Raw genomic sequence first — 144,179 nt, 5'->3', positions numbered from 1 at the left:
TCATAACAAATAAATGTATATATGTTTGTGCAGGTATGTGTATGCACATGTATGTGTGTGTGTGTGTATGTATGTAGGTATGATTCACACACATATATATACATGTTCACATACCAATAAGTTTATTTTTAAGTTACATTTGTGCTCCTGGTTTTGTTAAATTTATGCTCCAGACCAGTCTACGTTTCAGATGTACAATTCTAATTATTCTAAATAGGTTTTGCTGGGTTTTCCTTTGGTAAAACTTCAGAAGAAGGTTGTTTTTGCTAGTCTCTATTTAGCTCTATTTAGCTAAGAAAGCTACCTTAGCATTTTCATTTTAAAAACTCTGAAGCACCTACAGTAGTACTGAGATCAGGACTCAACTAGAACAGTAGTTGCTTTGAAATAGTTTTTTTTTTCTTTCAGTTATTCCATTACTTCCTCCATCTTTGAACCCTGCTTTTCCTTGGCTCATCCTAGAAAAGATGTTTGAATCTGTATCTTTAGAACATGGCATGGCTTTCTCCCATTTCATGGTGGAAGCAGAACATGCAGGAACCAATGAGCATTAATAGAATGTGCATCAACTATTGGTTCCCATGTGGTCTATGCTCAGTACGTAAGCCATTTTCATCATCATGATGAGATTAAGATGAGGAAAACTTACATTAAACATAGAATTACTTCATGGAAACAGAGATGATAGAATTAAATTCTAAGTGTGGCAAGAATTCATGGAAGTATTCTTACAACAACAGACTTTTAGACTTAGCTCAGGAAGCTCCAGTTTCTGTGAGCCTGCTGTGTTTGTCAGTGTTTGTATTCAATAAAAGTCTGTGCAGCTCTACTATTAAACAGGTCTATCTTTAGTCATGTTGCCTTTTTTGGTTTTCCTTGACAGACTGTGTATTATCCTATCTCCTTTGACTTCGTGCTTTTCTTCAACAAGAGTGGGTTCAGTGACCTATCCAGTAGGATCTCTCTCCTGATGAAACTGCTTCCAACAGCAGAATTGGGAGAGTGAACTCCCTTCTCTCCGGTGCAACTTCATGCCTTCCTCAAATTTGCTCTGGATGATTCTTAAACCCCCAATGCAAGTTCAGGGGAGGGGAGGGGAGGGGAGCAGGTTTCTGTGGACTGGCACTTTCTTCAGTAGTGCTAGAGGAAAGTTGGCTGTAGGCCCTTTGTAAAGAGGGATGATACTTTAATCCTCTCTGTCATTCTTTCTACCACACTCCCATTCACTTTTGCTGCCTAGAAGGAAATACTCGCAAGGCCTGTTACTTTGGTCAAAAAAGTTGAAAGGTAGTTGGTAGGAACACTCTATTGCAAAAACAGACTTAAAATCTTACTAGTAGCATGAAATACTTAAATAGCTGGAATAACAGTGGTTACTGTTATAATGGAGAAAATAAGGGAGCAACCAATTGTTAGAATATATTGAAGACAAACATCTGGAAGAACTTGGAGTTGAGGAGTTCAGAGTAATATCTCAATGCAGCTTGAGAAAAACAGAATAAGACTTAACTGCATACAGGTGAACCACTTGCGTAGCTCCAAATGAACTCTTGTACAAAATAATTAGGATTACAGGGTGACTGGCAGGATTGAAAAGAAAGACAGAAAAAAGTGCTTCTGAAGAGGCAAAATTTTAAAAATAGAATTTTCACATTCTTAAATATCTCTGATTTATAGTTAATAAACAATATAGTAGGAATGCACAAGAAATGGAAAAGATTAAATGAAGCTAAGTACTGTAATAAATTTTTACAAGGATGTTGTTGTTTAGTCGTTTAGTCCTGTCCGACTCTTCATGACCCCATGGGCCACAGCACGCCAGGCCCTCCTGTCTTCCACTGCCTCCCGGAGTTGGGTCAGATTCATGTTGGTTGCTTCGGTGACACTGTCCAACCATCTCATCCTCTGTCGTCCCCTTCTCCTCTTGCCTTCACACTTTCCCAACATTAAGGTCTTTTCCAGGGAGTCCTTTCTTCTCATGAGATGGCCAAAGTATTGGAGCCTCAGCTTCAGGATCTGTCCTTCCAGTGAGCACTCAGGGTTGATTTCCTTTAGAATTGATAGGTTTGTTCTCCTTGCAGTCCAGGGGACTCTCAAGAATCTTCTCCAGCACCACAATTCAAAAGCATCGATTCTTCGGCCGTCAGCCTTTTTTATGTTCCAGCTCTCACTTCCATACATCGCTACTGGAAAAACCATAACTTTGACTATGCCGACCTTTGTTGGCAAGGTGCTGTCTCCGCTTTTTAAGATGCTGTCTAGGTTTCTCATCGCTTTCCTCCCAAGAAGCAAGCATCTTTTAATTCTGTGGCTGCTGTCACCATCTATCATGGAGCCCAAGAAGGTAAAGTCTGTCACTGCCTCCATATCTTCCCCTTCTATTTGCCAGGAGGTGATGGGGCCAGTCGCCATGATCTTAGTTTTTTTGATGTTGAGCTTCAGACCATTTTTTGCGCTCTCCTCTTTCACCCTCATTACAAGGTTCCTTAATTCCTCCTCACTTTCTGCCATCAGAGTGGTATCATCTACATCAGTGGTTCTTAACGTGGGCAATAATGCTCCCCAGGGGGTGATTTCATTTTTCAGGGGGACGGTAGAATGAAAAGGGGTGGCATGGGGGTGGCGGAACAAAAGGGGGGGCGATAAGGGGCGCTGGAGCAACCCAAACCTGTGAAGGCGGCTGCAGCCGCGGTGCTGGCAGTGGATCCAGTGCCGCCACCGCCAGACAATCCAGCTCTTTCTACCTCCACATCTCACCTTTCTCCCTTAGGGGAGCACCAAGTGTGGATTGGGTGGAAGGAAAGGGTCTCTCGGATCCCCATCCTCGCCCGGTGAAGTGCTGCCTTGCCCCTGGGTGGGGAGGGAGAGACGAGCCCCATTTGTTCGTCCTGCCTTCCCACCCACCTTCTCGCCCATTGCAAGGGAAGCGCAGAGAGAAACGGGTAGGTTTTGGGTGGCGCGGCAGGATTTCTAGGGACGGGGCTGGCTCGGGTCCATCCTGGGTGGGTGGGAATTCGGCAGTTTTTTCAGCTTTTCTTGTTGTCCTGTTGTGGCTGACTGGCTGGCTGTTAGGGCGGAAGAAAGTTCACCTGGCTGACTTTAAATGGCTTTCAGGGACGTCGAACTTGAGATCTTCCCCTGTCTTCTGTGTACATGGGTGTGATGTGCCTCTATGTGTAAATCCTCTGGGAGAGAAAGTTCTCAAATTGAACTGAGAGCACTGAGGGCAAAATCCATGGGGCTGTCATAGAGAGACTTAAGCAAATGCACTGCAGAAAGTCAGCCGCTCCTCTTTCTCCCTGAACCCTGAGGATCCATTAAGTGAAGGCGAAAAGGACAGCATGTTGGTGGCTTGAGTATAACAATTTGCTTCAAGAAGGGGGTGGTGGTGGGGTGCTCCATAAGGTTTAGAGTACAACTCCGACAATCCCGTGCCCTTGACCTACCTTCCCACCCATTGCAATGGAAGCGCGGAAAGAAACGGGTCAGCTTGGGGTGGTGCACCATCTCTCATTGAGCTATTCAGCAGTTCAGTTGTTTATTGTTCTGTTGAATACTTGGAAAGTTGTTCTTAAAGTAATTTGTTATGGATTTTGTTGTAACCCTCCTCCCCCAAAGTAATTTGTGTGAGTAAATGTTGCAAAGAGTGTTAGTTATCATTACTTTCTGACTATTGTAAAACCCTTAGGACTGTGAAGTGATTGGCATAAAACTTGAAAATTCTTCTCAAAATCTTCTGAAAAGATAATGTGAAAATGTGCTGCCTTGTCATGGCGAAGGGGCTTGAGTAATTCAGATAAGCTATGAGCTATGCCATGCAGGGACACCCAAGACGGACAGGTCATAGTGGAGAGTTCTGACTAAATGCTATCCACGTGGAGCAGGCATTGGCAAGCCACTCCAGTATCGTTGCCAAGGACGCCCCATGATCAGAAACAAAAGGCTAAAAGATATAATGCTGGAAGATGGGCCCCTCAGGTCGGAAGGCATCCAACATGCTACTGAGGAAGAGCAGAGGACAAGGACAAGTAGCTCCAGAGCTAATGAAGTGGTTGGGCCAAAGCCGAAAGGACGCTCAGCTGTGGACCTGCCTGGAAGTGAAAGGAAAGTCCGATGCTGCAAAGAAAAATACTGTATAGGAACCTGGAATGTAAGATCTATGAACCCTGGTAAGCTGGATGTGGTCAAACAGGAGATGGCAAGAATAAACATTGACATCCTCGGTGTCAGTGAAGTAAAGTGGACGGGAATGGGAGAATGCAGTTCAGACGATTACCATATCTACTACTGTGGGCAAGAATCCCATAGAAGAAATGGTGTCACCCTCATAGTCAGCAAAAGAGTGAGAAAAGCTGTACTGGGATATAATCTCAAAAATGATAGAATGATTTTAATAGGAATCCAAGGCAGACCTTTTAACATCACAGTAATCCAAGTTTATGCACCAACCACCAATGCTGAAGAGGCTGAAATTGACCAATTATATTAAGACTTACAACACCTTCTAGAACTGACACCAAAGAAAGATGTTCTTCTCATTCTAGGGGACTGGAATGCTGAAGCAGGGAGTCAAAAGATAAAGCTTATTGAACTTATATTCAGAATACATCATGTGAAAGGCTGGGCTGGAGGAATCCCAAGCCGGAATCATGATTGCTGGAAGAAATATCAACAACCTCAGATATGCAGATGATACCACTCTGATGGCAGAAAGTGAGGAGGAATTAAAGAACCTCTTAATGAGGGTGAGAGGAGAGTGCAAAAAAATTGTCTGAAGCTTAACATAAAAAAAAACTAAGATCATGGCCACCGGTCCCTTCATCTCCTGGAAAATAGAAGGGGACGATATGGAGGCAGTGCCATATTTTGCTTTCCTGGGCTCCATGATCACTGCAGATGGAGACAGCAGCCACGAAATTAAAAGATGCCTGCTTCTTGGGAGGAAAGTGATGACAACCCTAGGCAGCATCTTAAAAAGCAGAGACATCACCTTGCCAACAAAGGTCCACATAGTCAAAGCTATGGTTTTACCAGTAGTGGTGTACGGAAGCGAGAGCTGGACCATAAAGAAAGCTGACCACTGAAGAATTGATGCTTTTGGATTGTGGTGCTGGAGGAGGCTCTTGAGAGTCCCCTGAACTGCAAGGAGAATGAACCTATCCATTCTGAAGGAAATCAACCCTGAGTGCTCACTGGAAGGACAGATCCTGAAGCTGAGGCTCCAATACTTCGGCCATCTCATGAGAAGAGAAGTCTCCTTGGAAAAGACCTTGACGTTAGGAAAGTGTGAGGGCAAAAGGAGAAGGGGACGACAGAGGATGAGATGTTTGGACAGTGTCATCGAAGCAACCAACATGAATTTGACCAAACTCCAAGAGGCATGGAAGACAGGAGGGCCTGGTGTGCTCTGGTCCATGGGGTCACGAAGGGTCAGATACAACTTAACAACTAAACAACAAGAAAGCCAATGGTGATGATTTATGTAGAATAGGCATAGCCTTTTCTAGGTGATTTGTCATATGCAGACATACCAAGTATTTTTGCTCCACCTTCAGAGATACAGAGGTAACAGTAGAAACCAGAGGGCTGGAATACACAGGCTTGTGTCCAGTAAGGATCATCATGCTGGTGGAAGGAGAAATTAGGCCGCTCCCCTACCCCGATTTTCTTTCTCCTGTGCTGTCCTCATTTTCCATCGCTACCACACCAAGCTCAGTTACCCAACTCACACTTAACAGCAGATCTGAAGTGGGAGGGGCATCACTGAAAACTGTCTCCTTCCCTCTTCTGAAAGGGACGGTGCCTTCTATCAATGGAGAGACTTCCACTGGATAAAAACCTCAGCACCCTTTTTTCATTTTCATGTCTTGTTTTGGGTTTTGCCCATTGACTGATTAGGCATCCTCCAGTCTCAAGAGACAATGGTAACGTGCGCTATATTGAGGACTTGGAACGGCATCTAGTGTGGCTGAGAAGGCCAATTCAAGAGGGACCATCCCTTCCACACTGCAGATAAATACAATCTGTCCCCTGTCCAGCTCCCTGATTTTGCTGCTTTCAGGACTGCCACTTTGCCTCGGCCTGCTGGACAAGGGCCTCTTCAAATTGGGAGAGGCTGTGATGCACCGCCTGCCTCCAGGCTGAACGCTCAGAGGATAGGGCTTCCCATCTGTTGAGGTCCATTCCTAAGGCCTTCAGATCCCGCTTGCAGATATCCTTGTATCGCAGCTGGGGTCTCCCTCTGGGGTGATTTCACCGCACTAATTCTCCACACAGGAGATCTTTTGGAATCCGATATCAAAGGGATCTGATGTTGAGCCATCAAAAACTACAGTGCCCTTCATTCCCTCATGAAAGGACCTTGATGATGTTAAGGAGTCGAGATGGACATCCAATCTTGGGAAGTATTTTAAAAAGGCCATCTCTGCTAATTAAATCAAAGGCCTTTGTGAGATCTATGAAGGCCACAAAGAGTGGCTGTTGTTGTTCCCTATATTTCTCCTGCAACTGTATGAGGGAGAATACCATGTCAGTGGTGGATCTATTAGCTCGAAATCCACACTGTGATTCTGGATAGACTCTATCTGCAAGCACCTGGAGTCTCTTCAGCACAACACAGGCAAGCAGCTTCTCTACAACGCTGAGCAGAAAGATGCCACAGTAGTTATTGCAGTCACCCCTGTCTCCTTTGTTTTTATACAGTTTGCTTCATTTTTGAATTCTTGTTGTGCTCTGTAAAACATTTTGTGTGTCTCTTAGTATTGTACTTTTTTAACATGGGGTGGGGGGCAATGATAACTTCCTCAATGGCCCAAGGGGGCATTTCTTTCAAAAAGGTTAAGAACCACTGATCTACATATCTGAAGTTGTTGATAATTCTTCTGGCAATCTTAATTCCGACTTGGGCTTCATCCAGTCCAGCCTTTTGCATGATGTATTCTGCATATAAGGTAAATAAGTAGGGAGACAATATATAGCCTTGTCATATTCCTTTCCCAATTCTGAACTAATCAGTTGTTCCATATCCAATTCTAACTGTTGCTTCCTGTCCCACATATAGATTTCTCAGGAGATGGATAAGGTGATCAGGCACTCCCATTTCTTTAAGAACTTGCCATAGTTTGCTGTGGTCCACACAGTAGTCAGTGAAGCAGATGTTTTTCTGAAACTCTCTGGCTTTCTCCATAATCCACTGCAAATTAGCAATGTGGTCTCTAGTTCTGCCCCTTCAAAATCTGGCTTGTACTTCTGGGAGTTCTCGGTTCACATACTGCTGAAGCCTACTTTGTAGGGTTTTGAGCATAACCTTGCTAGTGTGTGAAATGAGTGCAATTGTACGGTAGTTGGAGCATTCTTTGGCACTGACCTTCTTTGGGATTGGGTTGTAGACTGATCTTTTCCAGTCCTCTGGCCACTGCTGAGTTTTCCAAACTTGCTGGCATATTGAATGTAGCACCTTAACAGAGTCAACTTTTAAGATTTTAAATAGTTCCACTGGAATGCCATCATCTCCACTGGCCTTGTTTTTAGCCAGGCTTTCTAAGGCCCATTTGACTTCACTCTCCAGGATGTCTGGCTCAAGGTCAGCAATCACACTATCTGGGTTGTCCAGGACATCCAGATCTTTCTGGTATAATTCCTCTGTGTATTCTTGCCACCTCTTCTTGATGTCTTCTGCTTCTGTGAGGTCCCTCCCATTTTTGTCATCATGTCCATCTTTCCAACGAAAGGTTCCTTTAATAGCTCCAATTTTCTTGAACAGAACTCTGGCTTTTCCCATTCTATTATTTCCCTCTATTTCTTTGCATTGTTCATTTAAGAAGGCCCTCTTGTCTCTCCTTGCTATTCTTTGGAAGTCAGCATTCAATTTTCTGTAACTTTCCCTATCTCCCTTGCATTTTGTTTCCCTTCTCTTCTCTGCTATTTGTAAGGCTTCATTGGACAGCCACTTTGCTTTCTTCCATTTCCTTTTCTTTAGGATGGTTTTTTGCTACTTCCTGTACAATGTTACGAGCCTCCATCCAAAGTTCTTCAGACACTCTGTCCACCAAATCGAGTTCCTTAAATCTGTTCTTCACTTCCACTGTGTATTCATAAGGGATTTGGTTTAGATTATACCTGACTAGCCCAGTGGTTTTTCCTACTTTCTTCAGTTTAAGCTTGAATTTTGCTATAAGAAGCTGATGATCAGAGCCACAATCAGCTCCACGTCTTGTTTTTGCCGACTATATAGAGCCTCTCCACCTTTGGCTGCAGAGAATATAATCAATCTGATTTCGGTATTGCACATTTGGTAATGTCCATGTGTAGAGTTGCCTCTTGTGTTGCTGGAAAAGAGTGTTTATGATGACTAGCTCGTTCTCTTGACAAAAACTCTATTAGCCTTTGCCCTGCTTCGTTCTGAACTCCAAGGCCAAACTTCCCTGTTGTTCCTTTTATCTCTTGACTCCCTACTTTAGCATTCCAGTCCCTTATAATGAGAAGAAATCTTTCTTTGGTGTCAGTTCTAGAAGGTGTTGTAGGTCTTCATAGAATTGGTCAGTTTCAGCCTCTTTAGCATCAATGGTTGTTGCACAAACCTGGATTACTGTGATGTTGAAAGGTCTGCCTTTGATTCGTATTGAAATCATTCTATCATTTTTGAGATTGTATCCCATTACAGCTTTCCCCACTCTTTGGTTGACTATGAGGGCTGCTCCATTTCTTCTACGGGATTCTTGCCCACAATAGTAGATATGGTAATAATCTGAACTGAATTCACCCATTCTTGTCCATTTTAGTTCACTGACGCCCAGGATGTCAATGTTGATTCTTGCCATCTCCTGTTTTCCCAAGGTTCATAGATCTTACATTCCAGGTTCCTATGCAGTATATTTCTTTGCAGCATCGGACTTTCCTTTCACTTCCAGGCACATCCACAGCTGAGCATCCTTTCAGTTTTGGCCCAACCACTTCATTAGCTCTGGAGCTATTTGTACTTGTTCTCTGCTCTTCCTGGATGCCTTCTGACCTGAGGGGCTCACCTTCCAGTTTCATATCTTTTAGCCTTTTGTTTCTGTCCATGGAGTTTTCTTGGCAGGGATACTGGAGTGGCTTGCCAGTTTCTGCTCCAGGTGGATCGTGTTTAGTCAGAACTCTCCACTATGACCTGTCCATCTTGGGTGTCCCTGCATGGCATAGCCCATAGCTTCTCTGAATTACTCAAGCCCCTTCACCACGATAAGGCAGCAATCCATGAAGGGTTTTTTACAAGGATACATAACATAAAATCAGTTATGTCAGTAACATGTTTTGTGTATATTCCACATTTAAAGGTAAAGTTTTCATAAAGGCTTGTTTTTAATGTGGAAATTCTGCTTGCAAGGAAGGTATACACATTCCTGTAAAACTGAGCTACAATTTGCAATGACAGATTTCAATAAGCACTTCTTTTATTTTAAAGCCCTGGTGTGGTAGGTAAATCATCTCATGGGGGAGAAGTTTGCAGCTGAAGCATTTCTTCTCCATTTTGCATCTGATTCAAAAATTTTCAGTATTTTCTGTCACATACATTAAGGCTTGTTTCAGTTCTCACAGTGACAAATCTGTGACTTTCTTTGCTGCTGCTGCTGTTGTTTTGTTTTCCCCTGAGGGTAGGTTTAAATTTTATTTTAGTTCATTCTGGAGGGTTGATTCCAGAAAGGACATTCATTTCCACTGTCAACATCTCAGTTGAAAGCTTTCAATTAGCTTCCGGTTACTACAAAGCTACACAGAAAATGGCTGCAGGGAGAAGATGCAGCAGGAAAAATAGGGTGTTTTTTTAAAAACAAACAAACAAACAAACAAAAACAAGCTTTTAAAAAGATTTCCTGTGGAGAAGATGTTTCTGGACAAGCGCCTTTAGGTTTGGACACCAATCTCAGTAAGCCTCTTGAGAGTTTGTTGCTAAAAGGGAGAAGTGAAGGGGACTTTCCCATTTGGATTTGTTTCAATTATTTTTGCAGTGCTCTTTAATAGACAAATGGAAACAATTGTTAATATTGGACATCCATCATTAATGTGCTGGATAAGGACATTAATGAATATTTACAATAAAAGGGGGAGCACAGAGTGCTGTCCTCTGAAGATGCCGGCCACAGAGACTGGCGAAACATTAGGAAGAACAACCTTCAGAACATGGCCAAAGAGCCCGAAAAACCCACAACAACCAAAAAGGGGTGTCTCACAACCCACAGAAGCTCCATGTCAGACAAATTGGCTGCTGCTGAAAGATCAGTGCTTTTATTTTTCCTAATTTTTATGTTTGACAACGTGGACCTGGTCCATGAAAGTTGACCCAAGGCTTACCAGAGGGCCACGTTGTGGACAAGGTGGCTCTCCCACTCCAGAACCGATCTCAAAATGGCGGCTGGCCACATGGCACTGCTGCACAGCCCTCTGGGAGCTGCCCATCCATCAGGGATTGTGCAATGGAAATATTTGCCATTTCTTTTTCTTATGTGTGAGGAGAAAAGGCAAATATTTGCATCCTAGTGTTAGTTGTATCTAATATTAGATCTAACTGATTTTCACATTATGATTTTGGCAAATCTAAGAAGACACTAAAGAGAAGAGTGGTGAAGTTGTTTCTGTATGATTTTTTTTAAAAAATGAGAATGAACCAAGTTCTGAAAAACAGATAGTATAAAAAGATAATTATTATCAAGTTAAAAGATAAATCTGTGGTCAAAGCACCATAAATAGTGAGAATAATCTTACCCTGCTATGACCAGCAGCTAATCAGTGAAAGCTCCTGCCTCCTTGGTAAAAAACGTAAAATCATTCCATTGAAAAGCACCCATATTATGAATAATATTCTCTGAAAGAAGAAAGAACACAATTTCCTGATAAGGTCTAATTAAGGGATGGTGATTTATAACCAACTAAATTCCTTTTTGGTAACTTTTGCCAGAGTAGATGATTAGTCCCAGCAGCTGAAAAGAAAGGAAAGAAGTAAGCACCACTTGTCTGATGTAAAACCAGCCAGAAGATTTGTTTAGTTCAGCCACCTTGATAAAGGTTGTTAACATTTAGGAAACCACTTGAAGTTTTCAAACTGGCTCAGGTGTGATAAGGTTGATGGAAGAGAATATTTTGAATTCTTGCTGTCTGAGTAATAGAAAAAAATCTGGGACTTGTTGGCGAAAAGCAGATTCATGAGAAATAAAAGAGTAAAAAACATAAAGCAAAACAAAGGCCAAAAAGGACATTGTATCATCTCAAAAACTAACTGCTGTATTTTAATGTATGTTTCTTTGGAACATGTCAATTTCATCAGACACAGGAGTTAGAATACAAAGACTACATGGGAAAACATTCATGCAAGGTTCTCATATAAAGAAACAGTCCTCACAGAATCATAGAATCATCATAGGGTTGGAAGGGACCTTGGAGGTCTTCTAGTCCAGTCCCCTGCCCAAGGCAGAAGACCTCATACCCTCCTGGACCTCATACCATCCCAGACAGAGGGCTGTCCAATCTTTTCTTGAAAACCTCCAGCAATGGGGTGCTGTCCTCTGAAGATGCCGGCCACAGAAACTGGCGAAATGTTAGGAAGAACAACCTTCAGAACACGGCCAAAGAGCCCGAAAACCCCACAACAACCATTAGATCCCAGCCGTGAAAGCCTTCACGAATACACCAGGAGATATGAACTCATTCAAACCAGCGAGGTGTTCTTTTACCACTTCCTTACCTATTTTGACCTGCTTCCCTCTCCTATCTCTCAGTCCTGCTTTTGACAAGGTGGACCAGTTTTTCCTTTTGCATAAATACAGATGCAAAAAAAGAATTAAGCAGTTCCGTTTTCTCCTTGTTGCCTGTCACCTTCTTGTCATCTTCTCCCACTAGTGGACCAACCATTGCCTTGACTTTCCTCTTGTTCCTTACGTGTTGAAATTTTTTCTTTTTTCTTTTTCTTTTCTTTTCTTTTTTTGCATTTGTTGCAAGTCTTAGCTCATTCTGAGCCTTAGCCTTCCTGACTTCATCCTTGCAGATTTGAGCTATTTGCTGGTATTCTGTTCTAGTTATGAGCCCGTTTTTCAGTTTTTTATACTTCACCTTTTTGTCAGAGAGCTCTGTGTGCATTCACGCCAGTCTTATCAGACATCTCTTTTTCTTTCTCTGTTGTATTTTTTGTTTTGGGCCTTTATTAACTTGCCTTTCAGGAATTCCCAAGCATCCTGAACTGTGTAAGACTATTAAGAGGAAAGCTGTTTAATATATATATATATATATATAGATTGGATTATCTGCTTTAAAGCCCCTGATCATCCTTGTTGCCTTCTTCTGAACTTCTTTCAATTTGTCAGCATCTTTTTTGAAGTGTGGTATCCAGAAATGGACACATTACCCAAGATGAGGCCTAACCAGTGCTGAACAGAGTGGAACTATTACCTCACAGGATTTGGAGACTATATTTCTGTTGATGCAGCCTAAAATAGTGTTTGCCTTTTTTGTAGCCACGTCACACTGTTAACTCATAATCAGCTTGTGGTCTACAATGATTCCAAGAGCATTCTCACTTGCTGAGCCAGGTATCCGCTATCTTGCAATTTTGTGTTTGGTTTCTTTTTTCTAGGTTCAGTACTTTGCACTTATCCCTGTTGAATTTCACTCTTGTTGTTTTCAGCCCGGTGCTCAAGCCTATCCAGCTTATTTTGAATTTTGTTTCTGTCTTACAGTGTATTAGCTATTCCACCCAATGTTGTATCATCCACAAATTTTATAAACATTCCCTGTATACCCTGATCCAGGTCATTAATAAAAATGTTGAAGTAAACAGAGCCCAGTACTGAAACCTGGGGTAGTTGTTGCTTCCACCCAGTTTGAAAAGAAGACATTAATCATCACCCTCTGAGTACAATCCTGTAGCCAACTGTGTATCCACTTGACAGTTGTTATATCCAATCCACACCCAGTTAGCTTGCTAAACAGAATATCATGGGTGTACTTCTGAAGAGCTGAAAGATTGAAAAAATATGGTTAATTATTTTTATAATATATACAATATATTACAGTGTTATTAATCCTTACTTGAGATTATAAATCTCAAAGACAAGGAGGGTTAGGTCTTCCTAATATAAGGTTATATTATATAACTAATCTAATGAGATATGTACTTGAAATTATATCTTAGGTTTATAATTTAATATAGGTAAATTTAGAATTACAGGAAATTGGTGGGAATCTTGAGAATATTTTAAAAAACATTAATTGGGGTTTTTAAAATAAAAATGTTTTAAAAATTGAAAATCCTTGTTTTGAAAATATGTTATTAATTTGGAAGAAGTATAGGAAACAATTATTCCATTAACATCTCCATTATATTCAGAGAGTTGGCAAAATTTCCAGAAAAAAAGGAAGGGAATTTTGAGAATTTATTACGGAACAAAAAAATGCTAGGTTAAAAAATTGATTGGAAAAGATGAGTAATAAAGAGCAAGTAGTACTATTAGGATCAGAAGCATTATTTAGTAGGCATCCTTCAGTCTCAAGAGACTATTGTAATGTACTCTGAATAGAGGTCTTGGAACAGTGTCTAGTGTGGTTGAGAAGGCCAATTCCAGAGTGACAATCCCTTCCACACTGAAGACAATCTGTCTCTTGTCCAGCTCCCTTATTTTTCTGGTTTCGGGACTGCCTCTTTGCCTTGGCCTGCTTGGTCTCTTCAAATTTGGAGAGACCATGCTGCACCACCTGCCTCCAGGCTGAACATTCAGATGTCAAAGTTTTTCATCTGTTGAGGTCCATTCCTAAGGCCTTCAGATCCCGCTTGCAGATATCCTTGTATAGCACCTTTGGGGTGCTTTCCCTGCACTAATTCTCTTTACAGGAGATCTTTTGGAACCCAACTGTCAGCCATTTTCACAACATGCCCAAGCCAATGTAGAGGTCGCTGCTTCAGTAATGTATACATGCTAAAAATTCCAGCTCATTCTAGGATTAATCTATTTGGAATGTTGTCCTGCTGGGTGATACCAAAAATGCATCAGAGACAACGCATATGGAATATGTTCAACTTCCTCTGCCATGCACAAAGGGTCCAGGACTCACTACAGTACAGGAGTGTACTCAGGACACAGGCTCTACAGACCTGGACCTTGGTATATGCTGTCAGCTTCTTATTAAGCCATATTCTCTTTGTGAGTCTACAGAATATGGTAGCTGCTTTGCCAATGCATTTATCCAGCTCGACATCTAGAGATCGATAACAATATCTTTATTTAATCTTCTTCAGTTATAGCAATGGACTAAAGAGTGGGTTAGAAAAAACAGTAAATGTAGGGACCTTAGAAGATTTCAAGAACTGGTAGTATGGAAAGGTAGATGAAACCAAGGTAATGAAAGGGATAACAAGTAAATTTGATAAGGTTTAACAGAACAGTGAGTCAACAAGATACTCTTAATACAATATGGGAATAATGATTTGGGAGAAGAAATAAGTACCAAGATGTGGAAGAATATATGGGATAAAAGAATATTAAAAGGTGTGTATATGATAAATGGAAATGTTAATACAGTGGTGCCTCGCAAGACTAATTTAATTTGTTCCACGGTTAATGTTGTCTTGCAAAAAATTCGTCTTGTGAAATGTGTTTTCCTTTAGGAAGGCATTGAAATCTAATTAATGCGTTCCTATGGGCAAAAAAGGTCAGAACAAAGTCAAATTTGGTTTACAAAGGGTTTATTAAGTGCTATTTAAAGCCATACATATTGTGCAGATGATTTTAAAAATTTCAATCAAAAAACTTTAACTTTTTAAACATCATAGAAAATCATTTAAAAATCAACAAACATGAGGCAGGAACAAAAAACGGAAAACATTTGTCTTGTGAAGCACAGGCATCCTTCAGTTTCGAGAGACCATGGTAACATGTTCTGAATCAAGGAGTATCCTCTCCAGAGCACGAAGCCTGGGTAAAGTAATATGAAGGATAGACTGTTACCCAAGCAGCAGATCCCTCCTCTCCATGTTGCTGAAATGGTCCAATGGAAAGGCAAGAGCCAATACAACTGGTTCCAGCAATGTCACAGGAGTTGGCAGAATGACACAAACTGCCTTCGGGACTACAGCTCCTGATTTTGCATCTAGGGTAACTCCTGAAGCCTTTTCCACCAGTGGATATAGCCACAAGGCAGTGGAGGTTTGAAATCGGAGTTTTCCTTCTCCTAGATGGGCTGCCTTCCATGGTTGACGAGCCACACCTACCCAGCCTGCTCTTTAATAGTGCGGAAGTATGATCCGACCCTTAAAACTTTCCTGGCTCCCAGGTGTATGCAAATCTAATTGGCTTTCCTATTTACCATACTAGGGACATGCTCATTTAAAGTAGAAATCCCCACCCCCTAGGCCCCACCCCCAGGCCATGCAGTGGGGAGACAAAAAGAAAGCCCAGGAAAAAAATTGTCCATGCAAACATACCTGGCCTTCAGGCTCAGCCCAGCTTCCTAGGGAAAAGGGCCCAGGGTCCTGGGACACGCTCATTTAAAGTAGAAATCCCCACCCCCTAGGCCCCACCCCCAGTCCATGCAGTGGGGAGACAAAAAGAAGCACCACTGTATATTAGTTTGAAGGTGGTATTTAAATTATATAGATATTAAATATTCTGATTCATGTTGGAGAGAATGTCAGGAAGTAGGTAATTATTTCCATATGTGATGGGATCATGATAATGTATTAAAATTCTGGAACTTGGTCTTCAAGGAAATAAATGAAATAATTAAGTTATAGAGGTTTGACCTAAGATAGTTCTGTGATGCACCAGACCCCCTAAAGGGCCGCTGGCATTTGATAAGAGAGTTCGTCAGGCTGCCTACCTACCATCTTTGTGCTGGGGCAAGTCCCAAGACCTCAGCAGTGTGTAGCGTAAGCCCTTTGAACAAGTCTAACCTTAAAAGAACACATTACTCTTAACCAGTACTTTGTAAGTAGAGACACATGGCCTTAGAATTCACTAAAGCTCAGTTAGGTAGGACTCTTAAAAGATAGCTAGTTTGTGGCCCTCTCCACCTCCTGGATTTAGCCAGACCCTGCTGTTCAAGAGACCAGTCCTTTTGTAGAATTTTTATAATTAATTTTTATTAGAAAAATAGAGTTTCATAGAATCAGTTTATATTGCACAAGCTTTAGCATCGAAAACATATTCAAAGATCATTGCAGTTAAATAAAATAACTATTTCTCATTTAAAATAATAAACACTAATTAAGCTAAATTAAGGTGGGCTATAGTGGGCTAGCCCCACCTCCTTCTTTCTCTTTACTTACATCCTCTTTCAATCAAGTTCTTTCTCTCCCATCATCATGGAATCGAAATACAGAACAGAACAACACATGAACCATTGAACCTCTTTCACATAACCCATCGTCCATTTTCTACCTCTCTAACTCCTCCCTTCTTCTTAGCCATTCTAGCTGTTAACCAATTAGCCACCTCTCTCCTCCCCTTATTCCCATGAGAGTCCAGGTGTTGTTTATCTCTTCTCCAACAAGGACATATGTAGTTCCTAGTGCTCCTATTATACTCTCTTCACTTGACCTACCTGTATGGTCACCTGTAACCACTGAAGAGATTAAAGAATTGATCATGCATCTGAAAGTAGGGAAAGCAGATGGTCCTGATGCCATTCCGCCAGGCTTATTGAAATGTGAACTGGACTGGTGGACTTCATTACTTGCGCACCTCTTTACCACTATAGACAGCACAGGGTTTATACCCAATTTTTGGGTAAACTCAATTATTGCCCCCATATATAAAAAAGGAGACATTCATGTCCCCTCAAAATTTAGACCAATTAGCTTGCTGTCAGTAATTGGAAAACTTTATGCTAAACATCTATTAAGCAAACTTACTTCCTGAATTAATAACCAGGCTATTTTTGGCCCTGAGCAAGCTGGCTTCAGGAAAGGAAAGGCCACTGCAGACAACTGCCTAATACTTTCACACCTCATCAACAAAGAGGTAAGGGGGGGATTCTAAATTGTATGTAGCCTTTCTTGATCTAAAGGGAGCCTTTGACTCTGTAGATAGAGAGTCCTTATGGGATAAGCTCCTAAATTTGGGTATAGATAAAAGACTTCTCTCTCTCATAAAAAAAAATTACACTCTGGTACTACCTGTCAAGTTAGATATTTTTGGAAGGGCAAATTAGCCAACCAGTTTCCAACCAACAAGAGGGTGAAGCAAGGATGCATCCTTGCTCCCTCCATGTTCAACCTTTTTATGAATGATCTAGCTCCTTGTTTAGCAAAAGTGGATGGTTACCCTCCTATGTTAGGGGCATATTCTGCTCTGCTACTGCTTTATGCGGATGATACTGTCATTATCTCATGCACCCATCCTGACTAATAGATGTGTGGAGTATTTGGATAACAACAAAATGCAATTGAATTACAATAAGTCTAAAATATTAGTTTTTGCTAAGTCCTGGAATCAGTGGAAAATAAATGGTAACAGCATCGAACAGGTCAAACAGTATAAATATTTAGGTATTCTTTTTCACTGTAAACATTCTTAAGTTCCTCACTGCAAATCAGTCTTAAACACAGCCAGGCTTTCTGTGCAGTCCTTACTTTGATTTTATTACAACGCTGGCAACCGATAAGTCCCAGCAGCCCTACAAGTTTTTAAATCTAAAATCACCCCACAAATTCTGTATGGAATCCCACTTTGCAAAATGCCATGGATCGCTCAATCAAACAGCTACAATCCCACTTCTTACGTAAGGTATTAGGCCTACTGAGGTGTGTTCCCAACTTGGCACTCTGTCTTGAGAACAGAATCCACACAGGAAACAATGGCATGACTGAGAACTTTTCAATTCTGGCTAAAATGTTTTATAACTCAGACCAACACAGCTTATTACACCAGCTCCTGCAAGATTCTAACCCTCCTTTTGGGTCTATTGCCCTTTTTAGAAAACTGAAACTGATTGGCCTAGACATTGGCTCTTTAGGTTCACTAAGTCTGCAGCTAGCATTTCAAACAGTAAAGAGACGAATAATTGACACGGGGCTCATGAACTAAAGGGGGAAAGCAGACATGAAAGGGCTGCAGGATCAAAGGGCTGCAATCCTGCAGTGCTTTGATCCCCCCCTTACTTCTGTGTATAAGATGACTCTTCATTCCTAGTCTAAAGATGTTTTTATCTCATCAGTTCCCTAACCAGTTCCTAATTCATCCCTATCTCACTCCTATCTCTGATTCCTCTCTGATCCCTATCTCTCTGACTAACCAGCCCTATCTCCTTCAGTGAAGCCTCATATATTCATTGACTCCGCATCTCCAGCTCTCTCATAGGTCATACAAACAAGCTCTTGAGCATGAGTGGCAGGAGTGAAAGGCCCAATCACCACATTCAATCTTTCAAATATTTGAAAAGTGCTATCATATCACCCCTCAGTCTTCTTTTCTCAAGGCTAAACATGCCCAATTCTTTCAGCCTTTCCTCATAAGGCTTGGTTGCCAGCCCCCTGATCATTGTTGTCGTCCTCCTCTGAACTTGTTCCAATTTGTTAGCATCCTTCTTGAAGTTTGGTGTCCAGAACTGAACACAATACTCAAGGTGAGGCCTAATCAGTGCTGAATAGAGGGAGAATAGCATCTTGCAGGATTTGGAAACTATATTTTGATTAATGCAACCTAATATAGCATTTGCCTTTTTTTTGTAGTCACATCACACTCTTGGATAGAATTCTTCAGCCAGTTCCTTCAGTACTCTTGGATGCAGTTCTTCTGGTGTAACGCACCCCTCACGTGTCCCTAGGTTATTTCGCTAGCCTGATGTGCATGACATGTTCTCTTCTTTACGCTATCTCTAGTTGACCTCTATCAACATCCTTTAATTAGAAAGACTGAGGTCCAAGCTGAGTATAAAGTTGAACAGATGTTTATTGATTATAGTTCGCTTAAACAGGTTCTTCACAGACTTTAATGTATTCATTAGATTAGTAATAGCTTGTTTCACTCTTAACTCTCTTAGTTCTCTATAAATTCCACACTTTTAACTCCTAACTCTGCCACACTCTCTAACTCCCACAGACAAACTCTTACTTCAGGCTCTCCTCTCTGACACTCCCTCACTGAACTCCCCAGACTCTGACTCACCTCTCCCTTCTAGTTTCTCTAGCTCCATCTCCCAACAGCTCCCACTGGTACATGCAAATAATCTCCTATATCAGCCAGAGCAGGGTGATTGCCACTTCCAGGCCTGGAGATTTGAACTCGATCAAGGTGATAAGGTATTCCTTGACTCGTTGTTGTTGTAGATTTTTTGGGCTGTCTAGCTGTGTTCTTGAGGTTTTTCTTCCTAATATTTCACCAGTCTCTGTGGCCAGCATCTTCAGAGGATGGGAGTCAGAACTCTGTCTATGCTCTTGTGTTCCTTGACTCTTTGTTTATCAATCTCCAGCTGCAATCCAGCTGTCTTATGGGAAAAGACTGAACTAAAACAGGAACTGAGCACCTCTGCCTTTTCTTTGTCCTCTGTTATCATTTTTCCATCTCCATTGCAGAGCTGTATCAGTATGACTGCCTACGTACTCAAGGACCATGTTAGGACAGCAGAATGCCTATGGGCTTTGCAACTGGTGATGAAGAAGATTTCGTTATGAGTTATTCAAGCGAATGTTCTCAGATAGCTCAACAGTTTCATCCTGGAAAATCAAAACCAATGTATGTTGTTGTTTTTGGCTTGGCACCATATTTCTCTGATTTTTTACTGAAACAGCTGAAACATTGCCAAACATTTATTATCTGTTTTGATGAAGCTTTGAATTAGGTGCTTCAAAAGGGACAGATGGATTTAGTGGTTCGTTTTGGGATTATTACTGTCATAAAATTTCCACACAGTATCTAACCAGTGTTTTTCTTCATACTGCTGCTGCTGAAGACCTTCTTCAGAAGCTTCAAGAAGGCATGTCTTCTTTACCAGTTGCAAAATTATTACAAGTATCTATAGATGGTCCCAATGTAAATCACCTTTTTTAAAAAAGAAAACTAAAAGAAGAAATTAAAACCGACCTTGACTGTAAAGGAGAAGGAAAAGAACTGATTGACTTCAGAACTTGTACCCTTCATGTTGTACCTGGGTCTTTTAAAAGAGGATTGCAAGCAGAGAAATGGGACCTGCATTCATTTTTCTGCAACATGTATAATCTGTTCTAAGATTTCCCCAGCTAGGAGGGCCTCATACACTGCTATGACTATTTCCTCTGAAGTTTTGCCCTACTAGGTGGTTGGAGAGTGTTAAGTGCCTTGATAGAGCTATGACTGTTTTTCACAACATCAAGAAGTATGTGGAAGAAGCAAAACTCCCCGACAGTAAACCTGCAATTTGTATAAAAGCTGCAATGCAAGATCCACTCATGAAGAGCAAAATGGCTTTCATGAAAATGATTGCTGGTGATGGTGAGCCATTTCTACAAAGGTTTAAAAACCAAAAACCATTGGTACCTTTTTTTTTTTTGTATGGAGAACTTTGTAAGCTAATCAAGACGCTAATGAGCCGTTATATAAAATCGGGAAAGCTGCAAAACGTGTCTTCTGGTGTCCAGTTGTTCACAATTGACATGAAATTGTCTGAAGACTTGCTTGACATAAGCAAGGTTGACCTTGGCTTTGCAGCAAAGAAGCTGTTGAAACAAAACGAAATTGGGTGAACATCAAGTGGCTGAGTTTTGTCTAGGGTGTCGAAACACTGTTGTAACTGTTGCTGAAAAGTTGATTGAGAGAAGCCCTTTGAAGTCCAAAATGGTGCATGGCCTGTCAGCATTAGATCCTACTATCATTTTATACAAACTGAATCTTGGAATCCCCAGAATAGGGGTGTTCTCGAAGCTCTACATGCAGCAATCAGATCAATGACACAGTAGCGGAAAAATCAAAGCAACAGGACACTACTTTAACCACAGCTGCCCACAATGAATTCGAAGCTCAATTTCAAGCATATGTTGCAAAACAAAATGATGAGGTTGGACTGGATACATTTTACAGTGGTATTTTGATGTCCAACAAAAGTTTCTCAGACTTGTAGACTGTTGTCAAAATGTGCCTTATCCTGCCTCATGGTAATGCTTCTGTTGAAACTGAATTTTCAGTTAAGAAGTCAATGTTAGTTGAGAACTTGCATGAAGAACCTGTTGTCTGTCAATGTCAGATTTACGATGCAGTCTTTAATTGTGGAGGACTTGCATCTGTTGTAATCGATATTAATCTGTTGCAGTCAGTCAGGCATGCTAATGCGTACTACAAAGAGCACTTGGAGGCTAAACGCCACTAGCAACAAGAAGAAATTTAGAAGAAAGAAGAAAAGAAGAAACTTGAGGAACATATTAAACATCTTGAAAATGCTAAAAAAAAAAGACAGAGAGAAGAAGCCAAAATGGAAGAGGAAACAACTGATGAAAAACTAAAAGAATTACAAAAAAAAAGAGAAAACTGTAGAAGTGATAGTTTTCTATCTTAAATCTTTATTCTTTAAAAGCATATTATTTGTATTCTAATTTCTAACTTATTACTGCAATTTCAAAACTATAAGTTTTGTAATGTGGCTTCAGAGAAACCATTTTAGATAGAATGTTTATATAATTCTCAGTGTACCTTGAAAACAATAATAAAAACGTTATGTCATTTGTTAGCATTCAGTTTACTTGAACTGAAGTTTGTATCTTGGTGTAATTTTTAGTGCAATTGCAAAACAGATGTTGCTGCAGTTAATGTTGAAAGAAGCTGATATTAAACCTCTTACTTTGACAAATATTTTTGCAGTTGAAACTTGTGTAGTGGTAGACAACTTCATCAAGACATGCATTAATGCAATATTACCTCTTCATTTTTAAACTTGTGGTTATATTTCAATGGTGGTCAGGGAGAGTCAGGGAAAGGAAAAATAAAATTTCAGTGGCAACCCTGTTGGTTATGTCAACAATTGGTCCTGGTAGAGGATGGCATTTTTTGTATAGTTGTTTTTAATGCTTTATGTTTTTTATTAAAGAAAAAAGAAAGAAAAGGAAAAGGAAAGAAGGAAAGAAAAGGAAGCAATAGTCTTGAAATTTAGCAGGTTTCCATCAGGACCCTACAGGACATGTTTCTGTGTTAGATCCTTCACAGCTGTATCAACAAGTAGCTATGAAGATTTCCATTTTAAACTAGTAATGTCCCTCAAATATTATTTTGATATAACTATTTCCCAAACATATTTCAGGATATGCTGGATTTGTTATAAGAGTTGCCTGTTGTTACGTGCTGCTTAGATGGGACAACTTAATGAGAGACAACGGTTCTGTATTTGGAAGCAGTGCTTCAGAAACTAGAGAAGGCAGGACTAAAGAGTAATCGAAATGACTAGATGGGTGGGATAGAAATGTAATAAATAAATAAATAAATAAATAAATAAATAAATAAATAAATAAATAAATAAATAAACAAACAAATAAATAAATAAATAAATAAATAAATAAATAAATAAATGAAATGATCAGCAATATGTGTGAGCATGTTGTTCTTACTAAGCTTCTTCAGAGCCTCCATGTGAGGTGGGTAAACGGCTTTGGCCCCAGCAGTGTTGCTGGTTACTCAGCACACAGACTGGAAATTTAGCCCATGGAGCAGACTTGAGCTTGACAGTGCCAGGAAAGCACTTATTGTTTTGTGGGCCATTGTTCTTCAGACTGATCAGCAGCTCCACAGTCTAAGAGTTTTCATGGCTTTGCTAACTCCCCCAAAGGACTTCCTTCACAGCTTTGAATATCATGTCATGAGATACTTTGGTGTTCATGTTGCTTCCTTATTTGAAATGAAAGCATGTGTGAGGATGTACACATCTGTAGCGTCAACCATTCCCTAGGAGTTTTTTGTACAGGAGTTCATGAACAGGATGAATAACCAGGGCGTTTTGTATATGATTGGTTGATGAGACCAGAAAGGGTGAAGCTGTGTCAGCTTCCAACTTTATAGCTTTGTCCCATATTGTGAGCACTTTTGAGACAGCGAAACATCATAGTTTCTACCATGCAGGAGATGTGTCGGAGCATTCAAAATGGCAGGTTCCAAAACTTCAGTTCCATCCATCATGCAGGTACTAACTTCAAAAGGTTGTGCATTTTTGTGCATTTTTAAAAGTTTTCCCACTAAAGCTATCACAGAAATGTCTCTGCATGTTGTCATTGAAGAATAGCAAATCTTGTCATACAACAGTGTGGCTAAAGAGGAGAACTAGACTGTTGCGAGCTGAAACTTTGATCACTTGGTATAATATCATAAAAATTACGCGTCAAGATGTCAATTTGTACTGAGAATTGGTTTGTTATTCCCTCCTTCTGGAGGTGTTCTGGGATCATGCAGCTTGCCCAAGGCCACACATGCTGGCTCGACCCGTCTTCTTGAGTCCTTTTGAGGAGAAAGATGGGGTAACATATTTTTAAAATATTTTAAATAATTAAAATAAAATAAATAAGGGGAAGGGAATTCACAATCCCTGGTTTCACAGAAGGTGCTCCAACCCTACTGCATAATGCTACCTAACTTAACCCGTTGCCCTTTTTCTACCTAGTGTAATATTCTAGCTATCTGAAGACTTGTGCATATGGACTCATCTCCCCCTAACAGTGAGCCTTGAGGTTGAAACAAAGCAGTCCAAAAGTTACAGCTAGAATTTATTTTACAAAAAAAGAGGAGGGGCCTGTTATTTTCTCATTTCATTCTCATTCTGCTCAAGAGAGCGTCTCCTTCCTGCTATACCTGCAGTGGAATCACTTGAGAGACCTACCTCTAAGTATAGTATCTGCTCCTTCTCCGCACACCATCACAGCTCAGAGAGGGTGGGAATTTCATTTAATTAAGTTTAAAAATTCCTGTTCCCCTCCATTTAAGGTTCTGAGGGTCCCTAAACTCCCTATGTGGCGACTTTCCAATTTTATAGGCTCCCCTCTCCCCCATTCAAAGGTTTCTTAAGGGCAAAAAGGATTCCTGGGTAGCCTCATCTGAAAAGTTTAATTTAAAAATGATAACACTATCCATTTAGGTGGTGTAAATTTATGCCAACAGTATTTCAGCCACAGTGTAGCTCTTTATTACTAATTTAAAGATCATGGCTTCACTCAGTGATATGCTGGGTTATGTAGTTTGTTTTTAAAAAGTGGAACAAAATAGAACGTATACGTTATAGTACAATCACAGTAATCTTATTTATCAACTTTTATACATTCATATGCTGTATACACCGTTTGACTAGTGTGTCATTTGGGATGTGCCGTTTGGTGCTGCACTTAGAATGCTTTGCCAGAGCCTTTTGTGCACTCCTCTGAATTGCAGCAGAGAATTTTAAGTATCTCACCAAACTATAGATCCTGGGATCCCAAAGGATGGAGTCATGTTAATTCAAGTTTATCGAAGTGTATGTGTAGCATAGACATATTCTGGGCAATACTGATTTGAACTAATTTCATGTCACTTTTCTGTTTCACATACATTTCATATTCTTACATATCTTTCTGATATATCTAATAAGATCTGCCCCTAACCTTATGTGACATTAATTTTATTGTTAAAAACTACCATTCCTCTCAGAGTATCCCTTCGTGAACTGCCATCTCCTGTTGCCCTTCAATCCAAGTGTTGTCTCTTACTAGGTCATATATATGATCTCTTGAATGTAGTTCACATCCATTCTCCCTATGAACAGATACATTCATGGCATACATAACAAGAGATTATCAGCCACCCTAAGGGTGTGATTACTCTATGAAAACGAATCATTTCTTTACTTACAGTTACCTGAAATTACAAATGTGTGTGCTGCTTTCTTTACTACACACATACTTAGCAACCAACTGAAAAGATCAACAGCAAACAAATCGTATACACTTTATTGGAAGCCGCCCAGAGTGGTCGAATCAAATCAAATCAAATCAAATCAAATCAATCAATCAATCAATCAATCAATCAATCAATCAATCAATCAATCAATCAATAACTGCAGACAACAGACCAAAGAGAGGGAGGAGCACTCAGCAGAGAGGCAGGGCTTTCTTTGAAATCAAAGGCTGGAAGAAATTATTGGTTCATGCTGATAAATAGACAATCACTGCAGACCAGAGAAGGCCTTCCCTGTCAAACAAACTATAGGCTGTATGCGAGGTTGCAAATAAACCTCCAATACAATTAATGAAAGAGGAAAAGAGAGGAGGGAGCAGGGAGAAGACTTTGAGCCATATAGCATATGACACACTTCCCACAGATTCAAATATTTATATTATTTTTTCTTTTTTTGTTGATCACAGCTTTCCCATAAAAATGGTTGTATAGAAAAGTAGAGCATATAATTTAAAGAATAGGGCATGATTGGTATAGAGTTTAATTTTAAAAAAGTGAATTCTTTGGATGAAGACATGTCATGCAAAGTGAGTGGCAAATCTTACATCTCTTTCCCAGTATATCTTTTAACTGCACCTCTTCCAGTCACATCTTGTACTTCTGTTCCCACCACATTTTGTGTACTGCTTAGTGTTTTTTTCTAGAGCTAACAGTTTTGCAGAAATCACTCAGAAGACTCAGTGCTAGCCTGGAAGCAATGTTGGTGTCTTGGGGAAATCCACAAAATTAAAAGCAAGTCCCTCTGCTTCAGCATCTGCTAATGGCAGGGTTCCTGTGATTAGTATACCTGTCAAAGGCCTGAAAGCCAGGGTAACTCTCTGCCCCAAAACTAAGCTTTTGCAAACTTTACAGTTCTAATCCCTGAAGGGATCAATGCTAAGAAGAACTTATACATTAACAACACACTAATTATAATGCTCATCTTCAAAAGAACTACACTAGCACTTCCGTCCTAGCTGGAAATCTGACCAGTGTTTTGTTTGGTTTGTTTGCTAACCCATTGTAGGTTTTTATTTGGATTTAAATTTGCACACCTTAAGGCTAGCTAATCTATGCAAAGAGCAATGTTGCCACAGTAGTAGTAGTCATACCTCAAGAAATCTTCACCAAAATACACAATGTACTTTTTGGTATAGACAAAACAGCCTCAGGAACCGCATTCCAGACTAGGTAAAGGCCAGAACGGAATGGATCAGGCTGGAATAAGTATTTATTAATAAAAACTGATGCTAAAAATAGTAGTGGGAAGTGTTGGACAAATATCAAAACAATATTTTAAACCTAAAACCCAATGCATATTACTCTTTCATTAATGTTTCATTGCCCCCCAAACTCACCAGAATGGAACACAACACTATGTAGAGAGACACAAAGAGAACAGGAAATTATTACTGTGGAAGGTCCGTGGTTTGATGTATTAATTGGTGTCACCAACTCTGAACCTGCTGTTCATTGGCCATTCCCTACTTAGAAGTCACTGTTCTGGGCTGTTTTTCACACTATTGTTTTCTGTCTGGAATGGGTATTGGAATGTTGCTCCTGGGGATGTTTTGTGGCTTCTAGCTAGAAGGGGCAGCTGAATTTGCTTGGACTGGCTGACTTGGAAGTCACCATTTTGGGCTTTTCCTCTCAGTATTGATTTTTTGCCTGGAACAGCTACACAAATGGGGACATTTTCTGTCTGGTTGCATCAGTCACCTCTACCTGGATGGGGTCAGTGACTGGTTGGGCTCGCCACCTTAGAAGTTATTACTTAGAAGATCAATAGTTTGCTAGATCCTTCAGCTTTCCTCTCTTGAGTTTCTAGCCTTCTAGCTCAGACTTTATTCAAAGAATCCTCTTTTGCATCTTTCCCCATGGATCCCCAATAGTGGCATTCTGGATGTAAGAGTAGGCTGCAAATACTTGTTTCTTTTGTTGTCCTTTTGCCTCTTTGTAATGAGTAAAAGATTGGCCATTTCCCATCATTTCTTCTCAGTCCTTTCTATTCATCAAAGAGAATCTCTCCTATCTGGGTTGTGTGCCTTGAGACCCGGTCTTCTCTCTCGGTTAATATAGGCTTTTCTTTCAAATATTCTTTTAAATAAACCTAGTAACCAACATTCCACCCAATTTACATCCCCACTGTACAGAAGCCTCGCCCATCTGCATGTGGAGGGCAGGGTTTCATCCAAAACCCGGAAGCAAACAGGCATCAACACTGGCTGCTACTGCGTGGCGCCAATGAGCTCTGAACTGTGTGCAGATGTGCACACCTTGGAGGGAATATTGGTAGTAACCACTCTCCAAATTTAATGTTCTGCCTGGTTTATTGCTCCAGTGAATAGAACAACGAAGTGAGTTTAAAAGCTCACAGGAACACTGCTGTTGTTACTGCTTTTGTTTCCTTTGTTAAGTAAGAGATGTCCTAACAGAGCTTCCCACAGATGGAATAGTCTGAATCAAAATTTACAACAGACTTTTTCCAGCTCTCTTCCTGGTTTTGGTTTCTGCCTTTTTGTACCAAACCCTCTTGCCAAACCAGTAACCGATCCCATTTGAAGTGGCCAACATTCCATCCACCCCAGTCACTATCTGTCACACACCCCCAGCTCCTCTGTATGTTCTGCCTAAGAAACAGATTTGCCTTCCCTAACTCCTGTCTAACTCAAATCCTAACTCTAACTGAAACTCTAACTGTCCTCCATTCTCTTCTTATATTCCCTGGTTCCGCCCTCCTGCTAAACCATTGGTTACTAAATCAGTGTTCCATTGTGATGGACAGGTGTGGTTTCAGGCATGTCCATCACACTATCCATGGTATATTTTAAAACTCACCAGTCAGATACACAATTGGAATTCAAAAGCACGCTTTTTTCCTCTAGCTGGTAAACACTTTTGCACTATAGGCATCATTAGTAAAGAAACCAAGGTAGTGTTCTTGATTCACAAGGAACAAGATAAATTTCAAAATCCATGAGTAGCTAGTGTTTTTATTAGGACCAACTAGAAGTGCACAATAGCATTCAAAGTTTTTAGTTATCCAGAACCTTTCATCAGGCAAGGTGCTAAAAATGAGGAAGGAGCAACAAGAAAGTTTAAATATTTAGCAAAATAATTAAAGCAATGAGATCTAAAAAGTGACAGAATGTTCAAAATCACAAAGGTCTGCAGCTAAACTCAGGACAAGCTTTAATTATTTTAATTTATTTCAAACTAGGGTAGTGCTAGTTCATTGTTACAGATAGAAAAACAACAACAAAGTGGACTGCAAGATTTCTGGAGAGGAGTTCTACAACCACAACCACCTTTAGACATACACACAGACATGTGCCCTCACCCTGCACACACCAAATGCTTTTTCACTGCCACTGCTTGTCAAAGAATAGTGGATCAGTCCCATCGATGTCCTGTGAGGTCTGTTTCCTGACTTGCTTCTTCAAGCCTCCAGTTCCTGTACTCCAGACACATGGAATTCATATGGTACATATATGCAGAATGTAAATGGTTCTTGGGTGGGCCCAGACTGTGATGGAATACAGAACATAGTAGTTTTATTGCCAGCCTTGATGATGAACTTTTAGAATGCTGGTCAGCATAAATTGTGTTATTGTAGGAAATGCAGCATCTTGGGAGATATTAACCAGCAGTGGGAAGAACAGATGAGATGGCACTTTTGGGGGTGGGTGGGGGCATTGATAATTAGGCCTCTCATCACCAGCTAGAAGAATAGTACAAACTAGGTCCCTGCAATGGAAAATTGATCCAGTGCTTAATGGTATATTCTGGAAGTGGTGTTCTATACATTAGAATTAACACATGATATGTATAAGGGTTATAAAGAAAGTGTGCAGACATCTTCAGTTGCCATCATAGTGATTAGCCACATGTAAAGGAATACAAAATTGACTGTGGTCAGAAAGAAAAGTTCAGCTGTTTTGTTGGGGAAGGGGATGCTTAATGTAATTCATTGTTAGTAATCTAGCCTCAGGCCATAGTATCTTTCAGGCTCTAATTTACAGGCCATACCTCTTTGATGTGGTCTTTGGGTTTTGGCTGCTGCTGTTGCTGACTCTGCTGTGGTGAGAAACAGGGTAATATTGCTCGGGTGTCTATATTGCTTGATATTTATATAGCTCAATGGTGGAGAATCAGTGGTTCTTTCAGATTTTGTTGAACTCCAAATACCAATTCCTGACACAGTGAGTAGTCAAGGGCTATGGGAATCTGTAGGCCAGCAACATCTGGAGAACTGCAAGTTCCACACCCCTGTTGTAGTTGGAGGAGAATGAATATACAGTATAACAACAACTGTGTATTTTTATGACAATTCCAAATTACAGCAGGGTTTTCTAGTAACAGAGTACCTGTACTCATCAGTAGTTTTAAGATTCTCTTCTTCTGGGAGTGCTCTTGAACCACACATCTTGCTGAAGGCTACACAGGCTGGCTCTTCTCCTGAGAGGCACAGTGGAGAATCAAACTCGTGACCCTTGGCTCTGTAGCCACATACTCCAACTCACTGAGCTATCCGGTAACATCCTCACCACAGTCAAGAGAGATTGAAATATTAATCTGAAAACATGCTTGCTAACAAATATGCTACATAAGACACAACAAGATTTACTTCTAATTGCATATACCCAGTGTAGTGTAGTGGATAGAGTGATGGACTAGGACTCAGAAGGCCTGGGTTTGAATCTCCACTTAGCCATGGAAACTTACGGAGAGTGTGGAACTGGAAAAACTACTCCTTAAATATCTCTCTTACTTAGAAAGCCCTATTAGAGTCACTATATGTCAGTTCCAATTTGATGGCACATTCAATTTTTCAAAAACATCTGGTTTATTATATGGGATATTGTGCTTCTGTAATCACAATTCAAATCTGAGTAGAACTTAATAGAAAAGACAATATTGCTAGGAGGCAGGAGGAAGAGAGAACAAACTAACGTGATATGCTGTTGGCTTGCAAGATCTGAGCAAAGCTCTTAATGATAGGACATTTTGGAAATCAGTAACTCACATAGATGGTGGCATTCTGGGTTAAACTGCAGAAGCCTCTCTGCTGCAAGGTCAGAAGACCTGCAGTCATAAGATCAAATCCACACAACGGAGTGAGCGCCCGTCGCTTGTCCCAGCTCCTGCCAACCTAGCAGTTTGAAAGCATGTAAAAATGCGAGTGGATAAAAATGTACCACCTCGGTGGGAAGGTAACGGCGTTCTGTGTCGTCATGCTGGCCATGTGACCATGGAAACTGTCTTCGGACAAACACTGGCTCTTTGGCTTGGAAACGGGGATGAGCACCGCCCCCTAGAATCAGACATGAATGGACTAAATGTCAAGGGGAACCTTTACCTTTACCTAACTCACATAGAGCGTTTGAAATAAAAGAGGGGGAACCATGTGGCCATTACAAAGTACAAATGCAAGAATACCTTTATCGGCCACTAACAAAAAACAAAAGAGTCATACAATATGCCAGCTTTCATAGGTAAATCCCACTTCTTCAAAGCAAGTACCAAAAATCCAAACGTTTCTGGCAAGATGGGGTTTGTCAGGAAGTGACTCTTAGATGTAAGGTTCTTGGCAAGATGAATTTTGCCAGGCATGTATGTCTTAGATGAGGCAGGAAGCAGTAAGTTTGTTGTTTTTACAGTTACCTCAGGAGTGCATTCAAGAGAAACTTAGACAACCAGCTGGCAGATATCCTTTGATTTGTGTTCCTGCATTGAGAGGGGGTCGGGCTTGATGGCCTTATAGGCCCCTTCCAACTTCACTTTTCTGTGATTCTGTACAGCTTTCACACCCCAGTTCTTCAAACAAAGGGGCACAGAGTTATGCATGTGTACACAAACACCTCTCTCCATTTGGCTCTTTGAAACAGACCTGGCCATGTCTGGCCCGCTTCTGCCTGGCCATGGAAGCGGGGGTGATGCAGATTCCCTCCATCTGGGAACTGGGGAAAAATTTAGAAAATCTACTATGTGTAGCCAATTACAATAAAAAGAATATTATCTAGTGGTTGCAGTCCTGCTCTGCTGGTGTTGAGAGCCCATGTGCCTTCTTGTTGGTACATGGGGGGGGGGGACATGGGTTTTCTGCATCACTCCCACTTCTTTTTAAATATTTTCAAAGGAAGGAGTTTAAACTATTTGGCCAGGAAGGAGTTAAATGATTTCTTTCACCGTACTTGACTGGGGTTCTGAGTGGCCAGGTCAAAAATTCAGTCCCTTTAGAATGTTGGCAATCTATAAGAGAAAGCCTGCAAACTCATGGTTTATTTTGTGTTACGAATCACTAATTTCAAAATGTGTATTAGAGCCATTAATGCCTGAATTCCTTAGAAATAATAAAAAAAGATTGACAATTTTTCCAGGGATGCAATTTTGGTTTTTATCAATGCATTTGCTCTGTTTTAAATCCAACTGAGCTTAAGGTCGCTTGGCTTTGCACAGGGGTAAAACCAGTGTTCCTTTTTACAAAATTATAACTCAAAAACCCGTTGCCCAAACATCCCCAAATGTGGTACAGAACAAGAGTAGAGATTCTGCTACATCTGTGCCAAATTTGGTGCAGATCCAAAGTCAAGTTGTGTCACTACAAAATTTTGTTTGTGGCACCCCTATTTTTTAGTTAGCTTGCAGAATGCTGAATTCTGCTGTTAGCTGGGAGATGGACAATAACAGCAATAACCTATACATATATGACTGTGATATGTGCTATATGTGTGAAACTGTTGAACTCCCCAGTCAGATTTTCCCACTACAACTAAATAGCAGAGGGGGAAAATGTAAATGGATCTGCTGTGAAGTCACACCTGGGAAGCCTGGTTTCCTCAGATTTGCTTCTGCCAACCACAGAGGGGTCCTCAGAGACATGGGAGGAAATTAGACTTGTTTGCAGTTTGTTAACCATTTGAATCCTTTCCTCCTCATACCTGATGCCTGGGGTTGCTATTTTTATCTTCCCTTCCTGTTCTAGCCCTTTTCTTTTTTCTTCTTTTTTCTTTTAAAAACTTGCTATTCTAGCGAATAGACTAGCTAGGTGATGGGAGGGGGAGCAAGGAATCAGCTGAGTTTTACTCCTAGTCTGGTACATGTTCAGCTGAGCATCCACATCATATCTAATCTGGTCATAAGACTCACACTGGGCAAGTGTGCCCCAGACTGTTCTCATTTTGCTTTGCAGATGGAAGTCAGTTTCAGTAGGAGATTAGAAGGAATGTGCCTTATTGGGGGAGGACCTTTTGCCAACATCCTGACATTCATGGACCCCAGACCAGGCTGCAGGGGAGAAATGAGCCTAAATTAAGGAAATGACTAGTTGGAGCTTACCTGAGTTGTATTCATTCTTAATAAACAAATAAATTCATTCTTAAGTCTGCCCCATCATATTTTTGCATCCATCTGTGAACTTCTTTCCTAAAACCTGTATGGTAGTTAATTTTAGACATTAATTTTCCCACAGATTTTTGAAGGTATTTTAACTTAAAATGTTCCATATCTAGATAAATATGGAATGTTTTAAGTTAAAATGCCTTCAAAAATCTATCTATCTATCTATCTATCTATCTGTCTATCTATCTATCTATCTATCTATCTATCTATCTATCTATCTATCTATCTATCTATCTATCTATCTATCTATCTATCTATCTATCTATCTATCTGTCTGTCTGTCTGTCTGTCTGTCTGTCTGTCTGTCTGTCTGTCTGTCTGTCTGTCTGTCTAATTTCATGTTTAGTGCACAGCACTATCACAAAACAGTAACATAAGATTAAAAAAACAAAATAACAATCGGGGGGGTGGGGGCAGAGACCAGCATTGAGCTCAGACAGCACAGCATATCCAAGCCACATTACAGGGACAAATAAATTCAAGAGTGGCTACTTTCAAAGGCTTTTCAAAAGAGAAACATCTTCAGCAGCCTCTTAAAGCTAGGGAGGGAGAGAGCCAAGTATAGCTCTACTGAGAGAGATGGTGCCATTGCCAATTTGAAGATTTTCTGGCCTCCTTTGTCATAGTCACCCAGGAGAGCATAGCCTGAGAGGATCTGGTGGAGGATGGCCTTGAGAAGAGATGCTCCAACAAATAACTGATCCCAAACGATAAAGGGCTTTATAGATGAGCATCTGTACTTTGAACATGATCTGGGACACAACCAATAACCAGTGTAGGTGAGCCAGGACTATGGAGGTATGATCAAATCTACTCACACCCAACACCAACCTGGCAACCATCTTCTGGACCTGCTGCAGTCTCTGGATGAAACTCAAGGGAAGCCCCACATAGAGTGTTACAGTAGTCAATCCTGGAAATCACCAACACATGCACCAACATCTTGAGGGCTCCCTCACTGAGGTAGGGGCTGAGTCAAGCAATGAACCTAAACTGATTAAAGCCTGACCTGGACATGGCTGCAATCTGGGAATCCCAGGAGAGAGCCAGGTCCAGGAGCACACCCAGGTTCCAAACGTTGTCCCTAAGTGGGAGGATGACACCATCCAGCCTAGGGAGAATGCCCCCAAAGCCTATCAAGGGACAACCCCCCAGGATGATGGTCTCCATCTTGTCCATGTCCAACTTGAGCCTGTTAGCCCTGGTCCACTCCAACACTGAATCGAGACGCCACTTCAGGGTCAGGACAGCATCCACTGTAGAGGTAGAAAAGTAGAGATAGATATCATCAGTGTACAGATGATACCACACCTCCCCCAGCGGCTTCACATAGATGTTAAAGAGCATTGGGTCCTTTCAAGAACAAAGGTGAGGTAAAAATATTTAAATAATAAATAAATAATCTGAGGAGATTGACAACCCCTGAGGGACCCCACAGTTGAGGGTCCAAGAGGCCTAAAACTCAATTCCTAAGCTGCACTCTGGACAAAGCCATCAAGGAAGGACCAGAGCCAGCTTAGCACCAAACCCCTGATTCCCATTTCCGAGAGCCTGTTCAGAAGGATGCAGCCTTCACTTCAGAATGGGCTTGTGACAAACCCAGACCTACTGGGATATGCCACAGTTTCACTAAGCTGCCACCAACCATTCCCTATAAGAAGTCACACAGACCAGGGATGGATTTTTAACAAATAAAAGAACAAGGTTTATTAAATAACACACAGGGAAAAATAAAAGGATCAAGTGAATAAGATACAGTAACGTGGCTTAGTCTCAATCATACATACACACAGTTTGGTTCACACAGAACACTTAACTTGAAGCACAGACCCTGAACCTATCAGTTCTGGCTAATCAGGTTGGTACTGACTGACACACAGTAGTACCCTGTCTGACACACAGACTCCCACTCAAGCTTCTTCTCTCAGCTCTTCTCCCAGCTTCTCCTTAGCTTCTCCACACAAACTCCACATATATATATACAGTACAGCCCCTCCTCCTGATGTCCCGCCTTCCACTCCCCATAGGATGGAACTTTCCCTCCAAACCCATGACAGACAGGTAACATCAGTGCTGTATGTAACACCTCCCCTCTTTATAAGTTGTTTTGTAGGGGGAAAGCTAAGGTGCTTTTCACCAAAAAACAACCTGGACTCAAAACAAACAAAAACAGTCATATAATAACATACAATACCATACTTACTTATACTTACACTCTATTAGGCATTTAAACATTTACCATTAACAATACATCAAGTTACCTTTATTCATACAAACCAACATGTTTAATAAACAGACACATTTGACTTTTTGTCATCAAAATATATACATAGTCCATGTTTCTTTCGCCGTCTTCATTCTTCAGGTCTTCTTGACAAGGCGTCAGCAACACAGTTCACTGACCCTCTGACCACCTTCACTTCAAAGTCATAGTCTTGCAGGTTTAAAGCCCACCTCATAAGTTTACTATTGTGGGATTTCATTGTCTTTAACCATTGCAGTGGTGAATGGTCAGTGCACAGAATAAAATGTCTTCCCCAGATGTAAGGCTTGGCCTTCTGGATCGCGTAGACTATGGCCAGACACTCCTTTTCCACGGTTGCCAAATGTCTCTCACCTTTCTGGAGTTTCCTACTCAGGTAGGACACTGGATGCTGGTCACCATTCTCATCCTCCTGGCAAAGAACTGCTCCTACCCCGCTGTTAGACGCATCGGTGTAGATGATGAACTCCCGGTCGAAGTCTGGAGCACGCAGCACTGGATAGTTGATGAGCGCCTCCTTCACCCTCCGGAACGCCTCCTCACAGTCGCTGGTCCACGGGATGCGGTCATCAGTCTTCTTCCTCGTCAGATCGGTCAGCAGAGCCGCAATCTCGCTAAACCTCGGGATGAACTTTCTGTAGTAGCCCACCAACCCAAGAAATGATTTGACTTTTTTCTTGGTGTTGGGTCTGGGCCAATCACGAACGGCTTCTATCTTGGCCTCTAGGGGTTTGATCACTCCTCCCCCTACTATGTGACCCAAGTATTTTATTTCTGGGCTACCCAGCTGACACTTGCTCGCCTTTACTGTTAGCCCTGCTGCACTTAACCTCTGCAGCACTAACTCCAGGTGTTTCAGGTGATCTTCCCAGGTATTACTGAAGATCCCTATGTCGTCAATGTAGGCCACAGTAAAGTCACTGAGCCCTGCCAAGGTCTGGTCCATCAGCCTTTGGAATGTGGCTGGTGTATTTCTGAGACCAAAGCTCAGGACTCGAAACTCATAGAGACCAAAAGGGCTGCAAAAGGCGGTCTTTTCTTGATCCCTGGGATCAATTCTTAATTGCCAATATCCCTTTACCAGGTCCAATGATGAGATGAACCAACAACCCCCTATGGTTTCAATCAGGTTGTCTAGCCTGGGCATTGGGTAGGCATCAGGAGTGGTTACGCGGTTTAATTTCCTGTAATCTACACAAAACCTAATGCTCCCATCAGGCTTGTCCACTAGGACTATCGGAGAGGACCAAGGTCTAGAAGAGGGGACGATTATGTTCTCCCTAAGCATCTCGTCCAGCTCCTTCCGCACCTTGTCCCTATAGGGTCCCGTTACTCGGTATGGGGATACTGCCTGCGGGGGTGCATCCCCTGTGTGGATCCGATGCATCACTCCCTTCACTATCCCCGGCTTGTTGGAAAACACCTGTTGATATTTAATGAGCAGCATTTTTAGTTCTTGCTGCTGGTCTTGGGTGAGTGCAGGACTGATCTTTACCTCCCCTGGGTTGTATTTTACTTCCCCTCTACCCTCCCAGAAGGGTAATTCAGCTTCCTCACTCTCAGCTGCTTTTATCGCAAATAAAACCCTCTGTTCCCCTCTGTAGTAGGGTTTTAGGGCATTCACATGAACCACCCTCCTTGCTTGGTTCTCCTCCTGCTCTATAAGGTAGTTCAGGTCTGACATCTTGGAAATGACCCTATATGGTCCTGCCCATTTGAGCTGCAGTTTGTTCTCTCTGCAGGGCCTAAGCCAAAGCACTTCCTCCCCTGGGTCAAAGTGCCTCTCTCTAGCTTTGTGGTCATACCATGTTTTCTGTCTGACCTTCTGAGCTTGCAGGTTTTCTGCTGCCAGCTCTAGGTTTCTCTTTAGGTCATTCATCAAGGTGTCTATGTATGTCACAATGTCTTGTGGGTCATCCTGGGTGATCTGCTCCCAATTTTGTTTGATCAAATCAAGGGGCCCTTTCACCCTTCTCCCAAATAAAAGTTCAAACGGACTGAACCCGGTACTGGCTTGTGGCACTGATCGATAAGCAAACAAAAGGGATTGCAGCTTCTGGTCCCAATTGTTTGGATTCTCTGCCAAGTAAGCCCTAATCATGCGCATTAGAGTCCCATTGAACTTCTCAGTTAACCCATTACTTTCAGGGTGATAGGCAGTGGTTTCCTTGTGCTTAATTCCACAGATTTGCCATAACCGTTTCATGAGCTTCGATGTGAACGATGCGCCCAAATCTGTGATTATTTCTGAGGCAAATCCCATCCTGGACATATACCCCACCAAGGCATCTGCCACTGTGTTAGTTTCAATGTTAGTCAAGGGAATGGCTTCAGGGTACCTCGTGGCATGGTCCACAATGGTGAGAATGAACCTGTTCCCCCTCTTTGTGGCCTTGGGCAAAGGTCCCACAATATCCACCCCTATACATTTGAACGGAGTGTCAATCACAGGCAAAGGGCACAACTTTGCTTTGGTCCTGTCGCGGCTATTCCCCTGCCTTTGACACACATCACATTGTTTACAGAACTCCCTGATCTGCTTCCCTATGTCAGGCCAGTAAAAATTCTGTGTGATTCTCTGCTGTGTTTTGTTCACCCCTAAGTGCGCAGCAAACATGTCAGAGTGCCCCCTTTGTAAGATCATGGGGCGATACTTTTCAGGTACCACTAGCTGACTTCGGATCCCATCTCCCCCTTTTGAGATATTCCTCAGGGTCTCTCTATACAAAATCCCCTTTTTCTCTAGAAATCTCACTGGGGTTTCAGGTGTTAGCTGGGCGTCAGTCACCTGTTCAAAACACTTTTGGAGAGTGGCGTCTGCCTTTTGCTCTTGGCCAAATCGGCTGTCTGTGGTTAAGGTTTCCACCACAGCTTCTGAACTCCCCTCTGCTTCCGTCTCGGGCTCATCAGTACCCCCCTGAACTGTCCCCGTGGTGGCTTGTGAACGTGTAATCACTAGCACCCGTTTCACATGTTCAGCCAGGTCATTTCCCACGAGCACGGCTGCTGGCAGAGTCGATGAAATCGCTAGCCGCCAAACTCCCCTCCAGCCTTGAAAGTTCACAGGTACCTCCGCTACTGGCAGTGAGATCACCTGCCCCTCAATCCCTGCCACCTTCATGCTCTCATTTGGGATTATATATTCCCTAGGAATAATATCTGGATGGCACAGGGTCACCTGGGAACAAGTGTCCCTCAGCCCCCGATACTGATGGTCAAGTATTCCTACGTCCACCCCTGCGGTTTCAAACAACTGAGAATCTGTTCTCACGAGCAAGCAGCGCTTGACCTCCACAAGAGGACCATTTTCCTCAGCCTGATCAGCAGATGTAACTGTTCCAGATTGAGTAGCCATGGCAACAGGCTCCCTCAGTGACAAGGAGCTTTGCTCTTTCTGGACACAGAACACAGCTTTTGGCTTGGTTCCACTCGAATCCTGAGGCACAATTCCTTTTAGCTGCTTTAATTTCTCACACTCTGAGATTAGATGGCCCTTTCCCTGACAGAAATAACATTTTCTGCTATATTTTGAGTCTTTCTCATTTTGTTTTGGTTTTCCCTCCAAAATCTGAGGTCTTGGTTTCATGTCTGAGGGCTTCCCTTCACCATGGGCCCCTCCCCCTTGCTGGCTTCTTCCTGGTCCCTGAGAGTACTTGCTGTAGGTTTCTTTAGGTTTATCTACAGATTTCCACTCAGCACCTAAGGGTTTTCTTATTTGATAAATAAAATCTGCGATCTCTGCTGCTTCGGCCACAGATTTCGGTTTCCTTTCCCTCACCTGGAATTTCAGTTCCCCATGCAGGACTGAATAGAACTGTTCCAGCGCTATCAAGTCTTTGAGCTGCTGAAAGGTCTCTGTCCTCTCCTGAGATAGCCATTTCTCTAGCAGCCTCACCAATTGGGCCCCCACTTGGGTAAAAGTCTGCTCTGGTTTCTTGGTGATTGACCTGAATCTTTGCCTCAGCTGTTCCGCATTTATCCCATGTCTGGCAAACACCAGTTTTTTAAACTCTGCAAAATCTTTCATCAGTTCCTCTGGCATCTCTGCATAGACTTCTGCAAGGCTGCCACTGATTAAAGATCGCATGATGGTCATCTTCTCAGTTTCCCTTACTGAGAAGTCCACAAACGCTCTTTCCACGAGGGAAAAGAACACCTCAGGACAATCTCCCTTGTGGTACACAGGGAATTTCTTCAGGTCAGCTTTAGACAATTGGCCTCCCTCAGAATCCCTATTGTTATTATTGTTCTGATTCATCAGTTCCAATTTTCTTAACTCAAACGCCATTTTCTCTCTCTCCAAGTCAAATTGTCTTTGCCTCTCCCTTTCCTGCATTTTTTCTCTCTCTAATCTTTCCTCCTTTTCCATTCTCTCTCTCTCTAATTCAAAATGTCTCTGTTTCTCCCTTTCCTCCATTTCCCTCACCCTCAGTTCATGCTGTTGGGCTATGAGCAATTTTCTGAGTTCTGGGTTCTGTTCTCCCGTGCTGTCACCTTGCACTGAGCCAAATTCATCCTCAGAACCTTGGTCAACCTGGGGGTCTTTCACTTCACCCATTTCTGCCATTTGGCTTCGAGTCAAGGGCATAATCCCCCCCCCAGAACAGGCTGCTTTCAAAAGTCAAGCCTCAAAATAAAGCGACCACTTTTTTTTTTTGCCTCAGAACCAGCTTTCTACAGATTACTGCTGTTCTTCAGCACTAACTTGCAACAGTTGCGAGCCAGAGTCTACCCCCCTCTGCTAGGCCTCTCAGCAGGCAGGCTAAATCACTTCTACTACACAGTTTTGCCTCAGCTTTTTTCCCGCCAAAACAGGCTGTCTCAGAGCTCCCTAATCTAGTCCCCAATCTGAGGTTACACGTTCTTCTACTAGCGCACCTCCCCGTGAGGTACACCTAGAAGATTACCTACGTGCTCTCAGATTGTCCCTGACTAGACCCCCCTTGCTCTGGGCACACTTGCCAAGGCTTTGCTGGACCACTGGACAACTGGACCAGTCGTATCCCACACGCTGGACACCAATCAATGTGACAAACCCAGACCTACTGGGATATGCCACAGTTTCACTAAGCTGCCACCAACCATTCCCTATAAGAAGTCACACAGACCAGGGATGGATTTTTAACAAATAAAAGAACAAGGTTTATTAAATAACACACAGGGAAAAATAAAAGGATCAAGTGAATAAGATACAGTAACGTGGCTTAGTCTCAATCATACATACACACAGTTTGGTTCACACAGAACACTTAACTTGAAGCACAGACCCTGAACCTATCAGTTCTGGCTAACCATACAGACACCTGAACCTATCAGGTTGGTACTGACTGACACACAGTAGTACCCTGTCTGACACACAGACTCCCACTCAAGCTTCTTCTCTCAGCTCTTCTCCCAGCTTCTCCTTAGCTTCTCCACACAAACTCCACATATATATATACAGTACAGCCCCTCCTCCTGATGTCCCGCCTTCCACTCCCCATAGGATGGAACTTTCCCTCCAAACCCATGACAGACAGGTAACATCAGTGCTGTATGTAACAGGGCTGAATAATGGCTCCCTACACACGTGCGGGAATAGAACCCTCTTTCAATGCAGTATTAACAATGTTAACAGCCCATCCTGTAGTGGCATAATTGGCAGTTTTTATGAGCCAGGCAAGACAAGCGTGAAACATGGAGGTGGCCAGTCTGCAGTGAACCATCACCCTGGACACATCCTCCAGTGTTACCAGCCCAAACTGAACCAATTGACAGAAGGAGATGATACGTCAGGGGTCTCAACAGGATTGACTGGCCTGGTAGTGGGGACAAGATCCAGCAGGATGGCCTCAATGTTAGATCTAAAATAGGCAGCAAATTGATCACTGGTGACAAGGCCATAGCTGACTGGGGTTTCTGAGGTCCTGAGGGGTCACTCATCTAGGCAGGAACGGAGCTGGGCAACGATCCTAAGCTGAGTAAAGGCTGACCTGGACACAACTGCAATCTGGGCATCATCATGTGTGATGGGGGGAGGGAGAGAGACTTCTTAATCACTTTTGCCATTCCTTTTCTCATTATGAATTCAGAAATGTGAACTGGGCAGGAAGTATAAAATGACTCGATCACTTGCCCTTCACTTTAGCTCTTTCCAAATTTCTTTTCAGTTTAGAGCTGTCTTCTTTGCTGTGAAAATTCTTTCCCTAGACTCAGCCTACCCATTTTGCAGGAAATCAAGCCAAAATTTCCCATAAAGTCAGGCTGCTATTAAAGATGTATTATTACCAGATGTTTGAGGCTCTTTCTTTATAACCAGAAGCCAACATGAGTTAACTGGAAAAATATTAACCCATCCAAAACAAACAGTACATTCAAGTACACAGAATCTGATCTGCTAGACACCCAAATGGGCTCCAACTATTTTGTGTGCACATCCTAAGGTAAATATGAAGCTAGCTGAATCATGTCAACCTGGCAAAGATGAAATGGAGGTAATAGGACAATGGGAGAGTTAAAAACATAAAATTGGTAGGCAAAGAATGGAATAAGCCTATGGAATAAGTCTTGGAGGGAAGAACAGGATTAAAATATACTAAATACATTTGATTGCACTTTCTGAGCCAGAAATTTGAACTCCTTCAAACTATTTCTAGTATGCAGCAGATCACAAATTTGAAAGATTAATGTTGTTGCATGATGACAACCTTAGTACTAGGAGTCAGTATAGCAAAGCAATAGTCACAAATATGTTAATTTTCCGAGCCTCAATTTTCATAGCCCAAAGACTGCTTTCATCAGTTTCATATTTCCTGAATTTTGTTATTGAACCCAAAGGCCTTGTATGGTAGATCCACCTTCAACTGAGATTTTTAAACATGGGGATGTTTAGCTGTGAATTTCCTACTTTGATGGGAGTTGGACTCAGTGGACCTTGGGATCCCTTCCAGCTCTTCAAATCTAGCTGTGTGATTATGTGAAATGGAGTTTCTCCTGCTTCATTTTAGTATGCATAAAAATATTCACAAATTACACATTATAAATAAAGAGAAATATCGGGTGTTGTGGGTTTTTCGGGCTTCTTGGCCGTGTTCTGAAAGTGGTTCTTCCTAACGTTTCGCCAGTCTCTGTGGCCGGCATCTTCAGAGGACAGCAAACTGTGCTCTGGGTAGGCTTGAGAGTGGGTGGAGTATTTGTGGCTGTGAGAAGGCTAGTTTGTGAGGTAGGCTATTGTCCTAATCAGGAGATGGTTGATTAATGTGTTTTGTTGTGGATGTATTGTTTTGATAAGGAGGGGAGATTATCTGTCCCTGTGGTTGATGGGTGTCATTAGCTGGTCTTTTGTGTGCAGTAATCCCCTGACCTTGTGGCTGGGTGGAGTTCGTTGACCTTTTGCACTCTGTGTTTTTGAGAACTGGGAGCCAGGTTTTGTTGAGTTTCAGACATTCCTCCTTCCGGTTGAAGTTTTGCAGGAAGGAGGAATGTCTGAAACTCAACAAAACCTGGCTCCCAGTTCTCAAAAACACAGAGTGCAAAAGGTCAACGAACTCCACCCAGCCACAAGGTCAGGGGATTACTGCACACAAAAGACCAGCTAATGACACCCATCAACCACAGGGACAGATAATCTCCCCTCCTTATCAAAACAATACATCCACAACAAAACACATTAATCAACCATCTCCTGATTAGGACAATAGCCTACCTCACAAACTAGCCTTCTCACAGCCATAAATACTCCACCCACTCTCAAGTCTACCCAGAGCACAGTTTGCTGTCCTCTGAAGATGCCGGCCACAGAGACTGGCGAAACGTTAGGAAGAACCACTTTCAGAACACGGCCAAGAAGCCCGAAAACCCACAACAACCATTAGATCCCGGCCGTGAAAGCCTTCGCGAATACAAAGAGAAATATCACTTGTCAGCAATTAAGTTTGCTCTAAATTAATCTGTCTGGCAGATTTATCTTCAAAATACCCATCAGTTCCATTAGTAAACAATCCATGAGTGCTAAGTTGAGAGCCACCACAAACACAATAATCGATGTCCACGCCCCGCCCCAGAATATGGTCTGTAGAGCGAGGTAAATTGAAATAAATTAATGTGGGTTCCTTCTATGCAAGAGAATTTTTTAAAAGTTTACCATCATACTCCCCACATCCATAGTCTGAACTGATACAGTCCAAAACATAAATACTTCCCATGTGTCAAATGAATCTCATCTACAATAATCTTGAGCAACATCGTTCATTTATTGAACCAAATCATTGATCAGCACCCCGGTTTACACTAAAGGTGAGCTAAGAAAAATATCTGTAACATCTGTAAGACCCTAGACTTACAAACAGCTCCACTTACAGACTTTTTGAGTTACAGACTTCTCTGGCCGTAAAATTTAGGTTCGACTTGCAGCCGGAGAATTGACTTACAGACCAGAAAAAAACCAAAATGGAACAAAAACGGCCAGTTACAGATTAATCGGTTTTCAATGCATTGTAGGTCAATGGAGCCTCGACCTACAGACTTTTCAACTTGCAGCCACTGTTCCAATACGGATTAATTCCATAAGTCGAGGGTCTACTGTATGCATATAGTTGAAGAAGAAATCATGTCTCTGAGAATTAAGCATGGAATTGAAATGAAATTGAAATTCTTCTGGAATGAGCAAACAGAGTTTTCCCATCTCAAGATCTGGCCCAAAGTTTCAGATTTCAGTCACTTTATATTCTCCAAGAGAAGGATTAAAATTGAATGAGATTCCATAATCAAAAGGTGCAAGGACTTTAGTCTAAGAGCTTTTGCTATTTCTTCTGCCCCTGATGCACCAGTTACAGACTCTTCCACAACATATCAAGTAGCTTCCATTACCCCCAACTCTGATGCAACAGGATCTGTGCCACCTCCATGTGCCGTGTTTCCTTACTGAGAGAATTAACCCTCTTCATCTCACACAAGTGAGAAAACAGTTGATGAGGGGGGCAATCGTTTGTTTATTAAATAAACCACATTTCTACTGTATAGTAAATCAAGGATATGCTGTACTAAAATGTAGTACAGTAAAAATATAATGTAGATTGCTTAAAACAATGTATAATAAACAATAAAAGCAATTAAAAGGCAGTATGTATATATAAGTATATATACACACACATACACACATATGTACATACACACCTTGACCATTTGCTGTACGTGACAAATAGATATATAACGTGGGTATGTAGTAAATTTTCAATCAGAGAAGGAAACCTCTGACTTGTGGGAGAGGGAAGAATAACTAGACCACCACTGCAACTTGCACATCACTAAAAAGAGGACTTTGATATTGAAAGGATGACAAAAGGAGATGTAGATTTGCATAACATTTCCAAACATCAGTTTATATGCATAGATGTAAATTTAGCAATAGTATATATACCCGGGCGAAAGTCCCAATGTGTTTTTACATTGCTAATTCATTTTCTCCTGTTTCAAATGTTATGGGGAGGTTACACTGTGGAACCAATTTATTTTCAGTCTTGCCTCCTGGGGCAGTGCAGCCCCTTTGTTTATACAGTATATTTTCTAAAGCAAAAAAACAAAACAAAAAAAAAACCAAAGCCCCTAATCCTTGCCTCCCTCCCTCCTTCTGCTGGCAAAGGCCAGGTGTACCCGCTGCTGCCCCTGCACCAAGCCGCATGGGGCAGACATGCTTATTCAAGGTGGTGCCTTGTTTCTGGCTGATCTCTCTTCTTCATTTCCCCCTTCCCTCCCTCTGCTGGCTATGGTTGGGTGTAACCCCCCCTCCCATGCTGAGCCCCGACGGGTGGCCTTCTTTGAGGTAGCGTGTTTCTCCTGGCTGCTCTCCCTTCTCCATTTTCCTGGTGGGATTGCTGTTCGCACATGCAATACCATAAGGAGTATTCTGATACGCCATCAAAATAAAATAATACTAGCCTCCCAGCAAGGGGGAAATAAACCAGTTACACTGCTGGCTGGGGAAATGATTAGATAATGGGCATGTGTCAAGTGATTGGAAATTTATGTAGTGATCTAACAGGGGTATAAGTAAGGAATATTTCCCTCTTGTGATCAAGGCCTAAGGTGACATGGAGGTGGGGTTTTGTCATGGCAAGAATGGTTGGGTTTAGGGAGAGCTCCTGAAACTGACCAGGGACCCTCAGTTTCGAGGTCCCCAATTTAGGGGGCAAAAGTACAGTCCACTAGGAAAAGCAGTGTCTGAAGCAGCAGAGGCAACAGAAAGGAGAGAGAAGTTGGCGTAAGTTGCTTTTTTCCACCTCAAGTCTCATCTGAGTGCAAAGACCGAGGAGGAAACCATTTTGGGCAAATTGCTGGGAATACTCCTTGCAGAGAGTGGAGGAGTATAGAAGGATTTTTGAAAATATTCTGATCAGGACTTTAAATAAATCAAGATGTTTGCCTTATATAAGAAAATCTTTATGGACCTAAAACAATGAAACAAAAGAAGGTTGAGCATAGCGAGTCAGTGAAATTGGATTAAACCCTGCAATTTTTTTTGAGATGTGGTAGAAGCGAGCCTCTCCCCCATCCCTCAGCCTCAATCGAGAGAAGGAGAAGAGAAGGAAAGAGAAGGAGAAAGAGGGAGAAGGGGAAGAGATTTGTTTTGTGAATAAACTGTTTTAATCAAAGGTAAAGACTCACTCCTGTGGGACAGTTTAATCATAAACTGTCTAATTACAATGCTGATGGGTGTAACTAGAATCAGAGACTAGAACTTTTGAACTTAGGAAGAGTTTTAGATTGTGTAACATCATTGAATCAGAGGCACTTCTGTTACCTTTGGCACTGCAGTGGAGGTGACCCTCCCTCCTGCAGCCCAGAGCAGTTTTTATTGGAGGGGGAGAGGGAAGGAAAAGGACATTACATGAAAGGAACTAATTTAAAGAAGACAAAGCCCTAGTCCCTGGTTCTCCACTCCTAATTACTGAGGTTGGAGGGAAAGATTGAACTGCAAATACTACTTGCCCCAAAGTACTGCGTCTGTTTCTTTAAACACTCATTGTTTTAACTTGCAGTCTGTGACAACATTTTGACTAGAGAGAAGTGCTAACCTATGTTTTCAATGGGCTATATAAACAGTGTTGTATAAAAGAAAAGTAAGTTAACAGTGACACTTGCTGGGCAAACACCCAAACAGCATCCTTTAAATTTGGAAGTATGACAGCGAAAAGAGGAAAAGAAAAACCCCGAAGAGGCTGTCCTGCGCAGGAACAAAGTCTGAGTAAATTATAGGAACAAGAGGCACTTAAGGATGTTATGTTATCCACAGGATTACAGCAGATACGAGGAGGAATGGCTCAGCTAACTGAACAAATCAAAGATTTAGGAATGCAAAGGGCTGATATTAAACACCAAAATACAAAAAATTAAAAAAGAAATCTAAAATAGTAAAATAGCTAAAAAAAAACACAACTGAAAAAAGTGGAAACCATGAATGCAGAGCTGGTAGAGATACAGCATGAAAGATGAAATCAACCTCCTAAAGCTACAAATGGACGGAGCCAACCTCATACTTAGATTCCAGAATCTTCCAGAACAAAAAGGTGAAGACACAGTACAACTGGTAACTAACTTTCTAGCCCCACTTACGGAAATGCGACCAGAAAAAGTACAGCAAATTATAGATGCAGCATGAAGAATTAATAAAGCGTACACCAGGAATAATAAACTCCCCAGAGAAATTCATGTCAAACTCACAAGAATGGTATTTTGAGAAAAAGTTCAGAGAAACATGCAAGATAAACAATCTGTTATAAAATAGAAATAAATTAAGATTCTGAAACATATCCCATAGCAAATAAGACAGAAAAGGAGACAATACATGAAGTTGACAGACCTCTTGAGAGCAAACTGAATTACATATAAGTGGTTGATACTTGAAGGTGTGTTTTTCCAGTTCCAGCCACAGATATATTCTATTAACAATGAAGGCAGAAGACTTTATGAAAAAGGAGGGGAAATGGCTGGGTAGGACCAAATTCAGAAGGAAGTTCAGAATTTGAGCTAGAAGACCAAATGGGAAGTGCCAAAGGAAAACCCACCATGGAAACAAGAAGATCCAAGAGGAGGAAAGAAAACTTTAATAATAGAGATGGATCAAATGAATAAAAAAAACCTGCTCAAAATTCTTTCAGTTAATGTAAATGGCCTAAATTAACACGAAAAATGGAAAAGAATTTACCAACAATTGCAGAAATTAAAATTGGACATTATCTACCTCCAAGAAACTCATATGAAAAGAACAGATCAACATTTATTAGAAAACTTAAAAATAGAAGAATTATTTACAGCATCAGATTTAAATAAGAGAAGGAGAGGTGTGGCAACATATGTAGGAAAGTAATTGGACTCAAAACTAGTCTTTGCATCTGAGGATGTGAGGATACTTAATGGTGGAAATCCAAAATGAGACAAAAAGTGTGTTGATTGTTAATATATATATATCCCCCCAATCAAGAACCAAAAATAAGCATATATATATCCCCCCAATCAAGAACCATTCTACTAAGAATTTCAAAAATAAGCAATAATGAGAAAATATGAGGAATAATACATCCTGGGCGATTTTAATGCTGTCTGTGATAGACATCTAGATATAAATTCAGGAGAAGAGAAGACAAAAACAACAAGAAGAAATATGTTGCCAAAATCCTTTTTGCAGCTAGCAGAAGAGCTTAATATGGTGGATGCCTGGAGAACAATGTATCCAAGTGCAAGAGACTTTACATTTTATTCTGATAGACTTAAAAGTTGGTCAAGAATTGACACATGTTGGATCTCACTAGACTGGATGGAAGAGGAATCAGAAATAGAAATATTGCCTATTACCTTTGCAGATCATAGTCTTATCTTGGTCCAATTGGAAATAGAACCTAAATCTTCATACTGGAGATTAAATACAACCCTTTAAAATTATATCCTTGTAAAACAAATAAGAGATGGGGATATTTTTTCAATTTAATATACTTCCAGAAACATTAGTGGTTACAGTATCGGAATCAAGTAAAGCCTTTTTCCGCGGCTTAGCAATAAGATTCTCAGCAAGACAAAAGAGAGAGAGAAAAAGAGATGGCAAAATATCAAGAACTAGATATTGGCTTTGTGAGAAAAATATTTAAAGCAAAACCCGAACAAGACACAATGGAGGATGAAGATAAAATTAACACATGAACTTAATATTCTCATAACAGAAGACATGGCGAAAAGGACAAAATTCACAAGATAATTTTTTTAAAATACAAATAAACTAGGAAGGTGGTTGGCATATAAACTACAAAAAGAAATAGGAAAATCCATAATTCAGAACTTGAAAGATGACAAAGGAGTGATAAAATTTAGATAGGAAAAAATAAAGATGATTGTAGAGAAATTCTATCAAAATATATATTGGGGAAAGGAGATCCCCAAAGAGAAACAGAGAGAATATCTGGGAAAACACAGTAATATAAAGTTGACAAGTGAACAGAAGCAGAGTTTGAAGCAAATACTTCTTCAAGACTTTAATTTCAAAAAATTAAATTTATTTGGCAAGAAAAAAACAAGGATTAAAGGCACTACAAGACTCTAAACAAAGGGTGGGTTTTGGTCTCCTGGACTGGAATATTTACTATTTATTTATTTTATTTATTTTATTTATTAAATTTATACCCCGTCCCTCTAGACCATGTCTATAAGGCCTGTGTAATGGCCTGGATTAAGGAACTGATTAATTTGGATAATGAAATATTGCTTAAATTAGAAGGACATGATCTTAGCCTGGGGTGGCATGCTTTTGTATGGTATCAAAAAGCAAAAGCCCCTTCATGGATTGCTGCCTCCCCTTCATGGATTGCTGCCTTGTAATGGTGAAGGGGCTTGAGTAACTCAGAGAAGCTATGGGCTATGCCATGCAGGGACACCCAAGACGGACAGGACATAGTGGAGAGTTCCGACTAAACGCAATCCACCTGGAGTAGGAATTGGCAATGCCACTCCATTATCTTTGCCAAGGACGCCCCATGATCAGAAACAAAAGGCTAAAAGATATGACGCTGGAAGATGGGCCCCTCAGGTCGAAAGGCATCTAACATGCTACTGAGGAAGAGCGGAGGACAAGTACAAGTAGCTCCAGAGCTAATGAAGTGGTTGGGCCAAAGCCGAAAGGACGCTCAGCTGTGGACGTGCCTGGAAGTGAAAGCAAAATCCAATGCTGCAAAGAAAAATACTGCATAAAAACCTGGAATGTAAGATCTATGAACCTTGGGAAGCTGGATGTGGTCAAACCGGAGATGGCAAGAATAAACATTGACATCCTGGGTGTCAGTGAACTAAAATGGATGGGAATGGGCGAATTCAATTCTGACGATTATCATATCTACTATTGTGGGCAAGAATCCCATAGAAGGAATGGAGTAGCCCTCATAGTCAACAAAAGAGTGGGAAAAGCTGTAATGGGATACAATCTCAAAAATGATAGAATGATGTCAATATGAATCCAAGGCAGACCTTTCAACATCACAATAATCCAAGTTTATGCACCAAACACCATTGCTGACGAGACTGAAATTGAACAGTTTTATGAAGATTTACAATACCTTCTAGAACTGACACCAAAGAAAGATGTTCTTCTCATTCTAGGGGACGGGAATGCTAAAGTAGGGAGTCAAGAGATAAAAGGAACAACAGGTAAATTTGGCCTTGGAGTTCAGAATGAAGCAGGGCAAAGGCTAATAGAGTTTTGACAAGAGAACAAGCTGGTCATCACAAACACGCTTTTTCAACAACACAAGAGGCAACTCTATACATGGAAATCACCAGATGGGCAATATCAAAATCAGATTGATTATATTCTCTGCAGCCAAAGACGGAGAAGCTCTTTACAGTCAGCAAAAACAAGCTGACCGTGGCTCTGATCATCAGCTTCTCATAGCAAAATTCAAGCTTAAACTGAAGAGAGTAGGAAAAACCACTGGGCTACTCAGGTATAATCTAAACCAAATCCCTTATGAATACACAGTGGAAGTAAAGAACAGATTTCAGGAACTCGCTTTGGTGGACAGAGTCCCTGAAGAACTTTGGATAGAGGCTTGTAACATTGTCCAGGAGGCAGCAACAAAAACCATCCCAAAGAAAAGGAAATGCAAGAAAGCAAATTGGCTGTCCAACGAGGCCTTAAAAATAGCAGAGAGGAGAAGGGAAACAAAATGCAAGGGAGATAGAGAAAGTTACAGAAAATTGAATGCAGATTTCCAAAGAATAGCAAGGAGAGACAAGAGGGCCTTCTTAAATGAATAATGCAAAGAAATAGAGGAAAATAACACTAAAGGAAAAACCAGAGATCTGTTCAGGAAAACTGGAGATATTAGAGGAACATTTTATGCAAAGATGAACATAATAAAGGACAAAAATGGGAGGGACCTAACAGAAGCAGAAGACATCAAGAAGAGGTGGCAAGGAATTATATCAGAAAGATTTGGTTATACCGGACAACCCAGACAATGTAGTTGCTGACCTTGAGCCAGACATCCTGGAGAGTAATCTTGAGAGACATCCTGGATTATGGAGAAAGCCAGAGAGTTCCAGAAAAATATCTACTTCTGCTTCATTGACTATGCAAAAGTATTTGACTTTGTGGACCACACCAAACTATGGCAAGTCCTTAAAGAAATGGGAGTGCCTGACCACCTTATCCATCTCCTAAGAAATCTGTATGTGGGATAGGAAGCAACAGTTAGAACTGGATATGGAACAACTGATTGGTTCAACATTGGGAAAGGAGTATGACAAGGCTGTATATTGTACCCCAGCTTATTTAACTTCTATGCAGAATACATCATGCGGAAAGCTGGACTGGAGGAATCCCAAGCCAGAATTAAGATTGCCAGAAGAAATATCAACAACCTCTGATATGCAAATGGTACCACTCTGATGGCAGAAAGTGAGGAGGAATTAAAGGGTGAAAGAGGAGAGTGCAAAAAACGGCCTGAAACTCAACATCCAAAAAACTAAGATCATGGCCACTGGTCCCATCACCTCCTGGGAAATAGAAGGGGAAGATATGGAGGCAGTGACAGATTTTATTTTCTTGGGCTCCATGAAATTAAAAGACTCCTGCTTCTTGGGAGGAAAGTGATGACAAACCTTGACAGCATCTTAAAAAGCAGAGACATCACCTTGCCAACAAAAGTCCGAATAGTCAAAGCTATGGTTTTTTCCTGTTGTGATGTATGGAAGTGAGAGCTGGACCATAAAGAAAGCAGACCGCCGAAGAATTGATGCCTTTGAATTGTGGTGCTGGAGGAGGCTCTTGAGATTCCCCTGGACTGCAAGGAGAACTAACCTATCAATTCTAAAGGAAATCAACCCTGAGTGCTTACTGGAAGGACAGATCCTGAAGCTGAGGCTCCAGTACTTTGGCCATCTCATGAGAAGAGAAGACTCCTTGGAAAAGACCTTGATGTTAGGAAAGTGTGACGGCAAGAGGAGAAGGGGACGACAGAGGATGAGATGGCTGGACAGTGTTTCCGAAGCAACCAAGATGAATTTGACACAACTATAGAAGGCAGTGGAAGATAGGAGGGCCTGGCGTGCTCTGATCCATGGGGTCACGAAGAGTCAGATACGACTAAACGACGAAAAAGCAAAAGACCATAAAGTCTTCAATAATCATATAAGATAGTCTTTGTTATGGATTTGGAACAAGACATAAAAGCAAATGTATAGTAGAATTCCGAGGTGGGTGTCACCATTAGAAGCATTTAGACAGCCAACCTTAATGGACTCAACAAAACTTCTGAGGTACAGAGACTTGCTTAGGAGAGACGGGGTGTTAAAGACTAGAGAGGAGCTAGAGGAACAGAATGTCTTTCTAGATTGGTGGACAAGACTACAATTAGACTACAATTAGACTCAAGATATGCAAAAGACAAAACAATGGGTTTTTATAAAGAACAAGCAACATTTGATAAACTACTGGTAGGGACAAATGATAAGGAAATTAAAAGAACATATGAATATCTCTTAAATATGAAAATGGAAGATGAAGTGGTGAAAGACTATATGATAAAACGGGCACAAAAATATTGGTCTTAATTTTGACTCCAGCTAAACCAGTGGTTCTTAACCTTTGTTACTCGAATGTTTTTGAACTGCAACTCCCAGAAACCCCAGCCAGCACAGTTGGTGGTGAAGGCTTCTGGGAGTTGCAGTTCAAAACTCCTGAGTAACCCAAGGTTAAGAACCAGTGGCTTAGAGCATTTCGGACAAGAATTTATCTCACCATCAGTCAGAAGGGACTTTAAGGCTATTCTGCCTTTTCTTCTTAATTGATATTTTAGGTTAGAAAATAGAAAACGGAGTGGAAAAACAAGGCCCTGTTAACACTCCATGAAATTCTACAAAGGAGAAGAAGCCTTGGAGGTTCTTAGAATATACCAGAACCAAGTGTGTGGAGTTAAGAAGTCTTCTCTTATGACCACAACAATGACAGTCGTGTATGATTTTCACAGCTGGATGGATATGTGAGGAGTCAGGGACCTGTGTATAATGAACTGCCTATAAGTGGGATGAAAAACAGTTTAATTGGGCTAACTGTAAGAAATACACATTCCCCTTTAGTTTGATTCTGAGCAAATAGTACTTCTAGAATAGCACTTTTTAATCTATAGGACATTGAAAGGGACATTTTAAGGGCAGGTTAAATTTATTTTTGCTGTTACTGCTGCTGATTCTGAATGGTTTAAAACTGCGTGTTTTAAAATAAAAATCTTATTTAATATTATTTTAACATCGTAATTTATTGTATGTGTTCATGGGACCAGCCCCAAACCCCCTGCTGGCGAGAATGGGCTGTCCACCTCCCCAAGAGTTAGGACATGATTCCTGGCCTGCGGCTCACCTGTAGACTGGGGTGTGGGCAGTGGAGATATGGATGACGCTTTGGAGGTCACACGTGTAGCCATGGAAGGGTGGGGATTTAAGGAGGAGAGCAAAGTAGATGAGGAGGAGGGTTGCTGGGCTGACACTGTAGATTAGGAAGTGTTTGAGGCCTAAGAGGTGTTGGAATTATCAGAACGCTCAATGGTCAACTGGGAAGCTATCCATCACCAGCACCCAGACACAGTGCTGGCAGAAGTGCTTGGGGCCTTCTGAGGAAGCAGCCTGGGTATGCCGAAAAAAGTCAAGGTGATAAGAGTGAGAAGACTAGAGAACCAGAGTCAGGCATGCTTCTGACAGAGGAAGCATTGGGACCAAGGAGCCCCACAGCAGACCTGATGTCAGTCAACTGGTCCTCCTCCCATACCTCCTTCCTGTACATCTCATTACTCGGGCAACGAAGAGTGCCATGGTTATGGAGCAACTGTTCTCAGTGGTGACTTGGGAGGGGACCAAGGGAAGGAGCCCATTTTAAGCTGTACCAAGGACAGTTGAATATTGTACCCAGAACCCTAGTTGCGGCCCTCTGTGTTTGGCCCACCTGCATGGGGTCCGATAACTGGTAGTGGAGGCAGAGCTCTGCTCCTCTTGGTAAAAGACATTTGTGGGGTTTCCATTGCCTAGTTGGACTATTCAGGAGTGAAGTCAACTCCTCAACACCCTGTAAGTTTTAAGTTTTATTGCTGAACCACATTGTGTTGGTGGTGAAGGCTTCTGGGAGTTGCATTCCAAAACTCCTGAGTAACCCAAGGTTAAGAACCAGTGAGCTAAACTGTCAAAAATATATGAAACTGTTTCCAACAAAAGTTAGAAATGTAAAATGCATAAGGGTACTTTTTATCATATCTGGTGGACATGCAGAGAAGCAAAAAATTATCAGAGAGCAGTATATGAAATGCTACAAAAACTGTATCTTATGCGACATCATTTAAACTAGAATTGTTTTTATTGAATATTATGCCTGAAACTGTAGATAAAGAAATGAGATACCTCAGCAAGGAAATGGGACATACTGGAAAAAAGCCGAAATACCATCCCTAGAGAAGTTGTCAGTAAAGGCACTGGAATTGGTGGAGATGGACGAACTAAGAGAAGCACGAAATGAAAGGTCATCTCAAAAACGACTTCAAAATTGGGAACAATTTTATAGCTGAACTCAAAATATGGATTGAAAAGTACTGGTAAAAGGAAAATGTGAAGGTCCAACCAAGGAATGGAGATATTAGTAAGTACAGAAATTCTGGTAAAATTTGCTAAATGTTTTTTGTGATCTTTCTTTTTGCATCTGGAATCTGAGGGGTTAATTACAGTGGATGTAAAAATACTCTTTCAGTCTCTGAAATTTTACCTTCCTGCCACCCATACCTAGTTCCTCTACCTCCATACCTGTATTCCAAATCCTATCCCTATTGTAAATAAATAAATAAATTCCCATTAGGGTTAAATAAGGTCAGGGAAATCAAAAAGAGTAAATTCAAAGTGAAATGAGGTAAGTTCAGGGTAAAAGCTCAAAACAGAAGAGTAAGCATGAATATGCCGCTGCTGAGCAGGCTTCAGCAGTGCGGTGTACCTTTGCCAGCTTCCCTGGATGGATGCAAGACTGGATGCGCGACCATGTTGCTGTCTCACGACAGCCTCTCTGGTTAAGGGGGGAACAGCAAGAGATATAAGGGGCTGTTTCTTCCTCATCACTTCCTCTTTCTTGTTGGCATTGGTCACAAGTGGAGTTGGCTGTTGGTCTGTTCTGGCTGGAGTTGGAAAATCAGACCCACAACCCTTGGCTTCAACTGGGGAGGGCTGCATCAGCACCCTCTCCCTGGTTTTATTGTTGCTGTTTGAGTTACAGGGAATTTGTTATCTGCCTTACATGTTTGTTAATTCGTTACAATTCTCTATACAGTTTTATTTTATCATCCATACAAGTTGATAAGATTCAAGAGAGTTGGGGGATGCTTTACTGGTGCCTGCACAGCACGCATATTCGATCCCGGAAGGGTTTAATTAGGCCCAAGTGGGGGGTGCCTTACCAGAGCCCGTACCGGCCATGCAGTTGTATCCTGGAAGGTTTTAATTAGGATCAAACAGAGGGTGCTTTACCGAAGCCTGTACTGTCTGCAGTTGGGATCCCGGGAGGTTTTAATTGAGCTTAATTGGAGGGTGCATTAATGGCACCCGCTTAGGCCGTGCAGCAGCCTTTTTCGGAAGGAATTAATCAGGCTCAAGTGGTGAAATCAATACTGTATTGTGGCGTTCAGCTCTGCTCTCGCCACACCACTGGGCAGGGGAACCTCACCCAATGAGAGGACGGAGGGTAGTGCAGAAGTGGGAGGAGCTGGGTTATATAAGGTGTGTGTGATGTGTGAGAAAAGATCAGATCAGATCAGTTTTGGAAGATGAGTATTAGAGAGATTGATAGAGAGTGAGAAAGAGCCTGTCAGTGAGGGGAAAAGTCTGTGTGAGCTAGTGTCTTATAAACAGTGATAGACTAATTGATTTTATACGTGATTCACCCTTTTTATTTTTGTACAAATCACTAAACACTTTATTTGTTTTAAAAGAAACACTTGTCCTTTTCAGTTTTAAGGATAGGTTGGTGGCAGCAGTTTTGGTGAAAGGTAGTGAGCACTCTTAGAGGCCTGGATGTGTAAAGGCTTGAGAGAAGAAATCAATTAATTAGATAGCTTAAATTAATTGTACGACTGTTATAAAAAGATTAGATTAACAATCAAAAATTATAATAATACTAATAAAAACAAATAAACAAACAAAAATAGGTGAATAAGGCAGTGAACAGAAATGGGAACTGTCATAACTCTCTGAGTTACTAGTGGTTGCGCAGAACATGAGCTGTAAGGCCGCTTTCTGAAGGGCCTTTCATTCAAGAGTAGGTTTTCTGAGGATAAGGGCTAGTCTAGTTTGCATAAAGACATCAAGGCAGGGCCAAGGCAATAAAAAAGGAAAGCAACCGGCCAAAAAACACCAGTGCCACAGGTTTCACCACCTCAATCCTCATCAGATGAGGAGCCATGACCTATTTGGCAAGAGCTACAGAAAAAGGTGGCAGCTCCTGAAGCAGCACAATCCACCCAGTCAACACCTCAAGTGGCTGAGTCACAGCCATGCAGGTCTGCTAGGGGCTCTAGGGGGCATTGTAGAGCAAAGCTTAAGCCTTAGCGGATGACTTAAATGACCAGATTTGCTGTCCTAGAGGCTGAGCAGCAGTCTGAGGGCACAACAGGACTGGAAGTGGAAGAGACATTAGCGCATGCAACACAGAGAGATACTGACGATGAGCAATGTACTCCAGTGATGATAGAGTCGGCTACAACAGCTATTGATAGGAGCAAGGCATCAGGCAGAGCTGGCCATGAGGTGACGGGTTCCAGGGAGGAGACTATGACCTTGCCTTCACTGAGTGAGTCAACTTTTATGCACAACACGACATCACACCTCCCAGCATGGGCTGGGGTCAGCACTGGACAAGTACACCCATAGGGCCTGGCAATGTCAATTCCAGCTGGGCCATGGCAGGCAGTAGCTTAACTTCCATGCCTGATCTGGCTGCAACAATCCCAGCTTGGCCTTGGCCAGGTAGTAGTCAATTTACTGGTCAGCCATATTTAGCCAGCAACCCACAAATAACAGGGGCTCCTAGTACAGCCTGGCCTTACATGGGCACTCAAATAGGTGGCTGGGACTCTCCATTAATACAAAAGCCACCAACAGCCCTGATAGTCCCGCAGGTGGTGTGGGTGTCTGGCTGTACCCTTCAGTTCGAGACACTGGTTATAACTCAGTGCTGTTACAGGCTCTGCCATTTGGGGATAGAGCCATGCCTTTAGGTGACCATCTGACACCAGGGACAAAGGGAATAATATGAATGGGAAAGTACATCGATTTATTTGACCTCAATAGAAATATGGAAAAGAAAGACCTAGACAAGGAGGATGAAAAGGATAAGGAGAGGCGTAAGCATAAGAGGCCGGACAGGACATGGTCCAACTGGTTGCCTGGCTTCTTAATATATGCAGGAGTAGTGGTAAAAATGCAACCGTGGCAAGCTGCAGTCCTATTCCAATACCTAGACCGCATTTACTGGGCATACATGGATTTTGCAGGGCAGGCATGGCTTTCTTACAATGAAGCGTTTCGTATGAGAAGTGCCACCCACCCCAATCTACATTGGGATGAGCCGTTGGCTGGACTTTGGCTACAGCTGATGATGTCAGCCAGGCCTAACTGGGTTGATAGAACAGACAGTGGGCATTTAATCAGGAAAACTGTTAATGTGACTCCCCGTCTTAGCATGGGGCAGGTGGTTCAACCCCACCTGGTGTTTTGGGAGTACAACTCCAAGGGAGTGTACTCCAAAAGGCAGCGCAAATTTGAACATGAATGCATGGTTTGTGGTGGTCAGCACCCCAGCTGTAATTGCTTCAGGGCTAGTGCAGCAAGACAGTCAAGAGGCCTGGGTAGAGGTAAGAAACCTAACAGTGTGGCAATAACCCGGGGAAAGGGGCCCAACCCAATTAGGGTGGGCGTTTTGGAGGCATGGCTCCTGGACTATCCCAGGAGCATTAAGGGAGAGTGTTAGGGCCATTCGCAACTCTTCCCCTAGATACACTGTGGGTATCACCTTTAGGGATCATACCCAAGAAAGCACTGGGGGAGTTTAGGCTTATCCAGCCCTTGTCCTTTCCTTAAGGGGGCTCGATCAATGATGCCATTCCTCAGGAATTATGTACGGTCCGTTATACCTCTTTTGATGACACAGTTAACATGGTCTGCCGATGCAGAGTTGGAGCAGAAATGGCAACTTGTGACATTAAGTCAGTGTCATGAGTTCAGCTGAAGAAGATCTGGAATCTGAGGAGTTAATTACAGCTGAGGAAAATGCTGGGCAATTAGAAGCACAGACAGCTGGATCACCACCAGATTATCCTCCCCCAGTAGCCAGGGTGAGGGCTAAACTTCGGCAAAGATTCATGACACGAAGGGCAGAGGATTGCATGAATGCTTCCCATAGGAACATCAGGCTGACCAGCCCTGAGTTTTAGCAGGATGAAGTGTTTAGATGACTTCTGCTGCTATAAAATCTGCACCCAGAGGCTTCGAAGTTTGTGGAAGCAACAAGTCAACACTCTGGCTTGTGCCCATGCTCCTGCTTATCTTGGACCTTGTGCTCTGGACCCTTGGCTTTGAACTCTGACTACGGTTTGTGTTTTGTCTGGCATTTTGGTGTCTGCTTTGTATCTTCTGGACTTCTGACACTGGACTGGCTTATTGGACTTTTGCCTGTTGAAACCCCCTGGGGACATGACAGTCAGCATTTAGAATTTTGCCAGTTAACCCATGGGATTTTGACCTGCTAGGATTCCAGTTTCAAGGATCCTTTTATATAGATAGGGTAGCCGGCTCAAGGTTGACTCAGCCTTCCATCCTTCCGAGGTCGGTAAAATGAGTACCCAGCTTGCTGGGGGGGCAATGTGTAGCCTGTATAATTTTAAAAATTGTAAACCGCCCGGAGAGTGCTTGTAGCGCTATGGGGCGGTATATAAGTCCAATAAATAAATAAATAAATAAATAAATAAATAAATAAATAAATAAATAAATAAATAAATAAATAAATAAATAACCTATGGGCTGCTCCATTTCTTGCTTTTCGAATGTTTTAGTTCCTTCATCCACTGGAAGCTTAGGACCAGAGTGGGCCATAATAGTATGGCTCATTATCTCGATGATTAATTTTTTTTTTTGTGGGGAACAAAACACCAGTTTCAAAAATTAAGAGAATCATTGGGCTTGGACCATACTTGTCCAGTTCCAGTTGACCATCTGCAACAGTTCACAGTGTTTTAAACAGGCAAGATCTGGCGCCAGGAACGATTCTAGACAAGCTGTCTGCACTGGCCTTTTCTGCAAAAATTAAGGGATTGCCTGACTATTTTTCAGATTTCCATATACGGGAAATGATTGAAGGATGGTCCAAGGAAAGAGGTAGAGTAAAGGATACAAGAGCCCCGATATCACCTGAGCTTTTGGAGGAGATTTGTAGGCAATGGGAGGTTATTTGCAGGGATGATTTTGAAGTCAGTTTGTTTTGGGAAGCATCCTTGCTAACTTTCTTTGCCGCCCTCCGGATTAGTGAAGTAGTGGCCTCAGGAAAAGGTGACTGTAGTGGGCCACTCTCAAGCCTCTACGAATACAGGCCTCCAAGAGTGCTCACTACTATTCCTCACTTGCTGCCACCAACCTATCCTTAGTATTCACAAAGGGCAAGGTTTTCTTTCAAACAAATAAAGTGTTTATTGATTAGTACAAAATAAAAAGGGTGAATCACAGGTAATAAATCAAGTTGTTGATCACGTTTCTCAATTACTAGATCGCACAGACTTTTCCCTCACTGACTATCTCTCTCAAATCTATCTCACTCTCTCAATGAACTTCTCTCATCTTTTCAAACTCTCCAAAACTCCTTTCACACATCACACACACCTTATATAATCCAGCTCCTCCCCCTTCTGCATCACCCTCCATCCTCTCATTGGCTGAGGTTCCCGTGCCCAGCTGTGACAGACAGGTGAGAGCAGAGCTGCATGCTACAATACCTCCCCCCTTAACAAGTTGTTTCATGGGGGAAAGCTAAAGTGCTTTCCTCTCATAAACAACGAGGAGCAATACAACAATACATTTATTCTAATAACACTATTACATTTATTAAACATTTTCATAAACATTAAGTAAACCTCTTACCTGCATATCATTCCCATACATTCATTAACATTTTCAAAGATCATTCATGCATATGCTTAATATTAGACTACATCATACAAATTATACTTACATCCAATTTCATATGCATACATAACAAATAACATATATCAGTGGGTACATGTACAACAAACTTTTAATACTTTTGCCATTCTAAGAGTCTATTTTTCTTCTTCTGTCTTCTGGTCTTCTAGAGACGGCATCTGCAGCACAGTTCTGAGTCCCTTTAATCACTTGAACCTCAAAATCAAAGTCCTGCAGGATCAAAGCCCATCTCATCAGCTGCTGTTGTTGGCTTTGATAGTCCTTAACCACAATAGTGGGGAATGGTCAGTACACAGGACAAAATGTCTTCCCCAGATGTATGGCTTAAGTTTCTGCACGCAAGACACTCTTTCTCGATGGTGGACAGATGTTTCTCACCTCCCTGCAGCTTCTTACTCAGGTACGCCACTGGATGCAGATCTCCACCATCGTCACTCTGGCACAGCACGGCTCCTAACCCGGAGTTGGATGCATCGGTAAAGATGGTAAACTCGCACTGGAAATCAGGAGCTCTCAAGACTGGGTTGGTTATCAATGCCTCCTTCAGCTTCCCGAACGCCTCCTCGCAGCTGCTGGACCACTGGAAACAGTCAGCACTCTTCTTGCGTGTTAAGTCCGTTAAAGGAGCTGCTATCTCGCTGAAGCTAGGAATAAATCTCCTATAATAGCCTACCAGCCCAAGAAAAGATCTGACTTTTTTTCTTGGTGGTGGGTCTAGGCCAGTTACTTATAGCTTCCACTTTAGCTTCCAGGGGTTTAATCCTACCTCCCCCCAACTACATGACCTAAATACTTCAATTCGGGGCTATCCAGCTGGCATTTGCTCGCTTTCACTGTTAGCCCAGCTGCTATTAATCTTTGCAGCACTGTCTCTAAGTGACACAGGTGATCTTTCCAGGTGTGGCTAAAAATACCTATGTCGTCAATATAAGCCACTGTGAAATCGCTAAGTCCCTGTAAAGTTTGGTCCATAAGTCTTTGGAAAGTTGCCGGTGAGTTTGTTAGACCAAAACTCAAAACACGGAACTCGTATAGACCAAAAGGGCTACAAAAGGCTGTTTTCTCCTGGTCTTTGGGGTCAATTCTCACTTGCCAGAATCCTTTTGTTAGGTCTAGGCAGGAAATATATTGACATCCCCCTATGGTCTCTATTAGGTTGTCTAATCTGGGCATAGGATATGCATCCGGCTTGGTGACATGATTCAGCTTCCTATAATCAACACAAAATTGAATACTGCCATCTGGCTTGTCACCCAAGACTATAGGAGCAGACCAAGGCCTGGATGAAGGAACAATTATGTTTTCTTTCAGCATATCATCTAGCTCCTTGCGCACCTTCTCAACATATGGCCCAGTGACTCTATATGGAGTAACTGATTGTGGGTGTGCATCTCCAGTATCAATCTTGTGCACCACTCCCTTGGCTAACCCAGGTTTGCTGGAGAAAACCTGTCTGTACTTTGTAACCAAGGTCCTCAATTCACACTGTTGCTCATGGGAAAGTATAGGGCTGATTCTGACATCTTCAGGGTTATATATTATTTTCCCCCTTCCTTCCCAATAGGGTAAGTAATGTTTCTCATTGTCAGCTTCCTTCATGGTAAACAACACTCTGTTCTCTTCCCTATAATATGGTTTGATCATATTAACATGAACCACCCTCCTGCCTGGTTCCCCATCTTCCTTAATGACATAATTAAGGTCGTTCATTTTGGCAATAATTCTAAATGGTCCTGCCCAATTTAGTTGTAATTTGTTCCCTTTGAGAGGTCTTAGCACAAGCACCTCATCTCCAGGATTAAAACTCCTTTCCCTGGCTTTTCTGTCATACCAGACTTTTTGCTTATATTTCTGACCTCGTAAATTCTCAGCAGCCATTTCTATATTTCTTTTCAGAGTGTTCATCAGGTTGTCTAAATACGCTATTACGTTCTCAGGATCAGACTCTTGTATTTTCTCCCAACTTTGTCTAAGTAAGTCAAGGGGTCCTCTCACTTTTCTCCCAAACAGCAATTCAAAAGGACTAAATCCTGTACTGTCTTGGGGTACAGACCTATATGCATATAACAGAAGTTGTATTCTCTGATCCCAATTGTAAGAATTCTCAGCAGAGTAGTCCCTAATCATGCGCATCAGGGTACCATTAAATCTCTCTGTGAGCCCGTTAGTTTGCGGGTGATATGGGGAAGTATTTAAATGTTTGATCCCACATATTCGCCACAGTCTCTGCATGAGCTTTGAGGTGAAAGATGTCCCTAAGTCAGTTACTATTTCTGACGCGAAGCCCATTCGACTCATATAACTCAGCAGGGCATCAGCCACAGTATGAGTCTCAATATTCCTCAGAGGAATGGCCTCTGGGTATCATGTGGCATGGTCCACAATGGTCAGAATAAATCTGTTCCCCCTTTGGGTGACTCTAGGCAATGGTCCTATAATATCCACGCCAATACATTGGAATGGGGTAGAAATCACTGGTAAAGGGCATAGCTTTGCTTTAGTTTTATCATTACTATTACCCTGCCTTTGACAAACATCACAACTCTGACAAAAAAATTTAATCTGCCTTCCCATCTCAGGCCAGTAGAAATTTTGTGATATTCTTTGCTTGGTTTTATTAATGCCTAGATGAGCACAAAATACACCTGAGTGTCCCCTTTCTAATATTTGCTGGCGATATTTCAAAGGAACCACTAACTGTTTTTGAAGATTGTCCCCCCCTTTCTTGGGGTTCCTTAGAGACTCTCGGTAAAATAAGCCCTGTTCAAGGTGGAACCTCTCAGGTCTTTCAGGGGATAATTTTACTTCAGAAATGGTCTCAAAGCATTGTTTCAGTGTGGAATCTGCTTTCTGTTCCTGACTGAACATATTGCTTTGGGGAATATTAAGTTGAAATATCTCAGCTGAGTTCATACTGTCAGGCATTCCCTTCCTCTGACTGTCACTCCCTTCCTCAGCTGCCTCTGCTTTTTCTTGTTGGGAACGTGTTATAACTAAAAACCTCTTTACATGCTCAGAGAGGTCATTTCCAATTAAAACTGCTGCTGGAACCTGTGAAGAAATTCCAATTCTCCAAGTTCCTTCCCATCCCTGGTACCTAATGTGTATCTCAGCCACAGACAAGATGACTGCTTTTTCACCAATTCCCTTCACAACCATGTTTTCCCCTTTTAAGATGTATTTCTGAGGTATTATATCAGGGTGACACAGAGTGACTTGTGAACATGAGTCTCTCAAAGCCATGTATTTATTATCAAATATATAAATATGGTCCCCAGCCGTTTGAAATAACTCTTGATTTATTTTAATTAAAAAGCAATGTCTAACTTCTGCCAAAGGGAAATCAGGTTCTATATTATCAGCTTGTGTAGAGAGTTCAGCTGCTGTTGCCATAGCGACTGACTCCTCCCTTGGTGGGTCAACCTGTTCCTGCTGCACACAGTATACCGCTTTAGGCTTACTTTAATTCCCTTTTTGTGGTCCAAATTCTCTATTTTTACCACACTGGGATGCAATATGGCCCTTTCATTACACCAAAAACAAGTCCTAATGTTCCATTGATCATTCCCAGCACCCTTAACTCCTTTTATTTATTTATTTATTTATTTATTTATTTATTTATTTATTTATTTATTTATTTATTTATTTATTTATTTATTTATTTACTTACTTACTTACTTACTTACTTACTTACTTACTTACTTACTTACTTACTTATTTATTTATTTATTTATTTATTTATTTATTTGGTTTTTATCCCGCCCATCTGGTAAATTTATACCACTCTGAGCGGCTGCCAAAATTTTCCCTCCAAATTTTGGTTTCTGGCTTGGTTCTGGTCTGAGGGCTTGCCCACAAAATGGCCTCCAACCTTCTGCTGGTTCTTAAATTGTCCTCTGGGCAATTTATTTGTGTCCTCCCACACTTTTCTCACCACCTTTCCCTCATAACCACTTGGTTTTCTGATCTGGGAAATAAAATCAGCAATCTCCCCTGCCTCTCTCAAATTTTGGGGTCTCTTGTCCTTGACTAAATATATCAGTTCTCCAGGTAAGAGAGAATAAAACTGCTCCAATCCAAAAATATTTTTAAGGTCTTCTACTGTCTCAACTTTTTCCTGTACCAGCCATTTGTCCAGATATCTGGCCAAGTTTGCCCCTAACTGAAAGTAAGACTCATCAGGTTTCTTGGTAAGAGACCTGAATTTCTGTCTCAACTGTTCTGAATTTATGCCATACCTGGCAAACACTAACTTTTTGAACTCATCATAATTTTTAACTAATTCCAAAGGCATCTCTGCATAGATCTCGGCCAGACCTCCACTAATTTGGGATCTTAAGACAATCATTCTTTCCGAATCCCTCACATAAAAATCTTCACACGCTCTTTCAAACATCACCAGAAATGATTCTGGATCATCCCCTTTTCTAAAGACAGGGAATCTTTTTAGATCTGCCTTTGACAACTGTCTTCCCTCAGAATCATCTCTGCCAGTGTTGTTATTGTTATTGTTGGCTTGAACTTCCAGTTCTATTCTCCTAAGTTCAAAAGCCATTCTCTCTTTCTCTAAGGCAATCTCCATTTCTCTCTGTCTAATTCTTTCTTTCTCAATTTCTAAGGCCATTTGTCTTTCCTCAGCTTTGGCTTGCATTTCAAGGTCCAATTTCCACTTTCTGAACTCTATTGTGTATTCCCTTGAGATCTCTCTCTCCTGATCTGAGGTAAATCCCTCCTCAACATCCCCATTTTCATTATCTGACCCAACTGCCAATTCACTAGGCACTTGCTCAGCTTTCTTTCCCCTGGTTAAAGGCATGTTCCTTTCCTCAGGCTTATATTTCAATTTTCAGGCTTCGTTTTAAAAAGCAAACTTTTTTCCTGTCAGTGAGAGTCTCTGTGTTATAATGTTGCTGCTTTCCCTAGCACTCATCCACTGGTAAGCTAGCTACCGTGTTTAGGCCTCTGCCCCCAGCTAGGCCTCTCGCCACAGACAGAGCTTCTTTTTCCTGCCTCAGGCAACAAAACAACTTGAATTAGCAGCTTCCCCTATCCCAGGTTTAGCTGATTTGAGCCCCCTTAGCTTATCTGCCCTTGGCTCCGCCTTGTCCCCTCAGAGTTCTCCCTCTGAACTCAGGACAAGCTAGCCAACCTGCCACAGATTTCTGCTTTGGGCAACTCACTCCCCAGAAATGGTTACCAGAGCCAGAGTCCCTATCTCAGTCCCCCAATCTGAGTTTCAACGCCCTCCTACTAGACTTTCTCCCCATGAGACAAGTCCTAGGAGGTTACCCACGCATCCACTCAGACGTCCCTGACTAAAGATCTGCTCTGGGCACTTTTCCAGTACAAGGCTTTAACTGGATCACTTCGTATCCCACACGCTGGACACCAATTTATGTAGCGGGCCACTCTCAAGCCTCTACCAATACAGGCCTCCAAGAGTGCTCACTACTCTTCTTCAAACTGCTGCCACCAACCTATCCTTAGTACTCACAAAGGACAAGGTTTTCTTTCAAACAAATAAAGTGTTTATTGATTTGTACAAAATAAAAAAGGGTGAATCACAGGTAATAAATCAAGTTGTTAGTCACGTTTCTCAATTACTAGAAATACACAGACTTTTCCCTCACTGACTATCTCTCTCAAATCTATCTCACTCTCTCAATCAACTTCTCTCATCTTTTCAAACTCTCCAAAACTCCTCCTTTCACACATCACACACACCTTATATAATCCAGCTCCTCCCACTTCTGCATCACCCTCCGTCCTCTCATTGGCTGAGGTTCCCCTGCCCAGCTGTGACGGACAGGTGAGAGCAGAGCTGTATGCCACAGTGACCAATCCAGGGCAGCTCTTCAATTTTATGATATTAAGGTAAAGGATGAAATGGTGCAGCTCCACATACAGCGCTCTAAGGCCGATCAATGGGGCAAAGGAGCAGTTGTAAAACTGTCTCAATGCCATATTACACTCATTTGCCCGGTACAGGCCATGGTAGCCTTTTTGGGAGTTAGACGTGCCGATCCCGGCTATCTTTTTATTCATAGGGATGGATCCCCTTTGACGAAGTACCAGTTCTGGAAATTAACAGACCTGGCACTTCAGAAGGTGGGAGTCCAAGGGTTTAGATTTGGCACGCATTCATTTAGAATTAGTGCGGCCTCTACGGCAGCAGCCCTTGACTATCGCCCTGAGGATATCAGACAGATAGGATGATGGGCATCATCCTCTTATCACAGATACATTAGGGCACTACCTAACGTGTAGGCAAGGGCCTGTTGTGTTTATGTCTTGCAGATGCCACATTGGTAGCAAGGTGGAGACACAGTGGTTGGTGGGCCACAGTTATGTGTTTTGGGCAGCATCCCCATCGGGGAGCAACCTTGGCCTGGATGTGCAGGCCCACATTGAATGGAGGGGGCACCACAGCATGCTGTGGGACCAGCTTTGTCGTGCAGTTGCCTTTGGACGACACCCGCCAGACATGTTGGTGATACAACTGGGTGGCAATGATGTGGTGCACTACCCTGGGAAGGCCCTGATTCTGGATGTGATCTGTGACCTCACTTGGTTGAGGGGCACTTATCCTGGCATGCATATTATATGGTCAATGATCATCCCTCACCTGTTTTGGAGGGATGGGAGACAATTTTTACCTGTAAACACTGCCCGTCGGAGTGTTAACAGGGAAGTCAGCAGAGCTGTTTGCAGAGGCCTGAGATCAATGGTCAGCCACCACAGGATCCGTTTGGATAGGGCAGAATTTTTCCCAGCAGATGACATTCAACTGTCCGAACGAGGTTTGGATGTCTTCCTTGAATACATCAAAGGGGGGGCTGCTTTTGGAGCTTGATCAGCTCGATGGCAGGCTTGGGACTTAGCATGGCCAGTCCCAATGCTGTGGTGGTTCGTGCGGATTAAACAGGTATTTGAAGAAGGAAGTCAAATTGTAATAGCAGGTAATTATAGTTCATCTGAACTCCCAGCACTCATGCGATTACAGTGCTGGGGGGGGGGAAGATGTGCTGGGGACGTACCTGGATCATCAGGCACAATAGAGAGAGTGGCACAAGATCCAGGGTGGTCAAATTTGGGTTGGCAGAGTTTCCCACTGTCTTCAAGACTGGGAGAAATGAGGTCAGGGTTTAGCACATTGGTTTGTTAGAAGGGTCCTTTGACCCAGATTAGAAACCTGAATCTGCACTACGGCAGGACCCCCCCCCCCCTTTGCCAAATGATTGGCAACAATGATATTTGAATAAAGTGTGGCCCGTGTTTAAACCCATATTTTGCTCTCACGTATTTATTCCAAGGCAAGGGGGCAATAGGGCTTGAGTTTGTTACCAGCCAGCTGTCATCATTATCTTCACTTTACTTCCTCATATGGGTCCTTTAAAAAGTGGGCTTCAAGATAAGCTGCCGTCAATTCCCTTGGAAGATCGAATGCCTTATCTCGCTGGTATTTTCTTAATAAGACAAACTGAAAGTATACTAAAACCTCCCTGACTTTACTGGTTGGAGTCCAAGTTGTATCAGACACGAAGACTTACACCAGCCAGCACCAATAGGGCTTTAAAATCTTTTTTTAAAACCTTAAAATTTTACAAACAGCAGAGATCTTGAGACGCTACTTGTTGAGAAAGAAAGGTAAAGGTAAAGGTTCCCCTTGACAATTTTTGTCCAGTCGTGTTCGACTCTAGGGGGCGGTGCTCATCCCCGTTCCCAAGCCATAGAGCCAGCATTTGTCCGAAGACAATCTTCCGTGGTCACATGGCCAGTGCGACTTAGACATGGAATGCTGTTACCTTCCCACCGAGGTGGTCCCTATTGATCTACTTGCATTTGCATGCTTTCGAACCGCTAGGTTGGTGGGAGCTGGGACAAGCAACGGGCGCTCACTCCGTCGCGTGGATTCTATCTTACGACTGCTTGGTCTTCTGACCTTGCAGCACAGGCTTCTGTGGTTTAGCCCACAGCGCCACCACGTCCCTGTTAAGAGAGAAAAGGCAACAGCAAATAAAAAATAAGCTTGGCTAAAAGACTCTATATCAAAAATAAAGTAAAAACTATGTGGAAAGGAGTTAGATAAAACTATTGAGCTATAAACACTATATAAAGAAGGGGGTTAGATAAAAGCAAGGAGCAAAAAGAAATGATGCTGCCACATGCATAGAGAAAGCAGGCCTGGAAGGGAAGCTGGGTGGACACATGTGCATGCACAGAAACAGCAGGCCGACTTTCCTTCTCAGCTGGAAGAGAAGCTGGACCTGCTGCCTGTGGGGGTGGTGGCAGTGGCAGTGGTGGAAGGAGCAGATAGGGAGGTCCATTACCAATAGGGACCTGAGAACACAATTTGGAAAAATGGGTCTGAGTTGCATGTTGAGTCTAAGTCTTCCCCGAGAATTCCCAATTTGAATCTGAGTCAAGTTGCTGGTGCGACTTAAGTCGGACTCAACAGTGAGTTGCAAGTCCCCATCCCTGCTAATTTTGCACTGCATAGGACTGGATTGTGTGGAATGTAACTGGGAAATGGAACTATTGCTGCTGAACTAGGAATATTATGAACCTGTTTCTTTGGGAAGTGAAGAAATTTTACCAAACTCTCATTTACAGTAAAGGCTGGAGTTACTGAGGATGCAGAGGAGTACTACGACCCAGCACTCCAAAAAGAAACAAAAAGTGAGGTACTTACCAACGAACCTAGGTGACAGGGGTCACAGCCACCCCTGTGCTTCTCTTCAGAACACTGAGCTGCACGTTTCCTCTTCTTGTAGAGGTTTGTTTTAACATTTATGCATACCCCACTGTCCCTACTAAACTCATGGAGGCCACCAGGGCACTGCTGAGGGGAAGGGCCAGAGGATGCTTTTACAACATCCCCTCAAACCTGAAGCCAGCCCTGCTCCTGAATTTTTCACACATAAGTCAGCTACCTTCCGTCCCTGACTTGCCCTTTTTCTCCCCCGCTCAGCACTTGCCACTGACTGGCCCTTTCTGTTTCGTCACCTCCAACATCTTTTCTGATGGGAAAATACCACATACAGTACATGTGTAAATGATGATGATTGAAAATTCTTCCCAAACATAAGGATACACTTGAATCGAGAAGATTTGGAATTAAAGTTCTAGAGGAGGAAGTGCTTCTCTAATGAAACAAAGTTTCTGTGGGAAAAGAATAATAGTTCTGTAACTTTAAAAGTATTTGTTTTAAGTGATGCAATTTTCAAATACAGATAAAGTTTTGGAGAATTGTACCCAGGCCACCTTGTTAAGCTAAGCTAGAAAACAAGTTGCAGATCCATCTCAGCAGCCAAGGGTGTGCTGTTGCTCTTTCCTCAGAAAATTGTTCCTTTTTAGACAGCTGCTGGGATCTAACCCAGCTGTGATTCTGCCAGGAAAGGATGTGTCCTTGATTACTTTCAGATGTGAAACAACTCCCAAGTATGGTAAAAGACTAACTGCAAAAACCATACCGAACCCATGAGTATTTAGCAGGCAGGATGACAGTTTGTACTCTTCAGTGCAATCAGGAGGAGGACATTTTAGGATGACCAAACTTTCCTTCATAGTGTTACTTCAAAAAGAAAGGAGGAATTAAAAATTAATACATTATTGCATTACAAAGAACAATGAAAATTTATAAGATATATTTGGGATCTGCACATGCATTTGCACATGTATTTAACTTCATTCTAAACCATTTTACATCATTGTTTTGTTGTGTTCTTATCACAGATTTCTTCCAGCTGGAGTAGACAGTATAGAGAATAAGCGGCTGCTCAACTGGAGCCAATAATGCACTAAAATTATGAAATATTGTGTCTGTGCTAGGATCCATTTCATCTCCCCTCTGAACATAGCAGCTGTTTCCACAGTGCCTAGCAGGAGAGTAACAAAGTCAATAATGAGAAGAGCAGCCCTCCTCCAGAGCTAAGTTAACTGGTTCTTGCTTTTTCTGTTGTCCATAAAACCCTTCTGGGTTTTAGTAAATAAAGGAAATCTCAAATTTGTAAATAACTTCTTTTGTACATTTTCTCTCTTTTTAGATGTTTTTTGCCTTACAATATTAAGTGACAAAAGGACAATATTTATTTATTTATTTATTTAAAATTCTTCTTGCATTTCCTCTTTGAATTCTTTTAAAATTGATAGAGCATAGTCGTGTCTGAGGAGGAAAAAAGGTCTTTATTACACTTCTGTTTACATTGCCTCATCCACAAGAAAACAGCAATCAAAATTCAGAGGATCCACATATGTATGAAATTTACCTATATATAAACCATTCTTAAAATATTGTCAAGAGGAACATTTACCACTCCATTTATTCCTTCTTTTCACTTTTAGTGGTGGCTCCAATTGTGAGAAATGCTCACACCCTTGCTATTTAAATGCAGTAACCAGACAAACACAAATACAAGCAGCTCTCCATTACTAACTATCAGTTGGTGAACACTGAAATTCTAAATACTTTATAATTTACTTTCTTTCTCAACCTATTCATGGAAGTTAAGGTTATGCTTAGGTTTATTCTCTTAGCTCTTTTCCCTATGTGATAGATTAGCCTGAAACATATTGAGTTGCTCAAACACCCCAACCTGGAAAAATTTTGGCTAAACAAATATATTTCAACTTAGTCTTTCATGCCCAAAGTCTGTTTCTTTCTATCATACTCCCACTAGAAGGATGGAGACATAACCCACAAATATACAGGGGTAGGAGACAAAGACCATTCATTCAGTCCTCATACCACTTCTATCACTATCACTGTCCTCCACCATCCCCATGCTGGAGAGTGGCTGAAGCAAGGTGCTTGCTTCATGCATGTGAACTCCCCATGTGCTTCACAACCCTGATTGCACAGGGCTCTACATAGTATGTAGCCTACCACTGTCTTCTCTCACACACATGGATTGATCTCACATGGAGAGATCCTCTGAAAAAAGGCTTTTCTCACTAATGTAAGATTCTGTCCACACTGGCATATAAATGTGGTACAGTATATAGATCACACTTTTTTAAAAAAAGGGTGTGTCTGCTTGGGTTTCTACTTAGACTGAGTCATCCTTCCGCTTTAAGAGTTGTTGTGCACCTTTCTGGCCCAGTGGTCATTTTTGGCATGCTCATTTAGCTCAGGAGACGTCTTCATCTGAAATTTCCCCTGGGAGAGTTTGAGACTTTCTCTCTCTTTCTTTGATCTTGTTGCTGCCTTTCATGGTCTCTCTCTCTCTCTCTCCCTCTATATGTGTGTATTTGACAGAGGTGCTGCATGGCTCAGCCTTGCAAAGAATTGGCTTCATCAGCAGGACACAGTGTGTCTTTTTCTCCTCAACACTGACAGGGAGGGAGAGAGATGTGTGTGAACAGGGGCAGGCAGACTTCTTCAAATAAATAAGTCCAGCTGCTCAGGAGCCTCCACCCCCAGCCTCCACCCTGCTTCTGCTGCTGCTTTCCTGCTGGTGCCTCTCATCCCTTTATGCTCTCAGCTACCCAAGGCACTTGGCTTTATCCAAGACTGGAACAGCGGCAACAGAGGGAGAGAGGAGTGATGAGTAAAAAAAAAAAAAAAAAATTCCCCTGACCTTCCACAGATAATCGAGAAGTGCTTAAATTGATCAAGGGTTCATTTGCTGTTTGGACAGAAGGAGCCCACCAAATGGCATATCACGGACCTCTACAGACCCTTTGTAGCCTTATCTATCTATGGCACATTCCAAACAGCCAGTCTGCACAGACCGTACGCCTTTGGAATTAGATGATGAATTTAAAAAGCAATAGGCACTGATTTTATTGTTACGTATGAACACTTATATGTTGTTTTAAATAATCAGTGTGGTAAACCCAGTTTTTCATGGTTACCATTTGCCTCTACATAGTATGCAAGCATTTTAATTGATTATAGACACAATCCCTATCCAACTTCAGCCAAAGTGATAACAAATCATTTTAATGTAAATGCCCCTATCCAATTTGCCACGATTGCGCTCCTTTCCCTTCCCCTTCTGGGTTGCGTTAGCAAGACTGCCCTATCTTGCAATATCCCTGAAGGGAAGCAATGGAATTCTACCCTGCCGGAGCATTTTTAATAGACAAAAGTTAGGAATCAACTGATCAAGAACAGGAGGTAACATAGGGAAAGAGCATCATTCAGTCCAAACAAAAAGTCAGCCATAGAAGCAATCATAACTAGACATGGAAAAGAAGAAACAATCAGTTACCTATCACAACAGAGTTTGCTGCCCCTGATCCTGATGGTCCAAACAGTATTTCCTTGCTGGAAATGAATAATCAGTTTTATCAGCCATAAATGAAACATCACATTCAAACTAGGTGAATTCTGAAGACACTTTGTCTAAAGTTACTAATCATGGAATCATTCTGCCAGGGATGGGACCTGCAAGTCACAACTTGCTGTCGAGTCCAACTTAAGTTGCACTGGTGACGTGACTCAGACTTGACTTGGGTTTTTTTGGGAAACTCGGACTCAAGTTGCAACTTGGACCCATTTGTCGAAGTCACATTTCCTGGGCCAGCACATGCACAGAGACAGCGGGCTGGAATGCACCAGCCTATCAGCTGGGTGGCGGATGCTTGAACAGAGGCAGCAGCCAGCTTCTAGAAGGGCAGCCGGACCTACTGCCTCTGTGGATGGCAGCAGGTGGTGGCGGAGGCAGGAAAAATACAAAACATACACAAAAGCACAATGTTCCAAGAACAACACAATCATGTGTTCATCCACTGAAAGCTATTTTCAGTGTCATGGTACAGAACAAAGTACAAAGGAAAGCTCCAGGTTCATTCTTTCTAATTTTCACTCAAGGAATTAAAGTGATAGACATGCAAGTCCTAGATGATCACTCGGGAACGAGAGATGCAACACTCAGAAATTTACTTCCTGTTACACCCCGAAAGTGCTCAGTCTTTTTCATCTGCTATTACCCCCTCTCTGGAGTTCCTGGAGAGGCTTCAGATGCTTCTTTGGAGGGCAAGGAGCAGGTGAACTTCAGGTGGGGAAAGGGAGGGAAGGAGATGGTGGGACAGCTGTTGGAGAAGGGGGCCTTGGCTTGGCTTGCATGGGAGAGTCAGAGGGGGGAGTCAGAGCTGGGAGAAGGGGAGCCTCAGCTGGTGGGGAGTGCCTGGAAGAACCAGGAGCCCCTCCCTTCCTTCCCTCCAAGGACAAGGCAGGTGAGCTTCCTCTAGGGATCTTTCCCAAAACCCACCTCCTCCTCTTCCAAGATGGCCCCTGTCACCTCCCACTGTGAATGCACAGAAGCAGAGGCTGGCTCTGGGAACGGAAGTCAAGCCACTTTCTATGCACATGTGCATGCACCCACATGGCTTCCCTTACAGGCCTGCTGTCCTGAAACATGCACCCCGGGGGGGGGGGAAGCAACTCAGGATTTTGACTGGGATTTGGGGATCAGTCCCAAAGACAAGCCAACATCTCTGCTTTCTCGACCCCTTTCATAGTTATTTGGGTTTTCAGTTCATTCATTTGTTCATTAGAATTTGTCCATAGCCACTCGGACCTCTTATTACTTGAGGCAGACTTCCATTTCTGTCCTGTAATTTGGGGAAGAAAAGTCATGACTCTACCATTACCGGTAGCATTCCTGCACACAGATCTGAACATACTCATTTTGTATCATGTGTTAAAGTAAAATGCAGCTGACTTCCAAAGAATTCAGTTAGGATTCCAGCATCATTTATTTCTTTTCTTAAATCTTCCCTACATACTGGCAATGAAATTACTTTCTTAAAGTAAGGCTGAGAAAGATTATATTTCCAATGTGGTCTGTATGGTCTGTAAAATACAGTTAGACAAAATGGTTCTCATAAAACCATGTACAGTTGCTCTGGAGGTGGGGCTATTTTAATCATTTTTTCTGCATGCATATTGAACAGTTCAGTTTGGGTGCTTGAACTGAAAAATGTCCTCACAAGAGAGTTTAAGGTTTTGTTGCTGCTGCTGCTGCTTCTGTTGTTGTTCTTCAATCTTGGATAATCTTAGGACAATTCTGCTTTTTTTACACCATTACCCATCCAAACACTCTCCATGCATCCTAAATACTGGACAAAACTTCATCAGATGACTCACACAATCTAATCCAAAATTCAGTTTAAAATCTGGGACTGAATTATAAATACCAATCAGTGCACATATATCATGACAGGTAATAAGTAATGTTTTGTCTGCTACGAGAGTCCCCAAGAGCAGAGCTATGGCTGTATTTGAGTGGCTATATTTGAGAAATAAGGGCATAACTGAGCTAATGGAAGATAAATTTCAACACAGGCTGGTTTGTTTCATGACTCACCACTGGTGCTGCACTTCAGCTGAAACTGAGACTGGGTCTTGTTCCCTCCCCTTGCTGCAGAAGCGTTCAGCTCTTGCCACATCCCCACCTCCTCCTCGGCTTAATTCTCTTTCCTTCTCCCTTCCCTCTTCTAAACTCAGGGACAGAGCAGAAACTTAATAAAAATTGACAACTAGGAAATAATTGTGTTCATCTCCTTCCGAGAACCCCCACCCACCCCTTTCTTTCCCCTGTTTGTTTTCAAGGTTCAGTAAATGGTAAGGGCATTCTTTGCACGATGAGGTTTGCCTACTTCTTCTTTACCTTCCTGCTTCAGGATTGTTTTCTGTTGAGAAGGGTACTCGCTCAAGGGCCAGGCATATCCAACAGTGTGATAACGTTTCAAGGTAAGAAGAAACCATTTTCACAGTGTTTTATTTTCTCCTATCATATGGCTAACATTTTTTTGCTTACACTGAAATTCTATAGATGTGTATCTTTCCAGAACCTGGTCATGTGTTTCAGAACAGACTTAGAGAGCTAACTTTCCTTTCTATCCTTTAAGGTTTTCTGACTGCTACAAACATGAAGATTAGTTGTGGGATGGCAGGGTATTGTTGTAGGGTTGTAGTACATCCACAGAGGAATGAGCAAGGCATAAGTCTCATGAAGCAGTGAGTTTGTCAAACTTTCTTTCTGCCAAATTGTAATATAACTGAGGCTTCATGTAAAGAAAGTAAAGTGTGTTGTGGCATGTTGAAAGGCTCAGCATATGTCTACCTTGATTTTTAAAATACAACATCATATTTCCCTTGAAAATGTGATGAAGAATTACTGAAAGTAACTCTAGTGCTACTATTTGATGGATAAACAGACATTAATTACTCCAGTTTCTAAATAAACTGTTTGTGGAGATAAAATTGACTGCCGTATTAAAGTATATTGGAAAATAATACTCAAAAGTGATCAGTTTTCAGAACTGGACCTTAAGGCCAAGATTGCTAGAACAGGGAAAACATATTTTCATTCATGTTTAAATCTAAGTTTCAAATTATTGAAGAAAGTAAGTAATAAAGAAAGCACTACATATGCACGCATACACACACGCATACGTACAAATGTATCTTTAGCATAGCTAATCTTTGCTGTTGGCATTATCCTTGGAATACTTTGCTCAGACAGTTTATCTTTAGGGACTTTCATCCCCTCTAGAAGGAATGGTGTGTATCAAGTAAATGTTATCAAGTATCAGGTAAATGTTATAGTACATAATTACTAGAATTTAAAAAGCATGCATGGATATGACTTACAATTCCACTCAGCGCTCCTGCCTTTGGCTCCCATTTGTTCGGTGTCTGCACAGGGGCTTATGAAAGGTCATACATAACTGAGGTACATCGCCTCTGAATGCACAACAAGATGTGGGTGATATGTTCACAGTTTACATACAAAGTTCCCCCTGTGAGGATACCAGCTCTACTGCTGGGAGATAAGTTTGGGTCAGGAGCACAGCAAGGTGCAGTCCCTACCAGCCAAATAGGCTAGTGCCTCTTTCCAGTGTATGTTACATGCTCCAGACAATGTTTCATGGTCGTAGTAAAGATCTGAGGATCTTAAATACTACTTCTGGCATGTCAAATGAGGCTCCTGTTTCTTTCCCTTTAACACCATATCCCTTTCCCAATACAGTACTTCTTTTGAAGCTCCTTTGAGTTTTAGATGCCAGTTGCCATCTGATGTTGGAGAGTACCAATATGCAAATGGATTTGTGTATCTTATTGCATAATTGCTACAATGATCTTACTCGTTATTTACTCCCATATTAAAGATATGAGGATGGGGTGAGTTGGCTGAGGCTATGAAAAGGTTACTCATCTCAGGCCATCAACTGAGTTCATGTCAGAGGAACATTCCTTATCTGCAACTCCAGTTGCAATTCCAAACACACACACACTAGTTCTGCAAACTTCCTGGGAAATCTTGTAATACAAAAAGTTCATGTTTTCTTTCTAATCTGCCTCTTTCTCATTGAACAGATTGCCCCGTGGATCTATTCTTCGTCTTGGACACCTCTGAGAGTGTTGCCTTAAGGGTAAAGCCTTTTGGGGCCTTGGTCGATGAGATCAAAGGATTCACCAATCGATTCATTGATAAATTAAATGACAGGTAAATACAATATATTTCTGAAACACAAATCAAAATAAGCTTATTGTGGATTCTGTGTGTCAGAGACAGTGCTGTTAAAAGCACATATGCAGAAAAGGTATTTGTCTGTATCTGTTTATTTTATTAATACTCTGCCTTACTTGATACATTTTCCATTCTTTTATTACAGTTTCTTATAGTACTTGTTAGCAAGGTATAGTAATTTTTGTGAGATACTTTGGGTCCCCTATGGGGAGAAACACAGCACATAAATAATATTCTCTGGTCCATCTCTCACCTAGACTACTCTCGGGTCTTGTCTTTTCTTGTCTCTGGTTCTCCATTCTCTCAATTGCAATTTAACATCTACAGCAGTGGTTCTTAACCTTGGGTTACTCAGGTATTTTTGAACTGCAACTCCCAGAAACCCCAGCCAGCACAGCTGGGGATGAAGGCTTCTGGGAGTTGCAGTCCAAAAACATCTGAGTAACCCAAGGTTAAGAACCACTGATCTACAGTGTATATGTAACTGCTGGGAGAGGTCATCCGGAGATCTAGAGTGAATTGTCATCAGTATGCAGATGACATGCAACTCTCTCCTTCCACCTTTCTGCAGTGAATGCTGTCCCATTCCTTGAGTGCTGCCCGGCCCCAGTCCTGGAGTGGAAAAGGAATAACATAATGAGGCTGAACCTGAATGCAATGGAGGTCCTCTGGGTGGGTGCCCCTGGTATTTGTGGATTGGATGGTTCCCTCTCCTTTGGCAGGACTACTCTCTCCACCAGGGATGAGGTGGGCAGCCTAGGTGTACTTCTGGACCCAGCACTATCAATGGAGAACCAGATAGCATCTGTGGCCCAATCAGCCAACTGCCATCTCAGATAGATTGCAAAACTGCACCTTTACATGAACACTCAGTCACTCACCATGCTGGTCCATGCACTGGTAGTCTCAAGATTAGGCTACTGTAATGCTTTTTATGTAGGGCTTCCCTTGAGACTGACATAGAAACTTCAGCAGATCCAGAACACAGCAGCCAGGTTACTGGGTAGAGTCAGCAAATACCAACACATCTCCCTACCCCCGGCTGCATTATACTGGTTAGTTGTTCAATTCCGTGCCCTCTTCAAGGTGATGACTCTAACATATAAAGTCCTAAACGATTTGGGACCTCACTACCTGGCAGAATGCTTTCTTCAGGCAAAAACTGCCCATCCCAGTCATTCATCATAGGCAGGATATCTGAGAATGCTGACCCCAACAGAGGCCCAAAGAATGAGGACTAGGAGTCAGGCCTTCTCAGTGTTTGCACCTAGATTTTGGAATCAACTACTTCCAGACATCCGCCTGGCCCCCTCAGTGATAACCTTCAAAGAATCCTTTAAAACATTAGTTCATTAATTCAGAAGCATTTACAGTAACTAAATTTTCTACAAACCCACCTGTTTAATCTTATTGGATACAATTAATTATTTCTTTCTGTATAAATTACAGATTATGAACAATGGCTAGGTGTTACCTTGAAACTAACTGTGTATTGCTGTATTCTGATTGCACTGAGACTTTTTGATCTGTTTCCTATGGGGTATACATATATCTCCCATCTATCTATCTGAGGACTGCTGTTTGCTGTATGCTTTATGCCAATAAAAGTTATGATTAGAGATGGGGACAAATATAAAAATGGATTGGTTTTTCTGATGAATACTGCCAATTCATTAATCCATATTTGTGGGTTCTAGACACCCCCACAAATACGAAGGGATGAATATTTGCCTGTTTTTATTCGTCCTTCGTATTAAAACAAAAAACAAAAAACACCATTCTGCCTACTGGCCGCTGATCAGCTAATCGGCGGCAGAAAAGCAGCCACCACCCCACATAGCCCCCCAATACCACAACCTACCCCCATCCCTTCCTTTCCCTACCTTAGGCCCCACACCACACCACCCCCACCGACACCCTCTTACCTTAATTGCTACTGCCGAGGTCTTCTGGCCTCAGAGCCATGCATGTAAAAATGGAGACTGGCTGCCCTTTGCAAAGATGGCGGCTGCAAATTCATTTAGGGTAGAGAAGCCACAGCCTCCATCTTTGCAAAGGGCAGCCAGTCTCCCTTTTTACACACGGTGGCTGTGAAGGCCTGATGGAGACCTTGGCAGCAGCTATTAAGGTAAGCGGGTGTTGGTGGGAGTAGGGTGGGTGCTAAGGTAGGGAAAAGAAGGGGGTGTGGGGGTAGGCTGTTGGGGTGGCTGGATGTGTGGGGGTGGTGGCTTCTGATCAGCTGATTAGTGGCCAGTAGGCAAAATGGACTTTCTGTGCCATGTGGTAAACTCTCCTGGGGGGAGCCAATTTGTGGGTGAATAACTTGGATGGCTGATATCCAATCATCACCAAAGTTATCAGATATGTTGGGGAAAGACTTAGGAAGCTCTGGTGTGATTCTGGAGTCTGGGGAGCTTTCCTGGGGGGTTCTCTTTGTGACTATTTAACTTGGGGATCCCTGATTCAATTTTCACCAAACTTTCAGGAGTTGTAAATAGGTGTCTGAGGAAGCTTCCCTGCAAATCTGTTGTCTCTAGATGGTTGCAGGCCAGTGTTATATCCATTTAAAATGCAGACAAATCAACAGTTCAATTCATTGATCCATCAAAGAATATTCATATATTCATATTTGTTGATCGATTAACCTTGATGAATAACGGATCAAAATGAATCACCATTTTTTATTTGTCCCCATCTCTAGCTATGATGATGATGAAATTAATTTCTCCATTGCAGGATCCAAGTCGGTTTACAACAGCTGAAATCCTGTTACAGTGGTGCCTCGCTTAGCGATGTTAGTCTGTTCCAGAAAAACCGTTGCTAAGCGATAACATCACTAAGCGAAATTAAAAAGCCCATAGAAATGCATTAAAATGCAATTAATGCATTCCTATGGGCTTAAAAACTCACCTTAAAGCGAAAATCCTCCGTAGCGCCGCCATTTCCGCTGCCTCTTAAGTGAGGAAAAACAGCGGGCGGCCATTTTGTTTTCTCAGCAGCCATTTTGAAACCGCTGATCAGCTGTTAAAATAGGGTCGCTTTGCCATGATTGCTTCCCCGCAATCATCGCAAAGCGAAAAAAACCCATAGGGACCATCGCAAAGCAATCACTTTTGCGATCGCAAAAAGTTAGTCGCTAAGCAATTTCGTCGCTCAACGGAGCGATCACTAAGCGAGGCACCACTGTATTTAGTGTAATAAATCACACCACAGAAGTCCCATTGAATTAGTGGGTCGAGTTCTTGTCCAGCAGTTCTTTTGATTCAAATGCACCTATTTTAGCTGCAGCTTACTATGGTAAAGGAAGAAGCAACTAGAATAGCCCATTTGAATTAATGGAGCTTATGGAAGAATTGATTCACCAAATCCCCATGAATTCAGTGGACTTACTTTAGCTCTGACTTATTACTCTGACAGGATTTCAATCTCTGTACATCTAAAAACTAAAATACTGTGAGTGCCCCCCTCTATCGCGACATGAATGCTTGCAGGAAAAAGCTCTTTTATTGGAGCAACACAATGTGGTTCAGCAATAAAACTTAAAACTTACAGGGTGTTGAGGAGTTGTCCAACTAGGCAATGGAAACCCCACAAATGTCTTTTACCGAGAGGAGCAGAGCCCTGCCTCCACTACCAGTTATCGGACCCCATGCAGGTGGGCCAAACACAGAGGGCCGCAACTAGGGTTCTGGGTACAATATTCAACTGTCCTTGGTACAGCTTAAAATGGGCTCCTTCCCTTGGTCCCCTCCCAAGTCACCACTGAGAACAGTTGCTCCATAACCATGGCACTCTTCGTTGCCCGAGTAATGAGATGTACAGGAAGGAGGTATGGGAGGAGGACCAGTTGACTGACATCAGGTATGCTGTGGGGCTCCTTGGTCCCAATGCTTCCTCTGTCAGAAGCATACCTGACTCTGGTTCTCTAGTCTTCTCACTCTTATCACCTTGACTTTTTTCAGCATACCCAGGCTGCTTCCTCGGAAGGCCCCAAGCACTTCTGCCAGCACTGTGTCTGGGTGCTGGTGATGGATAGCTTCCCAGTTGACCATTGAGCGTTCTGATAATTCCAACACCTCTTAGGCCTCAAACACTTCCTAATCTACAGTGTCAGCCCAGCAACCCTCCTCCTCATCTACTTTGCTCTCCTCCTTAAATCCCCACCCTTCCATGGCTACACGTGTGACCTCCAAAGCGTCATCCATATCTCCACTGCCCACACCCCAGTCTACAGGTGAGCTGCAGGCCAGGAATCATGTCCTAACTCTTGGGGAGGTGGACAGCCCATTCTCGCCAGCAGGGGGTTTGGGGCTGGTCCCATGAACACATACAATAAATTACGATGTTAAAATAATATTAAATAAGATTTTTATTTTAAAACACGCAGTTTTAAACCATTCAGAATCAGCAGCAATAACAGCAAAAATAAATTTAACCTGCCCTTAAAATGTCCCTTTCAATGTCCTATAGATTAAAAAGTGCTATTCTAGCTCAGAATCAAACTAAAGGGGAATGTGTATTTCTTACAGTTAGCCCAATTAAACTGTTTTTCATCCCACTTATAGACAGTGCATTATACACAGATCCCTGACACCTCACATATCCATCCAGCTGTGAAAATCATACACGACTGTCATTGTTGTGGTCATAAGAGAAGACTTCTTAACTCCACACACTTGGTTCTGGTATATTCTAAGAACCTCCAAGGCTTCTTCTCCTTTGTAGAATTTCATGGAGTGTTAACAGGGCCTTGTTTTTCCACTCCGTTTTCTATTTTCTAACCTAAAATATCAATTAAGAAGAAAAGGCAGAATAGCCTTAAAGTCCCTTCTGACTGATGGTGAGATAAATTCTTGTCCGAAATGCTCTAAGCCACTGGTTCTTAACCTTGGGTTACTCAAGAGTTTTGGACTGCAACTCCCAGAAGCCTTCACCACCAACTGTGCTGGCTGGGGTTTCTGGGAGTTGCAGTTCAAAAACATCCGAGTAACAATGGTTCAGAACCACTGCTCTAAGCTACAATACATAGGACAGAAATAACTAGGTACATTCTTCCCTGCTTTGGTTATTGTTTATGTTTCTCTTCCTTTCTGTGTGTGTGAAAAAAAGAAATAGAGACAATCTTTTAAATTTACTTCTGTTATTTATACTGTTTGCTAATTTTTTATTGTCGTTGCTCATTAAAATGCTTTAAATAATAATGTATATTCTTCATTAGTTTTGTTACTTTAAAAAAAACTAAAAATTCCTTGCCAAAATGCCTTAAGTTATTTAAGTCATTAGAAAATCCTACTTATTATACCAATATGTAACTTCACTCCCACTTTATTTCTAAAATATAACTTTTCTCCCTCAAACACATTACGTGTAACTACATGACTTGTAATATATGTCTTCCAAATTCATTTATGTACAGATACAATCACAGATACTGATGTATACAAAACCTAAGAAATGATTCGCTCTCTCTTTACAGATACTATCGGTGCGATCGGAGTCTAGTTTGGAATGCTGGAGCCTTACATTACAGTGATGAAGTAGAGCTGATCAAAGGGCTCACCCGCATGCCCAGTGGGCGAGCTGACCTGAAGAATAGAGTCTCTAAAGTAGTTTCTATTGGGAAAGGCACTTACACAGACTGTGCCATCAAGAGAGGAATTGAAGAGCTGCTTGTTGGGTAAGTGGAAACCACACAGATTCCCAGATTTTCAGCAGAGAAGCTGACCACTCTGCTGGCCACTCTGCTGCAGCACCCTGTTCTCGCAGACTTATCAAATACAGTAAGTAAATGTTGTAAGATCATTGGAATTCTAGTTAGCATCCTTCAATAAATTATAATCTAGTTTTCATGGACTGAATTAGGAACACATTCTTATTCTTAATCTTCTGCTCATGTGCAGAAAATTTTGGAAATAAAAGGTCTTGGATGCTAGACTAGCTGGACTTCCAAGGGCCTGGATATATTTTTTGTTCAAAGGCCCAGTCTGAAAGGCCAGTCAGCCTAAGCCATTTTCTTCCTTTTTCTTTAAGAATGTAGAAGCTGCGGGCCATATCTTGGCTGGCTCAGTAAAAGAAACCAACAAAAAATTTATTTATTTATTTATTTATTTATTTATTTATTTATTTATTTATTTATTTATTTATTTATTTATTTATTTATTTATTTATTTATTTATTTCGATGCAGAGCATCAGTGATGATCTATTAGAGTCCCTTTTTTTCAATTCACTTCCTCTGCTCCCTCCAAGGAGCAGAGGAAGTGTTCAATTTGCTGATATTAAGCCACATTGTGATATCATAAATCTAAACTGGACGGTGCCTTGACAGTGGGGAATGCTTGCTTTTGATCCATTGCCAGCGATCATACATGCTGGAAACGAACAAAATCAGAGCAATCCTACCCACATCAAAAAAGTAGCAGCTTGTGACGGGCTCGAAAAAGGTGCAGGTAGGATTGTACCGCAGACAGTTTGGTTTACTCCTGCAGTTACATGTGATACACACACACACACACACACACACACACACACACAGAGTAGTGTTTCAGTTAAGGGCTCACCAGAGACCAATGTGAAATTACTGAAGGATCCTAGCTAAGGACTCCAGCCGAGAGCAATGTAAAGGCATGGACTCCCCATATAAGGCAGCAAACCCTCCCAGAGCCCCTGGTAGAGCATGTTTTCCTTCCAGACATCAAATTTGAACTATCATTCCTGTACGGAATGGATGCAAGTAGCATTGTTTCCCCCTTACAGTTTTTAGAGTGTTATTTCTATTTCACTCATGGCCAAACCTTAACAGACAAGTTCAGCTGAGATTCTGGGAGGTTTGTTGACACCATCCCCCTTGCATATAGCCCATATATATTTGAGTCTTAAGAAAGGAGAGGAAGTATCAATGGAGCATGCAATTCAACTGCATGGGTATCACTTCATATCTTTAGAAAGTGGGTGAATTCTACAGTTGCATAGCTGGAGATGATCACATGGGTCTTTCCCATTGAGTAAGTACAGTCTCTCCCAGAACAGTGCTAAGTGGGTATGAAACAAAGGATATTTGTAGGATGGTAAGTTGTATTCACATGAAACATCCCCATTCACAAAAGGTGACTTGTCCCTTGTCTCTCATGTGGCCTTTCACATTAGCCTTGTGCTACCATTCCATCTTTGTACAGTTTTTAGGGTACAGATTTGAAATCAGACCTCACACATACAGGCTGTTGTGTTCATGGACCTCTAAACTACGTAGATGACAGCAGAGCTAGCAAACACAACCCACTCACAAATGTACACATTCCTCTATAGACAGGAAAGGATACTGTAAAGACCAGAATAGAACCTTTTGCAAGTTTCTAATACAATTGCAACTATTGTGTGAAATATTCTGGAAAATGAGTTATTTACATATTCTGGTTTCCATTTACATATTCTTATTTCTGCAACAAACCCATCTAGTATCCAAAGGCAAGCTATACTCAGCTTCAGTTCCCATCTGCAATATGGTAATAATACTGACTTTATTTTAGAAGATTAGAATATGAAGCATTATATCAATGTGAATTGTTAATATTATTCAAGCCTTTCCCTGGCCTGTGCAGGAGAGGAGTGTTTATGCAACTGGAGGGAAAGTCCTGTTAGCAATCCCCTTTGGCCTCTGGGCTACTGGTACCATGGAAGGCTTTCCAGTTTGGTTAGGAGTCACTCATGCTAATTGCAGCCATTATGAGATGTCTCAGCAGGGAGAAATATTGTGAGACACAGTATTGGTTAATCTCACAAGAATTGGAAGGGTTCTGTTTGGCAAGACATTACAGTCTTGATCTACATGCTTGTAACTGAGGTCATCTGAGCAGGCAGTGTGATCCATGTTATCTAGGTCAAAATGTTCATTCTCTTCCCAGGGGCCAAAAAGGACTTTTTTCAGTGTCTTCCAGATTTGCCAAATGATGACGAAGTTCTGTATTTACCCAGTCAGGATGCTTTTCTTTTCACAGGACATCACATTAGTGGCTATTTACATTCATAACATTATGCTGAGCACAATCATCACACCTTGAATACTAAGTCTGCAAGTTGCCTTCATTTCACAGGGACTCTATTTCAGCCTTAACTAAGGTAGAAAAGAAGGGCATGAAGCACCTGAGGCATATAACGATAGCTGTGGTATATATGTGGCAATAATGGGAATGTATATAGATAATATATCTGATACATGATGCAATTGCTAGAGACGGGAAACACACTGAAACTGAACAGCTACATTGATAGGACAAAGCAGAAGGTTTCCCCACGGAAAGCTCCCATCTCTAATGTTTATAGCTTTTAAAGTATGTTGAGTCAAAAACAGATGGACAACACACTGTGACAACACAATGACTGCTTTTGCCTAATCTCCTGAGACTAAATATGAAAAACATTAAAATTAAACTAACAAAGGAGAATGATTACTTCTAACAGTAAGTAGCTGTTTAAGATATGAGTCAGGAATTCACAGGAATTAAAGAATCTTCACTAGACTAATTTTTGGGGAGCAAAAAACTGCTGCAAAAGAGAAGGCTAGTGCATGGAGCTGACTATCATGGAGGGAAAGTCACTGACAGGGCCTCAAGGCAACTTGGATCAAATTAACAAATAAAACAACTCCAGGAAGAATCATAGAAAAGTGAAGTTGGAAGGGGCCTACAAGGCCATCAATGCCCACTGCCTGCTCAATGCAGGAATACAGTCAAAGCATATCTGCTAGCTGATTATCCAAGCTGTTCTTGAGTGCCTCCAGTGCTGGAGTACTCACCAACTCCTGAGGTAACTGGTCCCATTGTCGTACAGCTCTAAGAGTTTGGAAGTTTTTCCTGATATTCAGCTGAAATCTGGCTTCCTTTAACTTGAGCCCATTGTTGCGTGTCCTGCACTCTGGGATGATCGAGAACGATCTTGCTCCTCCTCTGTATGACAGCCTTTCAAATATTTGAGAAGTGATATCATATCACCCCTCAGTCTTCTTTTCTCAAGGCTAAACATACCCAATTCTTTCAGCCTTTCCTCATAAGGCTTGGTTTCCAGCCCTCTTATCGTCCTTGTCACCCTCCTCTGAACTTCTTCAAATTCATTAGCATCCTTCTTGAAGTGTGGTGTCCAGAACTGGACACAATACTCAAGGTGAGGCCTAACCAGTGCTGAATAGAGGGGGACCAGCACCTTGTGGGATTTGGAAATTATACTTCTATTAAAGCAGCCTAAAATAGCATTTGCCCTTTTTTTTGTAACCACATCACACTGTTGGCTCAATGGGCTGCTACTATTAATTTTCTTCAAAAAGAGGTTAATGATCTGTTACAGAAACTTCCAGGTGTAGCAAATACTGCAAATACTGCCACTCAAGCCTTGGAGTTGGGGATTGAGCACCAACAGTCTATAAAAACAGTTTGTACCTGCCAATCTGAAGGCCTGAATTGAGTTCCTGGAAAACAAATTTGGGAAATGCCCCAAATTTGAGAGTGAGAGGATTCAGTTTTCCAGGATCTGGAACTGACTTGATTACTTCAACACCAACTGTTGTGTTCTGGACTATGTATTTTAAACATGGATTTTATTTCAATGCACAAAACTTTCTGTCCCTCAATAAGAACAAACAGAAAACCTGGTGACATAGTGGTCAGATTTGCAAGGCATCACAGGAAAGATCCCATCTTAGCAGCTTTTAAAGACAAAAATCCAATTGTGTTCCTGAATGCAAACATACAACTTTAACAAGATCTTTGTCCTTTAACTTTGCGAAGCTACAAAATATACTAGTCATTCACAAGCCTCTTACGTGAAAAAAGAATAATATACAGATGGAGACATCCAACAAAACTGATTGTTAATAACGATGGGAAAAGAACAGGTTTCAATTCATCCTGTGACACACAAGATTACCTATTCCCCCCAACCAGTAAATAAAGAAGTGAGACACAAGAGTTGGATTCAAACTTCAGACACAACTTTATTGACTATTCAAATCCCTGATCTGAAATAGGGTAGTGCAGTAAACCTAGGCATAGGATCGGGTGGACCATCCAGGCCCCTCTCAAGTCTGGACCAGGCATATCCCTTGCTATGGCCAGCCATGCCCTGGCAAGCTCAAATTGGGGAGACATTCTCAGGCCCACCTCACTCCTGATATTCATGAACTGAGGTTTGACACCTTCCGAGGCTACCTTAAGAGGCCATCTCCGCTTGTGTACCTGAACACATCAACAGTGCTGCTGTCTGGCCCCAGAACATGCTTAACCCAAACTAAAATGTTATATTGCAAACAGCATGTGAGGAAGGTGACGGGGGGGCAGCCTCCCTGTTGGTTTGTGATACCTTCTTCCCTCTGAGTCTTCCCTCCGAAACAGCTAGATCCCCTATAGAAATGGGAATGATGAGCCTGCAGTCAGAGTCAGCCCCCTGAACAGTTAGCCCAGAGACACAGAAGAGTCCAGGGAAGGAAACAGTGTGGCATTGTCTCTTAGCTCAGCCATTGTGTGGTGCCTATGGTATGACTTTAACAAGCCACACATGGCCTCACAGAACCTGTGCAAAAATTCTCTCAATAGTGCTACAACCTTATAAGCAAAGTTCAAGTGGCCAACCAGTTCCTGTGGTTCCCTAAGGTGCACAATCCAGCTGCCCAGGAAGCTATCTAGTCTGACCTGAAAGCCAGACAGCTCATCCTTGGGTACCCTATATGCTATCTATTTCAATGCCTAAGGAAGTAGCCTGGTCATGGGGCCTTCTGCCATTTCTGCTGCTAAGAGAAACCCATGGTCATCAGCCAACCTATAAAAGCCATCCAGAAATAACTGACAACGGCCTGAACCCACTGTACCTGAAAATAGAAACCATCCAAATAATGGACCCCATGCACAGATCCATCCATGATGCGCACTGCCCACTGTAGAAATGTACTAAACTTCTCAAAGGCAGCACAGGAGGCAGAGCAGCCTGTGAACAGATCCCTATCCATGTAATAACTTCTCTTAAAAGAGAAACCGAACAATTCAAAATTATCAAGATGGACTGGCAGAAGATGGAATGCTAACTTAATGTTGCATTTTGCCAGCTCACATCCCCCCACACAGGCATGTGCCATCCTAATGGCCACATCAAATGATTTATATCTAACAGCTGCCAATTCTCCAGAAATTGCATCATTCACCAACAAACTCCATCATTCACCAGCACCCCCCCCCTTAGAGTAACAGAGGTGATGAATAAACCAGAACTTCCCTGAGCCCTTCTTTGGGATGACTCCTAATGGAGATACCCATAAGAGGGGAACAGGTGGAGCCTCCCACAACCCTGCCCGTGGCCACTTCCTTAGCTATCTTCGTTCTAAGTATGTGTTCAATAAGATTAGGTGTTGTCATGTCATAATTTTACCTAATCAGAATTTTTCTGTCTCCATTCTCCTTTGAGCATTTTGCAAATAATGTTCTAACGAAGTTAATTAGTGTTGCAGGAGGTACAGTGGTGCCGAGCATAGCGACGATAATCCGTTCCGGATAAATCGTCGCTATCTGGAAACGTCGCTATATGGGACAAAAAACCCATAGGAACGCATTAAACCCTGTTTAATGCGTTCCTATGGGGACAAAACTCACCGTTATGCGAAGATTCCCCATAAGGCCACCATTTTTGCCACCTCGGTAAGCGAGGAATTGGCGTGAAAACGCTGCGGGTGGCCATTTTCTTCCTTCACCCGGTGGTCATTTTGGAACCGCTGATCAGCTGTTCTGCAAACATCGCAATGCGAAGATCGGTAAGCAAAACGCTTACCAATCATCGCAATGCAATGTTTTGCCTATTAAAACATCGCAATGCAATCACAAAAGCGATCGCAAAATCCGCATCGCTATGCAGATTCATCGTTAAACGGTGTGCTCGTTATGCGAGGCACCACTGTATATAAAAAGAGTGTTTCTATTGTCTCATCTACATTTCCCCAATTTTTACTCTCTCATTGCTATTATCCTTTGAATTCCAATCTGGAACTCTCTACATAAGCCGACCTCCTGCTCAATGCAAGAATACAAATCAAAGCAGATCTGCCAGGTGGTTGTCTAGATTTTTCCAATGTTGGAGCACTCACTACCTCTAGAAGTAATTGGTTCCATTGCCTATTTAATGCCCCTGAGATTGCTGCTGCTGTTGAAGAGTTTTGTCTATGTACTCTTCATCTTCTTGTACAGCTTTAAGCCTGGGTACTCATTCCTTCAATTTTTTCACTTTTTCTTCCCAAAGTGCTACTAGTTTGTACTTTTCTTTGAAGTTTAAATGTTTATTCTGGGCACCTCTTTGCCTTCTAAAAATGCAGCCACCAAATAAAATAGACTTCAGTTTTATAAACATAGAGTAGAAGGAAATGTCAATAACTCAGGATGCAACAACACAGTAATGGAACGGCAAATTAACTCACATTATCTTGCTGTGAAGTCGCACTGGAGCATTCATTTCTCTTCTGAGGTCACAGAAGCAGAGGAGGAAGAAAATCTTTCTAATTGCAGCTCCATTTGGAGCACCTGTAGGTGACACAATTCAAAAGAACTACCTTAAGGAGGCTTTCCATCCTCAGTGACTATTTCCTCATCTTGTTTTGCTAACTGGAATGTTGATCACATGAAGAAGAAGAAGAAGAAGAAGAAGAAGAAGAAGAAGAAGAAGAAGAAGAAGAAGAAGAAGAAGAAGAAGAAGAAGAAGAAGAAGAAGAAGAAGAAGAAGAAGAAGAAGAAGAAGAAGAAGAAGAAGAAGAAGAAGAAGCAGGAGAAGCTGATTAAAAAATATTGGGAGACATGCTTTGCTGAGAGGGATGAGTACTGGTGCTTTTGTGTGTGTGTGTCCGCGTGCTCTCTTGGTTCTCTCACAAGATGCAAGGGGAAGCTGTTTTGTGTATATGTGTGACCAATAGGGCTTTTCCTTCTACATTGGAGAAAGCTAAAGGATTTGACTTTTAAAAATCAAAAGGTGGGGAGGAAAAATTATGGACAGGAGGTGTGGACTTCTGTGCTGCTCCTGTTTTTCTATGAAAAGGTGCTCTAGTACTAAACATCAATACATTGTCCCAGTGCTAAATTCGTTGATTCAAAAAAACTAAAAAATTAAGAGACACTCTGAGAACAGATCTCAGAGGCGAGTGCTCCCACAGTCCCTAAACATCGCAACCCATACCATGCCTATGTTGCCAAATCACCATCTACCGGCACAGCCACTCCCATCATTTTGTGGAGCATAACAACTGCTCATGTTCAGCCTTTTGTTAGGGCTTCACTGATTAGATAAGATGATCAGCAAATGCAAAGGAGTACAGTTTTATGTAATTAATCATTAGAGGAGTATTACAGCCAAGTACATGAGGGCAAATATTTAGGATTTTATGTGTCAAGAATTGTATGTTTGCAGAGACAGTATGGACTGTTGCTCACTCACTCATTAAAATTTTTTTCCAGTGGGTCTCACCAGAAGGAAAATAAATTCCTGATAGTGGTGACAGATGGACATCCCTTGGAAGGCTACAAAGAGCCCTGCGGGGGACTAGAAGATGCTGCCAATGAAGCAAAACATCTGGGGATCAAAGTGTTCTCTGTTGCCATATCTCCAGACCATCTGGTATGAAGTACATACACATGGATGCTGTTAGAGTAACTGCTGTCAATAAACAGAGGGAATCAAAGCAGGAACAGGATATTACCTAGTGGATTTGACTGATCCTTTGGTTCTCAGTATCATATGACCTGGAAGGACTCTCTCTCTCTCTCTCTCTCTCCCTCTCCCCTTTATCACTTTATAACAGTTTACCCTAACTGACATATTTTCATTATTCTTTTTCCCCCAATCCTCTTCCATACCTCTTAATGGATTTCTTTATTTATATCTCCTTGCCATATCTCTTTCAAAGCTATTGTTTAATATTCATTCTCTACTAACATCTTATACAGTGGTGCCTCATATAGCGATTGCTTTGGATAACAATGAAATCGCTTTGCGATGAAGATTTTGCGATCGCTTTTGTGATCGCTTTCCGATTTTCCCTATGGGGGAATTTCGCTTTGCGATGATCGGTTCCCTGCTTGGGGAGCCGATCATGGCAAAGCAAGGCTTTTTAAACAGCTGATCGGCACCACACTACCCCCCCCCAAGAGCTCATGCATAAATAGGGGACAGCGGGAGGGGGAACGGGGGTGCTCCAGATTGGTGCCTCGGGAGGAGGGAGGGAAGGAGGGGTGAAGGGCCTGGACTCAATCCCCGCATGCACCCCTGGGGCGCCGAGCCAGAGAGTAGTCGCGGCAGGAAGCGCTGCAAAGATGGAGGCACCCGCTGGGGATCGGGATCAGGGCAGCAGTGGCTGGAGGGGGGTGGCGCACCAAGGAGACCGGGCGTCCGGGGTTGGCTGGCTGGCGGTGGGTAGTGCACCCCTTCTCGCCCCAGGCAGCTGCCTGCCTCCGAGCCCACCGCTCTATAACTTAGCCTCTATAACTAGATGTTATAGAGACTAAGAAATTGTAAAGTTATGTAATTCTTTCGTACTCACTATTTTTATCTTCTTAATATTAAAATGTAATTCTGCTTTTTCACTTTCTTATTTGAGCTTTATAAGTAGTCATTTTAATATTTGTTTGTTTGTTTGTTTGTTTGTTTGTTTGTTTGTTTATATCCCACCTATCTGGTAACATGACTCTAGGTGGCTAGATGGTGCCATCTGCATTTTTTAAATTATTGATGCTTTTTCCACCAATCCTGCTGTCCATATATGGTGTGCAAGTAGACTAAACGGATAGAGAGAAAAAATACACCCTTGTTTGACACCTTTATCAAATGGAAACTCTCATGTTTCTCTGTGTGTTGTCTTAAATTTGCCTCTAGTTCATCAGGACAGTCAAATATTATGGCACACCCATTTCTCATAGATTGATTCACACCTTTTCATCATCCTCAGAGTCAAAGGCTTTATTGTATTCTAAAGTAAAAACTAATTTCCTTCTAAAATATGTTGGTACACTCCAATAGCAAGCATACTCTTGTTAAATGATCTCTGGTGCTTCTTTTTCTGATTCCAGCTTAAATATTCGGTTTTTTATTTTGTGATTATGTGTTTGTCCCAGGAATCCAGGCTTAGTGTGATTGCCACAGACCACACATATCGTCGCAACTTCACAGCAACCGGACGTGATTTATCCCAACGTGATATGGACAATACAATCGACACCATCATCGATATGATTGTAAGTGCTTGTCTCCCCTCTTTATTTGTTGACTGCCTAATAATATTGTGCACAAGCTATTTGTTTCTTCTGCTTCATGTGGTTTCTTTATTTTTATATATTTCAGACAAAGAACGTGGAGCAAGCAGTAAGTTTTCTCAATGCACCAATTTCCACTGAGGAATAATTTTGAGTTTTGCTAGTTTCTCAAATGCTGCTGAAAAAAATGGGCAACTTCAGATGGTCCAGAGTCCAATTATCTGCCCTTGGAACCACCACAGGCTCTGTAAATATGCAAAATCTATTCCCCCCCCCCAAAAAACAAAATTAGAACAGGTAGCATCTTTTTTCTAATTGAAAGGATCATTAGAGCTGGAGGAGCATCACAAGGAACATGTTTAGGGGCTGTAAGCAGCCCATTCAGGTTTGGCAATCTCACTGAGAATGACAAAATAGTTATAGCCCACCAAGGGCTATAACCCTGCCACCTCCTGTTCCCACAGGCCTCTCATGCCACCTAGAGTAACCAACAGCATGCTAGCTTCCAAAGCAGAGTACAGCCTTTCACCACACAACAGGATACACTGTAGGGACCCACACTTTGAGTGTGGGGCTATATCCTGTACACTCCTTTCTAAGCAGATGTTGCCTTCAATACCTCAACTGACAAGTTGTGATAAAGTAAGGCACACATACTATTATTTATTCACATATTGCTGCAAAGGACGGGGGGAATGACACAAAATTTCTTACTGGGCATAATGACTGGAAGCTAACATCCTGTTAAATGGAGGCTGAAGTTATAGAAAACTCCAGCAAATGTAGGGAGAAATGCCAATGGTTGATAGCAAGGAAGGGACTTCTTTATATGTCCCAGAAATTACACTTGTAGGATAGCTGTTGCTAGGACATCTGCTATCCTACAAGTGAGGAAAGTAAGGAGTGCTACTTCTGCCTTCCATATCCAACATGGAGTACAAATAGGTCATTCAGGAAATGGAGACCGGTGATTTTTCACACAAAAGTTTACATAGCTTTTAATAGGGGAAAATTTGATTGACATTAAACAAAGTTATTCTAGTGGGGTTAGAAGTTATCAATTGTAAGTAGATCAAACAACTATTTTTCTTGGAAGTATCAAAAACAAAGTCTTTAAAGAATTCTTGGTATGCTGTAGGGGAACTGCTGGATGGCTCTATGGTTTAAGAATCTAGCTACAGAACCTGAGGTGGGGAGTTCGATTCCCCACTGTTCCTCCTTGACAGGGGCTGGACTCCATAATCCATAGGGTCCCTTCCAGCTCTACAATGATGATGATGATGAATAAAATGATGGTGGTGTTAATAGCTGCAGATAACTCTCCTAGCAAAATCTATGCATTCAATTTCTATGTTACTCATTACACAGTGGAAAATTAAGTATGCTTTACTGACAAATTGTTATGGGATGAAACTATGACCTCAGCGTAGACATTTCAGAAAACTGGACATGATCAGTGACTGAACTAGATGCAACCTGGAGAATAAACAGCCTTAGATATATTGGTTATAGTAAAACCGTATAAAATAATTCTTAAAGAGCTATTCTGAAATGTCAGGCTGAAATGTAATCAAATTACATAGCAATTGTTTTTGGCTAGTATTCCAGTTTATTGAACCCAGTGCTCAAAAAGATTGAAAACAATGGAGCCTTTGCTGCTTTATTGCATCAATGCATGTAGCACATTACTAGCCTCTCCTAGGATTGACTAAATTTGCAGTTAGGAAACATGTCAAATGCTAGTTCATTGCAGAATCATGAACAGTTTTATACTGGCAGGGTGGAGAATGTAACTTGTGTTGAACTTGGTGAGTCTTGGCCTTCTTCTAACAATATGCTTTCTTTTTGTCTGCTTCCAGTGCTGTTCATATGAATGCCAGGTGAGTATAAATGCATTGTCTTTCAAAGAATTGTTACACAAGTGCACTGTCTTTGTGTTTCTCTGTTGTAATCACAATCTGTTCATTGTTGTTTTCAGCCTCCCCGAGGCCCCCCAGGATCAATTGGGGATCCAGGATATGAGGTGTGTGTCTGCCATTTCTATAAGCCTTATGTTCTATAAGATCCTCAGATGGATCTTAGAAATAGTCCTAATCCTATGGGGATTGTATGCGCTAAGGGGAGATACTGAAATGTTAAGACAGCACTGAGTACAAGAAAGGAGATGGGACATTTGTGAGCCACTCCCACCCATACTTCTGAAGTATCTTCCATAAATGGGGAAATTAAATTTTGTGTCATTACTTTGAATTTGGGATGGGTTAGATGAAGGCAAATGAACTGACGTTTAATCTAGGGAAGACAATAGTACAGTTATCTGGGAATACACCCAATATGGGCAGGTATTCAATCAGTGCTGGATTAGTCTATGCTCTCTCAGGTGCACAGCTTCTTAAAAGATGCTGCTCAATCTGGTGCTACACCATGAGGCAGAGCTGGCATTGTTTGCTAGGAAGACATTTTCTCCAGTTCAGCATCACTGCCAGCTAAAACCTTTCTTAAGAAATCTTCATGAGTACAGTGATTCATATCTTTGTTAATATGTAGTTGAAGATATCCAAGACATTTGCTAGAGTATCAACCTCCAACAGTTTGCAAGGCATATGCAATGCCAATTTGCAACTGTTTCATCAGCTCCTGGTTTATTGTCCAGGTGCAGTTTAAAGTACTGACTATAACCTTTAAAGTCCTGAATAATCTGGGCACAGGATACACAATGATGTCTTTATGTGAAATCTTCTTTAAAGGACCAGTTTCATGTGTTCCCACTGTTCAAAGTACAAATGGTGACACAAAACAGGGCCAAATCTACAATGTCACAAAAACTGTAGAACCCCTTTTCTAGGGAAGGTTCCTTTGCTCCTTATTTATTGGACTTTAGATGCACAACCAAAGGGATTATTTTCTCAAAGCTTTTTTGTTGCCCTTAATAAAGTTCCTTCCTTTTCTTGGCTACCTATTCCCGTTGCCTTTTTTCATTTAGTAGAAATGCATGTTACAGTTATTTTAATTAACAAATAAATATAACAACATGTATCATTTCTCCAAAACTGCAGAATGCCAAGACCGTAGTATTGTAAAGCTGTCTGCCATCTTTCGACATGGTGTGGCAAGTCTGCATAGATCATGACAGCCTTGCAATTGGGGTGGCTTTTCTGCTCAAAAAAATTCATAAGGTTGAGCTCTCAGAATGAAACACTTGAGTTGTTCAGAAGAATTGGAATTAGAGAAAAGAACTGGGATATTCTGCTCTTTCGCCCAGTATTTACACAACAGTCAGTTTGCATCACTGTATTTTAGAAATCTAAATATAAAATGGAAACTGTGTCAAATGTTTACTGGTTCTTTGTTTCAGGGAGAAAGAGGGAAACCTGGCCTTCCAGGAGAAAAAGGAGAAGCTGGGGAGCCTGTAAGTAGAAAGTTGATATACTGGAAGTATTAAAACACAAATAAAGCCTCAACTAGTAAATGTATTGAATTATTATTGTGATAATTTCTCCAGGTGCTGTCAAATCATCTTTCTGTTGGAAAGAGCAGTTTAAAGCAGTTTCACCCCTTTACATAGCAAAACTCTCCACTCCATTTGAGCCTTTCCTGTTTCTATAAACCTTCACACACTCTCCTCTGTTGTTGTTGTTCCTGCCATCCACCTTCTACTTAAAGTTCAGTAATAGTGACTTGGGCCCTGATCACATGAAGAAAAGGTTCCCTACATATACCACTGTTAGATCATTGCGTAAATTTCCGGTCACATGACACATGACCATTATCGAATCATTTCCATGGCCAGCAGTGTATCTGAGGTTTATTTCCCCCTTGCTGGGAGGCTTGTATTATTTTATTCCCATGATGTATCAGAATACTCCTTACCAGCATTGCATGTGTGAATGTCAAACCAAATGGGGAAAATGGAGAAGGGAGAGAGGCCAGGAGCAAGGAACTGTCTCAAAGAAGCATGCCCAAAGAAGTGGGCTCAGCGCAGGGGCATTGCTGGTGGAGGGAGGGACGGATGGCGAGAGGCATGGGTTAGGAGTAAAATATTTTAAAATATTTTTAAAATATTTAAATTTTTACTTTTTAAAATAGTAAAGTAAAATATTTTTTACTTTAAAAAAAAGTAAGGGATTTCACTGGCCCTGGAGACAAGACAGAAGATAAATCTGTTCTACAGTGTAGCCAAATAGAAGAAACTGAATTGGCAATTTAAAAATACATTGGCACATTTGCCCCAGTATGTATACCACATGGCCGCAATTCAGTACAACAAAGATTTGAAAAATATTGTTAGAACAGAGAAAAATTTCCCTGGTGTGACTGCGGTCTAGGTTTTCTAAGCTGTCGAGCCCCATGGGTGGAAAACACTCATTACGGATGATCATCTGGTCCCAAATCTGATGTTTTTATGTCATGCCTTGTTTTGATTTTTTAAAATTTTGTTTGCATTATGAATTTTGTTTCTAACACAATTCTCATATTTGAACAATAGCCAAAATTCTGTTGTTTAGAATAGGAAATTACACCCATTGCAATTTCCATTGAAATTACACCCATTGAATCAATGAGGATTTAATAAGAAAATGCCTCTGTAAATTGCATTGATTCAAGTGAGCCTACTCTAGCTGCAACTTACTATGATAAAGTAAGTGATAGTTAAAGTAGGCCCATTTGAATGGAAGGAGTTTATGGAGCTGTGAATTCACTAAATCCCTATTGATTTAGGGACTGAGCCTGCTCTAGTGCAATTTACAATGCTAAGTAACAGGATTTTGGCCAGTGAATTCAACTATGTTGCATTTTAATATCTTTCATTTTGTTTGCTGCCCTGAGAGCTTTTGCTTTACAGTTATAATGAGGTCTTAACATATACAGTGGTGCCCCGCATAGCGACGTTAATCCATTCCAGGATTAACGTCGCTATCTGGATTCGTCGCTATGCGGGGGGGAACCCATAGGAACTCATTAAACTCCGTTTAATGCGTTCCTATTGGGGAAAAACTCACCGCTATGTGGGGAATCCTCCATCCGGCTGCCATTTTCGCCGCCGGTAAGTGAGGGCAGGGCGCGAAAATGCTGCAGGCAGCCATTTTGTTGACCCGGTGGCCATTTTGGAACCGCCGATCAGCTGTTTGTAAAACATCGCAATGCAAAGATTGGTAAGCGTTTCGCTTACCGATCATCGCAATGCGATGTTTTCCCTATCTAAAACATCGCAATGTGATCGCAAAAAACATGTCGCTATGCGGATTTGTTGTTAAGCAGTGCAATTGTTAAGCGAGGCACCACTGTAAATAAAACTGGCAGTAAACACCTGCTATGAAACATTAATCATTAACAGCTCTCCTATGCATGCCCATCATTCTTTTATCCAAACTGTTGCCACTATTTAGCAGAGGTTATTGGAGGTGAAAATTTGGTGTATAAAAACCAAACATTGGCTCTCATTCCTGTTCTTACTCCATTCATATGTTCAAATATTTTTATAGAACAACATAGTGTCACATCTCCTGGAAGAATCCAAGATTTTTCCATTGTAATAATACTGTAGTGCTTGGCATTTTTCGTAAATTTCAGTTGTCTCTCTTTGAATGTGATCCACTTTTTTTTTTGCATTTTTGCTTGTTTGGTAAAACAAACTATTAAAATTTCCATAAATCTATATTTATTTATTTATGATATACTTATGCTATATTTATTTACATTGTTTATTCTACATGACCACTAAAAGTATTGGATCATTGCCATTTGTTGTTTTCAGGTACATTGGCATAGAAGTTTATTTTTTCTCTGTTGGCAGTAAGGGTTCTGCCTTTTAGTAATGACAAACAAGGCAGTCTTGCATGGGTGTGTTCAAGGCAGAGAAATTATAATTTTTCCTCACCCTCTTCCAAAACAAACCTAGACACAGTTAGTGGAGGGAGTGATAAGTTTTTGCTGTACCTCCAAAAGTTGGGTAGTCACTTGGTTTGTGTTTAGTTCAAAAATCCAGGAATTTGTGCTTCCTTATCAGTGGATTATTCCCATTGTTTTATTCCCATGTGCAGTGGATAGGGATCGTTAAGAGACAAATGTCTGACTAAATAGATGTGTCCACGAAAGCTTACATTAAAATATAATGATTAGTCTTTAAGGTGCCACATGTTTTTGTTTTGTTTTGTTTGGAAGAAGCTACTTCTTCCAAAACTACAATCTCATATGGCATGTGTTTTTTCTAATGTGATTAAGCTTGCGTCTTCCCCAGTGTGCATGAGCACATGCATATGCACAAAGCATTTCTAGTGAGAAGATCTATAAGACATAATGTGGAATGAAAACCAAAGCATGGCCAAAAGGCCATGCTGGCAAGGTACAAAACTGCCTGGCTGACCAAGTGATTCTATGTTACCTATGCACTGTGTGAACAGAAATTTATAAAATGATCTAAATAATGGCAGAAACAACTGGGGTTCTTTTGGTACGTGTGACTGCACCCTTAGCCATGAGCAAATAAGTCCCCTTAACTCAACACATATATAAATCTCATTGGGTCAGTGGGTCTACTGCAATAAGATACTGGCCAGTGGGTGTACCCTCAGCATGACTATATCTTATCCAACCCAAATTATTTCTGGGTGATTTTCCAAATCTCTAGAAAACAGGCAAGTGTGGATGAAATATGGTCAAATGTTGGAAATTCATGAAAATTCATCTGTGTCTATTTTCAATATGGTTTCTGATTTCTGTTATTTTTGCTTTTGTTTTGTTTCCCAGGGAAAGCAAGGAGACCCAGGACCTGTTGGTTACCAAGGAATGAAGGCATGTGTGCATTCTTTTATTGTTTAGCAATTTACACCGAAGTAGCCGTGTAAAGTAAAATTACATTTGTAATTTTTTTCTTCTTGTTATCCTGTTTAGGGAGAAAAGGGTGCTCGAGGTGACAAGGTAAGTATGATAATCATAACAGTAAAACACTACAGAAATCAGGGGCAACTACCGTATGTTGATCCACGAGGGAAAAAAGATTCAAAAGGCATGTTCAGGCTGCCATCCAAAATGTTAGCAAGCTTTCAAGATTTCCAAACACACTGTCAGGCTGGATGAGCCAAGACAGAAACTGGGAAAGCAAAACATGGGGACACGGCTTGAGATTTAAAATTATAGAACCTATACATACAGAAATTATAGTCATAGAGTCTAATTGGAATGGGTCTCAGGGTAAACTAATCCAAGTTCTCCCATGCCCCTGGAGTAAATCAAAGTACTGTCAAATCCCTAATGGTAAATCCAAGCAGTGTAGTATCTCTGATAGCTGGTCATCCAACCTCTGCATAAACATACAGTAGGATCCATATATCTGTGGAGATCAGTTACATGATTGAAAGTAGATTCCTGAAGCCACAGATACAAGGGAATCCTATACACACCATACAAGGGTCAGGACAAAGGCCACAGGACAGCATCCTTGTATGTTGTATATAGGCTGTAGGCTGTAAACAAAATCAGAGATACTGATCCCACAGATATGGGGATCCTACTGCATATAATAAATGAAATTCCATCAACTTTTGAGTCAGTTTCATTTCCTTTTTTGGTTGTATTAAAAACTTTCCAGACTGCTCTGTAGCATTCATTTTTCTGTTCTGTGTTCTGTAAATGTGATGGTTTCTATGGGCAGAATCCTTTTACATACTTATGCCCCTGTAACTCCAACAATTTACTTCATGGTAAATTGCTGCCAGCCAGGAATTCAGTGTTTGTTTTTCTTGTCATATGCTAAACAATACATGCTGTTGTTGTTGCATTTTTTTTTGAAATTTTGGTAGATTCCTCTAGCTGTGCAGCAGAAGTGCAGGGATAGCTGTACAGCAGAATAGCTTCAAGTCCTCCAGATTAGTTCCTCCTTTCTTCTCATTACTGTATTTTTTCTGTGTATACAACCCCCCCAATGTATAAATGACCCCCTAATTTTGACCCTTGGTGGAGGTGGAAGAGCAGTCAATGGGCAACTGCTTCTCCACCTCCATCTCCTGCTGCTGCTGCCTCTGCTGCCTGCCCCATCACCTCCTCCATTGTGACTGCCAGGGCTCACCTCCATCTCATGTTGTCGCTGCCTTGTCCCCTGCCCTAAGGAGACGATCACTGAGGGAGGTGATCCGGTGGTGGTGGCAGCAGGAAGAGGCACCTGAGTGCATGGGAGTGCTTGCTTGCCTCCACCTCCTGCTGCCTCCACCACTGGAGGGGACAAGGCGGCGACCGAGCTGAGCCCCGTCAGTCCCACTGGAGGTGGTGATCAGGTGGGCGGGAGAGGCAGCATCAAGAGGCACCTGAGCACATGTGAATGCTCCTTCACATGTGGAGATCTCTGCCTGCTGCTGCTGCCTCAGCCACCAAAGCGGACAAGCAGTGAGCTCTGGAAAAGGCAATTGGGCAGCGGTGGCTGCACCCGAGCGCGTGTGCGACTGCCTCCTTCCGTGTATAAAACGAGCCTCAATTTTTCCTCTAATTATTTTAGGGGAAAGTGTCATTTTATACATGGAAATATACGGTAATTGGTACTTACAATCTCAATAACTCACTTTGAGACATTAATAGTAGAAAGAATAAAAGGTTTCGTTACTTACAATTGCAACAGATCAGCAACAGGCCTCAACAAACTGGCTAGTTTCAATAGATTCTAGACAGGAAAAGACCTCAGAGATCTTTTCCTGAGATCTGCCTCTTTGATCTCTGATCTCTGATATCAGAGAGGCAGCACTCTCTTTGAATTCAGAGGCATGGAAGGAATGATTGGTTAGTGCTGGGTAGATTGACAGTCACCCAAGCCCAGAAAGGTTCCTCCCAGCCACACCTACTAGAGGCAGCATGCGAAGTTGCAAAACTCCAACAGTTATTTTACAAGAAAAAAAATGGCCAGTTCCTTAACTACCACCGTTTACTGTACCACTGAAATTTAATCCAATGGAGTTCTACCAGCAGGCATAAGTAATAACATTTTTGCCAATATTTTTCTTTCTCTTCTGGAGAGGGACAAGGCGCTGAGGACAGCATGAAAAGTTGTAACAGCTGAAAACCATATTCTGCATGCCTTCTGGCTTTTGAGCTTTCCCCAGCAAATGCCCACAGACTTGAAAGAATATTCTTCCCGTCCACTTGAGTTGGAAAAGAAAATAGAATGAGCATACTGTTGTCATATCCTGTATACTCATAACCCCTATATAGTCTGGACAATTAGTATTGAATGAAAAATATGTAACTAAAATAAAATGAGTTTTCATTTGCAAATACAGTATCTTATGTTTTGTTAATAATCAATAAAGCAGTGACCTTAGAGAGAAACTAAAATATGGTTGTTGTAGGTTTTTCAGGCTGTCCAACCATGTTTTTTTTTCTTCCTAATGTTTCACCATTCTCTGTGGCCGGCCTCTTCAGAGGACAGGAGCCAGAACTCTGTCTGTGCTCTGGAAACTAAAATACTTTGCATATTTTTCTGTATAGATCTTTACTCATTTGACATGGAAGTACAGCTTCTTCCTAGCATATAGTCTATGGACTCAGGATGTAGCCTTTTTGCTGCAATTGCCAAATGACTGTATACTGTATGTATAAATAACATCTGATTGTTTGGCTGTGTCATCTGTGAAGCACAATTAAGCACTTGGCACCACGAACCATACAATATTTTAAATCATCTTCTTTCATCTACAGGGCTCAAGAGGTTCAAAAGGAACCAAGGTATGTCCTGTAGTTTAGTTTTCATTTTTTGTTTGGGAGATATTACTTGTCCATTGTGAGGACATTAAAAACTGTTTTTAAAAATACTTTTCTGGGTTCTTTTCTTTTTACAGGGAGAGAAAGGCAAGCGTGGCATTGATGGTATTGATGGCAAGAAGGTATGGATAACACTTGCATGCACAGGGTGCCATCTCATTTAGCAAAGAAACATCTGTAAATCATACTAAGTTACAGAAACAGATAGTTGCAAGATTTGTTTCAGAAATTGGCACTGAGGGGGGAAATGGCAAAAGGAATTCAGATTTAAGAAATTAGTCAACATTCTCATGGCCTGAAATGAGTCCATTTGATTGCTCAAAGAGGGATTGGCAGGCACTTAAGGATAAATAACAGCTACAACAGCTCAGGTATTTGCAGAGGGAACTGAGACAAAAGATCGTCAAACCCCACCATCACCACCATCCTTTTTAAAGGCATTTCTAAACTGCATCCACAACTGAGTTAAAATAGGATGTTTAAAATATTTCACTTTCTGAACAAAACCCCCCACACTTCCCAGCCCCAAGAAATCATGTTTAGCTGTATGTTGTATAAATGGATATTTTAAAATCAATTTCAAGCATGTTAAACATAGCACAAATACAAGGGTATTTCGACATGTAACTTAGGCACTCCCATAGAATAGACCTTCCGCTAACAATTCATCTGTCTCTGGAGGCTCCGTTCTATTGAAGCCCACTAGAACTGCCACAGAGTCCTGTGACGTGCTACTGATTACAGGAGGGAGCAAACTATAACAATAACAATGGGATTCATGATTGCAGAGACAAAAAAATGGACTGTCTTTTTCCTTACAGGGTGAACAAGGATACCATGGCCTACCAGGGTGCAAAGGATCCCCAGGATTTGATGTACGAAGGTTCAACATTTTATCTGTATATTATCTGAGGCTGGTAGCAACCAAGCAGAGTGTACAGTTGTGGGGGGAAACATATATAAGTAGAATCGAGAATCAGTGTGGGGAGCAGAGTCTCACTTGTGGTGGAGAGAGCGCAGGTAGAGAAGGCGGAATGCAGTCTGGGAAGTTTCAAAGAGATTGCTACTGCACTGACCCACAAGGACATCGATAGAAATAATTCAGAGGAGGAGGGGAGTCTATTCCTATGCATTTATGACCTGGCTGGTTTTTATCTGCGACCATTTAGAAATACCAGATTTAGGATTTGTGGGGGAGGGAGCACGTGCCTTTGCACCCAATCCACACACCAGAATATTACAGCTGGAAGTAAACCAAGGCCTAAATGCAACTGCTATTGTAGAAAATGCACTGAATCAGCAGTTATTTTAATCCTACCAATTTACTGTAGTTGGGACTAGAAACTGAGTTCTGGTTGATAAGCAAAATCAGCCTCTATCCATGTTTTCCAAAATGCTTATGCATCCTTGCTAAGAATAATTGCAATATACAAAATGAGGTACATAGTTTGTTTTAGTTTCCTGCATAAATTTATCACTCCTTGATTTTAAACAGGGCTTGCAAGGACCTCCTGGACCAAAGGGGGACTCTGGTCCTTATGGACCCAAAGGACGGAAGGTATGTCATGATTTTCTGATTTCCAGTGATGGCTTGGGCCCCTATAGGTACATATGCTGGTGAGCTGAAATTCAGATGTCAATTGAGCAAGAACCTTTCATCATTCTAGTAGCACAAGCCCTGGCAGAGCAGCCCAGCCGTGTTCAGAGTGTACTCTTTGATTTATGAGGACAACATTCAGCTACATAATCCTTCATTACACAATATGTAAATGTTTTAATACAAAATCAGGAATGTTTTCTGAAAGAAATGTGACAAAGATCATGGTACTGAAAATCATCCATACTGCATCAGGATTTTCTTGTTGTTTTGCACCTTAGACTTCCAGATTTTTTTCCTACTTTGTCAAGATTGTGACAATATTGGAGGGAAGATAAGGAAGGAATGTTTCATTGAAGCTGTGAGGATAACTTCAAACAGTCCCATTCTCAATGCATCCCCTGACTTACAAGGGAAACTGTTTTTTGGTCTCCTGGGACAAAAGTGAGAGGTCTCCATAGGAAAAAAAATAAGGAGGTACAGGATTTTAGCATAGCTGTAACTGGTTAGCCAGGAAACATGGTTGAAGAAAAAGTCCAAAAGTACACTGTCTCTGCGAATTACTACAACCCAAAATTTTTCCATATGATCTAGTGTCACAGTTTTGTGTGGTGTCACAGTTTTGTGTGGGAATAGGTCTCAAGGAATCATTTGAGAAGATTGTCAAAACTTAAGGAGTCTTTTTTTTCTATGAAGCTACCAACCAGCTTCTGTTTCCCCACTGCTCCATGACCTACAATACTTACAGCAAGGTTATTATACAGTCATAAGTTTATTTGCAGGTTTATTGTTCAGCCACACCTCTTTCAGCCATAGTGCCTGGAAATGCTTCGGAATGGTGTCTGCATTTGGGGGGGGGGGGGGCGTTGTATTAAAATAATGTGAATGTTTGTGACTGAAAATTGAACTACTGGATTTAGGATAGAGAAACTTTAATTTCCTTCATAATTATGTTTGTTTGTATATGTTTTCTTTCAAGGGAGAGCCTGGAATTGATGGAAGACCAGGCAGGCGCGGAAACGTTGGACTACCTGGAGAAAAGGTGAGGCTGAAATCACATCCTCTCAAACAAGGGTGGCTAACTCCTGGACTGTCGGCCACATGCCCCCCCCCCAAGCCCCCACATTATAAAAATATTTCCTGGTGAAAATAGGGGTTTAAAAGGTCCCTTGCTCTTTATAGATGGCATAGGGATAGTTTTGCCATGCTTTAAGTGCCATCTCTTATCCCCAGGGGATCCAGACACCTGTCCCCCAGAAAAATCTGTTCTAAACTATCCTAAAAAATTGGCCATTAGAAGGACAAATAGACTTTTTAAGTACCAAAAAAAGTATGTGAGAAAAAAAAACTGTGAGTTTGAAGCTAAAGTATGTACCTGCTCTACACAGAGCTTCCCTGAACAATTTAGCAATCTGACATGGCCTGCCAAGGCATTTATCTGAACATGAGCAGAACTAAAAGGAGAATGTCACGCATGTACATTCTGCCCCCGCCCCAAAAGTCCCCATTCATCCAGATGTAAACGGAAGGCCTGCAGAGGCTTTTATAACTGCATAGGACTCCATATAGTTACAGAGCTCCTGCGATTCATCAGGGTTCCAGTCATGGGAACTCTTTATCCATATTCAGCTGTACGCAGCTGAACAAGCCCCGCACAGGTTGCTGTGCTCAAAATCTGTGACACTGGTGGGTATGTGGGGTTGTTTGAAGGCACCTACCCATCTCCCCAGGGATGTGGTGGCGCTGCGGGCTAAACCACAGAAGCCTGTGCTGCAGGGTCAGAAGACCAAGCAGTCGTAAGATCGAATCCACGCGACGGAGTGAGCTCCCGTCGCTTGTCCCAGCTCCCGCCAACCTAGCGGTTCGAAAGCATGCAAATGCGAGTAGATTAATAGGGACCACCTCGGTGGGAAGGTAACAGCGTTCTGTGTCTAAGTCGCACTGGCCATGTGACCACGGAAGATTGTCTTCGGACAAAAACGCTGGCTCTATGGCTTGGAAACAGGGATGAGCACCGCCCCCTAGAGTCGAACACGACTGGACAAAAATTGTCAAGGGGAACCTTTACCTTTACCTTTACCCATCTCCCCACCACCTTTTTAGCTCCACACACATTCAAGTGAAAACCTGAAGAGGACTACAGGATAAGGGTCTATGTTTCCCTGCACAGAGCAGACTTCTCACCTTCCCTCTTCCTCCCCACATAAACTCCGTAGCCTATTAAGCATCACAGAAAAAAAGGGCCAAAGATCTGTATAAATTCCATGTGCTGATTTATATGCACAGATGCAAAATTAGAACAGACTTTTACTATTTAAAGAGAATTGCAGTGCATCTCACTTGGGTAAGGAAGCCCGTGCCCAGGTACCAGGTCTGCCTGCTGAGTCAGCTGTCCAGCTGCTTATTTTGGATGAGCAACTCCAAGGTCCATGATCTCCCTCCTTGTGGTTCTCTATTTTTAAATTAGATTTGAACTATACATCCCTCCAAATGGAGAATAATTTCAAAGCAGGGTTGTCTTCTGTCAAGAATTCAAATGGAGGACTGTCCTCCCTAAAGGAAGACATGTGACCACCCTAACACTAGAATGTTGAACAAGAGGTGAATCCCCCAGAAACCAGAACAAATGGCTGTAATGCCTGGGGATTCTCGGAGCCACTTTTCAAATACTTGAAAGGTATTATTTGTTTATTTTATTTATTTATTACTTGAATCGATATACTGTCCCATTAGTGCCAAAGCACTATTCTTGACAGTTTGCAAACAGTTAAAATAGAATGACAGCAAAGCAAAACACTAAACACTAAAATATCATATCCATAATAAAACAAAGTCTAAAACCTGAAAATCCCAATAGTGCAATCAAATCTCAGCCTGAACCGGATACAGGAGGCAGGAAGTTCAACAGGGGTCAGTATGAAAGGCCTCCATGAAGAGTAGTGCTTTCAACGGCCTCCTAAATGAGTACAGGGAGGGGGCCAGGCACAGCTCCTCTAGGACTCGGCTCCATCACCTTGGTGACAGCACTGTGAAGGCCCCACCCCTAGTGGAAGATTTCTAGACCTCTCTCAAGGTGGCTACATAGAGGAGCCTGGTCTGATGTGTGCAAATTTGAACACATCACCCAAGTTCTATCTAGTCTTCATTGGTTACCTGTTGTGTCCTGGATCAGGTTCAAGCTTTTAAGACTCACTTATAAAGCCCTCCATGGTTTGGAACCACATTACCTGTTGGAGTATATTTCCCCTATGTCATCTGCCTGAACCATCAGACCAGGCTCCTCTATGTAGCCACCCTGAGAGAGGCCTGGAAATCTTCCAGGCCATAGAGAGTGTTGCAGTTGTCATACAGAGGAGGGGCAGTATCTGTTCTCAAACATTCCAGAGTGCAGGGCACTTAACTATGGGCTCAAGCTAGAGGAAGCCAGATTTAGGCTGAATATCAGGAAAAACTTCTTAACTGTTAGAGCAGTACAACAATGGAACCCAGTACCTTGGGAGGTGGTGAGTGCTCTAGCACTGGAGTCATTCAAGAGAACATTGGACAACCATCTGTCAGATATATTTTGATTTGGATTCCTGCACTGAGCAGAGGTTTGGACTCAATGGCTTTATAGTCTTCTTTCAACTCAGTTATTCTATGATTTTATGAGACAGATGTTTATGTGGCACCGCTGTTACTCAAATGGCACTTCTGGTACTCAAATCAAATTTGTGGGTGTGGGTTTAATTGTGTACCTTTTGCACCATGTTCTGATCTGTTGATATCAGGCTTTGGTAAACAGCAGGGTGGATTGTACAAGGTGGAAAGCTTCTTGCCCCAGAATAAATCTTCTTTCTGTCATTTAATTCAAATATATGGCCCAGAGAAGCAGTCCATAATTGCTTTCTGTAGAGGAAGTTGTGCACTATGTCTATTATAAAATCTTGACATGAATCCAAGGCATGGCTTTTTCATGCTTTGGCACAAATCTGAATTATTAGATCATCACACCAGCTCCACAGGTGCTGTACAGTCCCATCCTCATCCCCTTGGACGGATTCTCCCACTGGTGCATGCTCTACTCCTCCTCTTCAATCATTTTGCCAATTATGGCAGGAGCACAGATTTCCCTCCTCCAGCAGCTGCCCACTCAAAGTCAACACTGCAACAATCCCTGCCCTGCCTCCTAATCTGAGTGAGCAGCTGCTGGAGGAGGTGGAGAAGGGAAATCTGTGTTCCCACCACAATTGGAGAAACAACCCAAAAGGAAGAAGAGTGGTGCGTGAGCCAGCTAGTGAGTGAGGGAATCTGGCTGGGGGTGGGGAACGGGACCACACAGCACCCGTGGTGCCAATATAATGATCTGGCACAACCCCAACATTCTGGATTCGTGCCCATCTCTAATCACAAATTTAATTCTTCAACTGTTTCATCCTAAAGGGAACAAAACAGAAAGTGCAGCAGCATAAAATATGAACAATCCCAATTTGGTATATTTTCATATTCTTTAAATGGTAAGACAAATTAAGATTTCAAAAATGAATAGCCAGGAGGAAAACCAAGTCTGTCATGTGGTTCACAGCTGATGAGCAGCCAAGTTATTTGTTTTGGAATCCTTGGGTTTAATGAGCATATTTATTTTCTGTTGCATTTAGGGTCAGCTTGGAAGTCCAGGAGCTCCAGGAGAGAAAGGAGAACAGGGAGATGAGGTATGTGTTTTTAAAAATCGGTGGGTCCGACTATCTGATCCATGTGCACAGTAAAGAGATTAAGAGTTTCTTTCTCTTTTTTTAATATAGGGAAATCCTGGTCCAGATGGCAACCCTGGAGAGCGGGTGAGGCTACTTCTATTACTGAGAGGGAATGTGTATGTTTTCTGTTGTCACTCAGACCAGACCAAGGATTGGTTTAACTTAATCCTCTGAAAACCTACAGTGTAACTGGAGTTGAGACCTGGTGAACTGATCAATAGCAGTGACTGACCACTGTAATTCTCTCTATGTGGGGCCTCCCTTGAGGCTGACCCAGAGACCACAGCAAGTTCAGAATGCAGCCGCCAAACTGGTGGTGGGCATGAAGAAATTCAATCACATTTCCCCTGCACTGATTACCTGTTGCATCCCAGTTAAGGTCAAGTTTTTGATGCTCACCGATAAAGCCCTCAATGTTTTGGGAACCCATTACTTGTCAGGAGGGCTTTTCCCCAAGATCGTCCTCTTGCACCAACAGATCCTCCCAGGCTATGCTCCTCCAAAGGAGGCCAGCCAGAAAACCATCCATGAGAAGTCCGGCCTTCTTGGCAGTGGCACCAGCCTTTGGGAATTTGCTCCTAGTTGAGCTGCAACTGGCCTCTTCCCATTTTTAATAGGCTGCTTAAGACCTATTTCATGAGGCCTTTGAATGCAGCCTTACCTGAAGTTTTGGTTTTGTGCCCTGCTGCCTTCTTGGGCAAAAGTCATGGGTGCGTCCTCATTGCAAGGAGCTCCATGAACTCAGGGAATGGGTTCGCTCCCTTGAGGCCTTGGTTGCAGACCAGGAGAAGCAGAGACAGGGAGAGAGGGACCACAGTGAGACTTCCAGGGACCTTCAGGCATCCTCCCACCCACAGAAAAGCAGCTCTTCAGCTGCTGGGATTGGAAGTCTCCGGGCTGGAGGACGCCAATCTGGACAAGAGAGAAACCATCCCCTAGAGGGGGCCCCTTTTTCAAGTGATGGGCCTGTATCCAGTTGCATTGAGGATACTCCTCGTGGGGAAGGAAGAAGAAGGCTTCTGGTAGTGGGCGATTCAATTGCCAAGAACACAGAGCGAGGGGTCTGTGACAGTTGTGAGGGCTGCATGGTGACTTGCCTGCCTGGTGCAAAAGTTGCGGATATCACATCTCATCTGGATAGGCTGGTAGACTGTGCTGGGGATGAGGTAGCAGTGGTGGTGCATGTTGGCAGCAACGACGTGGGGAAATGTAGCTGTGAGGTCCTGGAGGCCAAATATAGGTTGTTGGGGAGGAAGCTCAAAGCCAGGACCTCAAAGGGAGCATTCTTGGAAGTGCTACCTATTCCACACGCATGGCCAGGGGTCTCAATGCATGGATGAGACAGTGGTGTCAGGGGGAGGGGTTTAGATTCATTAGGCACTGAGGAACATTTTGGGACAAGCCGGGCCTATACAAGAAGGACGGGCTTGAACAAAGTCAGAACCAGACTGCTGGCATGCAACATTTAAAAGGTGGCAGAGCAGCTTTTAAACTGGATCCTGGGGGAAAGTGGTCAGGAGCTGAGTGGTGTCTGGTTTGGGACTCCTCATCCCTGTGGAATGAGGGTGGAGAGGGTAGAGAACCACAAAGTGATGTCAGTGTAGGAATTAGGACTGGGAGTGTGATTGGATTTGATAGTTGGTCCACTGGAAGGAGAAGCTGTGGAAAAAAAAGAAACAAGCAGCCCTTCTTGTGGTACCCCATACACAGGTGCTTTTATGCAAATACCTAAAGCGTCCAAGCAAAGATGGGAGAGCTGGAACATTTGGTGTCTAGGGATAACATCGATATAGTGGCCATAAAGGAAACCTGGTGGAATCTGGAGAACCAGTGGGATACTGCAATCCCAGGCTATAAACTCTATAAGAGGGATAAGGAGGGGCGTGTTGTAGGTTGGGAGGCCATCTATGTCAAAAAAGAGGTAGAATCCAGCAGAACGGAGATGAACAGCAGGTCTGACTTCATCATAGAATCACTGTGGGCTAAATTGCCAGGCCCAAAGAGTGATGTGATAGTGGGGGTGTGAGGTATGTGTGCTATCGTCCTCCAGACCAAAACTTGAAATAAGGAGACAAATCAGGGAGGTGTCCAAGAGGGACAGGATTGTAATCATGGGGAACTCCAATTATCCTCACATCAACTGGGCCAATGCATGCTTGGGTCAAGAAAGAGAGACTGGGTTTCTTGACATGCTGTCACGTTCCCGGGGGTTACAACTACAGAGTCCAATAAGCCAGTCCAAAGTCAGGAATTCAGGGAATGCAGAACTGATATCCAAATACCAAAGCCAACTCACACAACATAGTCTAGGGTCAGAGTCCAAAGCCAAAACGCACAACATAGTCCAGGTTCAAAGTCCAGAGCCAAGAGTCTAGAGAACACGGTTCCAGGTTGTCAGGAGCGTGGATGCAAGCCTGAGAGCTACTTACAGTATATGGTAAAACAGCCCCTTGAACTGCTGGAAGCCTTTTCATCCCGTTGATCGGATGTTTCTGCAGGCAGCCTTCAAGCGATCCTCTGACCTTTTAGTCATAAGTCTTCCCCGAAGCCTGGCCTTCAGCCTGTCTACTGAAGGTGATTCCAGTGTTTGTATTTCTAATTGCTCAGCATTCTCCTCAGCCACAGTTAAACCTTCAGGTTCCAGATTTTCAGCTGCACTCATGACACATGCTAAGTGGCTGTGCTTTGGAGCAACTTGTCATGGAGCTCACCAGAGGACAGGTGACTCTGGATTTAATATGTGTAGTACTCGGCCTGGTTAGGGACATGAATGTCACTGAGCCACTAGGGAATACTGACCATGCTGTGATCTCTTTCGCCATGCATGTTGGGGTGAGAGTGTCAAGCAAAACTGACACAAAAACCCTTGATTTACGAAGGGCAGTGTGACATTTGCCCCTCGTGGCCCCTGCTTGTCTCCCCAAACACAGAGCTCACAAAGACAAATCTAAACACCTTTTCACGCACTGCCACCAGTTGATTTCTGTGCATCACGGCCTCTCCCAATTTGAAGAGACCCTTGTCCAGCAGGCCGAGGCAAAGAGGAAGTCACAAAAGCAGCAAAACCAGGGAGCTGGACAGAGGACAGATTGGATTTGTCTTCAGTGTGGAAGAGATTGTCACTCTCGAATTGGCTTCTTCAGCCACACTAGACGCTGTTGCAAGTCCTCCATACAGAGCACGACACCATAGTCTTTCGAGATTGACGGATGCCTAACTAACTAACTACTTAGGAAAGACGAAGGTCTATTCAGTTCTGACTTTTTCTTACAACCGGTTTATTGATTTCAGATGTTTCTATAATAATTCATAAGTATTTTCTTCAGGTTCAGCATGCATCAGTAACAATCTTCTATTTTAAATATCACAGGTTACTATACACTCGTCAGATTAATCACTCCTCAGATTCCCAAACTATCTTTCTTTCTCTCTTATTCCAAACCCCCTCTCCTCTCAACTAACACAGACTCAGACTGAACTGCTCCTCTCTGGCTCCACCTTTTAACATCTCTAGTGGCCCCACCTCTCAAAAACCTCAGCATAAAACATAAATAATACATGACTTATTTATCATAATAAGGGTGAATGCCACATATCTCCCCCCTTAAATATGTTTGTTTGGGAGGGGAAACACGTTTTCCCTCCTAAACAAACAGGCACAATTGCATAACACTCTACTTACCATCTGGCACAATTCTGTAAGCAATAACACATCTTATAACAATCACAATTTCTTATACTAAACATTCCAACACAATTCAATAATATACTTTACCTTATCATTTATACTTAATACATTTGACATTTTCAACCTTACAGAAATAACCACAATCAGGAAACGTTTACATAGATAATTAACCAGTTAGTCAATAATACATTCCAGTTTGTTTTGAAAGTTCTTGCATTATTCTCCACATTTCAGTTCATCCATATTCAGTTTTTCCACACAACACACAAACAGAACATTTCTTATAACATGTTTATCCCCCCATCAGTCATTTGGCTTTTGAAGCACAATCTGAGTCTCTTTTACTCTGTGTTTTGCACAATCCAGATCTTTCACACTTCCGCTGTAGTCAGGTGCACTGTGGACTGGTCCGGTCGTTACTGCCTCCTTCAGCTGGACACACAACTGCTGGCACTCAGGGGTCCCTCTGATGATCTCTGGCTCTTTCTTCCGTGTTCTCTTCTGTCGACTGACGGTCATTGGCCACTCAGTTGTCCACTGGATGTCCTCTGCTTGTCGTTTGTTAGTAAAGCCTGCTTTATGTCTGGCTCGGGGCTTCACTTTCTCAACTAGGGAAAGGGTACGCAGTTCCCTCTCCTCCTCGTGAACATCTCTGGATGTGTCCCTCTTTAAGATGTCAGGGCTTACGCCTTCCTCCTCACCCACACATTCATCCACAGGTACTTTCATTACAAGGTTTTCCCTATGTGGGCGACAACTATCATGGGTCACTTTACGATTCTCAGGCAAGTTTCTCTTAAGAGCAATCAATGATTGGTTTATTGTAGATGCACTGGGTATGTTATCTGAATTTATTTCCTCATTCTTTGATATGTTAGGTAGGGGGTTGCTTTGCAAGGTTTTAAGGTCTACTTGTTCTGCCCCTGCCAAAAGCAATTTTCTCCCCTCTATAGTTCTCAGTTCTACTGCGTGGTCCTCAGGACAGAATACTATTTCCTGGCCCTCATACAAGCCTTTCTCTTTTTCAGGAGTACTTCCCAAGCTTGGCTCTGCCACTTCTAAGGACTTTTTTCTATATAAAATCTCCTTATCCAGGCAAGATCTTTCGGTGCATTCAGGAAATAATAAAGTGGGTGTACTGGTGGCTGCTTCAAAGCAACCTACCAAACTAATTTCCTCCTCCTGCTCCTGAGCCAAACTAGTTTTATTTGGGGTTTTCAAAAGCATGAGATCAGTTCTAAGAGACTTTCTCCCTCCAGGCTTCCCTCTGCTGCTGTATCCATTTCTGCTGCAGATTCTGGCCCCCTTGTGAGCGTGTAAGTGCAAAAGCACTCTTAACAGGAATGCTGTTCTCTGAAGATGCCAGCCACAGAGACTGGCAAAACGTTAGGAAGAACAACCTTCAGAACACAGCCAAAGATCCCAAAAATCTAAAACATCCATTAGATCCCGGCCGTGAAAGCCTTCGCGAATACACTCTTAACATGCTCTATCAAATGTAAACCCTCTCTATATGTCAGGTCTTTATCAGTCATAGACCTGTCTGGGTGTTCAGGGGTCAGTGGAATGGGATTCTCTCCAACTTTTGTAGCACAGTCATTCAAAATACTAGCTTCCATCTGTTCCTCAGTACAGGAAGGAGGTTTTCAAAATAACCTCATCAGCCATTTTGGTTACCTAATGGTTCTTTTCTAACTTGGGTAGATTCTGGATAGATTCAGAGGTTAGGGAATCCATTTTTCCTTCAGGGATTGTTAACTGCTCTCTCAGGGAACATGTTACTTCACAAGCATTCTGCACATGCTTAGTGAGATCTAGCCCAATTAAACAAGGTGCAGGAATTTGATCAGAAATTGCCATGTCCCAATTTCCGATCCATTCTCTATAGTTTATTTTCACTTTAGCCATGGGTAAAATTACTGGAGTAGAACTTATTCCCTTGATGGTAATAGTCTGGTTTGGGAGAATTTGTTCTTTAGGAATCACCTCAGGATGACACAGGGTTATGTTAGAACGAGAATCAACCACTCCTACATAAGACATTAATAAGAATCCTCTCACCAGGGTAATGAACTAAAATATCTTCTGCCTTTACTAGAAAACACTGAAGGACCTGGGCTAGTGGCATATCAAAATTTTCTGTTGTGCCAATTGCCGTGGAGACAGAACCTTGGTTACTGCTTCTCTCAGTGCCTTCAGCTGGTTTTAAACAGTAAACTTTCTTGGTCTTATTATCATTGTTCTCATTCCTAAGTTTATTTTTCATACAATTGACTTGTAAATGACCGAACTCTCCGCATTTATAGCACTGTCTTCTTCGCTCACTCTGAGGCAATCTATTAAACTTTTCCTCAGGGTTCATTCACTTCAGTGGACTAGGACTAGGCAATTCAAGTGAGGCGCTACTCTGGTCTTCTTTCCCTGACATTTCACTGCTGTACTTTTTTGTTGAAATGTTTCATATGGTTGTCCCAGGTTGATCTGTTAAATTTTACCTCAGAGAACCAGGGGTTCTAGAATTCACTAATATGGTCCACTGTTTCACCTGCTTCTAATAGATTTTTGGGATTTTTGTCCTTGACAAAATAACACAATTCCCCAGGCAAAAGAGAGTAAAATTGTTCCAGCCCAATCACATTTTTCATTTGTTCTAGAAAGGTGACTTTCTCATGTTCCATTCATTCGTCCAGACACTGAATCAATTTAGCCCCCACTTGAGCGTAAGATTCTTCAGACTTTTTGGTAAGGGCACAAAATTTTCACCTGAGGTGTTCTGCATTTATTCCAAATCTAGAATACACAATTTTTCTATAGGCTTCAAAATCTCTAGCCTGTTCTAGGGGAATTTAAGAATAAATCTCAAGCAAATCTCCACTTATTTGTGATTTCAGCACTATCATCCTTTCATCATCCTGGATATTAAAGTCCCAGCAAGTTTGTTCAAAAGAAATGAGGAAAGATTCTGGGCAGTCACCTTTTCTATATTTGGGAAATTTCTTTAGATCAATTTTGAGAGATTTCCCTCACTAGCACTGTTATTATTATTACTATTACTGCTTTGAGCAGAAATTCCTAATTGTTTTATCTGTAATTGAAATTCCATTTCTCTTTGTCTAAATTCCATTTCTCTTTGTCTATTTTCTTGCTCAAAATCCATTTGTCTGACCTCTTGCTCTGCTTTTTCTCTCATCCCTAGCTCTCTCTTCAGCTCTGAACTGTGTTTCCTAAGCTTTCTCCTCAGTTCTGGCTTTGATTTCTAGTTCCTTTAATTTAAATTCTTGTAGTTTCCATTTCTCAAAATACTGGGAGCCTAGATCCTTTTGTCTCTCTGAGGCATCCTTCTCAGACTCCAACTGTTCCCTTGGAGTTAAATGGTCTCCATTTCCCTCCATTTCTTGAAGTAATAAACTTTGTGCCTCTTGAGAATCAGTTTCCTCCATTACTGGCTTTTTAGTTCTTTTGGGTGGCATTTTTATCTGAGTTACTTAGTCTTGAGTGTGTTTATATTGATTTTAAAAAGGATCTGTCTTTCTTCTTTTAATTCCAGTCACTGAAATAATTTCTATTTCAAACCTCTGCTTTTTCTTCTATTCCTTCAGATCTGTTCTGACCCCTGGCTTCTGCTTTTATCCACCAGCACTCCCTTCTCAGAGCCTTGGATCTAAAGCTAGCCCACTGGTCTTCCAAATCCTGAGGTAAATAAAAAGGAATTTTTCTCTCAGAGTCATTCCCTATCTTAGCCGCCGCCCCCAGATCTGGGATCAGAAGCCCCACCACTAAGCTTTTCCACAAAAGCTCTAGCAGGTAACCCACTTCTTCACCACAGACCTCTGACTAAAAGGTACCCTTGTCTCAAAAAAAAATTCACTTTAAACTCAGGCTTTACTGGATTGCTTCGTATCCTGCCGCTGGACACCAATTGTGACATTCACACCTCATGGCCCCTGCTTGTCTTCCCAAACACAGAGCTCATGAAGACAAACCTAAACACCTTTTCACATGCTGCCACCAGTTGATTTCAGGAAATAGAGAGTAAGTGTCAATGGACAATTTTCACAATGACGAGCAGTGAGGTGGTCAAGTTTGCAGGTGACATGAAACTTTTCCAGGTGGTGAAGACCAGAAGTGATTATGAAGAGCTCCAGAAGGATTTCTCCAAACTGGAAGAATGGGTGGCAAAATGGCAAATGAATTTCAATATAAGAAAATGTAAAGTGATGTACACTGGGGCAAAAAAAAGCAAAACTTTATTTATCAGCTAATGGGTTCTGAGCTGTCTGTGACAGATCAGGAAAGAGTTCTTGGTGTGCTGGTGGACAGCTTGAAGAAAATCTCCATGTGCTGCAGTGAAGAAGGCCAATTCCATGCTAGGTATCATTAAAAAGGGGAATGAAAATAAAACAGCCAACATTATAATGCCATTGTACAAAATGCTCGTAAGGCCACACCTGGAGTATTGTGCACAGTTCTGGTCGCTGCGCCTCAAAAAAGAGGCAGTGGAACTGGAAAAGGTGCAGAAGAGAGCAACTAAAATGATGACTAGGCTTGGGCACCTCCCTTATGAGGAAAGGCTACAGCATTTGGGTATCTTTAGCCTAGAGAAAAGGCACCTGAGGGGAGACATAATTGAGACATATAAAATTATGCAGGGGATGGATAAAGTGGATAGAGGGAAGCTCTTTTCCATCTCATACAATACTAGACATCCACTCAAATTGAGTGTTGGAAGAGTGAGAACAGTCAAAAGAAAGTATTTCTTGACCCAGCGAGGACTTCTTGAATGCCAGAATAAAAAGCACAATGAAGTAACACATGGGAGATGGTTTCGATCTCACCAGAGTTACAGGGCATATATGCGGAGATGTATGAATGTAGTTATATATATGTATATATGTTTGGTTTTAGTGCTTTTAGATTGATTTTATGTTTCCTAATTTTAAAAAAAGTTGCTTATTTTTGCTGGTCAATGACCATGATAAAACATTTATTATTATTCCTTTACCCAGCATGTTGTTAGTCTGTAGAACTCCTTTCCACAGGAAGTGGTGATGGCATCTAGCCTAGATGCCTTTAAAAATCCATCACAGGTTGCAAGCTATAGTGGGGATGTATAATCTTCAGGCTTAGAAGGAAGGTACCTTGAAATGCCAGATGCAGGGGAGGGCGATCAGGAGACAGATATCTTAAGTTGTCTCGTGTGCTCCCAGAGGACTCTGGTGGGGCCACTGTGAGATACAGGATGCTGGTCTAGATGGACCCTTGGCCTGATCCGGCAGGATTCTTCTTATGTTCTTACGTTCTTCTTTGGAAATGCTACACTGTTGTGGATTAATGCTGCTTTAATTTGATGGGCCTGTAATAAACAGAATGTGTGCTGAACACTATATGAATAGCCTAGGGTGTGAAATATCTCTAATCTGTGATTTCCTCCTTTCCACACAGGGTAGCAATGGTGAAAGAGGGCCACCAGGTATCCCCGGTGGGCGTGGGCCAAGAGGAGAGAAGGTAAAAAAAATTGTGTTTACTTTCTCTGCATGTTCCTCTCCTAAGCATTTATGGAAGCTACCTCAAGCCACTTATATAGGTGGGTGGGTGGATCAGTCCAAAATCATGAAATTCAGCTGAGATCAATGCAAAAACAGGATGAAAAGCAATGTTGAGAGCAATGCAAAAACAGGATAAAAAACTATTTTAAAAAAAAGTTAGTTTCATCCTGTTTTTGCATTAATAAGAGGGGACTTTGACTCACATAAAATTTATTTTAAGAATGTTGCTTTCGGCGCCATGATCAAAGGCCTCCAAAACACGTTCCTGGAGAGCAATAGCACACCTCGGGGGGGGGGGGTCAGTTTGTGTGGGCAAAATCCATGAATTTGCTTGGTGTACAGACTCCAAAGAGATGTTCCAAATTGTTCTTTAATCTGGAAGGTAGGATTTTCATTTTTAAGCTATTTCTTCATGCTGTTTAAATATATAAATTTGCATTTGAATCTCTTGGTTACATTTTCTTCATTTCAGCCTAATTTCCCATTCTGTCACAGTCATTTCAAATATTTTTCTTATCTTCTGAAGTATCCCTTCCCCCCCCCTCACAATGTCTGCTTCACAGAGATACCTGTGTAGGGCCTGCCAACTGAGCTTTGATTTGCCCCATTGACACATTGCATCAATAATGAGAGGAAAAGGTGTGCTATTTAATATGATGTTTCAAGCAAACATTGTATTTGACATCCTTGGAAAAAACTTTCAAGTTTAAATGTGGCTTGGATACAAAATACCACCAATGTGTTAAAAGCAACCCCAACATGCAATTCATACATGACTCTATTGAAACTTTTTTTTGTACCAAAAGGTCTTCTACCAACATTAGCTTGGAACATTTTATGACTCACTGGGGACTTTCTGAATTGCGTTCACATGTGGGGGCTAAGGAGACTAAGGACACTGTTGTTATAGAGAAGAGGGGAATATTTATATTTTTAATGAAAGGGTTGAACTCCACTATATGAGGTAGGAAATAGTAGGAAAAACATTTATATGACTGTCCCAAGCTGAGTCATTCAATAGGCGCATGAGTAGGGCAGGACACCTGGTAGAATTAATCTGTCCAAAACAAACATGGGCAGTGCCACAACTAATGCTAGGAGATTTTTTTTAAGAATGTTCCAATGCTACTTAGTGGAGATCATCCTTTTAAATTTTTTCTCTTTTTTTGAGTGTTCAATCAACATAGTGTGTCACAGCCACATATTCCCTTTCATCTGTTCAATACTGCCCAGAAATAGGGTATATCAGATCAGTCTGCTCCTATTTCCTTGCTAATCTGCAGCTTTTTCAAAGTTTGCACTGAAGTTGTATAATTTTTAAAGCATTTTTTCACAAATTATACATTTCCTTTAAGTGCGTGTAGACTGATTGGCTATGAAGCAATAAAGTATTCAGTATTCAGTCAACTATACATTTATAACTGTAATTAATATCAACTTTTTCATTCCTACACAAATACTATCTTAAGTAAGCATTTTCCAATATGTTTGGTACATATTTTGAGCCAAGAGCTGCCTCACAAATACCACAGACCTATGTGACCTCAAACAATAATTATGCATCAAAATGCTCAAATACTGGATTTCCCTAGTATTCTTGCCCACATAATAGACATAAGCAGCAAATACTGTTCTTTTTCTTTCAGTGAAGCTGCTCAGCCATATAGAGCCCTTTGAAAGCTTATGATACAAATGTAAATATATATCCTTGCACCACTTCACTGAACCAAAGCCTAGTTATGTATTAAGGAAAGGCTTCTGCCCTTTCCCTAAAAGGTTCACTTTCTGGCCCACAGATAACTTACAAGGCCTTTTTTGGCATTAAGGATTCTACTCCACTGTCATCTAACGAACCTTGGCACTTTGGGTGCGCATCATAGCATCTGATGCCACAGAGGGCCCTTGGAAGCCTATCATCAGAGAGCTAACTCCCTTTCATAGCACATGTCCATTGTAATCAGTATTACCAAGGGATGTGGGGCAAACAGAAGCGAGTGCAGGGCCACAGAGATACATTTGTGGCTTATATCCACAAGCTCATTAATTCTTAGCTTAGAATGAGCAGCAATTTGTTTTATATATTCAGTGGATTAATTTGAAAGTCTATGCTGCCACTTTGAAACCAACACAGAAATGAAGCCATAAAACTATAGAGCTGGAAGAATCCTCAAAGATTACTGAATCCAACCCCTGCCAAGGAAGGAAATTTATAGCTAAACCTTCCCAGATAGGTAGTTCATTCCATGGCAGAACAGCTCTTCCTGTTGGGAAATTCTTCCCTAATGTTTGATGAAAATCTCCTTTCTTGTAATTTGAATCCACTAGTTTGGTTTTGCTTTCTAGAGCTGGGAAAACAAACAAACAAACAAAACAGCTTGCTCCACTTTCTGCATGACAGAATATAAAATATTCAAACGGTGGCTGTCATATCTTTTAAGTCTCCTCTTCTCCAAGCTAAACTTACCCATCTCTCTGAATCGTTCCTCGTAGTACTTGGTTTCAACCTTCTTTATCATCACTTTTCTCTGGGCACATTCCAACTTGCTGATATGTGTCTAAAACTTTGATGCTCAGAACTGGACACGACATTCCAAGTTAAAGTCTGGGTCAAGCAGAACAGAATGGTGCAATTACTTCCCTTGTTCTGAATGCTGTACTTTTGTTGACACCACTGAGAATTCCACTGTCTTTTTCCCCTGCATCACATTATTAACTCTAGCAGGCAAAACTAAAAGAAAGAAATTAATTTAAAAAATTTAAAAAGACCAAATGGTTGTGGCACCGTAAAGACTGTCACATTTTAACGTGAGCTCTTGTGGACAAGTCCACTTCTTCAGACATATGAGGTAAAATGTTGTTTTTAAAAATATTTGTAAAAACTGTAGCCTTCTATATCCCAAGTGTATATATCCTTTACATATGCATATGTATATTTGGTATATTTCTTTTGAATAATCATACTGTTCAATTCCAGACATGAATCTGATCCCACTAGATTTTGGTAATGCTTATTAAATCCTATTTATCTTCCTTTGAGTTCAACTCCAGGGCAATACTCCTGGACTGCCCCCCTCCAACTACCCCATGAAATGATCTTGTAAAAGGACCTTATTTTCTGTGTGTCTCTGCACCAACTAACTTGGCTTTGCTCAGAAGCATTCAGAGGCTCTGGGCGCAGCTATAGATTTGGCAACTATGATGAGAGTTCCTGATACAAGAAGTTGTGAAGACAATCCTTGCGAAAGAAAACTTGGTATTTAGGATTAATTTTTTAAAAAAATTAAATTAGACATTTCTGTGAAAATGTCTGTGTTCACTGTGTTCATAGTTCACATCCTGCAGTCCCTGGAAGAGGGGCAATGGCCCATAGTTCACTTTAACTTTTTAGTGTCCCATGAAGTTTTACTGCTTTGCGTTTTCTTCCCAGAGTCGTACAGTGTAGCCCTCCACATACCTATTCAAATATAAGCTGCTTTGAGTTCAGCAGGCCTTTCTCTTAGATGCAGCTGAAAAGAATTTTTCCGTTACGGTTGTGTTGTGTATTCTCTAAAAAAAGTCAGTGCATTCTGACATTATACGTATTAATGTCTTTGAAGCAGATAAATATCTCTGAGCATTTAAGCCATAGCTAAGTCAACTGTGTGTCCTGAAGGAAAGTCCCATCCTAAATACAAACAGTATCCTGTAGGAGTGGAACATGCACATCCATCCAAATCTGCTTGCTGTTTTGGATGGGCACATCAGAAAGGAAGTTAAAGCTTTATCTAAATGTCAGTTTCCTGTTTAGATCTCATGTTTTCACAAACAGCAACACAAATCCACATTAGGAGCCTAATATGGGCAGATGTGCTGTAAAACTAATGTCAGAAGAGTGCCTTAAAGGAATGTTTCTTGAAGGGGGGGGGGGAAGGCACTTTGCCAAGTTTCAAGGCACTTTGACAGCTCATGTTCTTCAGAACTCATTTCAGGCGTTTTAACAAAACTTGCAGGATGATTATGGTTAGTCTCCAGCTGTAGCTTTTCTAAAGATTGTACCAATTATCCTTGGTCCTAATTCTGTATTTAAAAAAGCTAACTTTAAACACATGTTCAGTTTGGATAATCTCTCAAGGGCTTTCCTGCTCTTCTAACTACTTGCAGGTGTGGAATGTAGGCGGCCTGTTCCAATAGACTGCAGCAGAGTCCATTTGCATTCTTATTAAGCTTGCATTGTGTACTTTCAGTTTCCTGTGAACAAATCTGAACAAATAGTGTACTCTATTGGTGAGCATCAGGGCTCCTCTAAAGAGTTATGGCCTTCCCCAACTTAAAGTACAGTAGGTGGTGTGAATTAGAAGTCAAAAAAAAAAAAGGGGAGGTTACGATATCCATCTAAAGTGTACTTAGATGTCATCACAGGGACAAGTATAAAAACTGTAGTTTTTTCTAGCTCTCTGACTATATCGCCTGATTAGACGAAAGTGGACCATACCATTGAAGTTTATGTTATTTTGTATTATTTATTTAGAATTATAGCTTCTCCCATTCCAAAGGTTCAAGCTGGGGGGGGGGGAAGCAAAAAGACCCTAGCAAAACAGTATTTACTGTAACCTTAACATTGCTCTACCCCACCATCTGCTGAGTCAACAGGGCTGTTTTCCCTAAGGAAGGAAGAGTAGAAACAGCATAGTACTTGGTTTGTCAGGGCATTCATATTGGCTTACGATATTTTGAGCAGGGACTGGGTAGGTCATCCTTCTCTTTTCTTTACATGGTACTGTTTTCCAGTCGACAGTCTGCCTTGCCTGTAGAGCCTAGAAATTGGATACCTGACTGACAAGCTCCCCCCATACACAGGTTTTCACTTCCATAGCCTTCATCTTGCTCTCACTCTAATGGCAAGACTTTCTGTGGGCTCAACAACTTTTCAGCAAGCTGGCTCAGTGTATGCATATACCTTGTCCCATCAATAGTTGCAGTTTTTGAAAGAGTAGCTCTTGGCAAAATGTGCCATTTCGGCTGAAAAACTCTAGCTATGCAGTAGAAAGTCCAGAGAGTTACAGAGCAGAATCAGCTTCAAGTCTCCCCAGAGTAGACCACCCCTTATTGTCTCATGAATTGGCATATGTAGTTTCAGTAATTCTTTTTCAGACACTGGCAAGAGAAAAAAATAAACTCACAGTTCTGAACTGATCAAAAACAGCATATTGTAGAAAAATTACTGGTTACACCAATAGAGCTTAACTGACTCATGAATTGCTTACTGACTATACATACTGAACTACTGTACATGACTAATTGAATAGTGACTACTGTACTGACTACATGCCTAACTGTAGGCTGTCTGAAAAGAGCAGGAGAAGGATTCATAGCCAGAGAGGCATGCCTCTCTTCAAAATCAGAGGCAAAGAGGGAACCATTGGTTACTGCTGGACTGATTGAGCGCCCTAGACTAGAAAGATCCCTCCCAGCCAAAACCTCTTAAAGGCAGCATGTGAAGTTTGCTAAAACCCCAGTAGTAGTTATGTTAGTCTTTGCAAGCACATCAAACAAAACAAAAAATAAGTAAAACAAAAACAAGAAACAAAAATATTGTGCCATTTTAAAGACTAAATACTAAATTTTAATGTGAGCATTCATGGATCCAGTTCTTTCTTTCTTACACTTCTTATCTACACTTTCTAAACTCGTCTGAGTTGCAGAACTGGGATCCCCAGGATGGCGGTTTGTTTGCTTTATTTCTTTATTGCTATAGATATTCAGGGTGGTATAAACTATAGACTGAAGGGTGACCTGTGTTCAAATGCCCACTGAACCATGGAAATTCACAGGGAGAGGGTTGGGATAGTTAAAACATTCCTTAAAGATCTCACTTACTTGAAAGTCCTAAGGGGGTTGCTATAATGTTGTTGTGACTTAATGACACATAATACACATAGAATAGTATGGGATTTGCCAGGGTTGTTATGAAAATGGGTATTGTGTGAGTTTCTCTTTTTTACTACTCTTTTGCCTTTTGTGTCTGCGTAGTCTCCTAGAATTACTGTACTTTTCCGTGTGTTCATCTCGGGGGGGGGGGGAGGAATCAATTTCTGCACTGAGATGGCTTTGAAGCATGAACACCAATCTCTACCCATTCCTACTTTGTGCTAATGTTCGCTGGCTCTGTACCTAGGTGTCTACATGTGTCTTGTGCTTGCACATTGTTGATGCACCAAAAAGCCAGGAAGAAAATGTCTGCAGTCAGCTGGCTCAGAAACCATTCCAGCCTCCTTCCAACCCTGCATGCCCCCTACCCCACATCATGGCATTACAATGGCCCAGTCTCTTCACATCAGAAGGGCCTGCCCTTGTTCTCAACATTTGGTCACGAAATCTCAGGGAATAGGATACTGCTGGCCTGGCAACCCTATAACTGTGTGAGTGGATTTGGGGCTCAATCCCACATTTATCTTTTACTTCGGGGTTTTTGGCCAGGACATTTTCCACTATGCCACATCAGTTTGCCTTGTGTGAAATATAGGCTGGTTCAAAAGACTAGGTTTATGTTTTAGAACCCAAGCAGCCTTTTTGTCAATAGACAAGTGCCTCCCACCAGCTATTTTGCAAGAGCGCGCCTGACCTCCTCAAAGTCCCCAAAACATCAGACTTCCTCAACCTAGAACGTTCCAGCTTGAGGTAACTTGAAGCTTATAGTGCTCTCTTCTCCCTTTGATTACAGGGGAAATCTAGTAGGTTAAATAGGTAGAAAATGTATTATTCATTGCCGAAACTCTAAATGCTTCCTTTCCCTCACTAGTGTATATGTAGTTATTCTGTTCTGTAAAGTATTTGCTCATTGATTTCTCCTCCCTGCTTTATGTTTTGTTTTGTTGTTTTTAGGGTGAGCCAGGGCCACAAGGTGACCAAGGCCGTGAAGGATCCTTTGGACTATCTGGAGAACCAGTAAGATGCTATCCATCTCTTTTGCATCCTGTGTCTCTTATACGAGTGGAGGGAATGAAACGCAAAAGAAGACATGCTAAGAACTACAGAAGGCTTAGCATAGTCTTTTGTTCCAAGTGTAGAATTCAATACAAAATGTAATCATATGGTTCTTTGTCGATGTGACAAGGAAGACCTGGTTCTGTAGACATATTGTTTGTGATACAGGCATTTAAATAGTCCACAGTTCGGGGAAAAAAGTTGCAAGGGCTACAACAATTGGTGAAAGTAGAGAGATAGGAAAAATTTATAAAATTGGCATTCTTATTGTCTCTTCCTCCTCTGTCTTTGTCATGGCAAAACTAGAGTGGAGAACTTCTTTTTATGTTAAGTATGTTATGTTGCGTTGGGAGGGGTCTTAGGAGAGATTCCCATATACAGGGAACTCAGGGTTAACATTTTCCTTCTGAGCTGCCACCAACCTCTGGAATATCTCTTCTAAAGTGAGGGAAACTGCATGGGGGGGGGGGAATGGCAAGCCAGTTGCTCTGCAGAGGATAGGACTCAAGGGAAACGATCAGCTAAATCGAAAGGCCTGGACTCCTAATCTCACATACCTACTTTAGTCTCTGTGAGATTACATTCTTGCCCCCTTCCATGACACAGTTAAATTCAATTTTGTATCCCAACCAGAAAGTGGTATTTTCCTGACAAATTGTATTAATTATCCATATACATGCTGGTCTTCAGAATGGTTCTTGCCATTCTTGCTGGTGGGAAGGAAATATCATCAGATACATAGAGCCCACCACTCAACTGAGTCCATGTGAGTTCCACTGCCCCCATCTAGGGTTGCTGGCCAAGCTTTCGTTGGCTCCAGGCTGTCTGTGAACTCCTTGAACTAGGTGTTATTACAGCAGGGGACCAGGGTACAAAATACTGATGGGCACCAGCTGCACCTCGTTTCTAAGGATCAGGTTTATGTCACTTGCCTGCCAAACAATTCAGTCACTGGGGTGGGGTTTTTTTTACCCCTTCATCTGTGTGGTCATTGGGATTCCAAGACATCCCCAAGCAGCCTTACTCTCTTCAGGGAGAGTTTATAGTGTCAGCTATTCAGAAATGGGGGCGACTCCCTGGCGCATCTTGCTGCCACCACTGGTGCTCCCATTGGCACTTGCACTTGCAGTGTCTCCTCTGAATTGGGCTGGGGTCTGGGTACCCCACCATTCACTGAAGTTTCCACAGGGACAGGGTTGTCACTGTGTCTGAGGGTGGTCTCAGACACAGTGTCCAGTCTGTGGGTAGTTTATCTTAAATGAAATAGTTACTAGGTTTCTTTCCAAATATTCTGGTCCTGGAATTTGCACCTCCACCTACTTTCATTAGCTTAGCTAATGAAAGCAGTGAAAGCTCAGCCCCTTTTGAAGAAAGTACCTTCCAGGCAATCCAAGCTAATGAACATTGGGGGAGCTGCGCATTCCAGAACAAGGAGCTTTGGAAAGAAAAGTTTCATTATCTTAAATGAAACTATTTCATTTAAGACAAACTAACCACAGGCTGGACACTGTCTCTGAGGCTGCCAGCATGTAACATATGGGATTTAACCTGAAATTGAATGACCTTGCTGGGACAGCTGTTACATCCATGGATATCAACCCGCCTCTCACAAAAAAGGATCCAGATATACATGAAATCAGACTGGGAATGCAACTGAAGCTGGAGGATTTCTAAAATAGAGCTCCCCAGAGAAATACCTGGGGCCTGCAATATTCCGAGATGAGTTGAGAGGGAAAGAGTGCCAGAATATATAGCTAACTGGCTTTCTGAAATGCTCCCTATCTTATAAGCAACTATAGCACAGAGTGGCAGTGCCTAAGCCACTCAACGTATACAAGCCACGTGGCATCCTAGTGTGAGTTACCACACGAAGCCTTGTTAAGTAAGCTGCAATCAGTACCATTCCAAGGCACAAATGTCCTTTAAATGTTTTACAAAACTTGGAATTCAGGATAGAAAACCTTGCAGAACTAATCTAAAACTTGGGCATACATTTTGATTAAAAAAGGATAACATTCTATTTTAGGAGTACTAACTACGTGCTGATTTGCTCTCCGTTACACAGTTCTAGGCAGTGTTACAATATAAAACATTATAAATGCACCTGAAAATTTTAGCACAATTTTTAGGGGAATACAAACCTGAGTTCTACTGCATGTTTTCAAGTCTGTAACTTAGAATTAACAATTAACATTCAGTTAATTGGTGTACTCCAGGAGTGTGCAATTTGAATGCAGCACACACATTGGCTCCACCCCCCTGCAAGATTTCCCCAATGCAAAAAAAGGCATTTGATGGTCACTTGCATTCCTTTTTTCAAAACTTTAATTAGCTAACTTGAAGTTACAACCTCAAGTGTAAAAAACCCAGTATCGCGCCCCTTCACTCTCTCCAGACTCTTTAACCTTAAGTGGCGAAAGCAATTCCCTCTCTCTCCTTCAGCCTCTACCCTCTTCCTGTTAACCTACCTGAGCGTTCTTATTATGCCTGCCGTAGCTCCCTCGTGGTGCTGTGCTGCCTGCCTGTCTCCATCACTGCCACCTGCCATGCAAAATACAAAACAAGTCTGGTAGGAATGGCAGCTGTGCCAAAGATCCCTATCAGGAGATCATTTGGGGAGGATGAGAGTTGAGGCCTTTGCTATCCATAAAACCAGTCAGTTGCTGACCATGTATTGAGAATGATGATATCTTCTCATTTTTCTAGGGTGAAGTAGGGCCACCTGGACCTAAAGGATACAGAGGAGATGAAGGACCTTCTGGACCAGAGGTTAATATGTTCTAATATCTGTAGTTGGGTGTAGGCAGCAAGAGAGCATCCTTCTGCTCAAGAGCTCAAATGGGTAGCTATGTCACACAGGTAGCTGTGCATAGTACTCTACAGATGTCCAAGGGTGACAAAAGAGGATATGTCTGATTTCACATTTTTGTCCTGCATACTGATATTCAGAAGCTGTGGCATTTATATTAGAAATGAGTTATATGCAAAATATATTAGTAGCAGCTGATGAACTGAAGTGCAGGATTGTTTTACTTTAGTCCTTTGTCTAGTGTAGAAAATTAAAATATCAGTCAGAAGAAAATGGACACTGCAAGAAGAATTTCCCTTGGAATGTTTCAGAGATGTCTTTTTACATTGTTCGGATCATTAAGTTTGTTCCAAGGAGAAGGCAGGAGAGGAAAACAGTTGCAATCTGCAATAAAATGAATGCCAAAATAACCTTTAAAATTAATATAATGAATGTTACATTTTAAGGTACCACACAACTTTTTTTATTGTAATAGACACAAACAATTTAGAAAGCATTCACCAAACACATTAAAAAGACAGAGCACATTCCAAGATGTTCCTGCCAATCGTTTACTAAGCAGCCCAATGCATTTCAACCAAAAGGGTCATCTTTAGGAGATGCACATACGTGTCATTTGAGAATACTTGTAGAAATCTTGCAAATGTACATACTTCAATGTTGATGCAATTGAATTACTGAAATTTCAGTCTTTCAGAGATCTCTGCAAGTAATTAAATGCAGACATCTATAGGGTTGTGGGTTTTGTTCCGTTTGTTTGTTTTGCTGAAATGCATCTGGTTGTTAATAAACAGCAGATTAACACAGGGTCTCTTTTTTTGATTCATTGCTAAAAATGACTGCCTCTCAGAAAATGAATTGTAGTTACATGAACTATGTGGCTAGTTTTGTCTGTAGGCACGCCTGTTTGTCTGAATCAATGCTCTTTGACCATGAACACAACTATTACTTTTTTTAAAAAAAAACTTTGCAGGGCCCAAAAGGACTGCCTGGGCCACCTGGTTTACCTGGAGACCCCGGCCTGATGGGTGAAAGGGTGAGCAGCTTTGTAAAATTTGATAACATCTAGTACGCTAAAATGGGCTCTTGTGGGGAGTAGGGGAGAGACTTGGCACAGTCATTCATGCCTACTTTCATGAAAGAGAATTGCCGACACAGGGAGGACCGACCACTGTTTGAAAACCCATCCAGAAACTGAGCTCAGTAAGATCTGCTGTGCTGGACACAGCCAGCATCTTTCTTACACTTTCTTACAGGCTTCAGGCCTGTTTCTAAGAATGATTTAAGGTACCAGTTATCACTTTTAAAGCCTTAAATCACAGTCCTTTTAGGCCCCAGGAGCCACCTATTGAGGGCCCACATGCATCCCTGTAAACCTGGTCAAGGCAGCTTTTTCTGCATTAGAAACATCAGCAGGAAAGCAGCAATCGATTTCAGGATCCTAGCAGGAGAAAAGTAACCCTCTGTGTACAAGGACTTCATACAGATCACTCTTTTCTCACTGGAGTGATCTGAGAGAAAGAATGGAGAGCCCTTTTCTGACCATGGGGGCAGGGGAAGAGTAAATGTGTGATGGGGTCAAGGCTTCCGTGGGGGTCTGAGGTTGGGACCACATGCAGTCCCTGGACTGTAAGTTACTCATTCCATGCCTGAGTGTTTTGCTTCACAAAGTGTAAAGCACCTGATCCTTATGGGAAATCTATACATAGGTTGCAGGCTTTGGATGTTGGGTGACTGTGCTGGTTCTCTTCTCTTCTGTAGCTTTTTGATTTAAAAAATATTTAATTTGCTTTTTCTGTTAATTTTTCATTTGTTTTGTTGGCTGTGGGGTTTAAGCTTTTCTGTACCTCACCTACTATGGCTGGCTCAGTTTTCCACTGTAAAGAGATTGTTCTCAATAAACCATAAATAAATACAAACAGAATAAATGCTACCTCCTTCTACTGATTTCTGAACTTTTTTCAAAGGGAGAAGATGGCCCACCCGGAAATGGCACCGATGGCTTCCCTGGTTTCCCAGTGAGTTTCATTACAAAAAGTCAGAACTCTAGACAGAATGTTAAACCAAATTTGTTAATGATGTTCCTCTAATTTCCTATCTTCCTTCTCTTCCCAAGGGATATCCTGGCAATAGAGGTGATCCTGGAGTTAATGTAAGTCTCAATCCGTTACCTACTGTTGGTGCACAAGGAACCCAAGTCTTCCCCTCTAGCTTATTTCCCCTTGACTGAATAGCAAAATGCCCACATAGGAGAAGAGTGCTTGAAGCTCTTAAAGCTCAAAGGAGGGGCAGTCTTTTTTAAAAAAAAAAAATCTTCATATGCAGACTAGAAGCCTGGCCTCTGTGTAGGGACAAGCCTGGCTGTCACTGTGACAATAGCAAGCCCATCCCTAGCAAACTGATCCTTCCTCTCCCTTCCCCACAAGTGACAGGTGCTGCTTTCCAAAGAAATTGGGAATGAATTTGGGAGAAATCACTGCCTGTGCAGAAAAGTCTTTCATCGTTTGAAAATGCTATTGCAAAACATAAATAGTGCAATATTAGCAGTATGTGGTTTACCTTTTCTTTCCACCAAAATGATCCCCAATGCTTTCAAGGCAGCAGCAAGTAATTAGTGCCCTGGATGCGCCATGGAAAGAAAAGGCCAGTCCCAGACCCTCTGCAATCTCTCACTACAAGGAGTAGCGAGTCTGCAACTGCAGCAGCACGTGGGCAATGGCGGTGTCCCCTGGTGACTACAAGAGACAGTTCCATGTAGTTTATATGTATCTACTAAATGGTGGTGTTCTCCCTGTCTTCTTCAGGGCACCAAAGGTTTTCCTGGCCCAAAAGGTGATGATGGAGAGATTGGAGATACTGGAACAGAAGTGAGTAAAGAATGAGACTGAAAATTTTATTGATTTGTATTTATTTAAAACATTTTTACTGTGCCTTTCTCCTTAAAAAAGAACTGAGGTGGCTTACATCGTTGAAAGACAATATTTAAAGCTAAGAACAGTGAGCATAAACAGTTGATTCACACACACACACACACACACACAGAGAGAGAGAGAGAGAGAGAGAGAGAGAGAGAGAGAACAATTCTATCAGGATTCTCTTCCACTGTGCTTTCCTCCAATCCTTTCCATACAGTATCGAGCCTTAAAGGTCCTTTTCACTCCCTGGAGACTGAATTAGATGTGTTCTGGGGCAAGTAGACCATTTTGATGCCTTTGGTATTGAACTCATGCCCCTGGTTCTGGGTAACCTGCGGCTGTGTGTGTGTGTGTGTGTGTGTGTGTGTGTGTGTGTGTGTGTGTGTGTGTGTGTGTGTGTGTGTGTGTGTGTGTGTGTGTGTGTGTATGTATGTATGTATGTATGTATGTATGTATGTATGTGTGAATAATGGATTGGATGAGGGTTAATAAACTGAAACCTAATCCAGACAAGACAGATGTGCTCCTGGTCAGTCAAAAATGAGATCAAGGTATAGAGATGCAGCCTGTGCTGGATGGCATTATCTCCCTCTGAAAACACAGATGCACAGCTTGATTCATCTTTGAGCCTCAATGCCCAGGTTTCAGCAGCAACCAGAAGAGCATGTGTACAGTTAACACTAGTGTGCCAGCTGCAGCTGTTCCTGGAGACTTCTGATCTGGCCAATGTGACAGATACCTTGGTTATATCCCAGCTGGATTACTATAGCGTAAGCTGTGTGGAAACTGTTCAGAAACTTCTGTGGGTCCGAAACTTGGCAGCCAGATTACTAACTGGGGCTGTTCACAAGGATCACGTAACCCCCTTTGTAACAGCAGTTCCACTGGCTGCTGATTTGTTTCCAGGCATAACTCAAAGTGCTGGTTCTAGCCTATAAAGCCCTAATCAGCTTGGACCCAAGCTGTCTCAAAGACTGCATCTCCCTTTATGAGCCTGCTCAAGTGTTAAGATCATCAGGAGAGACCTTCATCATGATCACACCACCTTCACAGGTGTATTTAGTGGGACATGGGAGAGGACTTTCTCTGTCTCTGCTCCCAGACTTTAGAGCTCCCTCCCCCAGAAGACCAACTTCCATAATCACAAAATTACAATTTAGACATGCAATTTACCATGGAATTGATCAACAGCAGGATCATCAAAAGACAAAAGCTATTTGTTGATAGTATTTACACAATTAACTGCTACAATATATAGCCATCTGTTAAATCAATGTCTTTCTTCTTTCTCCAGAGTAACACAACTGGGCCCAGAGGCATGAAAGGAGCGAAGGGGTACAGGGGACCAGAAGGTCCTCCGGTGAGTAAAAAAGTTACCTATTAATTCTGGACCATGAAAGCATAAGATTTGTTGGTTGACTGATAAATCTGCCACACCTAAGTATTTAAATCAGTCCACTACGGGTGGGGGAGTGCATTCCATGCTGGAGGTGTTGTCATGCTACCTACCTTGCTCTGAATGCCTATGGAAGGCACCACATTTATTATCTTTATCTTAGTTTCTCAGCTCCAGTATCAATCACTGATTATCCTAAATCAAGTAATTCCATTTAATTTATCCCTATCTTCCCTGCCATCCCACAGTCAGCCCAAATCACTTTCACTTTCCCCAGAAACATCACTCTCCTTCTGTACTGGAATTGGGGAGAGCAGCCCAAATGAAGTAATGTTCAAATTGGTGGAGGGCAAAGACATCTTCTCCGGAATGTTTTACCAGATCTTATTATCTCTTGGGGCAAAAATGGTCCAATGCAGCCTCTCTGCCTTCTTCTGGAAGTATCTCTGGCTTGGAGGCCATACTGGAGCCTTGTGCAGATGCAATAGATAGAAAGAAAGGCAAACAATTACACACTACCTCATATGTCTGAATTAAAATTTGGCACATGTGGGGGGAAAGCATATCTTTCTAAATCTCAGGAAGACTCTGAGTTTTTACTCCTGGTAAGCTTGGAGGACTCTAAAGCATGTAAAATGTCTTCTCCTATGGAGTTGACAGCTGGGTCACTCGAGAGAACACCAGGAATATGTATGTGAGTGGAGAATTATTTCTGTGAGAAATTAAACTGCTGAGAAGTTTCCCTTTTAGGTGGTGGCAGGATTAGGGGCAATGGCTGTATTATGAATAAAGCTGTGGTAGTTATAATGCAGCTGGCATAAAAAAATCATAGGGCACTGAAACTTCCAGTTAATTGTTTTTTCTCTTCCTGTTTAGCTCCATACAGCTAGTCAGCAAAATGTTTAATCCCCATCAACTATGCTTAAACATGATTAAGTTCCTTTGGAAGAAACAAATTTACATTAATTATAAATATTGAGTCATAGCTCACTATAGAATTGGGACTGTCATCTGATCACAACCATGGGAGTTTTTACCTGATAATACAATCCTACTTGCTAAATCATAGCACTTCAAAAAGTTAAAAAAAATATTCATTTCTGAGTCGAGGAGTTTGCATCTGAGGAAGTGGGATAGCAATCACAAAATGTTATGCAATTACAATGGGTTGGTCTTTAAGTGCCACAAGACTCTTTGATTGGTTTGTGGGGCTTTTGTTACAAAGGCATCACAGAACTCTGCTGTCATTGTAACATCCATCTCTTTAGAGCTTGAAGTAACTGAGAAGTCTCTTGAACCTTTTCAATTGTTTTGTTTTCCAGGGACCTCCAGGACCCATAGGCCCTCCTGGACCAGATGTGAGTAAAACTGAATTTATGTGGTGCTTTTTGTTCACTCTGCCATGAAGCCCTTACTGAAAGTTTTTTCATAAAAAGTTGAGTGAGTATGGAGGGAAGTCTTCAACAGAGCAAAACAGAATACAGTAGAGGGTCACTCAGTGTTAATAGCAGGCTGTCCTGGCAAAAGCTAATTATAGAGTTTCTGACTTCTCTTTTACATTCATGTAAGTAGCGTTATTTCTAGCTTTCTTTATTTCCTAAGTTGTGACATTCTGATTTCCAAGTGAGAGAACATTTTTGTTCTCTTTGCACTTTCCTTAAAGTACTGAGTTCATCACTACCTGTCCAAAGTATAATGTTACATGTGATCAGACAGCTGGAAAGACCACTTTATGAAACTGGAAATCATCACTTTAAATGGGGACAATCTCCCTTAAAATGGCTTTTCCATCTGCTCCAGCCCATCCCCAAACAACTAGATCCAAAAGGTCCTACTTGGGCATAGATTGAGCTAGGGCTCCAGTTACAGGAAGCCAGATTTTGGTTGAATATCAAAAACTTCCTAACCATTAGAGCAGTACAACAATAGAACTAATTATCTTGGCAGGTGGTGACCATTCCAAAGATGGAGATGCTCAAGAGAATATTAAACAACTATCTCTCAGATATGCTTTGATTTGGATATATGCATTGAACAGGGGGTTGGACTTGATAGGCTTATTGGCCCCTTCCATAGAATATATCATTCTATGAATCTGCAACACATTGTGTGATTGCCAAGAAAGAGAGTGCACGGACCATTCCACAAGCAGTCCAAATAGCAATCTATTTCCCTGTGTGATCACACCCTAAGTTTGTTCTTGTTCTTCATACCGGTTCCATGAAATACAGCAACACTGGTGCCAATACAAGTGGCTCATTGCCATACTGCCAATTCCAAAGACTAACTTTGTTTTAAGCTTGTTCTTGTTCACCACAAACTGCTGTCAGCTAGAAGGGGACAACTTCAGCCACAGTAGATCAAGCTCTTATCTTTTCAAGGCAGCCAGAAGAGAGCACATGGCTTTATTTGAAGAGTTTTATTTGATTATTTCATACATCAATTAAAACAACACCATGCTCGCTATAGGAAATGCCCATCTTCATTTCCTATATTTTAATCTTGGCCAGAATGCTACTGGTGTTAGCATAAGGTTTGCATAATTTGCCACAGTTGCTTGTGGCTAGCTGGCAAAATGACAGCGCACACTGTGATTGTGGAGCTGAGTGTGCCCTCACACCTCATCACTTAGCTATAACTAGCTGCAGCAAGTTACACTAACTTTACAAGGATACAGGATTTGGGTCAGTACTTCACAAATGTTGATCCACCATCTCTGAAAAAGGCCCCAGTAAATGCACCCAGCTATATGTGCTGTAAGCTTGCAGAATGCTGCTCACTAAATTCATTGCAAAAAATCACAGAATATTTTCTGTCACTGTCTGCTTGGAAGGCACCAAAGAATTCATGACAGAAGACAACTGTTTCCATGACCTGAGTGGCACTAATGTTTCTTCCTTTTTTTTCAGGAATGTGAAATTTTAGATATCATCATGAGAATGTGTTGTAAGTATTTGACGTTAACTCTTGCATGTCTAGCAGAAATAATAGTGAATATAACCACTGATATGATAATAAAGTAAGAAATATCATTGCCTGTGGCTTTATTAACCCATTGTCCCATCACAACGGTACAACCTGGCCTTCAGGTTTTTAAATTGATTTAGTTCCAACATACATTTTTGTAACATATATTTACTTACAATATGATTGGAAAATAGACTCTTCATTTGTTAAATCACTACAAGCAAAGATTGTCCCTTTTGTAGCTAATGTGGCAAAGGTCTGGATGGCAAGTGGATCAAAATATGTGTGAGAATCCCTGAGAAGAAGGGAAGATTATTTCCGTTGTTTGCTGGTGTTTGGAAAAGGCTTTGTCTATACATGCTGCTTGTGTGGTATTATAAATCAGGATTTCATGTATATATTCTCTTCCCAAACATCCTTGTTTGAACGCTAACTAGGGAGTTAATTAAACTGCATGTAAAATCTAGTCGTTTTTGAAAAATGGTAATGGATATCAGATGGTCCCAAAATATACCCTGAAGGCCCTCAGACATTTTGATTACACTTCCTTCTGTTGTTTGATAAATAAGATATGCTGGGATTGAGCAAGAATATTAACATGTGAGATCTGTGAACATTTCAGTGTTTACCTAATAGGACCTCTTTATCAGATGATTACACTCAGCTTTATTTATATTTGCAATGTGTATAGAATATGTTGATCCTCAGCATACCTTTTTTTTCCTTCCTTTCCCCTAGCTTGCTGTGGTGAGTGTCATTTTTTTCCTGCTTCTCTAATAACATTGCCTCATTCTCATTTAAACATTCTCTACAGAGGATCCCCCAGCTGAGCCATTACAGTCCAAAAAATTAACTTTCCCAAGCTCTGGGATCTTAGACTGTAAAAACTCCCTTCTATCTCTTTTTGCACTTTATATGTAAAACCTTAAGAGTGTTCCCTGTATGATATGGTATGATGGGTGTCCTGTATGATAAAGTCGAGTAGCTTAAAATTATGCATTAATTAATCAAAGATTACTAGTCTAATAATCTCAGAATAAAATAAATTGTATACAGTATGTGCAGAATGGTGACTATTGTACTTACAATGAAAATTAGCAGCATTTCCCCTATATTGGCGGCACTGAGGGAACCATTGCTAAAATAAATCTCAAGGAAGTTTAACAGGAATTTGTTGCGATTAATCTCAAATCTTGTGTATACTATTTATGTATTATATCTACATGTGGTTAATAGGTCTTACATATTTAATTTGTCTAGTTGTACAAAAGAGAAACTACAATTTGATGTGGATTTTCATATTATAGCTAGCTTTCAATGGTGTCCTGCTGCTGGGTCCTGCTGCTTCAGAATTAGTGATCCTTCATTTCTCCTGCAGTCCTCTGTGTGCCCAAAATGCCTGCTGTGTAAGGCTGAGAAATTCTCTGGAGCAGGTTTTTGGTACCACAGATGGCTGAAGCAGTTGTAGAGGGGAAAATGTGTTTTTACTGAGTGTGGAAGAAAACTATTGGATTTGGGGCTATGGTTTGTGCTAACTGTAGTTTGCCATGACATCTGAATTCACAAAATGTACTAATGTATCTTTGACAGAGTATGTCTAAGGAGTGCTAAAAAACAAAAAGCAGAGAAGCATCTCTAAGCTACAACTTTCCAGTGAATTTAGAAGAACTGTGCTTAATGAAAACTATCATTTATCCCACACATTACAGCAGAACACATACATAATTCCAAGTCCTGTCCTCTGGAGATGCCACCCACAGAGACTGGGGAAATGTTAGGAAGAAAAACCTTCAGAACACGGCCCAACAGCCCAAAAAACCTACAACAACCATTGGATCCCGGCCATGAAAGCCTTCAAGAATACATTAAAACAGCCATTTGTTAGAATGGCTGAAATCCTGTTGTGTGACATAAGCAAATTTCTAAGTTTCATTCTCTTCCTTGCCAGAAAATAAAGAGTCCCTGCCATGATTCTTGGGAATGTACATATACTCTGGTTTGGTGCATGCACGCATGCCCCCAAGAATTGTGGTGAGGGCTCTTTATTTACCAGCAAGGAACAGACCAAGATTTATGAATTATTTCAACAAGGACAATTTTTGTCTTGCTCTATTGCTATAACTAGATTCAGCATCTGGAGAAAATGAAGTCTTCATGCTTTTATGATGGGGTTCTGTGCTTTGTTACAGAATGCAAATGTGGTCCTGTTGATATTTTGTTCGTACTGGACAGTTCAGAGAGCATTGGCCTGCAGAACTTCCAGATTGCTAAGGATTTCATTATTAAGGTCATTGACAGGCTGATGAAGGATGAACATGTGACGGTAAGGCTTTTAATTGCTGATATCTACCCCTCTAGCACATATAAATGGAGGTTTCTGTTCCAAATAAGCAGTCCTAAGACCACAGCACATTGCTTTCACGGTTTCTAGGTATCCTAAGTCATCCTTGCTTTTGATAAAATGGAGGTTTCTCTTCCAAATAAGCAGTCCTAAGACCACAGCACATTGCTTTCACGGTTTCTAGGTATCCTAAGTCATCCTTGCTTTTGATAAAATTTGGGCTCAGAGATTTCATCTGTTGTCTATCCTTTCTTTCACAGTTCACCGAAGGGGAATCTCGTGTTGGTGTTGTGCAGTACAGTCATGATAAAACTCAGGAACTTGTGGCCATGGGAGATAATAACATTGATAACATTGGAGCCCTCAAGGAGTAAGTTTAGACCAGGTTTCCATGAATTAGAAAAAAGTCCTTGTGTTGTGTTTTATATGCAACACCTCTGTGTGTGAGATTCTTCCATGTTTGTTTCACAGATCTGATTGTCTGCCGCAATCTTCTGATCTTCCCTTGTTTTTAGGGTTCACTGAAATTGCTTGCTAAGTGGCAGTTTTCTACAAAAAAAATAGCCATTTCACTTTCATATTTCATGGTTAAGTTGTCTTGGGAGTTTTCTGCCTCATCCTTGCTAGACTGTAATCACTGCTTAAATTTAAGCTTTACAGCAAAGAAAAATATTTGATTTTGCTTAAAGTTGAGTCATGGCAAGTTACAGAAATGAAACACTGTAAGTCCAGCAATCGTGGGAACTCCCTCAGCATGATGTGTTTCATGTGCAAGCTAGGAAATTTGTATCACACTGCTATCACAAAAATAGGTAAGTTCAGAGCTGAGGAGTTTCACATTTCTGAAGAGGTTAAAATGGTAGAAGTAAACCAAGGGAGAAAGAATTGGGAAATGTGTCTCGATTTTTTTGTCAGGGAAAGAATTTTGCTCCCTAGAGCTGGCACTGAAATACCCTTCTGTTGGTTGCAAGGGCTGTGAAGAACCTGCATTGGATTGCTGGCGGCACTTTTACTGGCGAGGCGCTTCAGTTCACCAGAGACAATTTGCTGCAGCGGTTCACCTCTGACAAAAGAGCAGTTATCGTCATCACAGATGGACGGTCCGATATACTTCGGGATCAGACCCCCCTCAGTGTTCTCTGTGGATTCAATACTGAGGTGAGATAAATAATTGGGTACAGGAAAAGGTAAGCAAGTGCTCCTGAGACAATGCGTCTTCTGTAGTACAACTTTATAGAGTATAAATACTTTCCATTTTACAGGTAGTACCTCTCGGTATTGGTGACATTTTCCAAAGTCCTGCAAACCCTGAGCAACTGTCAACTATTTCTTGCGGAGGTGTGTCCATTCAACGAGAAAATTATGCTGAGATTCTTGATGACACCTTCCTACAAAACGTTACCGCTCAGATCTGCAAAGGTGAGTGCCCCAGCTCTGGTTACTGCTAATTAGGGATCAGTGGAAGACTGGCTATGGGCTAGTGCTCCAGACCAAGACTTAACCAGATGATGATGGATATAGAATTGCTGGGGTGAAAAACGATATAGATTTTAGGGAAGCTTTGGTGGCAGAATTGAATGTAATTTTGTGATCCATGCAGCTCAAAGGAACTGTCATATAGGTTTCTTGCCTGGCTATTATTTATTCTAGTCTTAAGAGGCTACTGACTGTTCAAGGCAAGCAAGACAAACAAAAGCTGCAAATGCTTTTTTTGGGGGGGGAAACTATTCTATGCAATATTAAATTTTCAGTTATTATTTTTAGCAGACCTTGGGAAACCAAAGCATGCTTCATAATGACCACATAGCTGCCTCCTCTGCAGCCAGGGTCATTTGTACACTGAACACAAAAGGAGAATAGCCAGCATGAGGCTATTTCTATTGGATATACCAGCAATTCAAAAAAGTACTTGTACTTACTGTACATAATCACAACGCCAGTCTTGTGGTATGCTGTGCTAGCTATCGTAAAGACTGGTAAAGACTCATTAGCACTGTACTGAGCATTACGTTAATGTGATTTTCTTTGCATTTTTTGTTTTATAGACAAGAAATGCCCAGACTACACTTGCCCTAGTGAGTACACTGTAACTATGTTTACTACAATCATATGTTGTCTGTCTTATTGAAGTTCATCTAATTGCATTTGCTTTGCTTACCCCCTGCTCACATAGGTGAAAAATACCACTATTTCTCAGCTCTTCCAAAGGCTATTGCTAATCAAAGGTTTCCACGAGCACAGAACATTCACAGTAGAAGGTGTCTCTGCTGTGGCTGGTTGGCAGGGAGACATCCTGCTGGGTATGAGGTCACGTTCTGGTGGAGGTGGAGAGCAACCTAAATGTCTTCCTTGGAGGCTGAATGATACATTGCCTCTTAAGCCACTGTTCTGGACCTGCCTGCTTCCACCCAGGAGGCATGTCCAGAAATATCACCCTTCCAGAAATACAGGGATCTTTGACGAATGATACTGTGTAATCCTAAGCAGTAAGCTTTTCTGAGCATTAGACTGAAGTGTCTGACTTTCCTTCTGTGTTCCTTCAGACGTTTAGGAAATAGCAGGCCATCTGCTTCCCATGGAGCAGCATTTGAAAACCTAATCCAGCTTCAGCCTAAGTCTAGTGTGGAAAGTTGAGTGTTTTCCTTTGACATGGGGTTTTTTCCCCAGCCAAACACATTCTCTCAGCTGACCCATCCTCTTTTCCATGATTTATTATAATTTAGATATGGAAGGGATACCAAAATGGAAGAACTGGAAGTTTAGCTTTTCTGTACTCTACAGAAAATATGGCTAGATCTAGTCATCCCATCTCTGTAATTTCACATTCCTTACCATTCTTTATATTTATCTTGAATCTTTTCTTTACTGCTGCTGGCCAGAATCCTCCTTCCATTACACGTAATGGGAATGGCATGACATTTGGAGGTGAATTGACCCAAGTTAAGAAATCAATGTAGATATCATCTCTGTTGCATGATGAGGCTCAGTGAATGCTACATAATGTCTGGGTGATTTCCTAACTTGAGTCCATTGGTCTCCAGAAGTTATACTATTGTGTTAAGCCAGCATAACTATGCAAGTGAACTCCAGCCTTTATTTGCTCCCTTTACCCCGGAATAATGACGCGAGGCCAGAATTGTGGATTAAACACAGGCCACACTTTATTGAAATTATCAGTGTTGCCAATCCTTTGGCAAAGGGGGGGGGGTCCTGCCGTAGTGCGGAATCAGGTTTAAACACAGAGGTCTGAACAGACCCATTAAACAAACAAACAAATGGGTGAGTCCCTGGCCAAGGTTTTTGCAGCCACGAAGACAGTAAGAAATCCAGCCGGCCCAAATTTGACCACCCCTGGACCTCAAGCCACCTTCTCCTTGCTGACTGTTGGTCCAGGTGTGGCCCCAGCACATTTCCCCCCCCCCCAAACACTGTAATCACACGATCTGCAGTGCTGGAAGTTCAGATGACCTATATATTACCTGAGATTGCTATGGGACTGACCAAAAAAACTGTTTTTTCCACACTACCTGCCACTGCATAGGGACTAGCCATGCTAAGTCCCATGCCCACCATCGAGCTCACCAAGCTCCAAAAGCAGCCCCCCCCCTTGATGTCTTACAAGAAGACATCCAAACCTCGTTCGTACGGATGTACGCCATCAGACCGAAGAAACTCAGACCTATCCTTGGATCCTCTGGTGACCAATCACCGATCCAGACCGCTGCAAACAGCTCTGCAGACCACCCTGCTAACACTCTTTCATGCAGCGTTAGTGGGCCAAAAATTGCCTCACATCCCTTCGTGCCAGCCGAGGGATGATCATCGACCGTACAAAGTCCATAGCAGGGTACGTAACCCTCAACCATGTGATGTCACAAATCACATCCAGGATCAGGCTTTTCCGCAGATCCTGGTCAGGTCGTTAACACCCAAGAGTATTACCAACACATCTGCGGGATGTTGACCAAAGGCAGCCGCACGGCACGGTTGGCCTCACAGTATCCCACGGCGTCCTTTCCATTTGGTAAGGGCTCTAGCTCCAAGTCTGAGACTGCTCCCCCATCGGGAAGTGGCAGCATCCAGAGCTGCCCAAAAAACATAGCTGCGGTCAATGATCATGATGTTCTACCTTCTCAACATTGTTATGGCATCTGCAAGATAAAACAAAACAGGCCCCTACCTGGACGTCAGGGGGTGCCTCGCTAATCAGCCTTGGATCAGTGGATGTGAATCTGCACCATCCCAATAAATACCCAAACATCCTGCCATTGTAGAGCCACTCTGGTTCTGTCTCCCTTTCCAGTGGCTACCCTTTCACTAATCCTGAGGGCACCAAAAAGATATTAAGGATCTCTACATATAACCTACCACTGCTTTCTACTAGTCCCGGTGATATAGGTACTCTCGAAACTTTAAATCTGCCTCTTTCCTTAGACTGACCTTCCATCATTTTCCTAAAGCAGTAGTCTGAAGAATAATCCTGATACCATGAACTGTAGTCTAGAAAGCCTGCGCCAATAACCTACCCTGTGTAGGTCCTGGCCACATAGGTTCTAAATCAACTAAGTTCCTAAGCTCCTGAAACTCTATACTCCCTGGCAAGTAAACTTATCATGTCCTTGGTGCTAGGGCCAGTCATATGGACCTTTCACATCATCACGCCAAATTGCCAAGCCCCCGGGGGAAGAGTCTCTGGGAACTCATTGGCTCCTAGATCTAACTCCCTGAATTGCTTGATTTGTTGGCATGATAATTAATAGACTAAGCTATTATCTACACCTGGTACGTGTCTAGCCTGCACCAGTATCATGACCCGGTCTGAATGCATGTGAGATTATTAATTATATAGACTACCACCAGATTGTCACACCAAAACGTACGACAGAGTTCACCCATTCCTCTGCCCAAAGCCACAAGCCACCAACTATTGGGGGAAAAAATCTCCAAGAACGTCAAATCTCTGGTGATTCCCACAAACAATCAATCTAATAAATAAAATACATAAATAATTAACTAACCAAATAAAACTAATCAATTAGAAGGGGCCGCAGAGTGCCTCCCAGCTGATCCAGGCCGCTCACAGACCACAGCCCGCTGCTTTTAGCTGTATTAATAACACCAATTTAAACCTTCCTTTCCTTTATGTAATTACTCATTTGATTTATGAACAAATTATTACTATTAATGGTAATCAACGAACTTAAGCAATCAAAGTGTCCATGAGCAAAAACTCCCCTTAAAGGTTAAGGGCTTGAAGGCACGCAAGCACCTGCTCAGCAAGGCCCCGAGCAGCGGCGCCAATTCAGCTGATGCTGTTCCTTCTCACCCCCAAAAGTAAGCATCAATGAACATCTTCTAAGAGAAACTAACTTGAGCAATCAAACTATTCGTGAGCAAAAAACTCCCTTCAAGAGTTAAGGGCTTGAAGGCACCCGAGTGCCCTGAGCAGCGACACCAATTCCAGTTGACACTGTTCCCTTTCACCTGCAAAGGTAAGTAACATTCAAGGTGTTCTAGGAGCAGATAAGAAAACCAACATTGCCAAACAGCTTGTAATCCCAGAGCTGAGTAAATGCAAGCAAACTTGGGGGGGGGTGCCAATGCAAAAAAACCCCCCTCCAAAATAGCAACGGTGCTCGAGCCTGGAAAGGTAGCTACAATTAGCGAGCGGGCGGTGGAGCTCCGACCTCCTTGTGCTGCCAGTGAAGGAAGAGGAAGAGGAGGGGGGGGGAACAGCCCTTAAATAACCACTCCCACCTAGGTGCTCATGCAAGAGTGAAGAGATCTCGCAACCTCCAAGGAAAAAGGAAAAGGCAAGCCTTTCTTATTTGCAGCCTTGTAACTTCTGAAACCTCTTTAGAGGGTGTTGGGCTCTAGAGAAGTGGGAACTGTACTCCATAGGACTGTGGTGAGAGGGGGGGACGGCCTAAAATCAGGCAGAAGGATCTTGCTCCAACAGAAATTCTGCTTATCTTAAGAGCTATTTGTCTGCTTTTTGGTGATTGTCCCTTCCTAGTCTACTGAACCCATGCATGACCTGGCCCCTGCTATTCACAACTGCTCCCAGACATTCTGGTGAACTGATTGGGAGGGCAGAGAAGGTTGCAGGAAAGAAGAGGAGAATGGAGTGAACATTTGTTTTGGTTGTATGAAGCAGCTTACAGAAAAGCTTGTGTGAGTCAGCTATTGACAAGCTTAGAACACGCACCAAAGAGTTATGAGCAAGTATCTTCTCTTTTTCAGTTACTTTTGCTGGGCCAGCTGACATCACACTCCTTGTGGACAGTTCTACCAGCGTTGGGAGCCGTAATTTCAATACCACCAAAAGATTTGTAAAACGCCTCGCGGAACGATTCCTGACAGCAGCTAAACCTGCAGATGATTCAGTACGTGTCTCAGTTGTTCAGTACAGTGGCAAAACCCAGCAGAAACTAGAAGTGCCATTTGAGCAGAACTACACAGTGATTGCTGATGCTGTCGACAAAATGCAATTTATTAATGATGCCACAGACGTGACTGCAGCTCTAAACTTCATCACTAGCATCTACCGTCGATCTTCTCGTTCGCAAGCTAATAAGCGAGTGCTTATTTTCTCAGATGGCAATTCTCAAGGCATCACCAGAAGCGCCATTGAAAGGGCAGTTCAGGATGCTCGCCAGGCAGGCATTGAAATCTATGTACTGGTGGTTGGTACTCAAGCCAATGAGCCTAATATACATGTGCTTGTCACTGGAAAAACCACTGAATATGATGTGGCCTATGGAGAGCGACACCTCTTCAGAGTGCCTGATTATCAATCTCTAGAAAGGGGTGTATTTTATCAAACTGTCTCCCGAAAAATAGCTGTAGACTGAAGTGTGGGATCAAGATAAACAGATTAAAAATTTCTTAAAGTAAAATGTTAAGAACCAGAGCCATGTTTTTATAAAAAGAAAAGCCAATAGCCCACCTGTACCCTTGCTTTCAAGCTGTGTTACAGCCCCTGTTTTTTCTCGTTTTCTTTATTGTTCATGATACAAGAAACATGTAGGTTGATTTATTTTTTGCAAAAATTGTTAGCTTTAAAACCGAAATGGCTAATTTTGTACCATGTTTGATAAAGATAGGGGTGACTGGTTAAAAAACAGCTCAAATGCACTATTTTTTCTTTATGGCTGAGCGACAATGTATTCCATAAAGATACTGGGAACTTTTCAGAATAAAATGATGCTCATGTCTCGCTGCCAAGATTATTATTTTTAAGTTTTATGTTCCTTTATTTTGTAAAGAGGTATTAAGTAGTAATTGCTATCTATGCTACGCAGCTCCAGAAAGATTACTTTGCCCTCAAAAATATAACGGATATTTTTATGCAACCTCTCTAGGACTGAAATTATAACCTCAAATATGGCATCCAGTTATTTAAAAGTTATCAGTTCTTTACCCAAATAAGAGTTTAAGTAGGAACAAAGGAAGGATTTAGTGATGTCAACAATAATATTATTCCTAGATAATGAAACTTGGTCCCAAAAGAGCGAATGTACAAATTAGTAAAATTCTGTTGAGGCCTGCATCTTGAGTTTTGAGCCTCTGGATTTCAGAGGACCCTTTCTCCTTTCCAATGTGGTAATTAATATAGGTGCTACTCTCAGCCTGTCTCTAGCAGCCTGAAGTTTACATTGTTCATATGTTTACATGGTCAGTTTTGAAAGGTACATCAAAGTTGAGGATTAGATTTGACATGTTTCCTCCAGTATTTCCAGTGATGCTCTTGCTAAGAATTCAATGTGCTTTTAAAAAGTAAGATTTCAAGATTTCAGCTTGTGGTTTTGTAATTGTATCCATTTTAGCCATTCATTTTGTTTTAGTCTTGTGTTTTACTGACAAATGTTCACATTGAAATTTCAAATAAACTATCTCCACAATTTTAGTGAGAGGGAAATTGACTTTATGTTAGTCCATACCTTATAACAGTGATGGTGAACCTATGGCACACGTGTCACAGCAGGCATGTGGAGCCCTTTCTGCCGGCATGCAAGCCATAAGTCACCGGATTGCTACTCCCCTCCCACGCAGCCAAACCTGAGAAGGCGGCTGCATCTGCGGTGCTGGCGCTTCTGCAGGTGGATCCGGAGCGGCTGGTGCTGGCAGCGGATCCAAAGTGGGGTCTCAAGGAATCTCTGTGCCAGGATTCCCCCTTCCGCCACCACTTCTGGTGCCGTCACTGCTGCGGCACACTGCCCACTGGTGGGGGTTTTTGTGTGTGTGTGTTTTCCAGTTTGGACACGGAAACCCAAAAAGATTCACCACCACTGCCTTATAAGAACAGGAGTTTCACCAACTAGTCTGTGTCACATTCCCAAGCAAAGGCACACATTACCTGTCGTTCAGCTGCCACCAGTTGATTACATCAACCCTGTTCATTATTAATGACAGAGGTCCAGGCAACGTATCATTTAAGAACCAAGTACAGTGGGGTCTTGACTTAAGAAC

General features: G+C 41.8%; 2 protein-coding genes and 1 long non-coding RNA gene across 16 annotated transcripts in view; 2 read left to right on the top strand and 1 right to left on the bottom strand.

Moving 5' to 3' along the window:
* Nucleotides 1-843, top strand: part of PCBP3 (poly(rC) binding protein 3) — a 111,501-nt gene extending 110,658 nt beyond the window's left edge. For all 14 annotated transcript variants that reach the window (XM_072977098.2, XM_072977067.2, XM_072977062.2 and 11 more), the window contains one exon: nt 1-843. This exon is cut by the window's left edge and continues 165 nt beyond it. The gene's annotated coding sequence lies outside the window, so the exon portion shown is untranslated.
* A 24,198-nt stretch (nt 844-25,041) lies between these two features.
* Nucleotides 25,042-33,808, bottom strand: LOC144583848 (uncharacterized). Its single transcript, XR_013537809.1, has 2 exons — nt 28,902-33,808; nt 25,042-28,398 (listed from the first exon to the last, which is right to left on the bottom strand). It is a non-coding gene; the product is annotated as an uncharacterized LOC144583848 (long non-coding RNA).
* Nucleotides 33,809-73,613: 39,805 nt separating this feature from the next.
* On the top strand, nt 73,614-143,616 carry COL6A1 (collagen type VI alpha 1 chain). Its single transcript, XM_020815151.3, has 35 exons — nt 73,614-73,966; nt 75,596-75,725; nt 81,226-81,426; nt 89,218-89,377; nt 90,871-90,990; nt 91,097-91,117; nt 92,868-92,888; nt 92,987-93,031; nt 94,364-94,417; nt 97,756-97,800; nt 97,900-97,926; nt 100,690-100,716; nt 100,830-100,874; nt 101,574-101,627; nt 102,248-102,310; nt 103,329-103,391; nt 106,987-107,040; nt 107,131-107,166; nt 116,213-116,275; nt 123,178-123,240; nt 125,986-126,048; nt 127,062-127,124; nt 128,056-128,106; nt 128,205-128,240; nt 128,893-128,955; nt 130,298-130,363; nt 131,722-131,757; nt 133,309-133,345; nt 134,105-134,113; nt 135,556-135,689; nt 135,968-136,077; nt 136,679-136,865; nt 136,970-137,126; nt 137,753-137,782; nt 141,951-143,616. The coding sequence occupies exons 1-35, from the start codon at nt 73,858-73,860 to the stop codon at nt 142,559-142,561; spliced, it is 3,054 nt and encodes a 1,017-aa protein (XP_020670810.1). The 5' UTR covers nt 73,614-73,857; the 3' UTR covers nt 142,562-143,616.
* Nucleotides 143,617-144,179: the final 563 nt, after the last annotated feature.

This window comes from Pogona vitticeps, chromosome 1 (genome assembly GCF_051106095.1).
Source record: "Pogona vitticeps strain Pit_001003342236 chromosome 1, PviZW2.1, whole genome shotgun sequence".
Classification (NCBI taxonomy): Eukaryota; Metazoa; Chordata; class Lepidosauria; order Squamata; family Agamidae; genus Pogona; species Pogona vitticeps.
This window is presented reverse-complemented; position numbering and strand designations above follow the sequence as displayed.

Excerpts from the sequence above, each read along its gene's own strand:
- COL6A1 (XM_020815151.3), top strand. The coding sequence starts at position 73,858 with ATGAGGTTTGCCTACTTCTTCTTTACCTTCCTGCTTCAGGATTGTTTT. Across the intron at positions 97,927-100,689 it reads AGGGTGCTCGAGGTGACAAG|GGCTCAAGAGGTTCAAAAGG; the intron begins GTAAGTATGATA and ends TTTCATCTACAG. Across the intron at positions 103,392-106,986 it reads TTGGACTACCTGGAGAAAAG|GGTCAGCTTGGAAGTCCAGG; the intron begins GTGAGGCTGAAA and ends TGTTGCATTTAG.